The 139578-nt window shown below is 45.2% G+C and overlaps 10 protein-coding genes and 2 pseudogenes across 22 annotated transcripts in view; 6 read left to right on the top strand and 6 right to left on the bottom strand.

The window, feature by feature from the left end:
• Positions 1–11272: 11272 nt before the first annotated feature.
• On the bottom strand, positions 11273–14183 carry LOC136517440 (uncharacterized). Of its 4 annotated transcripts, none has more exons than XM_066510998.1 (6): positions 13863–14112; positions 13522–13685; positions 12821–13426; positions 12393–12620; positions 12138–12278; positions 11273–12052 (listed from the first exon to the last, which is right to left on the bottom strand). In XM_066510998.1, exons 1-6 carry the CDS (start codon positions 13975–13977, stop codon positions 11552–11554), a joined length of 1755 nt encoding a protein of 584 aa, XP_066367095.1. In that variant the 5' UTR covers positions 13978–14112; the 3' UTR covers positions 11273–11551. The 4 variants fall into 4 exon arrangements, with proteins under 4 accessions (XP_066367095.1, XP_066367096.1, XP_066367094.1 ...); XM_066510999.1 differs by having other exon boundaries at positions 11274–12052; positions 13522–13646; positions 13976–14183; XM_066510997.1 differs by having other exon boundaries at positions 11275–12052; positions 13976–14182.
• A 6914-nt stretch (positions 14184–21097) lies between these two features.
• On the bottom strand, positions 21098–24323 carry LOC136517033 (uncharacterized). Its single transcript, XM_066510544.1, has 9 exons — positions 23990–24323; positions 23179–23293; positions 22993–23102; positions 22622–22747; positions 22403–22523; positions 22229–22313; positions 22028–22141; positions 21895–21934; positions 21098–21550 (listed from the first exon to the last, which is right to left on the bottom strand). The coding sequence occupies exons 1-9, from the start codon at positions 24167–24169 to the stop codon at positions 21398–21400; spliced, it is 1044 nt and encodes a 347-aa protein (XP_066366641.1). The 5' UTR covers positions 24170–24323; the 3' UTR covers positions 21098–21397.
• Positions 24324–29316: 4993 nt separating this feature from the next.
• LOC136517212 (AAA-ATPase At3g50940-like) lies at positions 29317–31357 on the top strand. The gene is made up of 2 exons (XM_066510742.1): positions 29317–30457; positions 30550–31357. The coding sequence occupies exons 1-2, from the start codon at positions 29480–29482 to the stop codon at positions 30982–30984; spliced, it is 1413 nt and encodes a 470-aa protein (XP_066366839.1). The 5' UTR covers positions 29317–29479; the 3' UTR covers positions 30985–31357.
• A 2140-nt stretch (positions 31358–33497) lies between these two features.
• Positions 33498–35828, top strand: LOC136518939 (protein HYPER-SENSITIVITY-RELATED 4-like). The gene is made up of 2 exons (XM_066512622.1): positions 33498–34508; positions 35439–35828. The coding sequence occupies exons 1-2, from the start codon at positions 33498–33500 to the stop codon at positions 35826–35828; spliced, it is 1401 nt and encodes a 466-aa protein (XP_066368719.1).
• Positions 35829–53214: 17386 nt separating this feature from the next.
• On the top strand, positions 53215–58503 carry LOC136517608 (paired amphipathic helix protein Sin3-like 6). 6 transcript variants are annotated; one of them, XM_066511229.1, is made up of 17 exons: positions 53216–53425; positions 53719–53911; positions 53992–54163; positions 54259–54357; positions 54427–54540; positions 54765–54831; positions 55150–55304; positions 55394–55545; positions 55691–55791; positions 55889–56149; positions 56284–56648; positions 56789–57154; positions 57361–57446; positions 57553–57691; positions 57834–57941; positions 58144–58259; positions 58366–58503. In XM_066511229.1, exons 2-17 carry the CDS (start codon positions 53760–53762, stop codon positions 58397–58399), a joined length of 2487 nt encoding a protein of 828 aa, XP_066367326.1. In that variant the 5' UTR covers positions 53216–53425; positions 53719–53759; the 3' UTR covers positions 58400–58503. The 6 variants fall into 6 exon arrangements, with proteins under 6 accessions (XP_066367327.1, XP_066367326.1, XP_066367323.1 ...); XM_066511226.1 differs by having other exon boundaries at positions 54762–54831; XM_066511228.1 differs by having other exon boundaries at positions 54762–54873; positions 57876–57941.
• A 2422-nt stretch (positions 58504–60925) lies between these two features.
• Positions 60926–61532, bottom strand: LOC136515015 (ricin B-like lectin R40G3; annotated as a pseudogene).
• Positions 61533–64231: 2699 nt separating this feature from the next.
• On the top strand, positions 64232–65771 carry LOC136518800 (bidirectional sugar transporter SWEET5-like). Of its 2 annotated transcripts, none has more exons than XM_066512486.1 (4): positions 64232–64355; positions 64467–64676; positions 64805–65340; positions 65441–65771. In XM_066512486.1, the coding sequence occupies exons 2-4, from the start codon at positions 64634–64636 to the stop codon at positions 65582–65584; spliced, it is 723 nt and encodes a 240-aa protein (XP_066368583.1). In that variant the 5' UTR covers positions 64232–64355; positions 64467–64633; the 3' UTR covers positions 65585–65771. The 2 variants fall into 2 exon arrangements, with proteins under 2 accessions (XP_066368583.1, XP_066368582.1); XM_066512485.1 differs by having other exon boundaries at positions 64232–64370.
• Positions 65772–68528: 2757 nt separating this feature from the next.
• On the bottom strand, positions 68529–69255 carry LOC136519054 (uncharacterized). The gene has a single exon (XM_066512728.1). The coding sequence runs from the start codon at positions 69155–69157 to the stop codon at positions 68681–68683; it is 477 nt and encodes a 158-aa protein (XP_066368825.1). The 5' UTR covers positions 69158–69255; the 3' UTR covers positions 68529–68680.
• An 8154-nt stretch (positions 69256–77409) lies between these two features.
• Positions 77410–82995, bottom strand: LOC136514847 (probable inactive receptor kinase At2g26730; annotated as a pseudogene).
• A 358-nt stretch (positions 82996–83353) lies between these two features.
• LOC136514849 (protein PARTING DANCERS homolog) lies at positions 83354–85864 on the top strand. 4 transcript variants are annotated; one of them, XM_066508554.1, is made up of 9 exons: positions 83359–83451; positions 83559–83618; positions 83718–83806; positions 83910–84005; positions 84100–84194; positions 84288–84328; positions 84407–84490; positions 84997–85118; positions 85581–85849. In XM_066508554.1, the coding sequence occupies exons 5-9, from the start codon at positions 84107–84109 to the stop codon at positions 85615–85617; spliced, it is 372 nt and encodes a 123-aa protein (XP_066364651.1). In that variant the 5' UTR covers positions 83359–83451; positions 83559–83618; positions 83718–83806; positions 83910–84005; positions 84100–84106; the 3' UTR covers positions 85618–85849. The 4 variants fall into 4 exon arrangements, with proteins under 4 accessions (XP_066364652.1, XP_066364651.1, XP_066364649.1 ...); XM_066508555.1 differs by having other exon boundaries at positions 83354–83451; positions 83559–83806; positions 84997–85155; positions 85581–85864; XM_066508552.1 differs by having other exon boundaries at positions 83559–83806.
• A 41-nt stretch (positions 85865–85905) lies between these two features.
• Positions 85906–88027, bottom strand: LOC136514848 (putative cytochrome c oxidase subunit 5b-like). Its single transcript, XM_066508551.1, has 6 exons — positions 87632–88027; positions 87436–87521; positions 87307–87357; positions 86510–86576; positions 86332–86411; positions 85906–86226 (listed from the first exon to the last, which is right to left on the bottom strand). The coding sequence occupies exons 1-6, from the start codon at positions 87762–87764 to the stop codon at positions 86161–86163; spliced, it is 483 nt and encodes a 160-aa protein (XP_066364648.1). The 5' UTR covers positions 87765–88027; the 3' UTR covers positions 85906–86160.
• Positions 88028–127827: 39800 nt separating this feature from the next.
• Positions 127828–139578, top strand: part of LOC136514981 (structural maintenance of chromosomes protein 3-like) — an 11928-nt gene continuing 177 nt past the window's right edge. Inside the window, exons 1-30 of the mRNA XM_066508684.1 lie at positions 127828–127986; positions 128204–128255; positions 128336–128411; positions 128940–128978; positions 129069–129136; positions 129221–129292; positions 129595–129674; positions 129762–129840; positions 129918–130035; positions 130129–130304; positions 131103–131348; positions 131447–131568; positions 131643–131787; positions 132074–132246; positions 132342–132441; positions 133130–133266; positions 133495–133696; positions 135073–135160; positions 135251–135404; positions 136042–136189; positions 136290–136481; positions 136569–136752; positions 136834–136904; positions 136983–137134; positions 137732–137900; positions 138012–138158; positions 138480–138575; positions 138746–138920; positions 139135–139343; positions 139434–139578. The exon at positions 139434–139578 is cut by the window's right edge and continues 177 nt beyond it. Coding sequence (XP_066364781.1) covers positions 128241–128255; positions 128336–128411; positions 128940–128978; positions 129069–129136; positions 129221–129292; positions 129595–129674; positions 129762–129840; positions 129918–130035; positions 130129–130304; positions 131103–131348; positions 131447–131568; positions 131643–131787; positions 132074–132246; positions 132342–132441; positions 133130–133266; positions 133495–133696; positions 135073–135160; positions 135251–135404; positions 136042–136189; positions 136290–136481; positions 136569–136752; positions 136834–136904; positions 136983–137134; positions 137732–137900; positions 138012–138158; positions 138480–138575; positions 138746–138920; positions 139135–139325 — 3615 coding nt within the window. The 5' untranslated portion in view covers positions 127828–127986; positions 128204–128240 and the 3' untranslated portion in view covers positions 139326–139343; positions 139434–139578. The remainder of the gene's footprint in view (positions 127987–128203; positions 128256–128335; positions 128412–128939; positions 128979–129068; positions 129137–129220; positions 129293–129594; positions 129675–129761; positions 129841–129917; positions 130036–130128; positions 130305–131102; positions 131349–131446; positions 131569–131642; positions 131788–132073; positions 132247–132341; positions 132442–133129; positions 133267–133494; positions 133697–135072; positions 135161–135250; positions 135405–136041; positions 136190–136289; positions 136482–136568; positions 136753–136833; positions 136905–136982; positions 137135–137731; positions 137901–138011; positions 138159–138479; positions 138576–138745; positions 138921–139134; positions 139344–139433) is intronic.

Below are 139578 nucleotides of genomic sequence, written 5' to 3'. Positions count from 1 at the left end.
GGATCGGCGCCAGAGTGAGTGGCGCCGAGCTCGGCGCCACGGTGACTGGCGCCGAGCTCCTGGCCACGGGCAAACGGCCTGCAAGGGGCTCGGCGCCAGAGTGGATGGCGCCGAGCTCGGCGCCACTCACTATGGCGCCGAGCTACCTGCATTTAACCCTAGCCCAGCCTTCTTCCCTGAGCGTTCTTCCTCTTCTTTCTCCTCGGGTTTTTTTCTCGCCACTTCATCCTACCTCACGAATCGACATATTGGACCTTGAAAACCTTGATTTGATCCGTAGATCTTCGAGAGCAAGGTATACTCGCTCACCTCCTTGTTTTTCTCGTATAGATTCGGTACATATTAGTCAGATTTTTGAACCTAAGAATCATCATCACTTAGGGTTTCATTGTATCCCTCAATATATGTATTATACAACCGTAGGTTCATTTCAAGGCGTGAAAAATGCTAGCAAACCAAGCCGCATGTAGTTATGTTATGGGTTTATTGTTGTGGATGAAATGAGAAACCCTAGGTTTAGGGTATAATGTTAACTGCTTTTGGTTCTTATAACGAAATTGATTGTATTGTAGTTATGGTTCTCATTGATATTTTGTTGTGATGTTTTTATTTATGTTTGCTAAATTACATCCTATTTGTTAGATGCAAGAAATGTTTCGGGAGGAGTTTTGGCGAAAACGGGGTCGTCCTCGCGAATTATACCCCGACGCGTCTAGCAAAGATGCCCCTGTTCCCCCTGACCTTCCTGTCCCTAACTGTGATTGTGGTTTTCCGGCCCATGTTTTTCAATCGAAACATCCGGACACAGCCGCGCGTTGCTTCTACACATGTAGTCGGTTTAATGTAAGAAATTATTTGTACTATCCTTTTTCTTTATTTGTTTAAGTATGGTACTAATATATTATTGGAATCTCGTTGTGTAGGACCATGAGAGGTGCTTTTTCTTTCAGTGGATCGATGGTGCAGAAAAGTTTGATCCTAGGTACCTCTTTTTCGACGATTGGTTTAGAGGGAGACATCCACGTGAGCACTTCAAGCGGTGGGTTCCACCCCCCCTAACCCTCTGGCAATAACGGCTAAGGAGAAGCACCTAGCCACCGTTAGACGACTCGAGGAACCTCCTTTGTGCGATTGTGGAGATCGAGCTGTGATAAACCCTGAGAATACGTTGGAGTTTGTGTGTCCAAACAAGCATGAAGTAAGTGCAAAGTGTATGTGTTAAAATCTTGAGCTATATGTGTTTATGTACTAATGTCTCATTATTTAGGTGTATTCAATGGCGAAGTGTCGTTTCAAGGAGTGGTTGTATGGTCCTAAGAACCAATGGCCGGAAGAACCGCGGAGAGTTAAGGAAAAGAAGAAAGAACGTGTAATCTACAAAGCACCTCCTGTCATGTGCGAATGTGGTGTAAAATCCAACTATGGCCTAGTCCCTTCGGAGCTTGGAATAGGTCATTATTGCGGCCATATGATTGAGTATGATGAGGTTTGTTATAATTCTGGTAAACATGAAATCGTATTTTGTTTGTTTTCCTAATACATATATGACATAATATTTGTTTTGAACAGAGTACTAGGAAATGCAGTTGGGAATGTTATGATGATCAAGCTAAGTTCTTGGATGAACTGAAGAAGAGGCAAGTAATTGCACGGAAGAGGGGATATGGACCTGACTACGTCAACCTATTCGTTAAACATCACAAAGAAAAGATGTGTGAGTTTGCTAGACAGCGCGGTATTTGTAACCCGATCGATGTTGGGCTTAACAAATGGGGATTGGAGAGGCGAACGACGTTAGAGGAGGAGAGGGCAAGGAATGAGGCAAGGGAGGAGACAAGAGTACAGATACAGGTCTTGGATGAGCATGTTGCTACATTATTTGCCAGTGAGTGCTTGAAAACCTTTTTTCGTTGCCTGGTTTTAAATGTAATATTATTGAGTTGCTAACTGATTGCATTTTATACATCAAGGGATTGGTTGCAGCGGAGAACATGCTGCAGAGGTGGCTCGTGCAAGATATGAGGAGAAGAAGTTAGATGCCCATAGATCACGAGCTGGTCGCACCGTTCAATCATCGATTGTGCTGTGTGATGATGGAGACGAGGATGAGGACGACACTAGCAGACTGAGTGAGCTCATTGCTTTAGCAGAGGCGGGCATACAGGCGCAGGAGGCTGACGACGACACAGGCAGACTGAGCGAGCTCATCTCTCTAGCAGAGGCGGGCATTCAGGTGCAGGAGGCTGATGACAACATTGGCAGACTGAGCGAGCTCATCGCCCTAGCAAAGGCAGGCTTACAGGCAGAGGAGGATGACGACGCGTTCTTCACTCAGGCCGCAGCGGCCGCAGACGAAGCGGAGGCCGCTTACTACAAGCGACAGGCAGGTGAGAGCAACGCAGTTGAGCCTAGCCGCAGCAACAGGGTTATAGTAGAGGACTGGTACTCGGATGATGAGTTGCTTACTCAGTACGTTTCAGATTGAGGATTTGGAAGTGCATTTGCCCCTTTGTCTACTATCGGCACTTAGTTATACTATTAATATGTTGTGTAATATGACATAGTATCTAACTTTTCATTATGTGGTTGTTTTCATTATCAATGGTCTTAATATTCCGCTTAATGATACAGACTTATTTCTATTTGAACACGTGCTGCAAAAAACAGTTAACGACATACGATATTATAGAAATCAACACACGAAACACATTAAATGGCATATGACTACAGGTACCGAACCTGGGTACATAGTTTTCTTTGACTAAACCTAACATGCCTTAGGTAATTAAACCATGCCTTTGGTAATTAAACCTAACATGCCTTAGATAATTAAACCTGGGATTCTCCACAAGAAAAACATAAACTCATCCTAGTAGTGTGGCCACATAGCAAATTGTGTTGCACCTTCTCCATAGTAGCCTCCCGTTGTTGTTGGTGGTGGTGGCGGGGGTGATGGGGGAGACCCCTTTTTCTTGTGGTTAGGGCAGGTGCAATATGGATCATTGCAGAGTGCCTCCTGTGAATCGACACCATTGTTGTTGTCGTCCTGTTCGTCATCCTTGTAACCGCTGCTAACTTCTCTTTCTAGATCGAAGATACGGTCTTGTAGGTAGTAGATGTACTCCGCATGCAGATAAATAGGTCGAGGATCGACCCACCTACTGAACCCACAGTTTTCTTCTATCAAGGAAGACTACAAAAAGTATGTCGTGTAAGTGATATACAAGACAAACATATTGAAGAAACAAATAGTAAAAGAAATTACCCATGCTCGCGGGCATTTGAAGAAATGACGACCTCCATCTATTCCCTCGGTGAACATCTGCACTAGGCAGTCCTCACCATGCATGCATTTTGGCCACTCTTCTTTCCTTTCATCGTATCCTGTCAGTGGTGCCTCTTTGGTGAAATCACTTTTGCTCTCAACTGGGAACCTCTCATAAAGAGCTTCCTCAAAGAAATCAGGACCAAGAGGACCCTCCCACCCCCAGGTAGTTTTCTTCCCCTTTCCTCTCCCTCTGGACGACCCTCCAGACATTGGTACTACAACGAAAGCAAATGCTGAGGAGTGTTCTTCTTCCTTATTGTTTGTGTGAATGAGAGGGAGTGAGTGGTTATTTATAGGTCAAGAGGAGGAATGGAGGCCTATCAATGTGCCATGTCAGCGATCCGTGTGCCGCTTTACCTCAGCCCTTGGATCAAACAGTCATAAGATGGATGGTGGAGATAGAGTTTAGTTGTGCTTCCTTGCATGTTGTCCTTGCAGCTGAGAGGTCTATATCAGTGATGTGATAATTCGATGATGTCCGTGTATCTGAAAAGTCTATATTTATTCTCTGAAAAGTATAGATTCTCTGAAATGCATAGATTCTTGTACACAGCGTATGTACAAATATTCCTGGATTATAAACATAATAAATTTATAGTTAATCTGTGTACTACATTTGTGTCTTTGTACAAGTATAGTATGATTAAAGATTCACGCAAAAAATTCGTAAGATACGGTCTTGTATTAGAAGCATCCACAGTTACAAACAGAGACATCAATATATATTCTAAACATTTACTCATCCAACAAGCATAATGCAACCACAACGAATATCACAACTAACATAATATGTCATGCAAAGTACAAATAGTCCACAATATTCATACAGTCCCGAATAATTAAAGATAAGTAAATACAATAGTTCATAGTAACATCTACCACGTCCCTCACTGTCTCCTACTCTTGCCCCTACCCTTGTGACCCAGAGCGCTGGTGCCTGGAGTGTAAGGGTCACGGGGACGGTGTCGCCTAGTGCCTAGAGGCGGTGTAGGATAAGTCGATGGAGCGTCATGGAGCTGAGAGGGCCCAAGCTCATCATGCCTCTTGTCCATGTCATCGTCGTCGTCGGCCTCCTCGTCCTCCTCCTCGTCCCCTGTAGCTGCTTGACTAGAGGAACCCAAGGCTCCTCTTCCTGCGGAAGGATTGTACACGTCATGCGTCGTGTTTGTCCTGCAACCACAACGACCAGCCGCACGGCGTAGACGATGTGACAGCCTCTGTTGTACAAAACAATGTTAAGTGAAAGAATATAATGTATTAATGATTTGTTTGAAAGAATATTTGTAATCTTACATCTAGGAAGCCAAGTATGTAGTCATCATTGACTCTAGGCCGAACGCGCTCGATCTCTTCAACTGAGCTTCTCAGTGTATTGCCCTGCAACAATGTTTTCAATATTAAGACTTCTGAACACCTAATGTATTACAAGGGTTATATATTTAGTTTTGTTTTCTTTTGTACAAGAATGTAACTTATTACAAGGGTTATACAGCGCGAAGGTTGCAATAACTACAATAGATAACTCCTAACGTCGGTCCAAGAACACCTAATGTATTGTTATGTAACTAAACGTAACAAAATAAGTCGATTGGCTTACCACTCTGTCCAAGATCGGTCCTGCCTCCACCTACCTTCCTGCACGAGTGGACCGGTCGTACGTCGTGTCCTCATCGTCGGAGGACTCGATGTCGGCGTAGTCAACTTCGGTCCACTGTAGTCTGAGCCTGCACCTTGTCGAACGCTGGTACCATGCTTGGTACCGCCTGAACTCACGGTTCGTGTGTGGCTCGTTGTTGTCGTCCAGGTTGTCGTGCATCTCCTCCCATTCCTCAATGTAGGACTGGTGGTGCCTCTCCCAGTCAAAAATCTTCTTGTTCCTCTGACGATCCAACCTACACGTATGTCATCGTTACATTAATCCACGTACGTGGCACCGTATTATAATAAATGGACCATCATCATGACTCATTTGAAATATCAAAACACTTACTTGTGTAAGTCAACGCCAGTCGAGAACATAGGCATAGGCCAAAGCTGTCTCACTCCAAATTGGCGTGCAACCCTATCTGGCAGGTGGTACTCGATAGCATAGAAGCAGATTAGAGGACACCTCATCCTATAGAAGTAGTCGTCGGCCCCACATATGGTGCTCAGCTAAAAAAGTAGTGCATCCTCTCCACCATATGGCTCCCACTCTATCTGCATCATGTTCAAATAAGATGTTAGATGGTATACTAATCCTTTTAATAGGTGCATGGAAAATAAAATTTACTTACACTAGACGTCGTCAGCGAATCTAGCTCGTTCGTGTACTGAATGTACGCCCGGTCTATCCTCGTGTGCGAAACCCTGACCTGGTCCCAAAGGTACACCCACGTCGGCTGGCGACTTGGAGGCTGACCTTGGAACCACTCACGACGAGCCAGTACCTCTGGACGACCAACTAGAAAACGAGCCCACATCCACAGCTGTAACAGGTACACGCATCCACCAAGTGACGGGTTCGCCGTAGACCGACGACACCCCTCGCACAGCTGCCGGTATAGAAAACACAAGACTGTAGAGCCCCAGCTGTACTGACCCGCCTGGTCCCAGTTACTGAGGCAGTGGATCCACATCCAGGATGCATTGTCACCCGTCGCGTCGGGAAAGAGAACGCAAGCAAAAAGGTGTAGGATCCACGCCCGACAGTAGTACACAACCGTCTCCTCATTTGCCTCCTTGGGGCACTGTGCGAACTCTGTACGTAGCCATGAGATGGGAACTCCAGAAGTGCGAGCCCCTCGCTCGCCAAGCTCACGCCCAAGGAAGGCCTCCACTCGTGCTCTCCATCCCTCTGACCTACACTGCCCGGTGACTGGGTTCCCATGAATCCTTAGGCCTAGCATCTTCTGACAGTCCTGAAGCGAGACTGTCATCTCCCCGAAAGGTAGGTGGAAGCTGTGAGTCTCCGACCGCCACCTATATTTAAGACCAAGGAAGATTACTTGTCAAACAGTCAATCGCATTAACAAATGGCCATGAATGGAGGCAATGATTCATTTTAATACCTGTCTACCAACGCAGTTATCGCCGTTGAGTTGAACTTGGGCAACCCACGACGAACCTAAAAGGAGATGACATCCAGGCCAGCTCTTTGTAGGAAAGGAGTGTACCTATCGTCGTACCGAATGTCCAAGAACCCACTGTGGGTCCTAGAACGAAGGTGCGGAAGGTCCTGCATCGAAGATAACATAGTCACATGTTACTTCACGAACACATGTACGAATAAAACTTATATATTATTACCTGCCCTAGCGCAACGAGACGTCCTCTGTGGGTCTCCTCGTACGTCGGGTCGAGCAGGTGGAATTGCTCCATCCTACAAAAAAAGTGAATGAATTAGAATTGCAATGTACAATGAAACATGAACTTATAAATGTATACATAATTGACACAAATACAAGCATAAATTGAGACATGCATAATTAAATATATGATACGACAAAATATAAAATAATACTATAAACCAATAGTCCTACCTCACTAATCTGCCAATGGCAACTTCGTGAGTTGTGGCTAAGTCTACCGCACTTGCCGCACTCGTACTGCTCGGGATCAGTAACAAATGGAGTTCCTCTCCCACGCCTAGTTCTTCCGGGTATCTGATCCATAACCATCCTATGCCTCGTCCTCTGCCTTGATCCACGCTTGTTCCAACGGTAAGCTGGATCCACAATGTACTTCGGCCCATCATAAGGAGGCCACTCTCCAGGGTCCCGGAAAGGCACGAAGCGAGGGCTCCATGTGTTCACAAGCGTGTTGACACTAAACTCGTGAGGTATCCTCCTCTCGATATTATAGTTGCGATGCCTAGCTGCTGCCACCAAATGCGAACATACAAAGTGGTATTGCCTTGGTTTACCACAAGTGCACTTGAAATCTTGGAGGACAACCACATGTATCCTCGACTCTCGGACCTCGCCATCGGACGTTGTACCGCCCCTATGCTCGACCTGATAAGTCCCTATGGCGTGGTCAAAGCATGCAACCTCATGTGTGCCAGCCCTTTCTCTTGCCTTCTCTAGGTGTGCCTTTGGTTTCGGAGCCCACATCTCTCCATCACTACTCAACTGCAATGCATGGGCGTGTCTATCGTTGAACCAGGCAACAAGCTTATAGAAGGTGAATTGAACAATTGCATTCACGGGTATACCACGTATCCCCAATAGCAACTTATTGAATGACTCTGTCATGTTGCTGCATTGAAACTCGTACCTCCAGCCACCGTCATCATGAGCTCTCATCCATTTCTCCAAATCCCTCATCAAACCTGTGAGCCATTGTCTACCTTCTACATTTGATGCGGTTCTGACCTGCTCCAACTTTTCCCTAAAGTACTTGTCCTCAAGCTGTCGAGCAGCCTCCTGCAATAGATCAAAGTTTTTCTTGACACTGTCCTTCCGTAGGAGATTCTCGGCAAGGTGTCGAGTACACCAACGATGGTGCAAAGGTGCATACCCCTCTAACTGCTCTCGCATGGCATTAAGTATGCCCTAATGCCTATTAGATATGACGCCAACCTCCCTGCCAGGGCCAACCACATGTATCCGGACTAGCCTCAAGAACCATCCCCAACTGTCATTGTTCTCCTTCTCAACCAAAGCAAATGCCAAAGGAACCAACTTGTTATTCACATCACAGGATATGGCTATAAGAAGTGTGCCCTGGTATTTGCCAATCAAGAACGTACCATCAATGGAGAAGACGGGACGACAATGCCTAAAGGCCTCGACACACTGAGGAAAGCACCAGAAGGCACGGAAAAATATATGCCTCCCATCCTTCCATGCATTAGGTTTTGGGATGTACTCATAATGCATGCCTGTGTTCACCGCTTTGATTGCATTGAAAAGAACTGGCAGCTGCTCATACCCATCCTCCCAGTCCCCATATATCATGTTCCACGCTCGCTGCTTAGCCCTCCATGCTTTACCATAAGTTATCACATATCCTCCATACAACGCCTCAACGGTCCTGATAATTGTTCTCACCTTCATGTTGGGTTCTCCCTGCAAAATTCCTATCAACCGCTTGGCAATGAGGGTAGATATCAACTGCCGATGCCTCAGTGTCAGCTCATGGTCAGCACAATTGTGTGGCCCAACTACTTTTGTGATCTTCCATTTTCCGGTCACCTGTTGCTTCCTTGCACAAACCCTCCATGGGCAGCGTTCCTTGTCACACACAACTGTGTAACGGCACTCCACATATGAATGCAATACCCTGCAAGGCCTCTTTCGTATCACTGCAAAAGCCTGCAACCACCTCTTCAAAGCAGGGAGGTCATTGAACACCCTTCCCTCCTCAATTACCATGTTAGGACCAGCCTCAGGAGCTTCTAGGAGCTCATCATCACGTCCTTCTGCAAACGCCAGATCAGAATGAGCAAGATCACTAAACTCATGAACTCTAGGATCACGGCGGTCAGGAAAGATACGTCTCATCATCTCAACATCACTCTCCGTCAGCTCTCCAACAGGACGATCATCATCAGAATCAAGAGCCCTAGCCATCTCATATGGCTCCGAATCATTCATAATTTCAACATTATTGGAGCCACAAAATCCATCTGAAAAGTGCACTTGCGCAGCAACATGGGGCACATCGATATTCTCAGGAATGTCTCCTGCAACGTCATTACAGAAATGAGGAAAGAATAAAATAAATAGATGTAAGGAATGGGATAAGCTCCCAAAAACCATGCGGTTAAGACACTTACTCGGATGATTCTGTGTCAAAGGGATCTCATAAGGAGGATCTGCCATGAAAACATGAGTATGATAACCATCTCCAAATAACGCATTGGGGGCAGATTGAGCATCAGGAACCGTAGGCGCAATCTGCACATGCAGGTAAGGTTCTGGAACGGGAGGGTCGATGTGTGCCGGATGATCCATTGCTGGGATAAACCCATGAGGGATTGGATCAACTAACACCCGATGAACAACCACGTCCAAACATTGCAGCTGGCTCTTCATAGCCGATCTCACATAGTTGTCCCACTGATCCGCACAACCAATTGAGATCATTCGCCTGAAGATGTTCGGAGGACAACCTAGGTGCAGTACACCATCAACTGCAATGTCATCATCTCCAAAGCAATGCAGCTCCTCCCGAGCCCTTGCAACCATATCACTAAATGAAGGCCTATCATTGAATAGCACAGGCACGCTTTGCATGTCAAGAAACTCAACATATCCATAATGATCGCTTTCAACCGTGCCTCCATGATATATGGTCACTAGGTTGTCCATCTATTTAAAAAACGTAACGAAACACATGTCCTTTAGTCCAAATTATACGATAGATAGTACCTAACAAGTACTTTCTAACTACAAACTAAGTAATCATGATAATAACTACGTATATATTTATAGTGTACTCACTAAATAGCAAGATCATATGTAGGTAACTACAAATATAACTACATATCTAAGTAGCTATCTAACTATATCTATTTATCAATGTATCTATGTTTCTATCTATCTACATATATATATAACCATATCACTAACAAAGTCATCACAATATAACTAGTCAATAACATATACCAACTAAATAGGTACATTGCATATTCATATTTTATACCTTTCCGGGTCGACGGACGATGGGCGTAGGTCAAGGCGAATATCCGGGACTGCGGTGGCGCGGCCAACGACAGAGGTGGCGCGTGGCGGTCGCGGGGTGGCCGGCGCTCCGCGCTGCGAGACCGGCTCGACGGCCGCGGGAGGCGGGGCGAGGCGAGGACAGCGGTGGACGTCGGCAAGGCGGGGCGAGGCCGAGGCCGGCGGTGGAGACAAAGGCTACGACGACGGTGGAGGGCGTGGCGGCTCGGTGCTGCAGCCAACCAACGGCCAACAGCGCGAGGGCACGGCGGCGCGGTGCGGGCTCGGGCAGGGAGCGGAGGCAGCGGCGCGGCGCGGGCTCGGCCGCCGGAGCAGCAGCGGCTCGGACGGGCCCGGCGCGGCGCGGCGGGCGCGGCACGCGGCGCGGGCGACGTCCGGCGCGGGCGGGCGGCCGGACGCGGGCGGACGCGGGCGTGGGCGCGGCGGCGGCGGCGGGGGCTGGCTAGGGCAACGAGATGGGGAAGAAGGCCGGGTCGATATTTAGGCCGAGCTCGGCGCCAGAGTGAGTGGCGCTGAGCTCGGCGCCAAGATCTACGGCGCCGAGTTCGGCGCCATCCACTCTGGCGCCGAGCCCCTTGCAGGCCGTTTGCCCGTGGCCAGGAGCTCGGCGCCAGTCACCGTGGCGCCGAGCTCGGCGCCACTCACTCTGGCGCCGAGCCCAGGGTCAAAAAGTAAAAAATTCGGCTTGAGCTGGCCAAAGGCAGCGAAGGCAAGGTCCAAACGGCCAACAGTGCAGAAGCAACGGATGAGGATGCCAAAGGTGCAAGCGTTGGCGGCCATTTTATTGACGCCGGCCCGGGTCATGCTATTGAAAAGGGACACAGCGTGTGGTGCAGCTACAGCGACGACGGTGAGGACACGGTTGAAGGCGTGCACCGAGGCTGGCCTGGCCTGAGGAAGCAATTCATCGAACAGGTTGAGCGCGTGCGGATGCTTCCGGAGCGGTGGCGCTTTGTGATGATCCGCTCCAGCTCCAAGCACGTGCGGCGGCCTGGCTTGACCCCTCGCGACATGGTGGGAGGAAAGGCGGAGTGGATGGGCCGGATGGCGTTGGAGCCCCGCCCAGCGAGAGGAACCGCGTAGGCAGGTGTCAACTCGCTCCCTTTTGCCCCGCCCTTGAATAGTCTCTATTCTACTTTTCTGTTTTGTTTTTTATTTTTTTGCAGTTTTGTTGCCTTGGCATCTAGTTTTTTTTTTTTTTTTTGCACAGAAAAACGAAAAGGATGCAAAATGGCGTCGCCCGGACTGGAACCGGAGACCTTCGATGATTATTGATCGAACATTATTGATAGATCCGGTTACAACGTCAGCACTCAGCTCAATCAATTAATTAGCTTATTGTCCTGTCCTTTTTCAGCGAACAAACAGTATTTTTCTCTCACAATAAATCAGTCTTTCATCCATGGCTTATGAGCCAAGCGGACGGGGCTGCTGTTGGCTGATTTCTATCATGCATGTATGTATGTATACCTGTATAATACGTGTGTATAGTATTGTACTACGTGCACAGCTTCAGTTTCAGTCTGATACTGTCGCTAAAATTTCAGTGCATTAATCAGAAGCGGCAGACGAAGTCGTGGAGGTCGCGACGCACGTCGTCGTCGTCCCTGAGCCTGGCCATGGCGGACTTCTCGATCTTCCTGATCCACTCCTTGGACACGCGGTACATGCCGCCGATCTCCTCCAGCGACCTGCACCGGCCGTCCTCCAGCCCGTGGCGCAGCCTCAGCACGTGTCCCTCCCGTGCGGGCAGCCTGCCCAGCACCAGCAGCAGCCGCTCCCTCAGCTGGCCCCGGAACAGCGCCGCCTCGTCGGGCGCCTCCGCGGACGCCGTCGCCTCGTCCGGGATCACCTCCGCGAACTTGGCGTGCTGCCCGATCCCGATCTCCGAGTAGAGCGAGACGGGCCTGCGGGAGCACTTGCGCGCCAGCCTCACGTTGGCGACCGACACGCCGACGGCCGCGGCGATCTCGGAGTCCGACGGGTTCCTGCCCTGGCTGTACCGGATCCCGCGCCGCGCCTCCTTCACCTTGCGCATGATGCTCTCCATTCTTGCCTGCACTTGCATTGTGAATCTGTGATCAGTTCAGTGGCAAAATTAAACTGCTGACAGGAAGCAAACTGAAAACATGTCGGCGTACAGGCAGCAGGGTGACTCCTGAGTTTTCAGCGAGGAGAGCGAGCATCCCTTTCCTGATCCAGTACTTGACGTACGTGGAGAACCTGCACCCCTTTCGGGTGTCGAACTTCTCCGCGCCGTCAAGAACGCCCATCTTCCCAGCCTGCAGAGACCGATGCCATTTCAAGCCAACAATAACCAAGATCTTCAGTCACACACACATAATCAGAATGGTGATTGATGAAGATGCAGTAGTGTTGTGTTTCGATATATGAACCTGAAGCAGATCGTCCAAGGCCGTCCCCATGCCGGTGTATGATCTTGCGATGCACCTGACCAGCCACTCGGTGGTCACCAGCAGCCTCTCCCGGCAGCAGTAACCTGCCTGCAGTCTGCTCATCAGCTCTGCCTCGTCCACACCAGCAGCCTCTGCCCACCTGTGGTAGCTCACCTCCTGCCCTTCCTTCACCATCTTCTCCCTTATCTTCTCAAGGCTTGCACATTCCTGCATGCATGCATGTCAACAAACATATTGTATGTATATATAAAAACAGTACTCAAATAAACCAAACCAAAAGCCTGAACAATTTAATTTGACATTCAATTCTCTGCTGCGATGTAATTCCAATTCACCAGTAATTGATTCTGATATATAAGAACTGCTGCTTGACATGACATACTACATAGTAGTAGTAGTAGTAGTACCTTGATGGTCGCTAGCAGTGCTGATTGCTCACGCACAATGGTCCTTCTTCGGCCTGGATGACTTTTCCACTCGGATATAAACTGGCTGCTACTCGCCTTCCGTGATTTCTTGGGTCTTCGTGGATTCACTTTCACTGAGATCCTGGTTCCTTTCTCTGACGCTCTCACTCTCTTCAGCTTCCTCTCTTGACTTTTGCCACTCCGGACGATGACTACTTCGCTACCTTCTTGCTCCTCATCCAGAGGAGTCTCTGGATCAAACCTGATGATTTGGTGGTCAAGCAGAGAGCTGTCTGATTGATCATGTGGCAATGAGACATGTGTTAAGGTGTCTAGCAGGGTAGCGCCCATGGACATAGACGCATTCAACGATCTCAGAGCTCCAAGCTGCTCGATGTGTGCAAGGATGTCGTTTTCCAGCATCTTCAAGTCTTTACCAGCCAAACTTGTCTCCAATTCCTGAAGGTTCTGCATTAGCAGGCCGTACTGCAAATTGCTGTTCGTGTTATCCCTGTCCATCCAGAACGATGTCTCTTCACCCATCCAGCTCTCATACTGTTCAGTTCTGTCAAGAGCGTCGTCAAGGAGCTTCCTTTCTGCACTCACCTGCAATTCGTACTGTAAATAAATACCAAGAACAAATAGAAAGAAGAAAAAAAAACTTGCTGATGAGCTGATCACAGAGGGATATGAAAGCGGACCTTGTGTTTTGTTAAGTTGGCCGCAGCTGATTTGTTCTCTGTGATTTGGAGCACGCCGGCTGAAGACGCAATGTCCCTGCTGCTACGGTCTCTGCGACGTTTTAGCAGGAGATGCATGGCCAGTGCTGCAAGGGATTCAGAGAAAATTGGCTTCCCTCCATTCACTGTAAACAACGCAGAAATGGCAAGAACGCGCTATATATTCAGTCAATCATGACCATGACCTTCGTTTTGTTTGGAATGAAAAAAAAGAGAGTCAATCACGAGTTCATGCATGCATGTCCTTGGTTAGTTCGTTTTGGAACAAAAGCAAAGGAAGGTGTTACTGTTACATTACCTACCTGCCGTCAGTCTGTGACAACAGTAATCTTGTATGCCATCAATCAGTAGAGAATTACATACAGCACAGGATGACAGCAGGAAATGCAGAGTTGAGGAGCAGATGAGCACTGACATGGATGGTGAGACTGCTTTGGGGGCAGGGCCTGCATCATCCACGAGGAGGAGGACGACGACGAGGACGACGGGCAGCAAGAGGCGCAGGGCCTGCCATGGATCATCTGGAACCCCATACAGGTAGTACAGCCTCTTTATTTTTCCTCCTGTACTGTGCTGTACGTGTTGCAGCAGCAATGGCAGCTGGGACTGGGAGTGAAGGAACGGACAGGGAGAGGGAAGGATAGAAAAGCCGGGGGAGCCCTATCCAAGCCTCGTCGTGTTTGGTTGGACCTTGGCAGCAGGGGAAAAGACGATCTTGGCTGAAAGCGAGTTGGGATCTTTTGTACGAGTAGGAGTATTTCTCTTCTCGTCGTCAGATATTTATTTTCGTCGTCTTTCAGCACTCACTCAGATTCCTCCTCGTCTCTCTCCGCCAAAAAAAAAAAGTGCAAGAGAATCCGAGAACGAGCAGTACGAGAGCGCAATTCGCAATTTCTTATCGGCATTTTAGTTGTACCTACGATATATGAAGAATATAATTACGTATTTTTTAAAGAACGGGCATCAAAGCTGCTGTGTAGTTGTTATCACGTCAGTCTTACGCACTGAAGGCCTCCAGCTCGATCCTGGGCAGCAACATATTTTGTTGTTTTTTATTCCCTTTTTTTTTTGCGCCATGGTTCCTGTAGTACGTTGTAACTTCCTGCAAACACACGACTACACGAGAAAGCAAGATACTAAACAAACGTCGTTAGATATTGAAGAAACAGTGAGCAGAAGAACAGCGGCTGGCACTGCCAAGTGCCAACCACGCAACACATGTACTTCTGCAGGCAGGGTCGTTCGTGAGCACAACCTGCTGCATCTAGGCATAGTACATTAACCTTGTTGCCATGATAAGCACCCGCACACCACTCTTAGGTTCAGTCATTCATCGTGCAAATTACTACTTGCATCATTGCATTGCATCAGTTATAAGTAACACGCAGCTGCATCTTTCGATGAAAAGCAGCGTCTTGACTACGTACTTCATCTTGGGCGGCAATGACCAAGACAAAAATGACTAGTGCGCAGGCAGGGGCTGCAAGAGCTGCCTGACTTGATCTTGAGCATTAGTCTCATTGCCTCATTGGTTAGGGATGGAAATGCCCCAAGCGACACGACAGGACCCGCCACTCACAGATCAAGCCTGTGCTGTGCTGCTCCAAATCAAAGCCCTACGACGCTTGTCAATTGCTTCAACAGTCCAGGATGAGAGGCATACCGCCATGGACAAGTGCACCGGGATTGCAGACAGGGTTGTCCTACCCGCGAGGTTCAGCAGGTTCCCTTTCCAACTCGGTATCCGGCTCGCCACGACATCAATCAGGAACTGCTCATCCGCTGCGGTGCAATTTGAATACTGAGTGCGGAACGCCCAGGTAGAGACAGGGAAAATCTCCAATCCTGCAGTACAGGACTTGCTGAACCAGAGTAAGCAAGCTCCTGCCCCCGAGCAGTTGAGAGGCGGCGTAGCCACACATTTATCCAAACTATTAGTGAACAGACCTTTTTGCTTCTTCTTTTCTTTTTTTGAGGGAATGCCCATCGGCAACTTTATTGATTCATCAGAATAGTTACATCATTCATCAAAAACTCAATAAGAAAACTAGGGGGTACATTGACCCAAATACATGATTGTTTACTAATGAAACATCTCCTAGCTATTTCATGAGCAACCCGATTGGCATCCCTATGGCAATGTTCGATTGAAACATGCACAAAATCTCTCCACATATCGTAGCAATCGACGTAAATTGGTGCTGCCGAAGTTGCCGAAAAACTCCCCCCTCCTTCATTGTTTCGACCACCATCATACAATCTTCCTGAACAATGAAACGATTACTCCCAATTTGTTGAGCTAGTTGCAGGCTGTCTCTTAGCGCATACGCTTCCGCCATCGCTGCATCAGTAACATGGGGCAAATGGCAGCATTGACGCCACAACACATTCGCCAGTGGCATCTCTACTTACAACCCCTGTGCTTCCACTTCCCGTATCACTATCAAAACTTGCATCAACGTTGATCATCAATTTCCCCTCTGGCGGCTTGGACCATCCCTTGCGTATCTTTGAACATGTCCTCTGCGGTTTGTTGCAAGAGCAGCTACCGTCAGGGCCGTTCGGTGCGTTGGCCAAAGGGCTTCGCCATGCGCCTTCTGTCTTCTCTCCCACCATATATACGGCTCCCGCACCTGTCGGCCGCCCACGGACCGATAGGTGCCAGGGGGAGCCGGAGCCGCGGAGCCAAAAAAAAAATGAGCTTCTCCGACACCGGTGGTGTCTGTGTGAGAGGAAAGGAGGAGAGAGAAAAACGGTTCCTGTGAACAGTAGCCCCTGTCGGCGCGTGGGCGGCCGATAGGTGAACAGGGGCAGGAGCCAGAGCCACCGGAGCCTTGCCAAAGAGGCCCTAGCTCCGAGTAAGGATTGCTTCCGCAAAACCGACTCCACCAAAGTTTGGAGCTGGATCGCCTCTTCTTAATATTTGCTGCAACAATATTGAGCCCGACTTGTCTTCAAACAGGATTTCTTCCAGCCGTTGCCATAAGCCCACCTGACACCACACATCCTTCGCTCTTGGGCACGTGAACAACATAGGCGAATTTCTCGTGTGCCATTAAAAAAGATCGTAATATGTGTCATTAAAAAAGATCATAATACCCTGTGTGTCTCTGAAAAAATTCAGCGGTCTTCAGCGTCACTGCTCGAACTTTTTTGTGCCCTCCATGCCACTGCCGTCAGTTTGGGTTCTAACGCCGTCAAACTGCAGGTGTGAAAAGTCAAAAATACCCTTAAGTCTAAATATGTCATTAATTTTTTTGAGCATCTTAACGACTTCAAATGAAAAAACTCAAAACTAGAAAGTTGTAGATCTCGTCAAGATCTATAATTTTCATATAAAAATTATCTTCATTTAATTCCACAAAAAAAAGATATACCGATTCGTGAGGTAGGGCAAAGTGGGAGAGAGGAAAAATCCGAGAGGGAGGAGAAAGAAGAGAAAGAAGGCTCGGGCAGGAAGATTAGACGCCGGGTTAAAACACCACCTCGACGCCAATAACTATGGCGCCAAGGTTGGCGTCAATAACCACGGCGCCAAGATATACGGCGCCAAGGTGGCTGCCAAGTCATCGCCACGTCTGCTTTGAGCCAAGACCTAGACGCCAAAATCTATGACGCCGAGACGTGTAAGCTCGACGCCATCAACGATGGCGTCGAACTAAGAGTCCAGATTTTGAAAGCATACCTTCATAGACATATTTATAAAAAAAAAATCAAAAAAAGAGCTAAAAAAAAAAAAAAAAATCGGAGGGTAAGAGCTGGTGGGCGGCGGCGGCGTGCGGGCGCACTGGTGGTTGGGCAGTCGGGGCGACGGGCGCAAGTGCTGCTCGGCGCTGCCATTGAATTGACCCGACCCTCTACTGCTGGGCTGGGCCTGGGCGCTACTGAGGCCCCAATTGCCCCGCCTCTCTCTTGACTGTTTTTTCTTTTCTTTTCCCCTCCAATCCAATCACATACTGATGTTATGTATGGATGCACCGCAGAGTCTGAAGAAAAAATCTGAATTTTCGATCATGTTTTGTACGTATTAATAAGCATTAGAATAGTAGGCAAAGAAAATAGCCACATTATTTCACTCATTGTCACCCCAAACATTTCTCTAGAGAATTTCATCATTCAAAGATTTCACACAGCAAGGCCAAACACATTAGAGTGCAGTACAGAAAAATCACTCCAACAAATTGGCATGTCACATCAATGATCAGCACGTACCGAATTCACTTTTTGAGTGATCGCTTTTGTCATCTCGACGCTAGTTGATCACGAATTCACTAGCAAATCATAATAATGATCAAAGTCATATATAGCAAATCTATGATCAAAGGCATATATAGCAAATCTTGTTGCTCGCATCTTAATCTAGAGGTGGTGATTGGTTGACACATCTCATTTTACCCACCACATTGAGTTAACTGAACACGGCAAAAGAGTACACTTCTTCAGCAGCGAACACAACACCCTTATTCAAGCTTGACGCACAAATAGAATGCCACAGCACAACAGACCGCATCTGCAACTTGCAGTATTGTCATTCTAACAACAGCGGCTTGCTACCGAGACACACCAGAGAAAACGAAAATTACTAGAGTACAGTTTCCAGCATTATCTAATACCCAGCATGGCAATGCAACAAAAATACTCAAAGTGCTAGGCACTGAGGGTCTAACTTCTGAGTGCTAACAGCACATCTGCAAGCATCAATATGGACGTTGTCACACCCCTTTGGCTGTTGTTGCTATTATCACTATCAACTCCCCTATGCCGCTTTCCACCGGAGCTGGATCCACCACTGCAACTGCCGCTACCACTACGATGACCAACCTCCTTCGAAAAAAAGAAGGAAAAAAAAAGAGTAACACTGCCACCTTGCTGTGGCGGAAGCAAAGTCACAGGCACAAAATGCTGCCCTGCAGGCCGTGGCCTGGCAAAAGACGAAGGGAAAATATGAATAAAAGATGGAAATATCACTGCAACAGCTCAAAATTCTTCTACTGCGTTTATGAAATCATCATGTGTCAAATCATGGAGTGCATTACCAACAATGGTCTGTTCTTAGCTTGTGAGTAAGAGACTCCCTATTCCTGTAACAAGAACATCTAGCTAGTATCAAAGCACAAGATATATATATGAGTTAATCAAGTGTAACACGTAACCAACATGTACTAGCATGTATTCACATTCTTTGGGTTGCAAAACTAAGGTTGGATAATATGGAATCAACAAAGGCATTTAGCCACATGCAAGTTGGGTAGGCTTGGATAGTTTGGGCTCAAAAATATTTTAGAAGGTTCCTCGATAAATTAGGAAAACGTAATCCACCACCAGTCCACCACCCATACTTCTGGTTTCTGGAAGTATAAATAAACACAACAATTCTGGTTTCTGGAAGTATAAATAAATAAACACAAGGTTCTGCATTTTCAACTCAGCAGTGGAACCACTGCAAACTTTTTAAAATAGCAAGAGGATGTAAGTGAAATCAGATAACCTTGTACCTTGTTATGTCTCAAACCAATCACAAGGTTGTATTTTAAATTCAACTAAGTTCAACAGTGCAACTGCTGCAAAACTTTTTATAATAGCAGGCGGATGTGAGCCTATCATACATCCATGCATTTTACTTGTCTAACAGTGCTTCACAAAACTAAACAAAAAAGTATACAGGAACACAATTTTCAGCTTAGTTTCCTACTCCTGTCTTGGGAAGATCTCTGCTAGCAGATGCTTGTTTTTATCATATTTATCCATCTTTTTTTTTTAAAACGATATAAATATAAATCACTGGCATGGTTTAACACGAAGATCAAGGCAACTTCTTAATTTCTGGAATTACCAAATGCATACAGCAAAAAAAAATATGATTTGATATGATTAATATATCTTAGAAAAATCATATTTTTTTATGGAATTAAATGAAGATAATTTTTATATGAAAATTATAGATCTCGACGAGATCTACAACTTTCTAGTTTTGAGTTTTTTCATTTGAAGTCGTTAAGATGCTTAAAAAAATTAATGACATATTTAGACTGAAGGGTATTTTCGACTTTTTACACCTACTGTTTGACGGCGTTAGAGCCTAAACTGACGGCAGTGGCATAGAGGGCACAAAAAAGTTGGAGCAGTGGCGCTGAAGACCGCTGAACTTTTTCAAGGACACACATGGCATTGCGATCTTTTTTTAATGGCACACAAGGAATTTCCCTTTTTATTTAGGGTTTCCAATTCGGAAGAGACAGATTGACTGGGCCGTAAGTGTTGAAATATTGGGGCTGGACCCAACTTAAACTGACGCCTTGGCATCAAGGCAAGGGCTAAGAAGGCAACACACAAAACCGTAATGCTCTCAACCCAACAACCCACACTCCTTCGTTTCTATAAAAAAAAATAGTTCATCCATCTATTTCTGTCCACTCGTTCCTCTTCTCGCCTGCTGCATCCGAGCGCATGGCCGCTGGCCTTGCTAGGCGCTGCGCACATCCGCCTCCAAGGCGCAACGTTCAGCCACTGGCCTTGCCAGGCACGGCGTGCGGCCGCCTCCGAGTCGCGGCGCTCGGCTACTGACTCTGCGAGGCGCGACACGCGACTGCCCTCTCCAAGTCACGCGACCGCGGTCTCCTTGCTTGTGCGACTGATGCCTCCCTTTTTCCGCGATGTGCAGCCACTGTCACCGCCCGCCACCGATAAACGCCGCCAGGCCACTGCCTCTAGTGAATACCACACACCGACGAGCCTCAATTTTACCGAGCAACAAGGAGATGTTGTGTTGAAAGCGAATGTTGCAAGAGTATGTTTTAATTGTTTCAGATATTTTAGAGATATGCCGCATGTGTTTTATAGGGATGTTGCAAAAATAGATCAGAATGTTGCACATGTTGCAATGGTTGTACATGTATGTTGCGAGCGTCCGTTTTAAATGTTTCATCTGTTTTTTCAGACATATCTTGCAAGTGTGGTTATTTGGATATTGCATATATTTCGCACATATGTTACAAGTTTTATCTGGATGGTTTATATGTTTTGCAATGGCTTTTTCAAGTGTTTTCATGTTTTTGCAAGGGTTTCAGACACATGTTTCAAGTGTTTTATCTGTCTTTAGAAGCATGTTGTAAATGTTTCATCTAAATGTTTCAAAAATAGATCGCTGTTGGAGACCCACCAGCCACAGCTACCAGGATGCCACCAAGCAGGCACAGACGTTCGGGCAGGGGAAGCTGAGGGGGCACAAGTGGGGGTCAAGTGGTGTGGGCGACGTTCGGACGGTGCCTGCCCCGCGTGGGCGTGCAAAACAGAGTGCAAACGCTAGCACTGCCGCACCAAAAAAAAGCTCTGCCATCTCATCTCAACAAGGCAAATCCTGCAGACTGCGGGTTGATCCAAATGCATGGAAAGTCACGACATAACACATAACAGATTGCGGGTTGAACCAAGAAGATTCCCCCATAACCTCTGCACAAACATAATACCCCGTCGAAGCAAATCTGTGGGCTCTACGAAGGCATTGGTGCCCAACTAATGTACATATACTGACAGTGGATTGTGTGACTAAAAAGCATGGAACATAGTTACGTTTGCCCACGGATTGCAATTCAGCATTGTTGGTGATCCCTGCAACCTCAGAGTTTACAGGCATACAGCAACCTTCTTGTTACGATAGGGCCCTCCAGAATTCAGGGATATCAGTCATCCCGCAAAAGGTTATATTATACAGTGCACTGCTGCAGCATTACATAAGAACGCGGCGGCTGTGCTATGTTCTGCATAGGCATCTTAAACCACCCAGGCGGTTCAGTGATTCAGCAGCAGATACATGATTTTTTTTTACCCGCCTGTCTCTCTACCTGAACCACCATCTTTGGATCGCAGAAATGGGCGTCTGGAGGAAGGGGGCGTAGCGGTGGATGTATGGATTCACAATCCTGCCAATTTTCGCCCAGGTGCTCTGGTGATAGCTGGATGTCACAGGAGCATGGTACATCAGCTTCAATACCTGCACGATAAACAAGCATGTGAAGGGCACTGGTAAGCAATGCAGCGTGTGTGCTGACGGTTAATACAAGTTACTTGGGAAAGAGCAGTAATACACCTAACAGGCAATAACTATAATTAATAACCTAGTTGCTATTGTCGACCAAATTCTAGCTGGTTGTTGGTGGACAAAAAGCAAGGCAGAAGATAAATTGGATTTCTTGGAATTGAAACAATAACACAAACAAGGTAAATCAGTACATTTGGCCAAAGATACAGAGGTTAGGAATTACATGCAGCAAAACAGCATGCAAGTAAGAGATGAAATACAAAAAGGGAAGCCTGAACTTTTGAGGGATAACTCACCTGCCAGTACATGAATGTCTGAATTATGCTACGGCGCCACCTGCAACACAAAAGGGTAAAGGTCAAAGATGTACTGTAGTTCCTAAGATAAAATTAAAACTTCAGAATAGTATGGAAATCTGAATATACATACGAGAGCAGTGATATGATCAGAAGAAAACCCAAGGCAATTTCAGCATTTGAACTAAGGAGGCTCAGTGTAGTATTATTTGTCTCTACCCAAAGACAAGGCTCTTCCAGGTATTGCCTGAAAAAGACATCGACACATTATTGAGAAATGGGAACTGGATACCGATTGTGCCAAGGATACAGAAACGAATCCACATACAGTTACCTATAGAAAGAGGATCGAGCAAAGTTACGCCTTAGGAATCTGGCGACATGATCAAGTGCCCAGCAAAGCACAGGTAGTGCAGCAACTGTGAGAAATATAAAATTATGATGAGGCAAGCATATCCAAAAGCAGACATCAGAGACATGATTTTGCACGAAACAAGGTGCATCTTACTCTTCAAGTGCAATTGAGATGTGAAGAGCATAAAAGAGAACATTAAATGGATAAAATCCTTGGTTGCAAGTACAGACTGCAACCAAGCTTGAATTGCTGGCATGTTCCATGCTCTTGGTTTCTGTACACAAAAGAAAATTTAATCAAAGTCACATCATGCAAAAAGAATCTGGTAAACTTTATATGAATTACTCATTCTTCATATAGGCAGGTAATTACCCCATAAGTACTGTATAGAGAATATCCTGATGAAAATATTGTTCCCAGTAGAGAAAGTTTGCAAGCTCTGTCAGCAAGGTGTTTTGGCAAAATAGGAAGCATTCCCAGACCAGCAACCACAAGTATCTGAAACATAATATTTCGGTCATGCCCACAAGTAATGAATCAAAAAACCACAAGCAAGGTTCAGAACAGTAACGTGACAGGCTGATGAGTCAGCGGTCAAGAACAAAGAGAGTTTCCCAATGGCATGCCCACAAGGATTGCCATAGAAACAAGCAGAACAATGGAAATTGAAGAACCAGCTAGCATTTTAGACACATGCAATTAACAATTCAATAAACCAAAGAAAAGAGTGGCTTATCCCTTACCCATGCGTTGAGGGAGAAATGTATACTCCGTGCATCGAACCGTAAAGGGTTGGCAGCACTGTCTGTTTGTGTTGGTGGCGGCGGCGTCGGCGCTGACCTCGAAGTAGATCCTACACAAGAAATCGATTCAGCTAACGAAACATGTGATACAGAAACTGATGGATGTCCAAAACATATATGTTTTACCTGAATTACGTGCCCTGACATTCTCGCTGGATGACGATGACGAAGACCTTACATCTGGCCTGCTGGGCTGAGTGGAACCAGTGAATGACCTCGGCTCAACAACCAGATCATGGTCCTGTGGAACAAGAGGGGGGGGGGGGGGGGGGGGGGGGGGGGAATCAAAATGCATGAACTACTGTATTGCTTCACTCTTCAGTGTTCAGAGGCACACAAGCGATGATATTAACTCAAAATGTGTGCAAAAGCAAATGGCAAGAATTTGTTTTCCATTTTCTTAAAAGTCTGCGTACAAACAAACTTGTTCTGTGGCCCTGCCTGCTCAACTGCATAACAGTATCCTGACCCAACTTATAGATGGGTTTATGGATAGTAAACTTACTAACCAAGAACGAGCATCTTGCATTTCCCTAATGAAATCACAAGCAACACATGGAATCGATAGAGCATGCAGTGTTCAAGTACATTCTACAGTAAGCAAGCAGACCATCAGCAGCGAAGCAAAGCAGCGCGCCGCGACCAGATCTCTGCTCAGCCACTCGCAGCAACCAGCAGTCCAGCATATAACCCGACGCTACAAGGCACGCTCCTGCAATCTGGACCTGAACACGACAAGCTTAAGCAAACCCCAGCAGACGAATTTGGCAGGGCTACGCTTCCGTACACAAAGCGCGTCAGATCCTAAATTAGTACCGCTACCCAGCGCGCGCGGACGGGTCGGGGAACAGCGGCGGCGGCGGCAGGGGGGAAGGGAATCGCGGAACCCAAGGCAAGGCAGGTGGAGGGCGGTGGCAGTTGTGGAAGTGGAACTCACGATGTAGCGCTGGTAGAACTTGCGCTTGAAGTGGTCGACGACGTCGGGGCGGGAGGCGAGGTTCGGCGGGACGAGGACGTTGGACCAGTAGTCGGCCCAGCGCGCGTCGCCCTCGTAGTCGTACGCCGCCGCCGCCGCCCGCTTCTGCTCCTGCTCCGCGTCGGCCGCGGATCCCGCCATCGCTCGCCGGGCTGAGGGTTGGGTGTGGGGGTTTTGGGCCGGGCGACGAGGATGGGACGGGGTACTGGCACCGTGGCACGCACACTGGCGACGCGACGCGAGTTGGGGAATTTTAGCTTGGCACTGGCGCACGCCCGATGCCGATGCCGATGCGAGGCAGTGGGCGTGGGTGGGGGATAAAGATGGCAACGGCCCGATACCCGATATCCGACTGGTATTCGATCCATTAGGGGATAGAATTGGATTATATTTTTATCCGTGGACATCTAAATGAACAAGAATCCATCTCCGATGGGTATAGCGGGTACGGAAACATTCTCTGTTTACCCGTCCCCGTTATCCGTTGAGGAACCCGACTATTTGAGCTGTCATGCGAGTGTTAGGTCAAAAAAACTCAACATAGGTATTTCAGCCCAAATCTAAACAATCATATATATAATTTGTGTGTTCTAGGAATCCTAGTTCAATTTTTTCTCACCATCTCCGCCAGCAGCACAAGCACGCTTGACTCATGAGCGCTCGTGTCCCTCGCTTCCTCATTTCGGTCTCTCTGCCACTTTTGTTCGTCCTCATCGCAACCTCGCTCCTTCTCCTCGGCATCTCCGAGATTCCGACACTTATACCCGGGTGAAGAAGAAACGTCTCCGATTGCAAATCTGCGACACCAAGTGTCCTTGTTTATTGGGTATGCAGTACTCGTCGGATATCTGTTACCCGACCAATGCCCGACGGGTACGGAGATGGGCAAGAATCTATACCCGAGACAGTTAACGGGGACGGGACAGAGATGAATTCTCCGCAGCGGAAAAGAGAACGTTCCAGCGATACCCGACGGGTACATCCTCGTTGTCATCCTTAGTGGGGGAGGCGACAGGCGGGTACACGAGAAACGAGCGACGACTCGGTTGGCTGTCCTGTCACTGGGTCGCGCTTCTCCTTCCCTTTCGCGGGCCGTGGGCTGTGGACCACGGCCCAACGGGCCCTTAGGGCCAGCTTGGTAGCGAAGCGGATCGTGTCTGGGCAGGCCCAGACCATAAGCAAGTGGATCGACCCTCGTGGTTGCTGCCTTGTTGGGTCACGGGCTGGGCATTCCCTTTTGTTTTTATTATTACTTTGTGGGGGTTTATTTACCTCAAAAAATTACCTCAAATTTTGATGATGATAAGGTTCGTGGGAATTCTAGAGCACCAGGTTACAAGAAAAAGAGAGAGTATCATAGCATCCAAGGATTCATAAAAGCCGTCTCCTCTTTGGAAACACAATTCAAATGAAGAATTTTTTTTTCTTTCAAGTACAATGACGAAAAATCTTATGAGATCAATGGGAAAAAAACAAAACCATTGTGAAGCACGGTGGAACCCTATAGACTTGCATTTCTAGCCAAGCTTTATGAAGTTCAGAAACTATTTCTTAGAGCTATCTAATTTCATCATTTACAATGATAATAATATTAGGTTCTAGAAAGATAAGCGGTTAGGAAGCTTCACTCAATATTGTCTCTCTATAATATCGTTAGTAAAAAAACATGTTTCGGGTATTCAGGACTTCATTTCTAGACCGCTTAATCTTACATTCCACATAGCACTCATCAATGATAAAACTAGCAAAATAGAATGAGTTGGCCATAAAAATTGCTTTTGTGCAATTAAATGTCCAATGAGATTTGATTAAATAGAATGTTAATTAAAAAATGTTCTTTTATAGTACAGTCAACCAGTCAATGTATAAACATTTTGTGATGTAAATTGTGTTGCTTGTTCATAAGGCTATTTGGAAGTTGAAATTGCCCCTTAAATTTAAGTTTCCATCTGGTTCTATATAAAGGAGGTAATTTTAACTCAACATAATGAGTGTATGAACCAGAATTGAAAAGATGTTGAAACATGTTGTTTTTGTATCAATAAATTAAGAAAATATTGTTTGATTGTCATGTGGCGTATTTTGTTTGGAGAGTGGTTCATATTGCTTTTGGTTTACAACCACCAAGAAACACAATAGACTTTTTTGGGCATTGGCAAAAACAAGTACACTCTAAATTGTGATCCCAAATTTGTGTGGAAGCGTAATCAATTTAGTCTAGTATTTGGTTGAGCTGAAATGATGAGTTTTTTTACATAAAGAGGAGTTATTCTTACCTACACGTTAGTTTTAGGGACCACAGACCAACTCTAACAGGGCATATTGCACGTTAGAGACCGCATCAATGGAGATCTTCGCCAAATGCCAACCATGATTGGTTGTCTTCTATAATAGACTTAGCACTTAATTTGGTGCATGCATGTTTTTTTCTGGTTTCTTTGTTTTCTCTTTGAGAGCTTGCTATTATCAGTCGGATGTTGGACTTGTAATAGACAATGGTTAAGTACATGACTCATGCAGAGGTCAATAAAAAATTCATTCTTCTAAAACAAATGAGATCATTGATCTATCTCTATCTCAAACCATATTCGGCTTACCCCATATTTGACTTGTTCGGCTTCTTTTTTCAGCCGGAACAGTGTTTTTCTCTCACAACAATTCAGCCGGAGCAGTATTTTTCAGCCAGTTTCAGCCAAGTTTCAGACAGCGAACGGGGCCTCAATGTCTAGCTCTGGCTCCGTCTCTATCTCTACCTCTGCTCCTCTGTCTCTATCTTTATCTCTATCTCTAAGTGATATTAATCTATATATGAGCTACTTTTCAGCTATGAAACTGTGTTTTTCTCTCACAACATTTCAGCGTAAACATCAGCATAAGCGAACAGGGTATTATATCTATCTATATGTAATATTAATCTATATCTACTTGTATACCTAAAAATCTTGAAGGATTTAAATCGAATCAATACATATGCCTTTCCTCTGTAGCAAAGCAAGGGCATATTCCTAGAAATTGTTAAAACAGCGACATAGTGTAGAGAGATTTCCAGATTGAGGCCTTGTTTAGATTGCAAGTTTTTTTATTCTCTTCATCACATCAAATTTTTGGACACATGCATGGAGTATTAAATGTAGATAAAAAAATAACTAATTATACAGTTTGATTGTAAATTACGAGACGAATCTTTTGAGCCTAGTTAGGCCATGATTGGACAATAATTGTCAAATACAAACGAAAGTGCTACCGTACCAAATACTGATTCCTAACCTCAATCTAAACAAGGCCTGAGTAGCACCCAGATGGTCATTCCATTCATAGTCCTTTTGATATCACCAAAAGACACAAATGCAGCGAGCCACTCGCCTTATCACAACGCGACACGTTGTCAATTTGCCACGCGACACATCCATCCTTCTGACTTGCGTTCTAACTCCATCACACACATGGCACAGCCACCAAAGGCTCTGTTCGGTCTATAAGCCGTTTGTGCTGATTTGAAGCCGGCTTATAATGACAGCTGAACAGAGCCTTTTGTTAGGAGACGAAACTGGGCCAGACAGACCGACATGGGGAAATATGTGGTGCAAACCCCATAGTAGGTGGGGACTGGGAACATGCAAACCATTTTAAAAATAGTATTTTGACCATTCAACATTTTTTAAAACTAGTAAATCCATAGTGTATATCTATATATATGTACTCACTTATAAAAGTAGAGATGCATACTAAAACTAAAAAAAATCCTATGAAAATAATAAATTTCAAGTGCATGTGTACTTCAAAGACAATTTCTAGTACTGTACTAGATTTTTGTCTGGCCGCTCGCTTTCCAGCCTGTAGCATCCCACACTGTGATCTCATCTGATGGCGCCATCGCGTTGACGTCGAGCCGTCGACCGAGCGCGTCAGGATCAGGCTCCTTCGCCGGCACGGAACGCGTGCGATTAGCCGATTACCATCCCAGTACTTGGAATCAACAAGCGGGGACCTGGACCTGACCTGATCTGATCGCCGGGAGAAGCTTCCTGGCACTCCCACTCTCCATTCCAGTTGAGCGAGGAAACTTGCGGCCCACAGCACTCTGCGGAAAAAGCAGCAGCCTACCGTTCAGAAGGAAGCTTGGATGCCAAGGAAATGCAACACAACACAAGAATCTAGTACAGCTGCTCTGGCACTCCCACTTTTTTTTTTTTTTTTTGCCTCTCCTCTGGGTACAGCTGTAGCATCTGTTCGTACACACGCACGCCCACTCAACACACGCACGCTACTCACACTACCCGTGTACAAACAAATCTACAACTACACTCAGATCTAGAAGGTCGCGTCCTTTTCGAGATCACCGAAATCCAACGATTCCGTAAACGACGGGTACGTCACGATCCCATTGTAGCACCACGCGGAGGCAACGGAATTTATTTGGGGACGCACCCCGGTGAGACACCAGAGTTGCGATCCTCAGGGATCGAACTCTGGCGGGCAGCTCTCACACCGGAGAAGCTAGCCACTGAGCTACGCGCTCGTTCTCCGGCACTCCCATTTTTCTTCTTCTCTATATAATGCCCTTGTTTAGTTCGCGAAAAGTTTTCCCAAAAAGTGCTACAGTACCCATCACATCGAATCTTGCGATACGTGTATGGAGCATTAAATGTAGACGAAAAAAAACTAATTGCACAGTTTGGTTGGAAATTGCGAGACGAACGTTTTGAGCATAATTAATCCATGATTGAACACTAATTGCCAAATAAAAACGAAAGTGCTACGGTAGCTAAATTTCCAACTTTCCACCCACTGAACACGGGCTAATACTACAATTAACAACACAAGAAATGCAACCACCACTTGTCTTGTCATTTCATTCCTACTGAACCCTGATGACGTTAAGTGCAGTGCAGTCTTCAGTGTGTGAACTCCGAATAAGATCCAATTGGATATTATTCAAAGTTTTGGGGGCCTTACAATCAACGGCTGGAAGGAACCAGAGCAGCTGACAAAAAGGAAGGTACTTATTCACGCTTCATCAACAAAAAGGCATGTCAAAGGCCTCCATTATTTACCCTAACTAATCAAAAGAGAGATTTATTATTCACAGTTGGACAGAGGTCCGGCTATGTGGTAATGCATGTGACGCCCATTTTCCCTTCTCTGACCAAGACCGCACTCAAGGGAGTTGGAAGAGCATACTAATATAATCTATTCTTTGGAGGAGCATAGTGATATAATTTATTCCTTTTAGACTTGTCATCCATCACTTCACCCCTCCCAACTCACTCACGAGGCACGCCTTTAAAAGCCAGCCATCCCCAGCCCGCACCCAAATTCTCCTCCTACTCTCCTTCCTTAGCAAGAAAGCAATTCAGCCTCACCCTCTCACACCACTCACTGTTCCACACCAAGATCCAAGAGCAAGAATAGGCAAAAAGAGTAGGGGGCAAGAACTCACAGCTCACCACCATGGCGTCCTACGACAAGGCCTTCGAGTCCTACAAGAAGGCCCTCACCACCGCGGCGTCCGTCGCCGCGTCCATGATGCTGGTGCGCAGCGTGGTGAACGAGGTGGTGCCGCCCGAGCTGCTCTTCTCCGGCTTCGGCTACCTACGCTCGCGCACGACGTCGGACCACACCATCGTCGTCGAGAAGAAGAACGACGGGTTCGGCAACAACCACGTCTTCTGCGCCGTCAAGACTTACCTCGCCACACGCATGAACACCGACATCCAGCAGCGCTTGCGCGTCAGCAGCATGGACGAGAACGACAAGATGATGGTCAGCATGGATGACGGCGACGAGATGCTGGATGTTTATGAAGGCACGGAGTTCAAGTGGTGCCTTGTCTGCAAAGACAACAACTCAAATGACTCCCTCAACGGCAGTCAGAACGAGTCCCAGTTCTTCGAGTTGACCTTCAACAAGAAGCACAAGGACAGAGCCCTCAGATCGTACCTCCCATTCATTTTGGCCACAGCCAAGGCCATTAAAGCCCAGGAGAGAACTCTAATGATACACATGACTGAGTACGGGAATTGGTCCCCGATTGACCTCCACCACCCATCTACATTCGACACGCTTGCCATGGACCACAAGCTGAAGCAGTCCATCATCGATGACCTTAACAGGTTCATGAAGAGGAAAGATTACTATAAGAAGATTGGCAAGGCATGGAAGAGGGGGTACCTGCTGTATGGTCCACCTGGGACTGGGAAGTCAAGCCTAATCGCAGCCATGGCCAACCATCTCAGGTTTGACATATATGATCTCGAGCTAACTGCGGTCATGTCCAACTCAGACCTCAGGAGGCTTCTTGTTGGCATGGACAACCGATCCATTCTAGTGATTGAAGATATTGACTGCACCATCGAACTGAAACAACGGGAGGAGGGTGAGGGACATGAGGAGTCAAATTCTACAGAACAAAACAAGGGGGAAGGCAAGGTGAGTACTAACTTTCAATGTAGAAACCCTGTCTCTTCTCGATTCCACCACTTCCTCACTATTCCTGACAAGAATTTGGACTTTCTGAACAGGTAACGCTGTCTGGACTGCTCAACTTTGTTGATGGGCTGTGGTCAACAAGTGGTGAGGAAAGGATCATCGTCTTCACAACCAATTACAAGGAGCGGCTCGACCCGGCACTGCTGCGGCCTGGAAGGATGGACATGCACATCCACATGGGGTATTGCACCCCAGAGTCTTTCCAAATCCTTGCCAACAACTACCACTCCATCGAGTACCATCACACGTATCCAGAGATTGAGAAACTGATCAAGGAGGTGACGGTAACACCCGCAGAGGTTGCTGAGGTTCTGATGAGGAATGATGACACTGATGTTGTGCTCCATGATCTTGTCGAATTCCTGAAGTCAAAAATGAAGGATGCCAATGAGATCAAGACTGAACACAAGGAAGCAAATAGCCAGCTGGATGAGAAGAAAGATGACAAGGATAATGACAAAAATTAAAACCCAGTGTAATTCCTTCCAGAAATAAGATGAAAGAAAATAGCGGTTTGAGATCAAGACTGAACACTAGGAAGCAAATAACCAGCTGGATGAGGAGAAAGGCAACAAGACAGTGAAAAAAAATAAAACCCAATGCAATTCCTTCACGAAGAGGAAAGAAGATGAAAGCAATGCATATCGTGTTTCATATTGATAGATCCTACAGGGGATCCATTGGCGTATGTGAGTGTTTGCATATTGTCAACATTGTGTTTTTGGATCAATGAGGTGTACTGGTACTTGCAGTGCATCTGCAGAGTTCTGTTAGTACATGTTTAGTAGCATGTATGCAGAGTTACAGATATGCAAAATCCATATGAAAATTTACATGAAACTGCAAACATGCCATTGCCTTGCAAATGCACACCTTGGAAAGTGTAAAGCAGTACTAATTGTTATTCTAGAAGTGCTGTGCTCCATGATTTTGTAGATCTCCAGAAGTGAAAACAAAATATGCTAATTTAACCACAAATGGCCACAAGGATGATAAGATAATAGAGACAATAAAATCCCAGGCAAATTCCCTTCAAAAGGAGAAAGAAAGGAAAGGAAGGCAATAAGTGGAAAGCTATTAGCAGTTTAACGCTGGCCAAACAGTGTGCATACAGAATTACACGTGTAGATAGGCTGGTGATACTGGCGTTCCACCGGCAAATGTGTGATTGTTTGATGACTAAAGCATTGTCCCGATACTTAACATTGTGTATCCACGGAAATTGATTTGTATGTGCTGTCTCAACATTGAGTATAGGAATCTGCAACATCAATATGGAATTATATATACCTTTTCCCCGTAACCGAAACGAGGGGTCTTCCATTTCCCATTGCATAACAGAAGACATACAAATATACAATTCTTACAAAAGCAGATGGAATAGTAACGATTAAGAACAAGACGGCCGGAGCTCAACCACCTGGTGGGTTGGTTCAGATACCTAAGCCTAGGTAAGGAAAAAAAATGTTGGAAAATAAGCAAGATTAGGCACAGCTCGTCTCATTATTGTCAGGACACAAGGACAGGAACATAAACAGAAGCAAGCACGCCATTGCGCCGTCAAAGGCAACTTTGACTAGCGGGCCACAGCCGGCCACTTATATACAATTGCAATTAGAAAGCTGGATTGCTCGGAACCAAAACCAAACAGTCATCCACTTATAGCAGCCGTGGTGCGTTCTTGATTCCCCAAATTTGACCCCCTCATCTAACGATCGGAATGCATCTATCTAATAAGAGAAGGTGTTTTTACCTAGAAATCGTGGCACAGCTCTCGGGCATGGCGTACACGTCGCGGCGGGACGAGGACGACGGAGCTGTACCCCGCCCGCAGCCCGCTTCTGCTCCTGCTCCGACACCACCTGCGCGCATCCTTGGTTGGTCAGCTGGTCCTGGTGTCGCTGACGTGGCGCCTCGCGGGGGTTCGCCGAGGGGAAAAGAGGAGTTTGGCACCGCTGCCGGTTAGCGGTGACGCCGACGCCGATGCGACCGCCTCCTGCTTACCCCGTTGCGGGCTGTGGGCCTGAGCCTGGTAGCAAAGCCGTAGGCCCGGCTACGGGAACACAGACGAAGGCCCAGACTGCTTAACCTTCAATTTTTACGAAAATCTGTTTTTCCTCCCAACTCTAAAATCGAGTAAACCACCTCTCCGAACTTTTAAAACTATTCGTTTTACCTTCATGACCAGTTATAAATGGTTTTCAAATGTAGTTTTGTCTTTTTCTTTTTTATTTATTTCGACTGAATTTTAAAAAAAACATAGTAAATCACAGAAAAATCATGAAATGGAAAATCCAATTTCATTGGACTCCACATGAGTAGATCTACATATTGAACATGCTGTATTTTTGTAAAGTACCTATTTAACGTTATAAGCAATAATACTTTATCTACATATTTAGTTTACGTCAACGAGAATACATCTAGAATTAATTCTTTCGGGACGAAGGCAGTGCTTCAAAATTTAACACCGCAGCTTTGAATCTACACGTTGTATATCCACGTCTAGAACAAATCAGCCATGTTTATTGGTGATGGTATCTCTGGTCAGCGAGCGGAGATGGACATGCATGCATGCACATCTACACATGGATGGGAGGATGCACGGCCGTTCCTGAACCCTCTGAGTGCCGTTCGTTTGTCCTTAACCCGACACGTGTATCCCGTTCAGTTCCAAAACTGGTTCGCAATTGTTAACCCCTCCCAAAACCCACCCGTGACGTGACTAGGCAGCTTGTCCACATGCATCTCCCTTTCTTTCTTTCTTTCCACACACAAACACACGTACAATACGATGTCCATAACCCATACTACTACGATTCGTCTTGTTGTACCTGAAGAAAGATCTGAACAGTCAAAACCCATCGCTGCCCTAGCTAGGCAAGCTTCACCGCCGGCCACCTCGTGTCGTGTCGTGTCGTGTGTATCAATCTAACCAACAAACCACACACGGCCGCCTCCACCCAGCAAACAGCCAGCAATGTCGTCGGACGGGAGCGGGAGCGGGAGCTACGAGAGGTACATCACGATGGCCGCGTCGGCGACGGCGGCGGTCATGCTGCTGCGGACCGTGGTGAGCGAGCTGCTGCCCTACGAGGTCGGGGACCTGCTGCGCGCGGCGGCGCGGGGCGTCCGCGCCCGCGTCTCGTCGCGGCACACCGTGGTCATCGACGAGGCCGAGGGCCTGTCGGCCAACCAGCTCTACGACGCCGCGCGCACGTACCTGGCCGCCCGGGTCACCCCCGACGTGCCGCGCCTCCGCGCCAGCCGCGTCGACGACGCGCAGGGCATCACCGTGGGGATGGAGCAGGGGGAGGAGATGGTCGACGCCCACGACGGCGTCGACTACACCTGGACTCTGGTCGTCTCCCGCGACGCCGCAGCATCCAGGGCAGCAGGCGCCGCCGCCGCCGGCCGCGACAAGGCCGGCCGCCCGGAGGCCAAGTCGTTCGAGGTCAGCTTCCACAGGAGGCACAAGGACAAGGCCCTGGGGTCCTACCTCCCGCACGTCGTCGCCACGGCCAAGGCCATCAAGGACCGGCAGCGGAGCCTCAAGATGCACATGGTGGAGTACGACGCCTGGACCGCTGTCGACCTCCGCCACCCTTCCACCTTTGACACGCTCGCCATGGACGACAAGCTCAAGTCCTCCGTCATAGAGGACCTCCAGAGGTTCGTCAGGAGGAAGGACTACTACAGGAGGATCGGCAGGGCCTGGAAGCGGGGCTACCTGCTCTACGGCCCGCCAGGGACCGGCAAGTCCAGCCTCGTCGCCGCCATGGCCAACTTCCTTAAGTTTGACATCTACGACCTTGAGCTCACTGAGGTCAAGTCCAACTCCGACCTCCGGAGGCTGCTCGTCGGGACCAGCAACCGCTCCATTCTCGTGGTTGAAGACATTGACTGCAGCATTGAGCTGCAGCAGCGGGATGAAGGCGAGAGGCGTGCCACCAGGCCCACTGCGTCTGCAGGAGAAGACGACGACGACAAGGTTAGCATGATGTTGCTATTCCATTTCCATCCACCAGTTAGAATCATATATATAGCCACAAAACTATTTACAGCACTTCATCTAGAATCATATATTGCCACAAACTATTTACAGTACTAGCTCTGGTCACAAAAACTTGTCGTTTAGGATAAGATTTGGCCAAACCTTATAAACTACAAACATTAATAACTACTATATATACTATTGCATTGTTTAGTTTTGAAGCGCGTGGTATTTTAAGGATTTTAAGATCATACTACCTCCATCTCAAAAAAAAAATACAATTCTAAAATAATATTCAAGTCAAACCTCTTAAGTTTGACTAAATTTATATTAAAAGATGTTACCGCCTCTATCGCAAAATAAATCAATCCCTAGAATCATCTAAAATCAAACTACCTTAAGTTTGACAAATTTTATAGGAAATAGTAATAACATCGTCTATGGCACCAAATAAATACATCATGAAAATACATGTCATAAAGTATCTAGTGATACTAATTTAGTGTCATAAATATTGGTGTTTGTTTTAAATGTTCAAGCTCAAAATAGTTTGACTTAGGACAACTCTAGAAGTTAATTTATTTTAGGATGGAAGTAGTACTATTTATCATACTAAATATATATCATCGGATTTGTCATGAATATATCTTTCATAATATACGTATTTGAAATCATAGATGTAGATACAGTTTTCTATAAACTTATTAGTCAAAATTAAGATAGTTTGACTCAGACCAAAACTAGAATTGTCCTTCCTGGACAGAGGGATTATTCTAGAAGAAATTGGTGGTCAAAGATAATCATCAAAATCCGTGCAGTGTCAAATATGTTAAATATTTGTGAACAGAGCTAGTAAATACCATGCATTTGTCGATTGGGCAGCTTTAGTTTCTTACCAACGCTGCTGGCAATTTTGGTGAACTGCAGGTGACGCTATCTGGGCTGCTCAACTTCGTTGATGGTCTCTGGTCGACAAGCGGGGAGGAGAGGATCATCGTCTTCACCACCAACTACAGGGAGCGGCTTGACCCAGCGCTACTGCGGCCTGGAAGGATGGACATGCACATCCACATGGGGTACTGCACCCCAGAGTCGTTCCGGATACTGGCAAGGAACTACCACTCAGTTCAAAATCATGCCATGTACCCAGAAATTGAGCAGCTTATACAGGAGGTAATGGTCTCACCTGCGGAGGTTGCTGAGGTTCTGATGAGGAACGACAACAGTGATGTTGTACTTGAGGATCTCCTTGAGTTCCTCAAGGAGAAGAGGAAACAATCTGGTCAGAGCAAGGATGCAAATGAGAATGGAGATTAATTTATGAAGAAATGTGACAGAGACCAACACCAATACTCAGAGAAAACACAGGGGTAATAGAAAGTCACAAACCAACGATGGTCTCAACCAAATTTTGCGTATGTAAATGAGGTAGTATCAGAAAAAAAAAGAAAAATATGGTCAAGAGTATTATTGTTGACTGTCACTCTTGAGTTTTGACTTATGGAGAACCTTTTTTCGAGTGATATTTCTGTTTAGATTCTTATAGTTTATTAAGATTCTTGACATTGCAACAAAGATTTAATACACAGTTCAGTCAGGGGCGGACCCATAGGTACATGCATGTTTTAAAGGTATGTTCTGGGCTCCACAAAAATGTATAGCTCTTTGTGCTTTATCAGCCCGGCTTATCAACCATGGTACATTGTTTTTCCTCTCACAACAAAACAACATCAATCGGCTTATTAGCCGCAAAAACCATCAGCCGAACCGCTCGAACTAACATAAAAATGTGCAGTACAGTGCCAGGCACATGATGCTCGAGTGCATGTGAAAACTAAAAAACGGCCTTATATTTCGTGTCATACTTAGCAGTTCGCCAATCATAAACTCCAGAGGAATAAGACAGAGTAGTGAAAAAAAAAATATAGTGCTACAGATGTGCCTTCCTGAAGTACTCTTTTGGTGGCTGAAATGGTAATTCAAGTAAAAAGACGAAGGAACAATTTCTTCTAATACCTGAAGAAAGAAAAATACAGAATGGACTGTAATCACCAGCTGAACATTTTTAAGCCCAATTTTGCCATACCTCATTTTTAACAGCAGCATTGCACAAGATCCCAAAGGATTGGCTCTTAAAACTTGTGTCAGAAGCTAACTACACAAAACAGACCCAAGAGCAGTTGCGGGTAGAACATGGAATATCCCTCATGTTACTTGCCTGAACAAGTGAAATAATGCATCAATTGTGTAACATTATTACAGCAGTACAGGCAGTAAATAAAGTAGTAATGAAGCCTTCGCATGGAATATATTAAACTTTGGTATCTGCTTACACCAGACGAATTGTGGTTCAAGGAAAGAGTATACTGATTCCTTTCACTACAAAATCATGTTGCACCTTAACTATATTTTTATTTATTTATTTAATAAATATCGGGTATAACCTGGACACCTGGTACCTTTCTCTTCATCGGGTGAGAAGTTCATGTGCTTCAGAGTAAACAGACCACATAAGATGTAACTATACTTAATTGTACAAAATAGGTGCTCATACCTTCTAAGTGAAAGCCTCAGTTATGACTTATGAGCTCATACCTTCAATCTGTAAGATTAGAGCCAGAAAACAGCTGCTACAATGGATCCTAAGCAGCTAAGAAAAAAATTGAACATAGTGTAGATCATCTGCCAGTTGCCCAGATATCTTACAAGTCACAAGTTAAAGTGCAGGGCATTATTTTAAGAGACCAACCAGAACCAGCTAGATAATAAATATTTCAACTCGCCAGAATACCAATTTCACTTTCTCAAACTATATGCACTTTCTGAATTATTTTTGAATGGCTCCTCATGCACCGATTACCAGCAATGGCAATGTATCAGTGCCATTCTGTTCATCATAATGTAAGCTCTGAATGGGAAATGACACGATTCAAAGGCTGTAGGAGACTAATTCTGAGACACATCTTACCTGGGTTCATAAGTTAACTGGAAAGAAAAGGTAAAGCTATGTGGATCTTACATGGTGAGTATTTTTAATCCACATTGCACTAATGTAACATGGTTGAAACTTCGTTATGAATTGAAGAGACCATTTTTTCTCTTTTCTTCTTTAATGAAAACAATACGCAGTTCTCGTGTGTTCAAGAAAAAAAAAGTGGAACAAACTATGTTTAATGAAGCTTTCTGATTTATGCAAACACAAGAGAATCAGGTTCGACCATTGTAATCTCCAGTGATTTCAATATTCATAAGGCATGACGAAGGCAGCACTTTCACAACTAAGAGGTTCAAAACTAGATACATCATATTAAGGGCGCATTTGGTAGCGCTCTACGACCAGGTACGCATGAGTGGCAACCAAACCGCCCCCTCGCCCCCCATTGTTTAAGAAGTTTCGAGAATCACTTTGAGAGAAGTGAGGAGAAGCTAAGAATAGTAGCTTTGCTCGACTCCCTCTCAATCCTATGGGCCCACCATACGGCCGACATCCGGTTTGCCCCGACGCGGGTGGGCTGACGTGGTGCAGGGCGATGGCGGCACATGCCAATGAGGGACGGGAAGGGGTGGGCCGACAATGGTGGTATGCGAGGAGATGGCGTGGGGAGGGGCGAGACTGACGAAGGCATGGGTTGGAGGAACGGCGGCACAACATAGGTCGGGGAGATGACGATGTAGCACGAGGAGACGGTGGCACATGCGGTGGAGGCGCATGATGAGGAAGAATAAAGAGAAGAGGAGGCGTGTGGTGATGGTGTGGGAGAGGATAAGGTAAAGAAGAAGAAGAAGAAATAAGAAGATTATGGACATTCACTTTTTTTACTAACAAGGCGAAGCCATTTTTCTAAATATTTTTTTTTCTAAACAATAAGTCTGGAGCCAGAAGAAAAACTATTTCATCAAAGAAGCTATAGTCGAATTTTGTTTGTCTGGAGTTAGAGTTTTATAGCAAACAAACACTAAAAGCACATAGTGCAAAAAATATGAACATTACGTCCTTATTAAGACCATCTTCAATAGCTCAAAAATAATAATTAGTAAACCAATGAGTTTTCTAAGTGCCTAAAAAAAGTTAGGAGCATATTTATTGGGTACAAAACTCGCTTATAAAAATACCCCCTCTATCCAAATTAAGATGTTTTGACTTTTTTATTCATAATATTTGCTATGCATTTAAATATACACTATGTCTAAATGTGTATTAAAAATAATATGTCTAGAAAAGCCCTTATAATTTAAAAATAGAAGGTAATTTCTTACTCGCTTAAACTATTTTTATATTATCTTTCTCTCTTATATATTTTATATATTTGGGGATCACATCCTTATTTCTTCTTCGTACGTGCTTCCATCGTCAGATTCATGGTTGATATGTGGAGTATGTATGTATATTTCCACACAATTAGATTGTTTTTTTTTGACAGGGAGTCGAGAGAAGAATTTTTTTTTCGTCAGATTCAAGGTTGATATGTGGAGTATGTGTGTATATTTCCACACAATTAGATTGTTTTTTTGACTGGGAGTTGAGAGAAGATTTTTTTAAATAATATTATTTTAATAATTAATTGTAGATCTTTAAGCTTTAATAATAAAATTCCATATTGGTGTCCATCGGCGAACTAAAAGCCGATAAGAGTCTATCGGCGTTCCAGGAGCCGATACGATCCTGTTGGTGTTTGGATTGCCGATAGGAGGCCTCACATAGTACGGGCATCCGTCGACGTGGGTGTTATCAATGCCGACATAGTAATCGGCATTCCAGGGCCGATAGCTCCCAACCACAAACGGACACGCGACATTAGTGGACGGATGTGTTTTTTATTTCTTTTTCTGTATGGTTAGTTATTTATTGATAGTTAGATAAAAAAATAGTATATATTTTAGGCACATATTTAATACGTATAAGTATTTATGTATTCAGAAGATGTAGAGTCATAGTTGCTTAGTTAGGAAAAATTACTTTATTTGTTCGATAATTGGCTATAGGACACTCTTTAATGGCGGTATTTGCTGATGGACATCGCTCAATGTTGTCTTTGCTAAAATTTTAAACCATAAATTTAAATGATTTTAATTTTTAGGTTATTTTAGGTCTAAACAGCTTACTTGTAAACTTAAATGTAGAAATATAGAAGAAAATACTCCATAAGTCCTAAAATAAGTGATTCTCATTTCTCAAGAGGTCAAACTTTTTTAATTATAGATCTGAGTATTGTAATAGATATACAAATTATAATTTTACAAAAGGGTATGTCACATAAAAAAAATTAGGTGTATTTCTTATAAAGGTTATATGTGTAATATTGAAATCTTTTAGACGCGCACGCTCATAAGATATAATATAATAATAATTATTTTTAATTATAAACGAGGGATAAATTGGACGACGGCCAGGGCATCCGCGTGTAAACTTCCAATGCCTGCATCACACCTGTCATATATACCCTTCAACCCCTCAACCGTGAATAATAATTGGAGCGATCTGAGGGCCTCAGGTTCCTGTTCTACGCGTAATAAAACGGCATCAGACACTGCATGGGAGGCCGGCGATAGCCTCCGCGCCCGTTCTCCAACCTGCACGGCCCACGTGTCAGTGCTACAACGTTGCGTGGAAACCGGTAAACAACCACGCACCGCATCTCTCTGTTCCGAGCTCCTCTGCTCCTCGCCCTCTCCATCCGCTCATGTTCCACGCCACGCCGCCCGCCGTTTGTCAGATCGTCTCCGGCGATGCTACGGCCGTTCATACCAGGGGTGCTTGGGCAGAGAGGGCTCCGTCCACCGTGCACGCATCCGCATCGACTCCGCCGCCGCTTCACCAGGTGGCCGTTTCGCGTGGGCTGCATCGCTGCCGCTTCGCTCGTGCCTCGGCCTGTTGCCCTTCCCAGTATCCGCTCGTGCCGCTGCTTCTCCATGGTTCCCAATGATTCTGCTGCTAGGCCTCAAGGTACAGATGCATTTCTTTCTCCTTGTTTTTCTCTCCTAACAAAGTTCTTTTTGCAATGTCCTTCACTTTTTGCTTCGGACACAGAGCCATTTGCTTATTCGACATCTATATGATGCTACGTTCTTATATCCTTCTCGGTTTTTGTTTAATGTATTCAGCTCAGCATTCACATCGATTCAATCTGAACTCTACAAACTGCTGGTACAACAAAGTAAAATTCATTTCCTTTCCTTAACCTTCAAAGGTGCTACTGCAACTCTGCAAGAGGGTAGTAGCATTATGTTCTTTTCCTGATACAGCTGCATAGGTTCTGCTTGTGCTAATCCGGACATAGATTTCAATGTTGCTTCGCCTATACACCTGTGTGCTAGGTCCTGTTAATCCAAGCTTACTTGCCTATTTACTGCCTCAGGTAACAGGTGATTTATCTTCCATTAGTGATAGATGGAGGTTTCTAACCGGTGACAGCAGATTATTGTGTTTTGATCAGTGCGCTGCAGTCAGTTCAAATGGTACTGAACAGATCTGTCAATCAATATCAATGGGTAATTTTGCCATCAGCTATAGATTTTCATATTCGCAAGATAATTAATGCTATTTCATACTGCTACTTAATTTCAACAGGTAACTGCCCATCTTCAGGCCTGCCTTCCCAGGATCTATATTCATTCGCTTCAAGCATGTGAGTTCACGTTTTCTGAATTCCCCTGCATTTATATGCCTCAAATAGCCTATGCGTTCTTTTTTCTTTTAGTGCGTGCTTAATGCTTCTTGAGATTAGTACAGGATCAATTTCTGTAGGTTTTGTACGGAGTTATGATTGGCACCACAATTCCTTTCTGCGATCGCAAAACCTGCTCCATTGGTCATGGTACTTGCACTAGATGATCATTTTTTCCCTTTCATATACCTATGCTCAAAATTGGCAACTATCAGCTTCGTTACTATTTTTTCCCTTTTGGTTATATAAGCTAAACCTTCGTGCACACAGAAATTAATCCCCCACCCTGAGAGCCTCCACCACTATTTACGTCCCTATTCTACACGTAATAAAACGGGGCATCCGGTTCTCAACATGCCAAGGGGTCTTAGTTGCAGTGCTGCTCCTCCTCCGCTGAAGAGGAAGCCACCCACCACCCTTGATCCCCTCCCCTCCCCCTCTCGAGGAGCATACCTTTCCATTGCTATCGGCCATGGCTATGCCTCTGCTGGATTGTGTTCATGCTTTCCTCGCCCTCCTTGCTTCACCTTTGGCCATGTGCCTCTTTTTTGTAACTATTTTCCTGGTCCATCTATTCAGTTAAGATGCCAGAGTTTTTATTTTTCTCCTGTCATACCTCTATTGATTCTTGGAGAAGCCTACTATCTTTCAGAAGACTTACATTCGCTTTCATTCCTGTATGATCTTTGGTTAGTCAGTTTGTTACTCAGTTTGTTAGAGCATCTCCAAGAGTACCCAATATTTTTTTCCTAAAAACATAAAGTTTTACAACTTCTAAAAAAATATTGGAAGGAATAAAGAAGGCCATCTCCAAGAGTTTCTAATAATCAACTCCTAAAATATAGAAGACAATTTTAATCAGGAATCATATACTATTTCTAAATTATCCTAACCACTTTTAAATATTCTTTCTCTCTTATACATTTGCATCAGGAACCCTTTCCTACTCTTTATTCTTTCCACGCCCTTCCATCTTTAGATTAGTCGACAAACACACGCGGGAGAGAGAAGATATGCTCAACTCGGAAGCACGTAACTTTACGCGGAACAGGGTGACTTTTCCCAAGTTCTAAAAGATTAGCAGGATGGATTATGAGTTGTTGGAGAGGGGGTTTTTCTCATCTTGCTAAAAACCAGGTTTAGGAAAATATTTAGGGAACTCTCGGAGATGCTCTTAGCTCAGTTCGTTAGACGTAGACTCTGGTTGTTAGGCTTCAGGCTATAAAGCCTAAACGTTGGTTAATGAGAAAGCTAGCTGGAGATTGATTACAATCTCTCCCGCTCCCCTGTTCGTGGGCGACGCCGAGCTCGGCGTCGCTGCCTCGCCGCCGCACTACCTCCGGATCACCAGCCTCTCTCTCTCTCTCTAATCTGCTACTCGATACGCCTAGCCCTAGCTCGCCACAACATCTGGTATCGGATATGCCAGGACCCGAGCCTGCTTCCGTTTCCGCCGCTGCCGCATCCGCAATCATCGCCCCCAACACCGTCGTTCCCGCCTTCGCCCTCGACGCCCTTACAAACGCCGTCTACGACCTCCAGCGTCTGATGGACGACTTGGCTACTCGGCTGACCGCGGTGGAGACCTGGCCATCACTGCCGGCGGCACCCCAACCATGCCTTTCGGACGCCCTTTCTGGCTCCGGTGGCATTCCTCGGGTACCACCGACTGCCCCAGTGTTTGTCACCACAGCGGGCAGCAGTCCGGCACCGCTTGTGCCCTCTCCGTCGCCGATTCCGTCGTTCGCCTCAACCAGTCTGGTGCCACAACTGCAGTACCACGCCAACCCGATGCCCTTCGCTGCCGGTGTTCCAGGGGTCCTCAAGCTCACCTTCCCGACGTTTGACGGCGCCGATGACCCCTTGGGCTGGCTGCACCAGTGCGACCAATTTTTCCGCACGCAGCGGACCAGGGACTGCGACAAGATCTGGTTGGCCTCCTTCCATCTGACGTGGGTCGCCCAGCATTGGTACTACGAGTTGCAACGCGATGCGGGAGATGTGGGCGCGTTTACCTGGGAACTCTTCAAGACGTTGTGCCATCAGCGCTTTGGGCCATTACCCAGTGAATCACCTGGATGAATTGGTGCGTCGGCCATGTCGTGCCACCCTCGACGCGTTCCAGGAGGCCTTTCCGGATCGGCTGGTGCCTTTTGGCCGGCCCTCGCCACCACAGCACGTGCTCCTCACCGGCCAGCTCCCGGATGCCATCCAGGTCGACGTCGAGCTGCTCGACCCACATGATCTTCAGCACGCAAGGAGCTTGGCGCGCGGCCCTGAGCGCGACGGTTCGGCTATGCTGTCGCCACCGGCACAGGATCTTCACACCACTCGGGCCGTCATCTGTCCTCCTCCAACAACCGTCACGCCTACCGGCTCGGCACAGCCGCCCATGGCGATCGCGTCGGCATCACGACCACCACCTCGCCCGTCCCGATGTCTGTCCCCGGCGGAGCTCGCGGAACGCCGCCGCCAGGGCCTCTGCTATAGCTGCGACGAGCAGTATGCCCCTGACCACAAGTGCCAACACCTCTTCTACCTCGAGGTCACTGCTCCCGATGACGCCAAGACGCCTGACACAGGGGAGATCAAGCCGGCCGTGTCCACCCCGGTGCTCTCCCTCCACGCCATGGCCGGGATCCGCACGGACGAGACTATGCATCTGCAATTCTCCATCGCCAACTAGCAGTTTGTCGCGCTGCTGGACTCCGGCTCGTCGCACAACTTCATCCATCCCATTGTCGCTTGGCAGGTCGGCCTCGCGTTCCACTCCAGTGTAGGCGGCCATGTCACCGTGGCCAATGGCGCCCGAGTGGCCTGCCAGGGCATCGCGCGCGACGTCGCCATCCGCCTCGGGGCGGAACCGTTCTCCATCGACTGTTACTCCGTCCCGCTCGACAGCTACGACATGGTCCTCGGCGCCACTTTCCTCCTCACGCTGGGGCCGATTCTATGGGACTTCAACGACTCATGCCTAGCCTTCTGGCGGGAGCGCCGCCGCGTCCTATGGCGGGGCTTGGCCTCGCCGCACCTCGGCGTTCCATCGTCTGCCCGTCTCAACGCAGTGCGCGACGCCGCACCAGCACGACTTGATCGCCCCACCACGGTCGCGGGTGCGCGGTCTCGCAGCACCGCAGATGGCTCACGCAGTAGCGCACCTTTGACGCCCTCCTTCAACCTCTTCGGGGACCTCCATCGTGGAAGTCAGGACACCGCCAACCTCCAGACCCTCCGCGACCTGCTCGTCACTGCGAGTGGTGCGCCGCTGCACATCGTGGATGGCCTCATCCTCCGCGATGCCCTTGTGTTGGTCCACGCCTCTTCAGCGACATTGTCCACGATCCGGCAGCTCGCCCACACGACCGGTCGCGACGGACCACTGTAGAGCCTCCGCTCGGATTTCTTCGCCGACGACGACAAGCGGCTCGTCTGTGCGTTCATCCGCTCCAGTGCTCTGAGCGAGTGGAACCAGACAAAGGCCTTCCACAGCAGCGGCCTCCTTCAGTTGATCCAGCTTTCGCCTTGGCAAGCGCATTTCATCGCGCTCGGTCAACCGTCCACGACGAGCACGGACGCCGAGACCTTCAGTTTCCCAAACTCCATTGTCAGCGCTCGTGACCTCAACACCATCATCAGGGTCCCCGACGCCGACTCCGGTGCAGCGGTCAAGCTCTGGAGGCTAGCCTTCGGAGGACGGCGCTTCATCGCCTACGCCCTCGAATTTAAGTCGCGTTTTGTTTTCAGGGTGAAATTCAGGGCCGGCCGCCTCAACACGGTGGCGGCTGGTTTGTTCCGCCACGACAGCCATGAGGTGTTAGCGGTCGCTCTCTCAAGGCCCCCCTTTCCGCGGTCCGTCGAGCTGCGCCAAGAGCTGGTGGGCACCGCCTACATCTGCGCCATCCGCAACGCTCTCAACACCGACCGTCGGGGTGCCCCGTGGCTCGTTAGCTACGGCTTCATCCTCTATGGCGGCCGTGTCTTCGTGCCGCGCTCATCGACCCCGTTTTCCTAGGTCTGCAAGCTGGCGCACACGGCAGAACACAGGGTCATCCACCAGCAGCAGGTCCGCACCGACTGCAACACCGACCATGGCCGGGACGAACCCCTCGTCGTGATGTGCGCTCATCTTCTCCATGCCCAGGCCTACGTCTCGCACCACTACGACGCGCGTCTCCGTGAGCTCCAGTTCTCTCGGGGTGCCTGGGTATGGCCTCTCCTGTTCCATCGCTCCGTCCAGTACTAGGTGGCAGGCTCCCGTGGCCAGCTGGGGCCTGGGTTTGCAAGGCAAGACCACACCTTGGCATGCATGGACGCAGTGGCCTCCTACCTCCGGCTCCTTGCAGGTGCCCGCATCAACGATCCCGTCCAAGTAGGCCCTCTGCGGCCATTCCAAGCACCTTCGCCGTTCCAAGTGCCGGCCCCTCGGGCGGGTCTGTCCGAGGCCGACGCACCATGGGAGCCCGTTGAGACGTTCCGCGCGGTGCACCCTTGCTCCCAGCTCGAGGACGAGCTGTTTGTCGGGGGGGGGGGGGGGGGGAAGTGTTATGGATGGCAACGATTACCTATGGACGAAGCAGAGCAGTGGCTAAGGAGTAGCATGCGCGACGCGCGAGACGCGCGGGATGTGCGTGGTCACCGCGCCCACGGCGGCGCCGTTCCTAGTCGTTAGGATCTTTGGTTAGTCCGTTTGTTACTCAGTTTGTTAGACGTAGTCTCTGGTTGTTAGGCTTCAGTCTATAAAGCCTAAACGTTGGTTAATGAGAAAGCTAGCTGGAGATTGACTACAATCTCTCCCGCTCCCCCTGTTCGTGGGCGACGCCGAGCTCGGCGTCGCGGCCGCACTACCTCCGGATCACCAGCCTCTCTCTCTCTCTAATCTGCTACTCGATACGCCTAGCCCCAGCTCGCCACAACAACTACAGATTTAGGTGCTCTGTGCATATGAAACATAATGTTTTTTTTGGATGGGTCGTATATAGTCAGGTCACACTGTCAAGTGACAAGGTGATGAAAACATTTGCTGTTGCAAAACTTGTGATGAAGATGACTTCTCATATTACTTGGTAATATGGGTTGATGATCTTGAAAGGTTCACAACATGTTCATGGATTTATATGTACAATTGATTTGTTTATTTAATCATGGGTCTACATATACTGCTGATCTATTTATTTACCATATAGCATTCCCTTCCTGGGTTATGTCAATGTAATTTCCTGCGAGACTTGGCACTACACCCCTCTCCTATCTATGTTATTCTTTTTTGTATGTGCCCACACCTTGTATTTTTGCAATGGATGCCATTTCTTAATTGCATGTTGTGCTTACCCAACTACAAGAGATCGAATGATGCTATTTTGTTTATTTCTAAGGCTAGCTCTTGCTTCCCTTCTTTTCCAGATTTTTTTTATTGTCATAGCTCCTAATTGATAACGAAACATAAAGAACGACCTCTCATGCTTCTTCAAGTTTCCCACATATTTATATGATTTGTTCATGGTTCACAACTTGACATGACAACCTTCAGGTTGCTGATTGTTTTGGTTTAATGGTTTAGGCAGTGAGTTCTATCTAATGCAGTTTCCTTCAAGGCTTCCGCCACAACCCTCTCCTCCTACCTATATTCTTTTCTGTATGTGCCTTTGATGGCGGGGAAACGGGCAGTTATGACCCCGCCTCCGTGTCAGCAGAGACAAATTTGGTTTTGGTTAAATTTAATTGGGACAAAAGAAAAAGAATAGGTATTGCAAGTCCATACTTCCATAATTTTTATATTTGCATAAAAATTATGTTAATTACATCTCCGAAGAGAACACTCCTGATTAAGAGTTCCAACATGAGTACATAAAAAATAAGATTATATCATATGGCTTCCTATTGCAACCTACAAAAGAGAACAAAGTCTTCAGTCTTGTAGTCGCGGATGGATGCATGTGTATATTTTACACTTGGTCATGATCATTTCTTGAATGATGTATAGTGCATTGTATCATATATGGGCGTGGCTTATCTTGAAGACTAAATTTGACATAGTCTTGTTGAATCATGGAGGTCCTGGTTTGACATTTATAAATGTACTCAACATATGGCGCAATATTTTGTATGGGCAAAGACAAGATAATTATCTCGTCAAAATTAAAGAAGATATGTTGTTGCACCAAACCTAGCGCGTGACGCATGGAGTTGATTTGTTTTATCAAAGTTGGCGTACATGCTCATGACATGGTATTTGACCAAGGGTTCACATGCACTATGCTATTTAATTTGATTTGATTTGGTTTGTTATTGTCAGACATAACCTTATATGAGTGCAGTCTAACTAAGGAGCTAGATCTAAGTTAACCTTGATGCATAGCATTTGGAGGGCCTACATGGGGCATAATTGATATTTTATCCAAATTAATTAGAAATTATGATGATGGATGAATATGACCGAGCTTATTTGAACTAGCTAAGTCTACGTATTTGTGACATTTTGGTTATTCTATTTGACCGAAGCGCTGCAGCAGGTTGATTAGCATAGGCAATCATAACATGGGACTTGATATGATATGAAGAAATCATTTAATTTAGTTTATTTAATATGGTCTGGCCGTAATTTAAAACGACGTAATTTTATCTAATGCATGATGGGGAATACTTGATTCCACGGCAGCATGAATGCACTAGCAGTCACTGTGTGGTGAACCGACGTGTTTTTATGCATGTATAGTATAAGTTCTTTTGTTTTAATTATATACTTCTATTTACATGTCGATGGCCGGAACATGGTGCTGTGGATGAGTACACCTAAGACCTAATATCACAGTTTATTTATTTGATTGAAATGCACTAATAACCATAACATATTCATTACGTGGAGAAGTGCAATATGGCAAAGTTTTGTTTATTTATTCACGCTACAAAGAGGCCTATATGCAGGACCATTAGCATGTAGCATTAATCTAGCAACTCTATTTATTTTCATGCATGTTGCCTGATTTAGTCACCAAATTTCAGCAAGGGAGTTGTAAAATGCAAGGGTGCCTACCAGGACGTAACCTGCGCAACCCTTTGTTTTATTTGGTAATTTGGTTAAGATATAAACCATGGACACTACTTTGGCACAGGATACATGATGGCCGTGCTGTATGCAAGCATTTGTGTACTTGTACATGACCATTTTTCATGGAGGGTTGCTGATGCATGAACGTAAAATGAGCTGTAGGACTGAAATATGCAGTACGTAGCTAATGTCTTGTCTTTGATATAATTTCATTTGCACATATGATTGTTTCTTTGATTTGATATAAACCCATGCATGATCTTTCTTCGTGGCAGTAGCATGCGAGTTCTTTATTTTCTTTGATGCATGATAAGAATGGGCCGGCGTTGCCGTGGCCAAAACACATGTAGATTTGTTTAGATATGGAGCCGATTCGCGTCCATATCAAATTTACCATGAATCGGGTGGAGCGCGTCCATCAATTTTGTACCATGAACCTTTAACCAGGTTGGAGCCAAGATCGCGTCCAACCGAATTTTCACCATGAACATAACCGAGGTGGAGCCAAAGCGCGTCCGACCCAATTTTCAGCCATGGGATGGAGTCAAAACGCATCCGAACCCGCATTTCACCGAGGCATATTTGCTGTCTTTTTACACCTTCACCAGGGCATATCGCCCATGCGCAAAGTGCGGTCGTGGCACTGCTGGCCAACCTTTTATCGGGGCTTGCAGCCCATGCACATAGCGCAACCATCACCATTTCTTTTACCTTTTACCGGGGTAAGATTCATGTACACTGCTCTTCCGCAGCCACATGAGTCAGCCGTTTAACAGGAGACATCACAGGAGTTGCTGATGAAGTCCCGTGAAGATCAGAGACCAAGAGAGAAATCATAGAAGCGCCATATAACCGCTCACCTTCTTTCGGATCCTGCTGGACGATGCGCAACAACTTGTTGCAGGAGCACCTTTTGGATCTCAAGCGGTGGCTTCGCTTGTCACGGCCTAGCGGCGTATATGAGCAGCGCTGCAGCCTAACGGCACTTCTAATCGGGGAGCCGGGTGTGTGTATGTCTTGAACGCCCGCTATGGCTCTCTATTTATAGAACCAAGCGGACAACAGTTGTTCAGAGATTTGCCGCTTTCCAATTTGATTTCGAATTTGCTGCTACCGACGCTGGCGCGCCAGAACTCCAGCTCCACGCACGCGACGTGGAGGACGTGCAGTGTCAAAGCTTGGACCTGGTCAGTGCAGGAGTTCACTCGTCGGCGCTCGGCCTGATTTATAAAAAGACACACTAGAATTCATCCTGCACGGTTGTATGATATGCGGGCCATCCACTATCTTTTTTTTTAATTTCCGTAATTAGAGAGAACGATAATCGTTTTTCTGGCTTCTCTGGTTGGAATATAATCTGACACGTATCATATCGACGCCTGTTCATTCATGGCTGGAACAGACGAATGGCTTTGTTGCTGGCATCAGTGATCTTATACACGTGTGCACATGTTACGACACGTAGCTATGAAGTACTTTATTCCATTTTGTTTCATCGACTAATTAAGAAGCAAATGTGCGTCCGCACTTGCTTCTCTTTTCTTAACAATATTCCTTTCATTTTTGTCAACACATGACCAACACGTAGGTTGACAATTCATATTAATTAACCATTTAATTAATCAACCCACAATATTATCTTTGACATTTCACTATCCGAATTTATGCATCATTTGTATGTGCACAAATGCACTATATTGGCATGTACGCCTTCACTCATCGTGTATATTTGTATGCACTATCTTTTATAGCCAACCTCATATACATACATTCGTTTCGTTTCCTTTCTAGGCATGCTATTACTTGTATTTAACATCTAGACAGAATGTGAGTATGTGACAATCTATATTGTTTTATTTAGAGCCAAAATTGGTGCCAACAGCCTTCCATTTTTTGCAAAGGATGGTGTTTGTCCATTGCATGCTGTGGTTACCTGACTGTTCTGAGGCTGGCTCCCTCTCGCATATCTTCTTTACATATTTTTGTTGTCCCAACTCCTAAATGATAATGGAATGGAAAGCACATCTTCTCATGCTTCTTTCTACTTCCCACATATATATTTATGTGATTTAGTAATGATTCAGATCACACCATACATGTTGCTAGCTGTTCATAGTTCAATGCTTTATGTAACCCAACTAAAATTTTTGCCAGCTACAATGCGCTCTCAGCATTAGAATGAAACGAGAGGCCATGACCTTCGGTAAGTAAGTGCTAATCATTTTTCTTTGCTCTGTTGTGCTCTTTTGAGGTTTTTGGGTTAAGGGGACATCCTTCCATGTGTCCATGCTTGATGGACTTCACATCTATGCCGTCCAGTTAAAAACTGCACATCTATGCGTCGTCTCTAAGAAGAAAACAAAGATAAAAACAGTGAACTTCACTTAGAAAATTACCTCTGTTGGTGATTGGTTCTTTGATATTGGATCCGTAGAATTACTCCTGTGGTATAGCTTGCCTCCTTATCCTATAGTGCAGTTTTCCCATACCTTTATTTTATTCACTAAAAACAATGGCCTCAGCATTGGCAAAATTGTGTGTAGTTAGTGAAAAGATATGTGACGCTCTTTCACCTATCTGAGGTTGCTGCCACTCCTTTGTACATGTACTAACTGTAAGGCCTTTTTCCCTTTTGCATCAGGATCTTCAGGACATTGAAGAGATTCTACACTCTGTCGTTGTGCAAATCGTAATACTTCGGAAACCTCTCCTAAGAAAAGGTGAAGAAGAATTTGAGCACTATCTGAACATTCCATGAGACCAGTTGACATTTTAACATTTGTTTAGGCCCAGCCATTGGAGAAGGCAATGAAATCAACCTTCGAAAGCAGTAACCCGAACGAAACTTCGGAGTGAGTGTATGTATCTTGGTGAACTTCCACCAATACCTTATATAGAAGATCCATGTCAGAACATAGTGAATAATTTTGCCTTTTCCCAGAAAGAACGAGAGGACTATTTTTAGTTTATTGCTATATCATGTCTCAGGTACTCTGTAGTTTGAGACCATATTTTAGTTTAATGTAATCCAATTGAGACTTTCTCACCATGGACTTAATGCTGCTTAATTGCTTATTGGTATATGTTTTTCTTCGCTAATTGATATACTTACCGCTCAAATGATATACTTAGTCTTCAATGATGTCAAATAAGCATGGTAAATTTTTTTGAATATTCTCTTGCAGACAGTTCCATGCTCTCTTGCATACCGTTCCATACAACAGCACCTCGAAGAAATTTTTATTACCTTATATAATGGGGCCATGCAGCCACCTATTAATCATTAACGTGCAAAGCCGAAGCAGGCGCTGCGGTGCGCGCCCACCATGCTCTTATAAATAGCATGCTCGCACACCTTAGCCTTACGAGCACTTGCAAGAGTGACGAGTTGGATCAATAAAGGAGTGTTTGTTTGCCGGTCCAGATGGACCATTGAGCCTAGGGGTGTAACACAGGCTATTTGTTTGCTTGGACCAACCCACGAGCCAGGCCGGCACGCCCCTCAAAGCACCACTGGGCCCGGCTCTGGAGAAACAAAAAATTCTTTCGTTCCTGTCGGGCTCAGCTGTAGCAGGCGCATCGTATACGAGCAGCGTCACCTCCCTTTTCTTTATCGTGAAAGCCTCCCCGCCGTCGCCAACCCCGTCGTTGAGTGCACGTAGGCTCCAGCTCGGAGCGGTGACTTCCCCTCCCTCTCCGACGACTCTTCGGCGATCTTCGACCACAGGCTGGCTCATTCTCATCTAGGAAAACAAACATGGCTGGTTGCATCACCACAGACTGGATCACAAGATGCAGCCTTACTAAACACTGGATCATAAGATGCAGCCTCACTAAACACAATAGAATCGATAACTTTGATTAATATCAAATCTAGCAAGAGACCAAATGATGTAGCCTACTGAAGAACTCGTCGAGAATTACGTTACTCCTACTCCTAGTGCGATGGCGTGAAGCTGGAAAATAGATTGTGTATTGATCGAGAGATGAAAAATGTTACAGTAGCCGAGGTCTATATTTATACCCTGGGCCGATACAGAGTCCTAGACAATACGACTAGACAATTCTTGAGTAAAAAGAAAATAATCTAATTTGAACTCCACGATTTCCTTTATGGCATAGTCCAATTCTGTTACGCCTGTGCCGATGCCGCTGGTGTCGTGATTTTCACGATCCATTCCAAAATTTTGTTGTAAACAAAAAGAAAAACAAAACATCCTGAGTACGCCGAAACTTGTGTTACACCACCATTACGAATTTACCATGCTTCAAGTTTCAACGTATCGTCCTTGAATTAAAAATAATATATAGAATCATATACTCTTATAAAGCTAAATGCTACTAGAGATTTCTCTCAACATGTAAGCTATTCACATCAATAATCCACTGGAACTTACAATTATAGCCAACTAGCACATGTAATTATGATAGTTATCTCTTCATCCACTAACATGTATTTAGCTGTCCACATCGATGTGTCAAACCATTCATCAAAATTAATTTAAAATAGTTTCATTCATATAACTATAAATATAAATAGTCTAATTTCTTTCTAAATTATCTGGAATATTCTCCTAGTCATATTAGAATAGCATATCCATAGAATAAGCCTCTTAGGATTTGGATTACTGCTAATAGGATAAATAAGTCGGTGTGCAAATTGATTTAGACGAGCTAAAAAAAAAGGTCCATTCGAGTGGTAAGGACCTGTCGGCGCACCACGAGCCGATAGTCCCAATCGGGGCCGATAAGACTGATAAGAGTCCAGTAGGCAATCTTCCAATCCTCCAGCCGCTTAGTACCTGCTACCGTTTAGTCGGCTGCCACGTCAACTTGTCGGCTGGCGAGTGGACGATAGATATCATCTAAATTTACAATTATTTATTTAAATAATATTATATAAAAAAAATTCGTTGAGACAAATCAGTCTACTAGCAGTTGTCCAGTGGGCCTTTTTTTTTCAGGCAGGCCCGTGAGGTTTGCATCCTATCTGAATTCTATTACGAATCGGTGAATCAATCAGATCCGGCCCACAGAACTCATGCGCTTAAATGCGCAATTAGCTCATCCGCTTTCTAGTTCCTCCCTCTCTTCCTCTGCCGTCGCGCCATCGCCGGTGTCGGTGGCGGTGGTTTTGGACTTTGGGTTCCTACCCTAGGAAGGGCACCGCCGCTCTCCTGCGTCTCGTCTCCCCGCAGTACAAGGTACGTTCGTCTTCTCCCACCTCTATCCATCTCGCCCAGCGCGCGTGAACGGCCGGCTCGCGGCGTCACGAGTAGAATCGGAAGCTCCGCGTGGCGATTTGGCGCTCGTGGCGTCACGGGTAGAATCGGAAGCGCGCTGCAGGTTCACCGCGTTGAATCCGTGCAGCTGTCCCCGCTCCTAGAACTGGAATTATACTGGATCGCCGCGGGTTGCAAATAGGGGACGGAAGGTATAGAGGGTGTAGTGCTCCTCGACCTTACCGCGCTAATCAAGTTTTTTTTGTGCCGCGCAGGTGTTTGCGTATTTGCTGCAGCGGTAGGTTGCCTGAGGACGATGGAGGAAGCCGGTGGTGAAGAACGGCTCAATAGGCTGCTTGAGAGGCATGGTCAGGAGGTTGTGGGGTTCCTCATGTTTGCTAAGGCCAAACTGAGCGAGAGTGCTTACAAGGAACTCGTCAAGGCAGCACGGGAGATTGTTGAACAAAGGTATGGGCGTATAGTATACCTGCACTCTCTGAACCATCCCTTTTGTTCCTGGTTACATATGTTCTTCTCTTCTGTTGCAGTTCAAATCCTGAAGGTGGAATCACAGTGCAAAAATGCGAAGAAATCCTATCTCAAGTGTTTGTTGGCCAAACTCGTGTCCTAGAAGGCTTCCGGCACCTCGTCGAAGCAGGTGATCCCTCCAAGGATGACCACCCTTTACGGCTTGCACTCTCTTTCATGAACAAAGTGAAGGTGATGTACACGTCTGCTCCTTGTTTGAGTTATTATGGCTTGGTGTCCATGGCTGTTTTTACTTGATGCACAATTTGCTTACTTTGTGTTTGCAGGATTCATCATCTATATCTAATGAAGATTACAGACATTTTTTGGTCACCTTGTCTGAGTTGATGACAAAAAAGATCACTAATCAAGAGACTTACCTAAAGGTGTTTGTTTTTCTTGGTGGTTTGTCGAGAACAATTGGACAGTCATTTTACAACCATTTGTCTTTGTAGGTAAAGAAATATATGCGCCATTGTCCAGAATTATTTCAAACCTTTGAAACTTATCTGCCTCCACGTCTATCGAATGAGCAACCTTGCAGAAGTCCAAATATTAGTATTAGCAAGGTAATGCATTGCATCTCTCACTATTTGCTATGTGTTCCAGACCACATGGGGCTCATATCGCAAGCCCCCAGGGCTCATAGATTCTTTGTTTTTCATGTATTGGTGTGTTGTTCACCAACCAAAAGAAACATAGAACTCTTTTTTTTTCTTAACAAATCGTATCAGTTTTCTTTTCTTCTGAGCTTGGATGATATCATCAATTTCTAAATTTTCCTGCGCAGCAGGTTTTATGCATTACTCCAGATGAAAATCATAGCGCAAATCATAGCTTGGATGGTAACGAAGCAACAGGTACTCCGTGCATCTCCGACTTCTTGCAAACATCTACAAGAGGTGTGTCAGTTTTCTCATGTGTTAAAAGTTCAATTTGTATCCCTAATTTCTAATAAAAACAATAATTAGGACATGCTAATCTCACACCGAGAAGTTTGTTTATGTGTTTTCTGAAGGTGGGGGCAGTTCTGTTATACATACATTCTGTTATACATACATATATGTTCTAGTGTGTCAATAGAAGCATATGTTATACTAGAAACTTAAATGCTTTGTGTAGTTTCCACTTATAAGCATACCCATTGCATTGAAATTCTGTTTTCTTATCTCTGATAGGTAATGGAGAATCACTTCATGCAGAAGAGAATGATGGAGACAAGATTGATCCCTTACCATGCTGGAGTCCGTCAAGAGAAAATGAACTACCCCCAAAAGTGAACCCGGATATGTTCACACGCTACTCTACTAGCTACTCCCTATTACCGAAGAATGTAAATAAATTGCTATAAATTCATATTGTTCCCATCTCCCCATTTCAACCCATTGACAACCAATTCTTACTTGATCATTCTCAATGCAGTGCTTGACTCTAAAAACAAGCTACCACACTGAGCTGGGACAGTTCGTATTTAACGACACATTGGTTTCTTCTACCTCAGGGAGTGAGGACTGCTTTAAGTTCAGAACTAAAAATCATTATGAAGAAAATATTTTCAAATGTGAAGACGACATGTAAGTAACCAATTGTTCATCTGCTTCAGTGTGTCTTTTATCAGCTATTTGAATATAGGTGACATTTTGCTTGCTCACCGGAATAGTGACTGGTCAATGATCTTATGATGTCCCCTCTTTACATAATGGTGTTATTTTTCATTAGGTTTGAGAGTGACATGCTTTTGCAACGCTACACAGCAACTGCTGACTTTATCAGAAATCTGCAAGTTGACAAAGATATGAAAATTCAAGAGCATCTAACTTGTAAGAGTGTTATATCATGGAGAATATTTGGAGTCAAGTTTTTTCTTTAAATTGACTAACTGTTGTTTCTTTTCCTTTGTTTTTGTTCTTTGCAAAGCCTTACATAGGAGATGCATTGAACAATTATATGATGAACATGGCCTCGACATGCTTGATGCTCTGTCGGAGAAAATTGATACCAGTATAGCTCTTGTTATTCTACAGTCTCGTTTAAACCAGAAGATAGAAGATTTGAAAGAGGCACAGTCATCTTTTAATAAAGCATGCTCAAATATTATTGCCAATAATTACTACAGATCACTTGATCATCGCAGCTCCTCCTTCAAACAATTGGACAAAAGGAGGATGAGCCCAAAAGGTATTGTCGATGTCCAACAACTCAACAAGATACATATGATTAGTATTACATTATGCTAAATCTGAGTTGCATTGAGTCATCAAAGTTTTACATATTTTTAATATTCAATGTTCTCATCTGCATTTCAATTGCAGCGTTGCTTGCTGAAGCTAGAGAAATCAACATGGCAAGGCTGAACAATGGGTATAAACATCTTTCTGCTTACAACAATCAATCAACTTTGATCTCGGAAAATGTATTTAAAGATATTAATCTTCATATCCATAAGGACATAGACAGGATGGTTCGTTATGCATGCAAAAGTTGTCCTTCTGAACAGAAGCTGATGATGGTTTGGACAACATTAGTTCAGCCATTTGTTTCTATTAGTTGTCAATTACAAGAATCGAATGGCACTGTAGCTCCAAAAGAAGCTTGTGAACATTGTGGTCTCAGCAAAACTTTTCTCAGGAGTATCCCTGACTCTTCGCTTGCTAATAATTTTTCTTTATCTTCAAAGGTATGTGCATGTATATATAATACTATGTTGTTTCAGATTCATTTGAATTCAAACACGCAGAACAAATTTTTACCCCACAGGGACACTTCACTGCGCTTGTGGAGTAAAGATAACCTGGTTTCTGTTACTTTTCATTTCAGAGAGGTGGATATCTTCTAAATACGTCCAATAAGTCTGCTTCTATACTTGACGCTTGTCAGACTGAGATTGAGGATGGCGAGTTCATACCTGATGTAGGAAACATCCAGTTTGGATCCTTGCTTGGACATGGGAACGGAGCAGCAAGTTGTGATGTTGCTGCTCCCAGTGGGGCTGGGTTGAGTTCTCAGTGCCCAGGCCATAGTAATTGTGACCACAGTAATAAATCTGAAGTGCACTATGAATCAAGAGAAGGCTACAACATTGAAATGGGCAGTTCAGCATATTCCAAAAGAACAGCTGAACTGTATGATGTGAAAGGCAGCGTACCTTGTTGTTCTCTGGTTGTGCTCTTAAGGCTTCACCAGGTATTTCAGCATTTACCTTGTTAAATGGACCGTGATTTTATTTGTGTTGGCAAGCTCAATGCCAATACTAGTGTCTATGTTATGAAGGAATAAAGATTGTGCTAGAAGAAATCTGAATTCTGCAGTACCATATTTTGTGTTGGACAAAACTGATCAACCTTTATAATTGTTGGCACTACGATTTATTTATTATTCCTGTATGACAGATTTTGTATGAGAGGCTAGTAGTAGCAAAGAATCTTTCGGCAGAAGCTTCCAAGAGAGGTTCACACACCAGTGATTTATATGCAGGGTAATGTCCAGGATTATTACCTTATGCATCTGTGCATAATTATTCATGACTTGTAAAGTAACAGTTGGTTCTAACTTCACTTTTCTTTTTCCGTTGATTGATGTAGGTTTAAGGAGGAGCTCTTTAACCTAATAACGGGCTCTACTAACAGTTCCAACTTTGAGAAGTACTGCCTGACAATCCTTGGGCCGAGATCCTATGTACTTTTTACTCTGAATGAGGTGATAGACCGAATTATCAAGCAGGTAATCCAAATTTAGCGTGTGATGCACATTAGAGATGCTGACTACCTTGCCTAGTGCTTAAATGTTAGTAAACCCATTGCTTTCACATGCCTGGTCACATTAAAGCTTCTGCTTACCTGATCCAGTTAATCTGTTCTTCCAGCTCTGTAAAATTTGTCCAGTTGCTGAGAACTCGATTCTTCAGACCCATGAGGAAGTGAGAGGACCGGCCGCAGGCAAAGATTTATCTTGCCATCAAAACACGAGAACTGTAAGTTTCAGATCCTTTCTGTTAGTTACCATCAATATGCTTCTGATGTTTGTCAAATTCAGCCTGAAACATGTCTAACCCTCACTTACCATCCACTCCATCTGGATAAAAATAGTGGGACACGTAAAAAAGCATAATTGGTGTTACATGAGTTATATCGAACTGACATCTTGCTATCTGTTGTGTCCTCCCCCGTGCTCAGTCTCCAGGTTGTCCAACAAATGGTTCACTTGAGCATGATCATCAAGAGGAGGGAGAGAAAGGTAGCAAGCACAGTGGTGATATTGTTAAGCCGATGCAAAACCATTTTCAGAGAAGGTGGGTGTCCTGACTCGGCTAGAAATCCTTGCTCGTCCTTCCAGCTAGTTGCGTATTTCTTTCTACTATGTTCTAACATGTAACGTATATTATGTTTGTCTCGCAGGAAAAAGCGCAAGTTGGAGAAACAGTCCAGCTAGCATATAACTCAGACCTGCGTAGATAATTCTAGCCCCCAAAGAAAGCCATAGTAGAGTAGCTGTTGCATTTTTTACATTGATCCATCATGTGTACTGTATGCTTTGGTGTAGTGTTGTCACTAACCATTACTAGTGAAAAATGTGTTTTTTTGAGGTCAAGCCTGGGGGGGGGGGGGGGGGGGGGGGGGGGGGGGTCAAGAATAATCCCCACCTGATTTCATTCCACAGATACCGGTTGCCCGGGGGGTGGAGAGGGCATAGCCCTATGCCCTTCAAGTTTACAACAGGTAATGCTGTGTCTCGGCCATCCCCTGTTGCGACTCGTGATGCTCTGGTACGCCGGAAGGAGGTCCCGTAGCGCTGCCCAGTGTCCCGGCCATTTCTCGATCGAGGTCTGAGAGCCTTATGCGCTGCTTAGCCCACGCAGAGCCCTCCGGATGGTGGAGGCGATGGATGAGCTTAAGCAGAAGGCAGGATTTTTGGGTGTCGATACGTTTGATCCCAAGCCCGCCATCCTCCTTCGCTTGGCAGACGTCTTCCCAGGCCACTAGACATTTTGCTCTTGATGTTGCCTTGTACGTGCCCGTCCATAGGAACGCTCGCCGCCGAGCATCGATCACCGCCCGCACCCCCGCCGGAAGCATCGTTGCTCCCATGGCGTAGGTTGGGATTCCAGCCAGCACCGAGTTGGCACCGAGCCAGCACCGAGAGCTTGGAGCACATCCGCGACCAGCAAGAACAGATATGGGGACAGCGCATCTCCCTCTTGCAGGTGATCCAGGGCCATGGGACGCCATTGACCAGTACCGCTGACTTCGACGTCTTGAGTAGCGCCTCTATCCACTGGCACCATGTTGCCGGGAAGCCTCGGACCTCAAGGATCCTTAGCAGGCTCGTCCAATTCACTGAGTCAAAAGCTTTGGCGAAGTCGAGCTTGATGAGCAAGGTTGGCGCACGACGTTACTGCACCAGCTCTGTCGCCATCACGAAGTTCTCCGATATGGAGCGTCCCGTGATGAATCCGGTCTGGTCAACGTCCACAAGCGCAGGGATTTGTTGATGCAGGCGCGACGTGAGGAGTTTTGTTAGGATCTTCACCGTGCAGTTTTGCAGGGACACTGGGCGCGCGGAACGCTCCCGGTGTCACCTCGGCCTCCGTCTTCGGGATGAGCACGATGAGTGCCCGGTCGACGCGCTGAAGGTCGACCTCCTCTCTGTGGAACGCGTTGAGGAAGGACATCACCGCGTCCTTGGTTGCTCGCCACGCCGCTGCATAGAAGCCGGGTAAGAAACATGTGGTCAAATAGAGCAATTGGAGTGTGTTCTCGAGTGAGAAGAGAAGGATGTCTGCCAATGCAAAGTGATTGAATCAAAGCAAATGTCACCTAATTCATGAGTGAAATCGCTTGTTGCCACATGCCTCTACGATAAGCAAGTAATTAAGGACTGAAAGTGTGTTTTTTCCTCGAGAAATCTCGAGAACATGCTGAGCACATTTTTCATTTAGAAAAAGAAAACTGGAAAAAAAAAACCCTCACACACAACGACTAAAACGGGAAGAGAACAATACAAACCGGAGACAAAAGAAAAAGGGCAAATAATCGGCCTATTTGTTGGTTGGTTTCTGGGCTGATAAGCTCGGCTGGTGCTGGTTTGTTATGAGAGGAAAACACTGTTTGACTGGTTGTCTGGCTAAAATCAACATGCGAACGTGTTGAATGTCTGCTAAGGGGCAAATCTATCATATACACTAAGGCCATGTTCGGCTTACCCCATATTCAGCTTGTTCGGCTTCTTTTTTCAGCCAGAACAGTGTTTTACTCTCACAACAATTCAGCCGGAACAGTATTTTTCAGTCAGTTTCAGCCAAATTTCAGACCAGCGAACGGGGCCTAAAAAATATATACTATCCAAAAATTGGCATGGATCTACGTGCTAGGGAGATGGGGTGGATGTTGGTAGCTCTATTTAGCACCTTGGGTTTAACAGCCAATTTCTTTCTCCCTTCACACAAGCAAATAGCTAGGGTGTCACCAATGAAATTATCCTTACAAATGTACCATGATTTGCATCGAGATTTACACACTATATATGAAGTGGTCATGTAATCCCTCCATCCTGAACATATAAGGTATTCAAACATTCAAATTGTCCCGAACAAACCCTTTAAAAGGCAATCACATGCATACCTACCATTATTATCTATCACTAATCTAAATATAGTAATCAATCAGGAAGGGTTATACGCATCATTTGTTGTACCTATAATCTATCTACTACCACATAAAAAACGAGTGGAGGTTTCGTGTGCGCGCCCGGCCAGGCTACGGTCGTGTGCGCGCTCTCCCCGCCCCGCCCCGCAGGCAGAGTCCGATACGGCGCCCCCTCGAAACCGCGCGTTCCTGCTTCCTAGGTCCTCATCCCCACGCTGTTCTGTTGCCGTCCTACATTCTTTTGCCGTCCGACTCGTTGTGCCTTCCGATCTGAATTATCTCGAAGCCTCGATGGATCGGATGGATGTCTTGTTCAGTAGTAGGGCTGGATCTTCCAAGTTCCAACGCTGGTTGTCGCCCTCGCACCACTTCCAGAGCACGATGTCGGTGTCGTCGTAAACGCCGTGGAGGGCGTCGAAGTTGAGGTACATGCTGTTGACCATGCGGACGCAGCGGAAGCCGTTGCTGACGTTACGGCTCTCCACCCAGATCATCGACTCGTCCAGGAAGTCCGGGTTGTAGGGCACCAGCTGCACCGGGTGCAACTGTCGGCCCGAGCGAGTGCTTGATGGCCTCCCCGTCGCCTTGTTCACCAGCGCGAACGCCGGATACCACGCTTGGTCCTTGACGCTCGTGCTCCACCGCATGTCCTTGATCCAGTGCTGGTACTCGTCCTTGGGGTTCGTCGGTGCCAGCACCGCCTTCCCGTCGCGGACGGTCATGGCGTAGTTGGGGTTGGTGCGGCACTACATCGTCACCGTCGTCGGCGGCGGCGGACGCCCGCACCCGTTGCCCTCCACGTTCCTGATCGTTCACCTGCGATATCGCGTACCGCACCGCAGGCGCCTACCCTGGCGTCGCGTTGCCGCCGCCGTACCCGTTCTAGAGCGCTGATCACGGCCGTAGTATGCGTCGTCCATCACGTCGCCTCGCAAGTTGCAACCTCACCTCTCTTTGTTGTCCGATGGTCATCGTTCTTCTTCCCTGACGAGACAACGACACAGACCATGCATGGCGCGCGACGGCTGGGCCTGTAGAGTAGAGCCTCAAGCTATTTAAGTTGAAGGCAAACATTCCAAATAAAGTTACCACGACCCATAGGATTCTCAATGCACAATCGTTAATTGTCTTTCCATTATTTTCTAAAAATGATCAAATCTGATCCGGTGCAACGCACGGGCATATATCTAGTATATCCTAAAATTGTTTGGATGCCTTATATTTTAGGACGGAAGGAGTACTATTTCTCTCTTGATGTGGATGACTTTCCTTTTCTTAATTTGTCAAGAAATCATAGAAGTCTTTACATTTGAGCGGAGGGATAAGTAGAAGCCACCATGAAAATTGTGAGCATCCATGTTTTTTTGCAAATTGTTGGTTGGATAACCGACACAGATAAGAGTTAGATGACATGCAACATGGACAAGAGTTGGATGACACGCAACATGGATGGGGGATTCTATAGTAGTAACATTTTTGCGAGGCACATTGGGCTTTAAAAATCTGGTGAGCAAAAGATACAACCACTTTCACTGACTGTTCAAGTTATTGTTTAGCTCATGGGGGCGACGGTGCAACACAAGTGCGGCGGCGAGCCCCAGGGCAGCGCTCACGTGGGGTGGAGGTGCACGGTGGCGCTCGGGAGCTCGCCCCCTCCACCTCCTGCGGCGGCGCATCTAGAAGACCATCGGTGCTCCGAAGACGGGCGAATCCGACGACGATGACGTCTCTCCGATGGTGCGACCCCTCCAGCTAAGAATCCGGTGGAGGCGATCCAGCGAGAGGCCGCGGCGCACACAGATGGGCTTGGCGGGCCTCATCGATGAGCTTAGCGGGCCCCAATCGATGGGCTCATTGTTTTTTTGTAATTTATGAACAAAGGCAGACATTCCTGATTAGCAGTCAAGGCGAAGTGGAGGCGAACGGCCTGCCCGCCTCCATTAATAATTTTTACCAACTCAAAAAATGAATACGGTAACAATGATGTGTGCTTGCGCCATTGTGCCAGCGCCTATGCCGTCTTTAGAGAGATTAGGGGATGGGAGAGGAGGAATGGAAGGTGGTCAGCTCGACTGCATGTTGTGGCTGCTTCGGAGCAATAGGTGATGCGGGAGGACATGAGGAATTGTTGCGGTTGCTACAGATGAGGGGAGTGGAGAGATGGAAAGGATGGTAGTGGCCGGGAAAGAAGCCCGCGGAGGCGGCAATGTGGTAGGAGGGGCGTGAAGAGGCGACGCGGGATCAAGGAAGGCGATGCGGAAACAGAAGTGGTCAGGTCACTGGGTAAAGAAAGTTGATCCGGGAGAAGGGCCGGGGAGGACAGGAGATGATGTGGGAGCTATGGTTCATATTATATTGAAATATAGCGAGTCGCATCTGACCGAGCCGGGAGTAGCGTGCCATTCCGAGGTAGCGGCCCACCCATCGAGTCGGTCCAGCACGAGCACAACTACTGTTGGACCATGGCATGCCTAAGCTGGGCAGCTAGGCCAAAACGTCGGGCCATGGGTCATGCCCATGGGCCTCAGGCATCATGGCCATCTATACCGGCTCCACCCCTGCCTTGTTGTGGTTATCCACATCCACCTTTAGCACAATGTCCTATGCTGAAACCCCTCATCATTATATAGTTCACCGGGTCTGCTGCTTATTACCTGCGCATACAATAGATATATAGAGGACATTGTGGATGCATCGTGTTAAGTTTTAATATATTTTTTCTTTCCTTCCAAAAAAGAGGGTCCCATAACATATATTTTTTTGTTAGCACAAGACTTGATATAGCTCCCACTCTAGCTCCTCTGTGCACTATATATAGCAAGGGGTTAATTTTCTCTCTCTTTTGAAATGAGCTAAAAGCCGGTGAAATCATTATTTTTTTCCCTTTACCGGCTCCGGCTCCTCTTTACATTGTAGCAAGAAGCCAGAATCATATATAATGCGAGTTGTGACCTTATAATTGGATGGCTGAAAGATCAAATGTGGTCTAGACACTTGGAAGGCCCTAAAATAGTCACGTGTGGTGGTTTAGACACTATTCCCCCGTCCCTAAAAAAGTGATGTTCTAGGATTTTTCAGACAGATTTGTGGAGAAAAGAAATGTTCCCTTGATTTGTTGGACTTGATTGCCTTAAAAAAGATGTCCCGTGCTTTACTTCTAATTAACATGTGCGGCATGGAAGCAATTAGACTTCCTATGAGCCAAAAGCGTGTCTAAAGCTTAGAACATTATTTTTTCTTGGAAAATTTTCAAATCACACACTTTTTTGGGGGGGGGGATGGAGGGAGTAATAAACAACGTGCATGCATGCATATGACCTCCTATGGGGGTTATGTGTATGGCCCACATGTTAGTCACGGAACCTACTAGTAACTGCATGCATAAATATGGCTCCGATTGAGCGGCTGTGCGCCATTGAAGCATCCATCATCGTCCACGCTGCCAATAGCTCATCTTATCCGGCCGGGACGCCGGAAATAACTAGTTTATTTGGCATGTCCATAGACGCGCGCGCGCGTGTGTGTCTATATATATATATATATATATATATATATATATATATATATATATATATATATAACAGCCATGGAAGCTAAGGGAAGAAAGCAGCAGGCCAAGGCAACCGTACCACCGTGCCTCCATCTGCCTCTCCATTCCGACTCTTTGTTCGTTCTGTGCAAGAGGAGGGAGGAGAAAGGCAGAGAGGCCCCTCCATCCAGATTATTAACACATATACAACTGCGTACTAGTCTAACTAGTAATTCCCTTGTCTGCATTATTATCATATAATATACAACTAGTGTATATAGTAGCAACAGTGCACAACAATTAACCCCATTTTTCGTGCGTGCAGTTCCAGTTCTCCATTGCGGTTACACACATACGCTACATATATATCAGTCACTCTCGCTGTGTCGCGGCGGCCCTTTCACAAGAAACACACCAACTTCCTCGCAAAAACTCCCGAAGGAAGAAGAAGAAGAAGAAGGCGATCCGATCCACGAAGCGGCGTCAAGCAAGATGGTTAACCCTGACGACGTCCGAAATGTCGTCGGCATAATCGGTGATACGATCGATCCAGATTTCTCTTCTCTTCTCTTCTCAATCGATCGATCTATCTATATAACGATACATATAATGCATTGAATTGATAGACGATTCATGAATAATGATGTATGAATTCTACCGCAGGCAACTTCATCTCGTTCGGTCTGTTCCTGTCGCCACTGCCGACGTTCCTGACGATCATCCGGAAGCGCGACGTGGAGGAGTTCGTGCCGGACCCATACCTAGCGACGTTCCTCAACTGCGCGCTGTGGGTGTTCTACGGCCTCCCCGTGGTGCACCCGAACAGCATCCTGGTGGCCACCATCAACGGCACGGGCCTCGCCATCGAGGCCGCCTACCTCTCCATCTTCTTCGCGTTCGCTCCCAGGCCGAAGCGCGCCAAGATGCTGTGCGTGCTCGCCGTGGAGCTCGCCTTCATCGCCGCCGTCGTCGCGGGCGTCGTCCACGGCGTGCACACCCACGAGAAGCGGTCCCTCGTCGTCGGCTGCCTCTGCGTCTTCTTCGGCACGCTCATGTACGCGTCCCCGCTGACCGTCATGAAGAAGGTCATCGTCACCCAGAGCGTCGAGTACATGCCGTTCACGCTCTCGTTTGTTAGCTTCCTCAACGGCATCTGCTGGACCACATACGCGCTCATCAGATTCGACATCTTCATCACGGTCCGTCGGTCTAAATTCTGATGCCTCTGTTCGATCATTTCTGCCTTTCTGATTGATGAACTGAGCATGCATAATCATATACTCTATATATGCAATGCAGATCCCGAACGGCATGGGAACGCTGCTGGGGTTGGTGCAACTGATCCTCTACTTCTGCTACTACGGGTCGACGCCCAAGAGCAGCGGAACGATGACGACGGGCATGGAGCTGCCGGTGAAGGCCGGTGACGGCGACAACATCTAGGCTGTGTTGCTAGAGAGCCGCCGGCGGACCGTACCGGCAGGCTTGACCCTTGACAATGTCCGGCGGTCTGTGTGTACGTACTACGTAGGTGTGTGGCTAGCTGTACACAGTAGTATATGAACGAAACTGCATGTCAACGCATGCTTGTAACTTTGCAAGCCTGAATTGCTGTCGTTGCACGCGTGGTAATATAACTCGTTAATTTGTTACTTGTTGGTCGTTTGGAACGTACGTTCTATCTCGGATCCTGGACATGCACTCCTCCATTTCTCAAAGGCTGAAGGTCTAAACAGGTGTCTCTGTTGATATCTCTTTCTTTTTTGGGAGGACCATGTGTTCTTGAATCTTGATCCTGGTTTTAGCAATTTTATTTACATACCATTCGTCCATTATAAATTATATTAAGCACACGTACATGGCGCTTATTGCGTGAATTGATATTGGTCATACTTTACACCGTAACCCGCCGGCCGTTATACGTGCGGGTATTTTTTTTAGAAAAATATTTTTTTCCTTTAAAATGCTATCCGGCACTACCGAAATCCTCAAATTTGTCGAGTGTTTTTATGTTTGCCGAGTGTATTTCCCCGGACACTCGGCAAACAAGTTCTTTGCCGAATGTTGCGCTAAAAACACTCGGCAAAAAAAAAAACAATCGGCAAAGAGGGTTTGCCGAGTGTAAAAAAAACACTCGGCAAAGAGGGAGTTTGCCGAGTGTTTTCTTTTTTGCACTCGGCAAAGAAGTAAAATCTTTTTTCTGCGAAAGAAAGAGAAGAAAAAAATGAAAAAAAAACTTTGCCGAGTGCCCAGATTTAGGACACTCGGCAAAGAAGTAAAATCTTTTTTTTCTGGAAAAGAAGAAGAAAAAAATAAAAAAATTATCGAGTGCCCAGATCTAGAACACTCGGCAAAAAAGTAAAATCTTTTTTCTGGAAAAGAAGGAGAAAAAAAATGAAAAAAAAACTTTGCCGAGTGCCAAGATCTAAGACAATCGACAAAGCAAAAAATGTAGAAAAAAAACACCCGCACCCCTAAAATCCCACCCTCCCCTCCCCAGCCCCACTCCTCCCGCACCCGGCCCCTCCCTCCCTCCCTCCCTCCCCTTCTTCTTCCCTATCCTCATTGAGCCGCCCCTCTCCCTCCCTCAGCGTCTCCCTCCCATCTCCCCCAGCCGAGCCACCCCTCTCCCTCCTGAGCCGCCCATTTCCCTCCCGATCCGCACCTCTCCCTCCTGTCTCTCCCTCACTACGGCGGCCCCTCTCCCTCCCTCAGCGTCTCTCCCTCCCTCCGGCAAGGCTAGCGCGAGCGGCCGGCCCCCACGGTGTGGATGCAGCCAGCTCCGGCTCGGTTGCGGACATCCCTGACATGGACGGAGGCAGTCTCGGCAGCGCGGGCGCGCATCTCGTAGTGGACGGCCCGTCGCTCCCCCCACCTGAGCAACGGCTAGATCTGGCAACCTCGAATAAGAAAGCGTGGAGTTCGACGCAGGGCGGCGGATCTCAGCGGTGGGCCGCTCTCCCTTCCCGTCCACCTCCAGATCCGGCGGCGGGGGTCTCGATCCGGCAGCAGGAGGCTTGATCCTGGCGCCGGGTGTCTCGATCAGGCAGTGGGAGGCCAGATCCTGGCGGCGGGCGTCTCGATCTGACAGCGAGAGGCCAGATCCGGCCCCTCCCCTCCCCTCCTCCCTTCTTCCCCACCAGATATGGCCCCTCCCTTCTTCCCCATCGTGGTGCGGGCGGTGGCAGTAGGCGTGGATGGGGGCGGCGGGCGTGGATGGTGGCGGCGGCGTGGATGGTGGTGGTGGCGGCGGTGCTGGTGGTGCGGGCGTAGTGTCGGCGTGCCTTTTTGCAACATGCAGATAAAACATTCTACAACATACGTCCGAAACAGTTGAAACACTTGCAACATATGTCTGAAACACCAAAAAAACACGTGTAGCCATTGCAAAACGTATGCAACATCGAGATGAAACATGTGCAACATACGTATAAAACACCTGAAACACTTGAAACATACGCTTGCAACATGCATGTATATGCAACATCTAGATCTACTTTTGTAATATCCAGATAAAACACTTGCAACATACGTCTGAACCAAATAAAACATTTTTTGGGACATACAATTGAAAACACCATTGCAACATGTGCAATATCCCGATCTACTTTTACAACATCAATATAAAACACTTGCAACATACCTCTGAAACATTTAAAACACTTAAAACAGGCCCTTGTAACATGGGGTTTCAACGCAACATCTCCTTGCTGCTTAGAAGAATGAAGCCTTGTCAAGGTGTGGAGTTCCATCTCGGACGACGCGAGCTGCACGTGGGCGAGTTCCGCCCTGGCCACGGCGAACTGGGTTGCAGGCGCGAGATGTGCGCGGGCGGGCTCTGCCCGGGCTACCGTGAGCTGCACACAGGCGAGCTCCACACCCGGCCACGGCGAGCTAGGCAGGCGGAGGCATAGGTCTTCCTGGCCATCGACCAGGCATCCGGCCCCATGATGGAGGCGGCAGCGGCGGTTGGGCGGCTACGGTCTCCCTCTCCACAGGCAATCGGAGTCGGGAAGCAACGCCAGTCGGTGGGTGGGTTTGCTGCCCGCGAGGAGCGGCCCCAGCGGCTGAGGTGACGAGCAAAGGGCAGAGTGGAGCCGATGCAAGATGGGAAAAATGTCACTCTCTTTTTTTTTTTTTGAGAAACCGTGTATGCCATGGTGAGGGGAGGAGGCCTAAAGGCCGGTCTGGAGGCCCAGCTAGTAGCGTTGTTACGGACGTGGTAGGGACGCCCGGAGTGGAGCATTAGTGATTCAGGAGGGAAAATAAAGTCAAATCAAACAATCGGCAAGGGTACACAGTCGCAATCAGCAATCACGGACGACGACGGGCGAGGGATGCATCAGGTGTGCTGGCCCCCGGCGGCCATTACCATGCTAGAAAATCAAATCATTATCACTTGTAGTAATAAACACTTGTGCATGCACTGATGTTCATGGCAAATTACGACAAACCGAATGGATCGAGTACGCGCGCGTACACTTTATTCTAGATTTTGCCATCGACCATGACGACGAGAAGCAAATAAGGCCATCATCATCAGCTTGACGGCGAGTCGACGTCGTCGTTCTCGGCCGGGTAGCTCGCGTCGGAGACGTCGGCGTCGGCAGTGCTGTGGCCAGACCCGGAGGTGGAGCGGCAGGAGAGGGAGGATGCGGAGCGCGGCATGGGCGGGCGCGCCAGCCGCCGCCCGAAGCTGTCGTAGTGGATGGCGCCCGCGAAGTCCAGCGGCTGGCAGCGCTCCCCCATCAAGATCCGCCGGCTCCACAGCGCTTCGCCCGACGACGCTGACGCCCGCCCCTTGTCGATGGCCGCCCCGCGCGCGCACAGCGCCGCCGCCACCACGGAACCCGCCGCGGCCGTCGACGTCGTCGTCTGGTGCTTCCTCCTCTTCTGCCCACCGGCGCCGTGGTGGCGTCGGAGGAGTCGCCGCGTCGCGCGCGACACGCGCCGGGTGCACTCCGCCACCATGCCCGACACCCTGCCCAGGAGTTCCTCGCCGTAGCCCGCCGCCATGCTTGGCGATCGTGTGATGATAGATAGGATTGGAACGTACACCAGCGGCCCGATGGATGTGGAGCTGTGGAGGGTTTAAGATGGGGAAGAAATGGTCACGGTGAATGACGGGGTGGAAGCGAGGTGATCTGATCTAATCTATCGGGAAGGGCGCGGATATTCGGCATTTGACTGTTTCCTTTCCTTTTACGTAGCCGTAGTAGTAATTCTGAAATAAAATTTTCAATTTTGTATTATCGTTCAGTGGTCATCAAATTTTAAATGCTGGTAGAAGGAAGTTAAAGCGTTCCAAGAATTAGAATTTGACCTTGAAAATTTTGATCTAATCTATCGCGCCGGATGTTTAGGATTTGACTATGCAACATGCAGCTTTTGATGTTTTTGCTGTATTTTTCTTTTCCTTTTCTTTTCCGTTTGTGCGGTTGTAATAGTATTTCTGAAATGGAATTTTGAATTATAGTTCAATGGTCACATTTTTAAATGCTGGAATTAAGATATAGTAAATCTTTTTATTTTGTAAAACTTTGACATAATTTTATTACCATAAGTGCTGATCTTTTCTTATGCGTGTGACTTTTTGTTTCCAAATGCAATTGATATAATTTTATTACCATAAAGTGCTGATCTTTTTTTCATGCGTGTGACTTTTTGTTTCCACATGCAAATGATTTTCCCAAATGCATGAACCGAAAGAAACGTTCGACATGGAAGGGCTGCTGTGCGTCTGATTTTGTTTCTCCCGTGAAGAGTGGATCTGGAAATATTTCTTTTTCTTTTCCTAAACTAATTAATTATTTAACTAATTCAAATAAAAAAAATCATGACTCAGATTTATTTGAGTTATTACCTCTTACTAATTAAAAGGGAGTACGGTAGCATTGCCCTTAAGTATTTGCTTGGGATCGAATGTGTTCATGCTAATCTGATCCGTTCTATTTTCAGGGGTATTGATGCAACTCATATCCTGCAGATACCGATTACTCGGGAGAGAAGACTGTTTGCTTGGCATTGTAATAGAAACGGGTTGTTTCGGTGAGATCAGCTTACCACGGCCAATGGAAGAAGAAATACGGAGCTAGGCTAAATGTGGCACCGGGCTTTGGAGTCAGTAATCTGCAGGTCTGGAAAAATCTGTGAAAACTCCAAAGTGCCGGCGCGATAGATAGTGAAAAGAGCAGGGTGAATAGTCTATTAAAAATATCTACAACACTTAGCACACCGGTTAAACAAATATGACGCGAAGTGTGGGGGGTACGACCCCGGATATCCACGGCAGACCACATGGGCTGCGCCCCCAGGGACGGCCCAGCCCACAAGACGAAGCATTGCAGGGCACGACTCTGCTCGGCGCCTCCCGCAAGACACCGGGAAGATATTCTGAAGATACCACGAGATCTGTTAGGATATATGTATGATCCCAAGATTCCTGTAATCAGTTATTACTTTTCGGTTATCTCTCAGATCTAATCGACGTGTAACCCTGCTCCCCGGACTATATAAGACGAGCAGGGCCCCCCTTCAAACTCACGCGATATCATACGATAGCTAATACAAACCAACAGACCACAGGAGTAGGGTATTACGTCATAGTGATGGCCTGAACCTGTCTAGCTCGTGTGTCTCTGTTGCCTTCTTATTCTTGATCTCACGCTTCTCTGCCGATCAATCTACCTTCATGGGATACCCCTCGGAGGACTGCCGACGATATTCTGTCGACGGTTGGCGCGTCAGGTAGGGGACTGCGTGCTGTTTCTTTGTCGAACAAGATGACTTTTTTCGTAGGCTCGTCGTCCCTCCCGTAGCCCGGCCAGATCTTCACGCGGTCGGATCGATCTCATGGATCATCAACGCTGATGGAGTTGGAGAGCTCCTCGAGCTGGTGTAGATCGATTCTACGCCGATCACCCCACACCTGCGACTGCAGATCCGATTTTGCGCATGGTTGTGGCGACGAACACCTATATTCCTCACCTGGTAGATGCCCCAATGGCGGAAGCGTATGCTCTGAAGGAAGGGTTGATGTTAGCCCAACATATTGGAGGCAACTGTCTGATTGTTCAATCTGATTGTATGGAAGTGGTTGAAATTATGAGGGATGGAGGGTTCATGGCTAATTCAGTTGCGGCAATATCTGATGAGTGCAACATTGTTTGGGGCGGATTCCAGGAGATTTCTATTGCGCATTCAAGCAAGGAAGCAAACCAGGTGGCACATGAATTAGCAAGGCAAGCTATGTTTACAAAAGAGAATTGTATTTGGGACGATGATCCTCCTAGTTTTATAGTTCCTTTCTTATCAAATGATGTAACTATTCTCAATCAATAAAGCTTGCCTACGGGTTTATCAAAAAAAAGAAAAAGCTACTCGCTCCATCATAAATTATAAGTCATTCCAACTTTCTTGAGAGCCAAAGTATCTCAAGTTTGACCAAACTTATATAATAAAATAATAACATTTATAAAGCCATAAGTATCATTAGATTGTTCATTTATTATAATTTTATAGTATACCTATTTGATGTCATAAAATGTTTATAATTCTCTCTATAATTTTGGTCAAACTTGAGATGTTTGACTCTCCAAAAAAATTAGAATGACTTGTAACTTGCAACGGGGGGAGTATGTTTTTCAAGATCAGGCACTAAGGGCTCAAATGGAGTATAAATCAATGGCCAATGCAACTAAAAAATAATGCTTTCTTGAGGTAGGTTTAAGAAGAGTCCAAAGGATGCAAGATTGTGGTGTGATATCACTGCAGCAAATTATCTTTTAGTTATCTTGTGTTTAATGCAAGGACTAAGCACGTAGATGTTCAATTCATAGCTATTAGTGTTTACAAAAGATTTAATTTGTGATATCAATAACTTGAAAGTGTTTAAATTAAATGTGATCTCAATTTATATAAGTTGTAGTTGAGGAGTGTTATTAGACATAGAGACATTGATGTAGATATTGTAACAACTTCTGTTGATTCATGTATAGGATAGTTGTATTCTATTTTGACCCATTGAAATCTCTAGTGCGCACGTGCATGGCATCTATGTAGCATCCTTTGTAAATCCTCATGTTGTTTTGGCAGTTATTTAAAAAGTATACGTTTTTCCAACCAATTCTAGGGAGCGGCGCTGCACTTACTTTATTGAGCGAAGGAACCATGAGAACAAGCAAAAGTATATGTTGTGGCCCCTGAATAGGGTGGGAGAGCTTGTATGGTGTACAATGTACATTAGCTTAGAAGGAGAACCCTATCCAAACCTCCTTTCTCCCACACCCCGCCCCTCCCAACCCACACACTCACCCTTACCCAAGTTTTGCTACTGAGTCTAGTTGACAGCTCCAATGCTGAGTATGACAATGGTAGCACAAAAGGTTGTCGATGGTGGTGGCTTGAGATTGGACTCTATGCTCTTGCTCGTCTCATGGGCCACTTGGAAGGAGAGGAACCCTAGGGTGTTCGAGAGTTTTGCACGACTACCGACGCAAATCTGCACAAACATTGTGACCGAAGGAAACGTGTGGATCATGGCAGGTTTCTCCAACCTGAAGGTGCTCCTTAGTTTGTCGAGGGCTTAAGATCATTGCTCATGTCGCACAAGTGTGTACCAATGTAGCGTGTTTCCGATATAGTTGTGTTCCTAGTGGTTGAGCCATCTTCTACGCGACACCCTGTTCCACTGCTCCTCCCGTCTAGATGATTGGTGTCTAGCACCTTGTATTGTTTCTTCTCTTAATGAAATACGTGTCAACGGACACGTTCTCGGGAAAAATGGCGGTGGCTCAGAAACGATGCAATGTGTGTTTTGTGCTCTAGGCAGCCGGGGTTGCTATAGGTTGGGGAGTTGTTTTTTGTTATCATTATTTTAACTTTGTTTTTATTCTACATTGTTACTTCATGAACCTACGAAATTGCTATGGCTTCTCTAGAAAAGAAAGAAAAGAAACATGAGGCAGTGCTTTACATGGCAATTTGGGGAAATCATTCTTTATTATTATGGAAATAGGGCGAAGCTAATTCTTCGACAAATAAACGCCAAGAGGCAAATTCATCGAATCCTCGCCTCCTCGAAGTCTATTTTTTGGCAGAACCGCTCGAATTAACACACTTTCGGAGGCGCTCGTCTTCCACTAGACACTAAGCACCCCAAAAGTTAGCTACATTGGACAGTTTCGTCGATCACACCCCAAGGGAGAACTCAAAACAATCCACGTTTATATCCAGAATCCGATAATGAGTATGAGTTTACAATACTTAGTCCATTTCATACAACAAGAGTTCTTGTAAATTATTTATTATAATACCAGAGTTTAGAGTGTGATAATTAAATAGCGGAATAAAAATAAACATCTAGCGGAAATGATACAAGGATCCGTCTGTGCCCACCAGAAGAATCCTCCACACAAGAGCTACTCCTCAAGCTGCTCCTACAACAGAGGTAAAATAAACCCTGAGTACACAATGTACTCGCAAGACTTACCCGACTAATGTGAATATTTTCCTGACTCTTAAGGATATGATAGGCAATATGAGTTTGTTGTTTTCTTTTGTTTGCGAAAAGCATTACTAATAGTTCATCCTACAGTTAAGTTTTATTAGCAGTCATGATTACTTCATTAGCTAACCATTCTAGGTAAGCATTTGTTCTACTGTCAAGCAAGGGTTGAGCAATCAGAACCATTTCACCATCTTTCATATTCTAGTTCTTATTGTGGTGCTAGACCATAGCCAAGTAATATCGTCTCACGAAAACGGCGATTCATGAACCAATGTATCCCAGCCGGGTACCCTAAAATACACGCCCCGTTTGTATCCTAGGCACAAATAAGACTAATCCATTTCACTCCTATCATGGGGTCTAGGTTCCTGTTCAAACTTGGACTCCAAGCCCCCACACTTAAGACCCGGTCTTAGTTGGGTGCTTAGACCTCCACCTTTTCCCGCCTGAAATCAGTCGGTCTAGAAAGAGCCGGAACCCACAACAAGAGCGTGAGCCTTTCCGCTCCCACAAGCAAGTATGTGCTCAGGATAATAAGTCTGTGACTTGACTACCATCCACAGCAACGGACGGTCCTTAATCGACACGAACAGGAAAAACAGTGTAACCAAGCTAAGCCTCGTTGGTCGCGGGACACAACATATTACACGCACCAATATCCATACCATATCCATGCCCTATCTCCATTTTTTCTTTCATCATTTTATCATGAGAGTAATTATAATAATCACCTATTGTGAGTAATGACAGGTTACTCACGCTACCGAAAACATAAGCATAGCAGCTACTCGAACTGTACTAGTAGGACTCATAGGACAGTTATATCTATGCATATGGTTTTCATAAAATTCCTATAACATAAATGCACATCACATATATATATTCAGTGATTATTAAAAATAGGGGTTATACATCGGGGCTTGCCTTAGGCAGGAGCGGTGTCAGTTGAGCCAGTTAGTGGTGGCTCCGGGACCTCCTCCTGCACGAGAATATCCTCCTCGTACTCCTCGGTGATCTCCTCAAACTCGTGATAGCCGGTGGTCACGATCTCCGTCAACTCGTTCTCTACATGCATGTGATGATATGCAACACTTAGCATTTAAGCAACAACAACTCCTAAACTAAAAATACACATACTAAGCTACTAAGCTAGCTCTAATGACTAAGGTACTAAGCTAACTATTATTTTTACCAAGCAAAGTGTTAGGATCAACTAACAAACACCCAGCTTTACAAATAAAGGATATATCATTATTTCTACTAATGATTTAATGTATATTAACAACAAATAACATTTAACTACCCTAACATTTAGTCTATTCTAAAGCTACCAAAATTACAATCAACACATGATAATATCATGAAGCTACTATAAAAATTTTAGGACTAAAGCTATCACCAATTTACCTCGAAAAATTCCTACAATAATTAACTTAATAATATTAAGCACCCTCAAATGATTTAATACCTCCTGGTATCAATATGTATATATATGAACTAAATACACTAATAGATAGAGCATAATTTTAGGAACCTAACAAAAATTATTTCATAATTTTAGGACACCTACATGATTTTATATGATTTACCAAAGATCAGCTCAAAAATTAAATTAGAAAACTATTTCTAATCTCTTATGAAAAAGAAAAAAGAATTCTCCCGCACGGCCCACACGCGTGGCCCACCCGACGCGGCGCACTCACGCGCGACCGCGCGGTGGCCCGCGGTGTGGCCCATGCGAGGCCGCCCTGCAGCGCGAGATGACCCGCGGCTGGGGAATCTCGCGCGCGCTCGCGATTTTGCAAAAGTGACCTCGAAGTTCTACCAAATTATAACTAAGTGCTAACACTATTTTCTCCTCTCTCAGAACTTCTTACTTAACCCCTGGCCTTTCCCTAATTCACCCGTGTGCACCCCTGGCAACTCAGTGCACGGCGGCGCGGCGAGCGACAGCACTGAGCGCCTACGCCGGGCACCTAAGACCTACGTGGGCCCACCTAACGGGTCGATCACCATCTCCGCTCTTGGTGGCTACGCTAAGCGGTGATGTGGGGTAACGGAACTTGCTAGGGAAGGCTGCAGCGACGCGTGGCCATCCGCAACGGCGACGCCACTGTTCCGGTGAGCTGGGGTTGCTACAGGCCTAATTGGTGAACACGTGAGCAACATGAGACTACCCTAGACCAGGTCGAGGTGACGGTTGGGGCGGAGGATGATGGAGGAAGGCTGGCCATGTGCGGTCAAGCCGTGCGGCGGTGCACCATGGCGGCACGGTCGCGTCAGCGACGACGGGGAGGCGGTAGCAGTTCCGCTGACGTGTGCAAGGTGGAGAGGGAGGCGAGGCGAAGCTGATAGTGCAAGTGAATTGGCTTGGGAGGAATGGTAGGAGGGCTGACCACAACCACGACTGGACGCGGCCTTATTGGCACGGCGGCGGGAGAAACTCCAAATTAGAGCTTGGCCTTGCACAGTTCAAGACTGGGTAGGGTCGGACAGCGAGAGGATGTGATGTTGAAACCGTGGATGCACTGAATTGAATGGAGGTGATCGTTCGTTGGGTAAATTGGATGGCGCGGCTTGATGGTGGCAACAGAGGGAGAAAGAGAGAAAGAGAGAGACGAGTGCGGCAGGTGGGCTCGGCTCATCCTCGCCTTGGCGGAATGCGGTCGGCGTGAACGTGGAGGCCCACGCACAGGCGCTAGCAGAAAGGCGCGCGCGTTTGCGACCGACGTGGGCCGCGCGCCGCAGTACCATCAATGACAAGGCGACAGCGAGCCCAGCCACGTGCGCGCGGCAGAGGCGGCCTCGAACTGGGCCAGCAGCGGCGCAGAGGTTACAGCGGATAGGCGCGGACGCGACGACGATGCGACGGCAGCGGCAACGTCGCGGTACGTGGCGGGTCGGCAGTGCGGCGAGGCAGCAGTGCGCAGACGCGACGACGAGGTGATAGCGTCGGCGGTGGCTTCGTCGTGGCGCGGGGCGGGAGGCAGCAGCTCTGCTCGACGGGGCCAGCGGTAGCCGGGCCACGGCCAGCCAAAGGCAGCCACAGCCGGCCACGCGCGGCAGCACGCGCACGCGAGATCAGCGCGGCGACGCCGAGCACCCGAGCACGATGATCACGCCCACGCGGCCAACCAGCTCGAGACCGAGTCGCGCACGAATTTTAAAGCGCATATAAAAACTAAACGGTTGCTTCAGGACCTTAACCATCTTCACCATACTCAAGATGGCATATGAGACTAGCAAATCGAGCTATAACACTACATCACCCTTTAACCCAATCTCTCAAAATAATTTGCTAAACATAGCAATGCCTAACTGTTGACAAACTTGAAAATTTTCTAAGTTTTCGAGCTGAACTTGATTTCAATTTACAATTTTTAGGCGAGTAGAAATATTAGTTAGCAATATAATTTTTCAAAAGCAAGTATTTCACTGTCATCTACAAAGTTCAAATCCCAAACTTTATTTAAGCGCAACATATATGTTCTATAACATTTTTGCTCAATAAAAATTAGTTTTAGACCCTACTTATATACATGAACTATTGAATCTACTTTCGTTTAATATTTTTATTAGTCATTTTAGGTTATAAGGAATTGATCTACACATTTTATCATATGTACTCACACATAAACATAATGCTCATAATATATTTTAGTAAATAATTTATGATGTAAGTGTTACAGTTGTCCTAGTGAACGGTTGCCCGGAGCCCTGGATCACTCGTGAGCGCAGGTTACGGCAGGGTGATGCAATGTCACCCTATCTATTCGCGCCCACCGCGGACACTCTTTCGAAGAGCATCCAGATGACAGTCATGCACTGGGTTGAAGACAACACCCCATGCCGTGCCCAGTGTTGCCATGACAGATTGGAAGGGAAGGCGACCTTTTCTTTCAAATGGGGTTGAAAATCTGCGTTTTGATGGAGGAACAATGCAATTGGAGTGAGAAATACATATTATTTGATTGACATAACAAATTAAAAAAAAACTCGGCCTGCGGTGGACAGACAGCCCCCGCAGTTTTTTGCGCGCTAGGAAGAAGACCAATCATGTAGACCGAGAAAACCCCTAAACCCTATGCCCCGCCCTCACACAGAGACCCATAACCCTGTGAGTGAGCCGGAACCTCCTTACCTGTGCTTTGGGACGCAAGTCAGGAGAGGGGTTTTTTTTTTCTACACAAACTGCGCATTACCGCAGTTGTGCCCACGGCAGCCAGGAGTTAAACTCCGGACCGGGGCCTTCCCACGACGGGGACGGAACCACTCGAGCTAACGCTGGCTCGCACATAACAAATTAACAATGGATGCCTGAGACTGAGGCGCTGCCAGGCCGAGTTAGATACTGTACTAGACAATGGAGGTGATGCTAAAATTCGAGCAAATTAAAGGAAACAATTTTGCCATGTACGTGTGTGCGTCGCCGTTGCACCGTCGGTGTCATGCCAGCGTCACGGCGTCGGGCCTCTGGACCGCTCCTCCTCCGAGGCGCCCCTGGTCCCCTCGCTCTCCTCCGTGGTCGTGCGGCCGCCGCCGATTACCTCCTCGACCATCCTGACGACGTCGTGGGCGCCGGGCCGCGCGTCGGGCGCGGTGGACACGCACGCCATGGCCACCTGCAGCAGCGCCACCATCTCCTCCTCCGCGGCGCCGCTGCCCGCCCGCACCAGCTCCGCGTCGAACACCTCGGCTGTCCACTCCTCGCGCACCACCGACTGCACCCACCGCGGGAGGTCCAGTGCTCCGCTGCCGGAGCCGTCCAGGAACCCGGACGCCGTGTGGTGCGCGGGGGACCTGCCCGTCAGGAGCTCCAGGAGCAGCACGCCGAGCGCGTACACGTCGGACGCCAACGTCGGGCGGCGCGCGTCCGCCAGCTCCGGCGCGCGGTACCCGCCCCCGCCGGCCCCGGCCCCGCTGCCGGGGCGCGCGGGCGCCGGCGGGAACAGCTGGTGCATGCAGTAGTCGGACAGCGCGGCCGCGTCGGGGTCCGGACGCAGCAGCAGGTTGGACGACTTGATGTCGCCGTGCGCCAGGCCGTGCGCCGTGTGCAGGTGCGCCACGCCCCGCGCGGCGCACAGCGCGGCACGCGTCCGCGCCTCCCAGTCCATGGGCGTCCGCCCGGTGCCGCGGCTCCCTGCGGTCCAAAATCGCGGCGTGTTATTAATTAGCATCTCCGACGCGCCGATAAATAAATAGTATACTAATATCATGCAACAAAAATTCAGAGAAATTCAGACTCCAATCCATAAGCGGTGTACTAGTCATGCAGCAAAAATTCAGACTTTGTTCCTGTCACTAATTGAGGTGAGGCCTTGTTTAGATTGCGGTTAGGAATCAGTATTCGGTACCGTAGCATTTTCGTTTGTATTTGATAATTATTGTCTAATCATGATCTAACTAGGCTCAAAAAATTTGTCTCGTAATTTACAATCAAACTGTATAATTAGTTATTTTTTTATCTATATTTAATACTTAATGTATGTGTCCAAAGATTTAACGTGATGAAGAGAGAGTGAAAAAACTTACAATCTAAACGAGGCCTGAATCATGAATGGTTGAATAAAACAAAATCCTTTGACTGGTGGTGTTTGGTTCCATGGACTAAATTTTAGTCCATGTCATATCGGACATTCGGATGCTATTTAGGAGAACTAAATATGAGTTAATTATAAAACTAATTACATAGATGGAGACTAATTTACGAGACGAATTTATTAAGCCTAATTAATCCGCAATTAGCACATATTTACTGTAGCACCACATTGTCAAATCATGGCCTAATTAGGCTTAAAAATTTCGTCTCGCAAATTAGCCACAATCTGTGCAATTAGTTATTTTTTCGTCTATATTTAATACTTCATACATGTATCTAAATATTCGATGGGACAGGGACTAAAATTTTCATGTATGAACCAAACACCCCCTAGTCTACTAGTATTTTACATGAGCTAGTAGTCACTGTCCATGCAGTCATCACCAGTGATGCACGCACGGTACCCTACCCTACTCCTTTTAAATCCTTGTTTAGTTGGACCCTAAATTCCAAAAAAAAATGCTACAGTACCTGTCATATCGAATATTTGCGGTCCATGTATAGAGCATTAAATGTAGATGAAAAAAAAACTAATTACACAATTTGGTGGCAAATTACGAGACAAATATTTTGAGTCTAATTAGTCCATGTTTGAATAATAATTACCAAATAAAAATAAATATACTACAGTACTCCTAAATTCTAACTTTCTCGAACTAAATAAGGGCTAAAATGCATTCGGGGAGCCAAATGGTCAAGCAAGAGAACAAAGCAGCTGCGGTAGTTGGCAGAGCAGAAAAATATAACAAAGATAAACGACAAATGCACCAGGAAGCAGCGATGCAGGATAGCACACTGCTGCTGTGATCGCTGGTGCTACCAACTCCATGAATCACCTCGAATAATGCAGAATGATAGACCAGCAAACAGAGGGGGAAAAACATACCGGCCGGATGATTGGAAGGCATTAGCACTTATTAACTAGCATAGCACACGTACGACATGACAGCGCATCCGACGTATAAGCCGGCTTATAATGGCTATTGTCTCGTTGCTGATTTGTTTACACGAGAGAGAAGTATTGCTGGCCGGTTCAGATGAACAGTGAGGGGGCTGGCCAGCCCTAGCCGAACGAGCCGTATGTTCGGCTGCCATTATAAGCCGGCTTATCAGTTATGGTATAGTATTTATCTCTCTCAACAAATTAGCCGTATAAATCAGCATAAACAGCTTATAGACCAGCCGAACAGAGCCCGACCGTTCTCTAAATACAAGCATTTAAACCCTTGATGCAACGTGCTATAGCCTGTTCGGCTGGGGCTGAAACGATCGTATATGATCGTGGATTATTACTGTTGGCTGGTTTGGTTTGAGAGAAAAATACTGTTTTGATTTGCTATAGCCTGTTCGGCTGGGGCTGAAACGATCGTATATGATCGTGGATTATTACTGTTGGCTGGTTTGGTTTGAGAGAAAAATACTGTTTTGATTGGAAATTTACGATCGTTTACGACCAAGCTAACAGACCACAGGTAGACGTGGATAGATGGTGAAGTGAAGGCCAGTATTCTTGTTCCAACCTGAACCTTGTGTGGTAATCCTCAGAGTTGTTCATCTCGTTCGCTGGTCTAGACGGGTTCAGCCAGCCAGCTGATCCCGTCACGCGTTACTGTTTATCAAACCAGTCAAACAGTGTTTTTTCTCTCACAACAAATCAGTCGAAACAATGTTTTTCAGTTAAGTTTCAGACCAGCGGACGATGCCATTGAGGCCAGTATTATTATTGCTTGGAAGTTGGAGGTTGGAAGTGGATGGCCATATATATCCTTGATGTACAATAGGAGCTGAGAGCTAGTCACCTTGTTCAGCCAACCCAAACCAATCAGCCAACAGTATTTTTCTCTCACAATAAACCAGCACCATCCAGCCCAAATCAGCCTAAAAACCAACCAGCGAACGGGCCGAGTAGCTGCTAGTATACTGTACAGTAGTAGACGCAGTACATACAGGCTGGTGCATGCCGGAAGTACGTAATAACGTGCCTGGATCGGAAAAACAGTACTACAGCCGTACCTGTGCACTGCGCGTTGCGTGCAGGTGGAGCAAACTCAGGGCGCGTTAGTACTGTATCACTTTCCTTTGTGTTCGGTAATTAGTGTCTAATTATGGACTAATTAGATTTAAAAGTTTCGTCTCGCGTTTTTTCATCCAACTATGTAATTAGTTTTCTTTCTACATTTAATACTTCATATATATATATATATATATATATATATATATATATATATATATATATATATATATATATATATATATATATATATATACACACACACACACCCCACAAGATTCAATGTGACACTTAAAAAAAAAAAAAAAGGCCTCGACAAAAATTCCCCCGCTGGAGGCGGAGCTAGTTTGCTGAGATGGATGGCTCACCGTGGAGGCGGGCGGAGAGGCTGCCACCGGGGAGGTAATCGAGGACGACCAGCTTCTCGTCCTTGGAGTAGTAGTACCCACGCAGCGGCACCAGGTTCCGGTGCTCGCCCGCCGCGGCGGCCGCGGCCTCGACGCAGGCCGCGAACTCGCGCCGCGCCGCCGCCACGTCACGCAGGCGCTTGACCACCACGGTGGTCCCCTCCTCCAGCACCGCCTTGTACGACGTGCCCAGACCGCCCTTGCCCAGCACCTCCGCCGACGCGCGCAGCAGGTCCTCCAGGTCGAAGCTGTACCGGAGGTGGCCCGGCCCCTGCTTCCCCACGAACACCAGCCGCCCACGCTCCGCGCCGCCCGCCGCCGCCGCCGCAGCGCTGATGTCCTTGGAGGAGGACGTGAAGTCGCCGCCGGTCAGGTCCCCCGACGGCGTTGATGGGGTCAGCCCGCGCGTCGGCGGCGTCGCCTTCGCGTCCGCCGACGCCGCCTCCGAGTGTCGACGGTGCCGGTGCGCCGTGCACAGGGCCAGGAGGAGGAGCGCCAGCAGCGCTGCCGCCGCGCCGCACCCCACCGCGATGGCCACGACCGCCGCGCCGGAAAGCTTCCGTTTCCTTCGTCTTGCTACTGCTGTTATTATCCTCCCCAGGCGCGGGCGGCGGGGACGGCGAGGGGCACGGGCGGTCGACGAGCGGCGCGCCGCAGAGGCCGGGGTTGCCGGCGAACGACTCCGGCGGGAACCGTGCGAGGGAGGCGGGGATGGGTCCGTCGAGATCGTTGAACGAGACATTAAACACCTCCAGCCTGGCGCCGGCGCCCCAGCAGGCAGGCCACCGGAGAGTCGGTTCCCGTCGAGCATGAGCGATCGTAGCCGGGGCATCCCCACGAGCAGCTTGTCCGGAACGGGTCCCGAGAGTTGGTTCCGCGAGAGCGCGAGGTGCTCGAGCGCGGGCAGCATCCCCGCGCGAGCCCCGGCGGGACGGCGCCCGACAGCAGGTTGCCCTGGAGGTAAGAGCGCGCGGAGGCGCGGGAGCGCGAGCACGTCGGGCGGGACGGGGCCCGCGAGGCGGTTGTCGCGCAGCGACAGGACCTGTAGGTTCTGGAGCTGGGAGAGGGTGCCGTTGTGGGACGCGGCCGACGAGGCCCACGCCCGGGAGGGTGCAGCTCCGTGACCGTGGCGTTGTTGGCGGCGGAGTCGCAGCGGACTCCTGTCCAGGAGCACGTGGGGAGGGAGGTGTTCCACTGCGGTGGACGCTCGTGTGGTGTTCCGGATAGGAACGCCTGCAGCGCCGACCGCTCCCGCTCCGGCGGGTCCGCGGCGGCCAGGGAGAGGGTGAGGGACAGCGCCAGCAGCAGCGCGGGCGCGCGGCGGCCCATTTGGATGGGTGGGGGAGAGGAGAGTGGGAGTGGCACGCCGGATGCAAGCAGCGCTGCTGCGACTGCGATGCAAGGGAACAGCCGATCCAACGCCCCCTGCCAAACGCAAGCGGTGGTCGGTAACCAATGGGCCACAGTAGTACTCTGCTTGCCAGCGCAGCCGTGGGGCGGAAAGCCATGGATCGATGCCCCACGGGCCCAGCGTGTCGCAGGCCTTGGGAGAATAATGTGAGCTGTGGCAAGTGACAACAGCGACGCCGGGCAGGGCTCCCTGTGTGTCATCATGGCAAGGCGGCCACCTGGCAATCGGTCCGCATCTTGGGATAGTATCCAGGTGCTTGGGATGGGGGGAATGGGACACGTTCTTCCAGTTCCAGCCTGGATGGACGCTGCCGCCGACGCCGAGACACTGTGCTGATGATGGGGGTGCTGGACTGCTGGGACTGCTGCCTGCTGGTGTGTGCCGAATCTCTTGTGGGCTCGCTTGGCCGTGTATGCGTTGCGTGCAGACACCCAGAGCCAGAGGCACCGTGTGCTGACGTGTGTCAACTGCGTACTCCCAGGGTGTGTTTGGATCCATGAATATCTTTGATTGATGCACAAGATGAATCTGGGTATTTACAGTAAGAAATATTCTGAGTGGATGTTGGATATCTTAGCCCTCAAAAATCTGTCAGATGAGGATATATGGATGGCTTTGATTGGGTTGGGTTGGGTTCCAGGATTTCCTCTTCAACAATGGGGGCTTATCGGTTGCTTTCATCTTCGAGACGGACTGGCTTCCTGAAAGGCAAGCTGCGGTCTTCAGCAGGTGACACTCTTGTCTCTTCCCTGTGTTATGTTTGTTGTTATGCACTGATGACTGCATTCGTGGTCATGGTGATGGTGATGTCGTACTTGGAATGCTTTTGCAGGGTGAGTATACTGAAGAGGCAGTCCAAGTATCTCTACGTCGTTGTCGTCGTCCGCTCACCAGAGCATAATGAATCATTCAATCAGTCATATTTCAAGTATGGGCCGACATGCTGTGACGCTAAGTCGTAACTAACAAGTATTTGTTCTAGTTGGGTTGGTTTGTTCTTATTCCTGCTGTCCTCATTCAAGGTATGGCATGGAGCTTGGCTGTCCTACATTCGTGCCTGTTTGTGATCCAGAGATGGGATTCGAGAAGATTGTAAGGATAGCTCATGCTCGTGGAGGTAAAACCTGTATTGCTTCATTTACCAAGTTCCTGACTCATGCTCAACTTCTCAACCACGAGCTGGCACTGATCGCGTGTCTGTTTTCTTCAGTGTGCAAGCAGAAAGACATTGTCGCAGCTATGAGAACTGAGGTATGTTCCCAGATACATGTTCATATACTATCAGTGGGTCCTATTGTTGATAAATGACTCTCTTGCTTGTCTCTGTAGCGTGAGCAAGCTGTTCAGTGCATGGATGCGTTTTTACAAGCGGTCACCTCTATTCCTGGTATTGACAGTCATGATGCAAATGCGGTGAGTTGCTCAACTTGGTTTTTGCAGCATGTGTAATTTTGTGATCTCTTGGCTACTTGGATATCAATGCTAGATTGTTTGTTCTGACTGCTTTGCAAGTTGTCCTTACGGAGGACACACATGTTACTTGTAGGGCGTTGTTTGCAGATACGAGTATCATCATTTCCCTTGTCATTTGCATATATTTCTCTGGAAATGAGAAGAATTAACCACAGTACCTTTAATCTGTATAAGATTCAGGAAAGATCAGTGATTAACATATTTTGGAACTTTACATGCAAATTGTATGCAACTGTTCCAGAATAAGAATTGAGTGCATGCTATATCTTGCAAATTGAGTTCTGTTACTTTCCCTGCACTAATCTGTTTCTCACCTCTCTAGTAGCTAATAGTCAAATTTCACACTAAACACCAGTTGCCTGTTCTCGATTTATTTTTTTCCATGTTATGCTTACCATGGCATGGTGATTGGTAGAGTGATGCTAGTCTTTATTTATTTTCTTAAGCTTGCCCAAGCCATTGGCTCTATTGAAGCAATTGCGAAAGCATCCAAGGAATCCATTCTGGAAAACACCGATCTTTCCACTGAAAAGGCAGAGAGGATTGTCAGGTTCTTCAGGGATCCACGGTACTTCTTAAGCCCCAAAATTAATTAATTCTTGCAGGTATTCTTCTCCCCCGCTTGACATATGTAGCAATTGCTTTATTCAGAGTATGTCAAGCATTTAATATTTGCTGCACAGAACTGTCAGCTTGTTGGTTCTTTCTCTGTCGATGTTTATTGATGTTTTGCCTGAGGAATGCATGTGCATAAACATGATTGGTTTTCATTAATTTGATCTTTAAGTTGTATGCGGATAAGAACCTTTTGATTTGCATGCCTACTGATAGAAGGTAGGCCCACAAAAGATATCATGTCTCCTCTAGATGGTGAACTTTTTGTATTCCTTGTATGCTCGAGTTCTTGTGATCCCTAGTTTTCTAACCCATTTGAAGTGTTCCCTTGTGATCTTGAATGTTCTTCTCCCGTTGATAGAAATGCTTGCGATTCCATGATGCTGAATTGCTGATGCAGTCTCCTGGTCTGCAGGCAAAATCTGATTGTTCCGAGTCTGTCCCTGGGTTAACCACTGAACTGACTACCGAAGCCGTTGCAGTGTCTCTCCCCAACTCTAGCTGGCATAGGTTGGCGATACATGGACCCTGGGTCCCTGGGCAAGCTGTAAATTTTCGTGCAGCAGCAAACTTATGATATAGATAAAAGACCTGGATGAAAATGACGTTGTACTGCGTATCCCAGTTGATGACAGACACTTTAGAATCTGTGCATTATGTTCTGAACTTGTTGTGTATGACTATTGTTTCTGTGTAAGTATCCATCCAATCAAGAACAGAATATATAACACAGAAATAGATGGTCAATAGAGTGAAACCGATGCACTCATCCTTTATTTGATGACGCACTCCAGAGAAAAAAAATGTACATTCCAAACAGAAACAACTGTATGGTCGAAATGATCTGAACAAAATTTGTAGGTGTGAAACACCACATGGCCTGCTTCATGGTCAAACACTAATCAATTACAACACTATTAGGGCAGTCTGATGCTGCAAAGATAGGACAAAACCATGTTTCATAAAGTTCTTATTATTGTTATCGACACAAGCCCTCAGTGATGATCATCCTCATCGTCATCGTGGCCATCTGGATCACCCCCTTCACCAATGACCTTGAGCTGCACAAAATCAACAAAAGAATATTTCAGCCAGTGCTAATCAACAGGAAAACCAACAACTGTTAAGCAGCTTTTATAATCAGTCAAGGCATTGATTTCAGTTACCACAAAGTACTGTGAGCAGACTGGGCACTCATGCGGTTTATCCTTTTGCAACCAAAACCAGACAACATCGTGTTCATCCTCTGCGATAAGTCCGATGGAAAAATAAGCACAGTTATGGTGAGTTACATACTCAACAGTCAACACTAGGTACTGAGATATATGGTTAGTCTTCACGTACCTCCTTCGCCACCAGGACAGCCAACTATTCTCTTGTTATAGTAGGATTCAATCACAGCTGGTTCCTCCTGCAGACAACACATTCAAGATTAACAAATGAACAATCTTGCAACAGAGAAAATCAGGTATGCAAAACCAAAGTAAGAAGGGGAGAGAGTGATACAAATGAGTCGTACAACACTAAAACTGTCAAGTTTCCACATAACATACACGAAAGAGTTCTGTCAATAAGTCAAGCTGTCGGAACAGATACTATCAGTGACTCAGAATTTGTTAGGTATCTTGGGCCCATCATTTAAAAAGTTAAAAAGAAACCACGGACTTTAATGTAGATGATGACCAATGAGCAGACTGGTCAACATTGAACACTGGGGCCTCTAACATGATGACGATTTGTGCTCTTGTAGAACAGAAAGTAATAATCAACGACTACAACACGTTCAACCAATCAAAGGCCACCTTTTGGATCAGGTGAACACTAGCCATGGACATAACAAGTGTTTTTTTTTCTGTCATGATTATTGAAATGTGGTGTGGAGGTCTGTCCACACCAATGACACACTGACAGTTTCACAGCACTGCCTTCTATTAAGCTATTGCAGAACAGGGTTTGGAGTTGGTAGTTGGTACTCTGCGGGCAATTCTAAAAGCGCCTCTAATTATCGAATCACACGATCCTAACAGAACTCAGCCTGAGGAAGAAACTACCGTGCACATTTTTCTACACCACACCAAACAGCTGGCGTGATCTCACAGAGTCAGCTAAATCGCAGGGCAGAAGGCAGCCAGGCACCTCACCTTAGTACCGAAGGGACCGACGGGAGGATCCATGTCGAACCTCTTCTTCCCCTGGAGAAAACGCATCGAAACCCACGTCAAATGCCGCCGGAATCACGGGGAGATTCCGAACCCGAAGTGACCCCTCACCTGGAGCTCCGCCTCGAGCTCCTCGCGCTCCAGCCCCGTGGCGATCGGCATGACATCCTCGACCTTGGTGGGCGCCGGCTTGTCGCCTGCGCGCGGACACAGACCACCGATCCGTCAGAACAAGCCGATCGGCTCGGAGGAGCAAGGAACTAACTGTTGCCGGAGATCTGAGGGCCGGTACAGGACGGGAGCTTACCGGGAGAGGAGAGGAGGGGCGACGTGCGCCGGAACGCGGACGCCGGCGCCGTGGAGAGGGGGGCGGAGGCCGGGGACGACGATGCGGCGGCGCGGCGGAGCGAGGGGGCTAGGGTTTGGAGGCGGCGCCACATGGCGGGCGTGGTGGTGGTGTTCTCGGGTCGCCCCTCTTGGAGGTGGGGGCGGTGGAGTGGGAGTGGAGATGCCGGCCTCCCGGAGTCCCGGCCCCCGGGCTTGGGCCTGCACCTGAGACGAGACGGGTTCTAATGCGCCACCGCTATAGGGAAAGCGTACTGCGTGCCCGATGCAATTCAAAAATCAATACCTGCATATTCGAGAGAAAAAAAATTATGAGGAAGGGCCAGTGTCCTTGATCATGGCTTTACCCATGTTTACTGCACCTTGGTTGAGTAGGGCTTAATATTCCAGAGATCATTCCAAATTGCTCATCTGATGGGATATTTCGGTACTAAGTATGTGTAGTTATGGAATACAATAGACGGCATGATGAATGTAACATTCCGTGGTTTTTTAATATCAAAACTTAAGTCAAATTTTTTCCCCTTCTGTCCGCAATTCAAAAATCACACCTTCAAAACTTTTTCACAACGATCCATGTGTCATAGAGTTGATCAAGTCAACATCATGATAAAATGATATTTTTGGAGAAAAAAAACCTTGATTGAATCTGAGCTCACTAGAATTCAAGATGAAGCACCTAACCTATGGCCTGGCTAGAAAAAAACAGCTGATGCCGATGCTGATTTGTTGTGAGAGAAAAACAATGTTATTCCGCTAAAACGGTACGGCTGATAAGTTCAAGCGAACACAACGATAATTTCTCACCTCACCTCTGTCAAAAGAAATTATTAATTTAATTGGTGATACATGACCTGCATGTGTGAGGTGGAGTTTCTTTAGCTCGATCTGATTCCTTTGGTGTTTTGAAGGCAACCAAGAATAGGAGCAGTGGGCCCTAGTGGTATGACCATCCTGTCACCAAGGGATAGACGACCAGGCCTCTGGTCCCGTTGCGTCCAAGGCAGGGATGGGGCCGTGGCCTATCCCAGGTCGACAGCGCACTGCACACCTGCTCTTGACCCAGGAGGAGCGACGGATCCCACCTCCGTTTCTCTTCTACCGTCCCCTTCTCTTTTCCGTTCGCACCTCCGTCTCCTGCCCTGTTCGCCTGTCAAGAGCAAGGAGATCACGTTTCCTTCTATTCTATCTCTATTTGGATCCAACTCTGATCGAACTCAGTTTGATCCGAACACTTGTTTTGATGTCGATCTTGTGCAGGGTGGTCTCAGTTTACTGTCTTACTATACCTTGCAATCTCGCATTACCGATTTGGAAACTCCTTCACCCGTGTCGATCTCCAGCTCTCTAGCGACGCTTAGGAACCTAGAAGTGAAATCATCTGTGTCGGTCTCCAACTCTACAGCCTGTTCGGTTGGCTGGATCGTATCGTTGCTGGTTCGTAAAGAAGTACTGCTGGTTGGTTTGTGTGAGAGAAAAATATTGTTCCGGCTAGAAATTTACGATCGTTTACGACAAGCCACGGCCAAACGAACAGGCTGCTAATGCGTAGGAACATAGAAGGGAAAAAAAATTAAAATCCTGCGCGCATACGGGAGGCGGGGCGGCGTGTTTGGGTAAGTTGCGTCAATAAATAGTCCAGACAAAAAAAATTCCAGACTAAAAATAGGCTGAAATTTTGCCAATTATTAATAGGAATAGAGGTATAGATAATTGGTATTCATACGAGTGAGAACATCTTACATCTAGACCAACATAGAGTCCAATTCTAAATTTATTGGTCAACTAGCAAATATGCCCGTGCGTTGCTACGGGAGGGGTTGCGTGATTGGGAACCGCGTGATCCTTCTTTCTCCTTGCCGGCGCCGCCCCTGCCCTTGCTCTCGTTTGTGCACACTGCCTCACGCACCCCTCATCCGCCGCCCCCTCCATTTGGCTTCTAGCACCCGCAGTGGGCGGCTCACGCAGGATCACTGCTCCACCAACCTCCCACGTTGCCCCACCCTAACCACAGGGCTCCTGCCAACTACTCCGACATGACGCCCCCCGCCGCCAGCCCTGCGCAAACCGTCATCTCCCACCGCCCCGACGAGCGGTGCCCACGTCGTCTCGGGCACCATCACGGCCATGTTGCAACCACCAACCCAAACCCTCTTGTACACTCGTCGGTGAGTGAATTCTCTCCTGGAACCATGACCCCCGGCGCCAGGCAGCTCTTCTTCCTCTCCGGCGGGGTGCGAACGCACAACCCATCGCGTGTCTAAGTTTGCGCTGGGAAAAATAAAAATGCAAAACCCATAAAAAAAGCATACCAAACTAAACTCGGGAAAAGAAAATAGTAAAACCTAAAAATGTTTCGATAAAGTACTCGCCAGCTCTGGTATCGTGTAGACTTTGCGCATCTCACCGATCCAGCGTAGACTGCTGACAGGTTATGTTTATTTTGCAAGCAATGCGTTGCTAACTGTTGAGTTGTGTTACTTGTATGAGCACGGATCATGAGTCCGGACTCACATATGGGACATGGAGGGCATGAGCGCATTTTGGAAAGTAAAAAGAATAAGAGACTCATAATATATTTACTATTTATTATTTATATTTATAATAAAAAGTAGGAGATAAAAAAGAGAAGAAATGCGAGTTGTCGTTACTTGTATGAGCATGGATCGTGAGTCCAGACTCACGTACGGGACACAGAGGGCGTGAGCGTATTTTGTAAAGTAAAAAATAGGAGGCTCATAATATATTTATTATTTATTATGTTTGTTTATAAGAGTGGGAGATAAAAAAAAAGTGAAGAAAAAGTCACGTACCACGTACAGAACCGATGGTGGGAAGAGGAAACGGAAAATAAAAAGAAAACGGAAAGGGACACGTGGATGGGAGAATCGGAAACACAGAGGGTTCATGGAGAAAAACGGACACGGTTTTTCAGATACGACGGCGAGGCCAAGCCATTTTAGAATTAGGTTGGACGAAAAATTATTAGGTATAGAAATTTTACCTTATTAGTATTAGGTATAGATTTAATATTATATGTATATGTCTAGATATCGGACGTAACCATCTTGGTAGCCGATGCTAGCCCAGCAACAACAGTAGCCCACTGGACCGCTTCAACCACAACCACACGACGAACCGAGTACCACAGGGTACGAAATACAGGCTGCGTCAACCACAAGTCCACAGCCACAGCCACATCCGACTGGGAGCATTTAAACAGTCATCGAGAGTTTTTGTGTGCATACAAGAACGTACCTATGGCCTTTTTTAGTCGGATGAAATTTGAAAATTTTGACTACCGTAGTATTTTTGTTTTTATTTAGCAATTAGTATTCAATCATAGACTAATTAGGCTCAAAACGTTCGTCTCGTAATTTTCAACCAAACTGTGTAATTAATTTTTTTTCATCTATATTTAATGCTCTATGCACGTATCATAAGATTTAATGTGATAGCTACTGTAGCACTTTTTAGAAAAACTTTTTGAAACTAAACGTGGCCTACGTCCATCTGTCGATTTGATGAGTCACATGGTGCGTACGCACCTTAGGCCCAAAGGCCAACGGAAAATTATTTCAAATTATTTTGTGCATGAAGAAAAGGGAATTCTTGTTCACGTTTCCTTTAGAACGTGCAATTTTACAGTGACAAGAGAACTAATAATGAGCAATAACTGAATTAGACTACAGCAACACATGATATGGCCTCGTTCGGCTGGTCTGAAATTTAGCTTGTTCGGCTTCTTTTTTCAGTCGAAATCGTGTTTTTCTCTCATAGCATTTCAGCCAGAACAGTGTTTTCAGTCAGTTTCAGCCAAGTTTCAAACCAGCAAACGGAGCCATAAATGGAAGCTCAAGCTCGTACTACGAGTTTACACTACTCTAAAAGAAAAATGGAAGCTCAAGCTCGTACTACGAGTTTACACTACTCTAAAAGAAACTCTCCTCCCTCCCTCTCGGCCGTCATTCTTTTCTCACTCGATTCCCCATCACCGTGAATCCAGAACTTCTCCAGCTGCTTTCAAAAAAAAAGAACTTATCCAGCTTGCCCTCATCGTGAACCAGCGGCCCAGGCGCGTGGCATGGCCAGGGGAGCGCACGGGCAGGAGCACGTCCTCCCGGCGGCCGAGGCGCGCGTTCGGGGCCACGTCCTCGTGGCGACGACGACACGTGTGTTGCAACGGGAGAAAGAATTCATCAAATGTTCGTGAAAACATGAGTGTGGAAATTTTACATATTTATTTACGTTTGTTTATCTTTTCTATAAATTTTTAGCTATAATTAATTATTTTATGACCATAACAATATAAGTTAATGTTTACATTAATACAATAGTGTCCTTGTATGGATCATGCATTGGCCGATTAATCGTCATGCATATTGGTCACATGCCCGCATGCATATGCATGACTGGAATCCTGGTTTGATAAAAGCAACACACAATATTTTAATATTAATTATATATCCAAATACAAAAAAATGTTAAGAGCTTTATCTTCTCCTCGACTCTGCGTGCATCCATCCATCCCCTGTGGCCCTACATCCTCTCTCTCATCTGTATCTCTCCATCCAAACTCTCCTCTCTCCACTTTCTTAAAAGTTGGTGTGTGCGGTGGCGACGCCGGCGATGCTGCGATGTGCAACTGCTTAGGGACGCGGAGGACGCCGAGGCGGGGAGCCTCGTGATGCCCAACCTCGAGCACGACACCAACAGCATCGAACGCCTCGCTATGGAAGACGCCGTCCAAGCACCGCACAATGACAAGCAAACTCACTCGCTCCGCATCTCCATCAATTTCGTCATCGTCGATGCGTCGATCCAATCGTCGCGGCCCGACACCATCGCTAGAAGGGCGGACGCGCACATGCGGGATGCCCAACTCCCGCTGCCTCTACAACATCAACTCTGCCATGCAGCTCTTCACCTGCCGCCGAGGCAAGTTGTAGCTGTGAGCCGCTACCGTCGATCTCTCCATCGTCTCCAGCTTCTCCTTCGCCTTCCTTCTCGGGGCTCCCAGATAGGAATGTACGTGGGAGCGTGCGCGTTGACATATATGCGCGACAAAGGTGGCATTCGACCTCCTCCCCATGTCGCTGAATACTCGTCGCCGGACCCTAATTCGCCGCAATTCTCGTCACTGCTCCGCCTGCCCTTTGCCACCGTCAACGTGGCCCTCCACGCGCTGCTGCTCGTTCTCGAGTCTGCTTCGTCCAAGGTCGCCGACCTATGTCACCAAGCTCCTTTACCACCGCCTACTTCTTGGTGACCTCGGCTGCGCTGGCGCTGGCGACGATGCCTGTTCCCTGGCCTCGAGGCTCCTATTTGGGACTGGACGGGGCTATAAAGTTGAGAATTTATCATATGATTTTTGTTCCATTGTTCGATCCGATTCGAGTTGTAACATTGTTGTATTTGATTTCGATCTAATTTATAGAGTTTGATTTTTGTTTAAGTTGAAGATTTGTACGGCCACACAAGGAATTTGCGGTGGAGTTTCCAACGTGGGGACAGAACCAGCAACTAACATGAGATTGGGAGTACACGTATAGAAACCAGAATCCGAGTAGAGATCTGAGTTGGACGAAAATTTAAAGTGGTCAAAAATTTTGCCTCTTTATTATTAGATATAGATATAGATACACGGACACATTATACCTATATAATATAACATATTGTATGAAAAAGGCAAAATTCCTGTCTTAATTTTCTTTCTGCTTATCAATTTTTTTCGGGCTCTGGGTGCCGTGTCTGTGTCATGTTCCGTTTTGTTTTTCGGTTGGCCGTCGTCGGCTCCGTATGCATGTTGTTGGTTTTGCTGTCTGTTTTTTTATTCCTCGTGTTTTTTCGGTTCCGTGTAGTTTCTTTTTGTTTTTCTGTTTTCGATTTCTTTCTCCTTATTTTTCTCCTAATTTTTTCTGTTTCTAATTTTTCTGGGTCTTAAATTTTCTCGACAAGTTCCTCCATGCCGGTATTTTTTTCTCATATAAATATAAAAAACAAATAATAAATAAAACATTATGAGCTTGTGAACTATTTATCTTTCTCTAGAAAAGAAATATTTTTTGTTTCAAAACAAAAAAGAAAAGAAATATCACACCACTAAATTGTTTTTTTATTATAAACAAAATTTATTTTAATTAAAATCAAAATCAGTGAAAAATCTTGAGTTATTAAATCTTTAGCCTATTGTTGTGTAATTAAATTATGACTAAATTGTATGACTAATTATATCATGAACTAAAAATCTTAAGCAGTTTGTTGTCTAATTCGGTCTAAATAAATGTAGATCTGCTATCTCCGACGAGAGCTATCGTGTGAAAAATTGAGAGATGTCTCATATGCAATCCGACTTGTCCTTCACACTTGCAACCGGTCCATCAAGTCAAGTCTTGTCTTGATTTTTTTCATCCAGTGACATGACTCCATGTCATGTCTCATATGCAATAAGCTCCTTCATTGCATTTGTACTGGTGGACTAATCTCCTATGTATTCGCACATAAACACATATTAGTCCACTTAGATTATCACTCAATTATCAAAATCAAACAACGACCTTTCACACACACCCTAACACTTTTCTACTATGATAATATTTCTTTTCTCTTAATAAATATTGTTATTTCTACTCTATAAGTTGTTTCTAACCCGAAAATATATTTTACTACAAAGGGGTAAGTAAAAAATGTTCTACATGTAGAAAAAACATTTGTTCCATAAAATGACAACTAGCGTCATGTAAGAGTGGCAGCATTCCTAATTTATTAATTATTATGCAGTATTGTTATTTATAAAATACTTTTTCGAATGAATAATTATTTTTATGGTCAAACTATTTCTATTCCTATCATATCATGTTAAGTCTTCTTTTGCTCTTGCCTCATAACTATCATCTTTTCAACTTGTATACCTTTGTTTTCGGTTGGAGTTTTTCTATGGACTTAGCACCAATATGTGCCTCTACTGTCTTTGTGCCTTGCGGATAATAAACACTCGCTTAGCCAGATTTGTTTAAGGTTGATAAAGTGTGACTATTCTAACACACAAAAGTATTTTGCAACCTAATCTTTAACCTTGTTAGAGGCACAACATAAAAATCCTTAGTAAATTATAGAATGAAAAGAGAGTGCTAGAAAGACTCAATTTTCATGAGATATTGAAATGTTAGTACTCTTTATTAATTCTTGTTGGAGCATGGATTTTTTTAATGAGTTCATACCATTTTTTTTATTGATGATAGCAATGTTCCTAGTCCGTGGGTACTATTGTTCTATGTTTAGCATAAAAATATTTATATATTCACTTGGGAAATTGTCACAAAGAGAAAATTGCTTTTATTTAAGAAAAATGTTGTTATAGCTTCTTGGTTTGTCAAATTGGTATATGTTCTTATGAAAATGGCTTCTAGCTTTGTAGGATCTCTGGTTGGCCTAGAGGGGAGTTAATAGGCCTGTCAAAACAAACACTTAAATTTTTACCAAATTCATCCTGCGGCACTACCGCTCTAGAGGGCGACACTGTCGGATCGGAACAGCGGCACTGCCGCACCTGTAGACAACTTTGAGTCACAATTCAAAATCAGTGAATGAAAACTTAGATCAGAGAAATTTCTTAGCTTACTGTAGGTATTATAGTCACAGATCAAGAGCTAGAATGAGTAGGAACACCACACATAAGTAGATCGACTAGAAACCCTAGAAATCACCTCAACCAACAATATGAAATACAAATAAGTAAATCAAGCACATGTGATATAATGATTTATCCCGTGGTTTGGCTCGCCACCGAGACTTATCTACCTCCATGTTGTTGAGGTTAGACAATGGCTTAGAACTTTCCAACCCTTCCTCGTTCTCAAGTCAAAAGACTTAACTCTTGAGATGGGGGGTGAGTATACTAGCTTCAAGATATGGTTACAAACCTCCCGGGGCTGTCACGCAAGTTGACAAGCTCCACAGGCGACGCTCTAGCTGGCTAGGAGCCAAGCTCTAAGAGTAACAAACACAGCCGCCGGCTAAAATGTGAACCAAGTGCTCTTTTGAGTTGGGGAATCAATGGAGCTGCTCTCTAGTCAAGTTTTGGACCATTTTCTATCAAGGATTGATGAGGAAATCAATAGATTTCCTTGAGAGCTCAAGGTCAATAATTGAGGGAGAGAGAGAGAGCTCATTTTCTGTTTGGGCATGCTGGAATGAGCAGGAGGAAGAAGAGAGGCGTTGGGGAGGAAGAGGATGGGTATAAATACTCCCTCAGCCCTAACAGTCACTTAAGTCATGGCAGTGCCATAGCTTAAGTGCGGCAGTGCCGCACTGTGGAAGTGCCGCACCACGTAAGACAACAAGGGTAAGAGTGAAGTGTAGACTGTCTTGGCTGTGAATCTGAGGTTGAATATGTACGTTTGAGTACTTGGTAGCATATATTAGCTTAAGCATTGTGTCCCCCTTTATAGTACAACTTTTCCTATACTCAAATTCAAAATATAAAAGAATTTAAATCTCCTTTGAGTTTGAAGCCATCTACATTTGTGATTGGGGGCTCCTCCATTTCGTGTAGCATCCTTGAACATGAATTCTCTGCTTGTCATCTCGATAAATCTCATTTGTTCTCTAATTGTGTTGTCATTATCACCAAAACTCATAATTAGGGCTTGATTGCACTCTCAATCTCCCCCTTTTTAATGATTGATGACAACCCAATTAGAGCTTACAAAAGATATAAAATAAACACTGTAATTTTTAAGCCATGGGTGTAGTGCCCCCCTAAGTATGTGGATAGAGAATTGAATTCTCAAATTAGCATAAAAAGCCAAGATTCATATTTTAGTGAAAGTGATGGGGCTCACCCTACATCCATGCTCCTATGGGATGCTACATATTATGTCAGGTATGTAAAACGTGATGCAAATGATAGTTTATGCACAACATGGTTTGTTGTTGCAGCTGGGTGCGGCACTGCCACACTTGCTATAACAGCACAGATCAGAACAGACACTACACATCATGTGATACATATAAAGATATACATTATAGCACAATTGTATCACAAGCGACAACATAGATTAATATATGTCCATATCCCACACATATAAAAAGTACTTAAGTAGCATTATTACATAAATAGAGTTTCTAATGGACTCTCAAACTCTCACCTAACGAAGACTACTCTAAATGGATACAAACATAACTTCTAGCTGCAACAACCTCCATGGCGTCGAAAAAGTTGCTGACCCCTCTAATTTTCTCCCGCTTTAGCATAAAGCACCAAAAAGAGAAGAAAAGAAGAAAAACCAACATTCACTCCTCATCCTCTTGGATGGTATCCCAATCTACATCATCCCCACCAACAGCTCCACTAGCACCTGCAACATCCTCCTCTCCACCATCATCATCATTGTCGGAGGAGGAGGAGGAAAAAGAAGACATTATCGCCCTCCCTTTGGTGATGAGTGGTCAAAGTGTGGTGCTCACGCCTAGTGCTTCTCCTCATGGACTGCAAGGTGGGCCTCAAACTCATGTGAGGATCAAGCTCTAGCTGCTCTTGCTCCTCCTCCTCCTCATTCTCTAAATCTATCTCAGAAAGACTAGGGAGGTCATCAAACCTCGACGGTGACTGAACTGGAGAAAGAGGTGGCAACCCTGCATGCTCTCTAGCCTCCCAGTTGGCTTCACGGTTCTCCAACCAGTCCTAATATGCGGTCCTCGCTGCATAAGTGCAAGTGGTGAAAATGGCCTTAATCCATCTCCATCTTCTTTTCCCTGTGAGGCCTAGATTGGGACGACTTAGGCACATCCTCAACTGATGGAGAGCGTCTCACTGCCCTGCTAGCACCTGCTCCTTGGGTCTTCTCAATTTTATAGATGGTGTGAAGACCATCTTTCTCAAATCTATAGCCAGTGACCCTCTCAATCATAAACATGAGACAGGGGGCATAGGGTATCCCCTTTCTCCCATCCTCCATGGCATTCCTCAGCTCACGCCACATGAAGCGAGGGACATTAAACCTGTCATCTCCATGAGCAAATCTAGCAAGTACATTCCTCACATATCCATTAAGATCATAAGCTACTCCATCCTTAGGATTGATAGTGTGCCTGATCAAATTGTTCAGAATATAATAATAGCTCTTCAGGCCACTGACCTTCTCATCTGCACTTCTCCTATCAATCCACATATAGGCAATGTCACGGATCTCAGCTCTAGCCTCATGTTGAATGTAAGTGAAGCCCCACTCCTCTCCAAAACCAAGGATCTGGCTAAAAGTCACAAAATCAACTCTATAATGTCGCCCCTCAGTCATCCAGTGAATCTCATCAGTGTAGATACTAAAGAAGAAAGTGGCATGGAATTGGGCTAGCACTTCCTCATTCCAATTATATCTGAAGCTCATAATATTAGTGAGGCTAAACAACTCACAAGCCTTGATCACCTTATTGAATTCTGGCTCATTCTTTGCCTTCATCTCCTCCCAATCAATATACTACATCTTCACAACCTTGGATTTCTTGGAGTTGAAGTTCACAAATGCATAGAAGTTAGAGTGAAACCCATTCCAAAACATGTAGTCAATCTCTAAATCCTTTGGCTGTTCATAGGGATTATTTTCATGTGCTTCCTCCACCATCTTTAGCTTTCCTGCATAGTTAAGTATGGGATGAGCACGTGTGTCAACAAGACACCTCTTGACTACATCTTCAGAATACTCTCTGATGTAGCTCCTGTCAAACTCCTTAAGATGAGGTCTAGTATCTGGACAAGCACCTAGAGGAATGGTGCGGCCAACCCTCTCTAGGTTCTCCTCCTCCTAGATCATCTGATCTCTCCTCCCCCTATCTCTAGCAATATCTCTATCTACTGCACTATTGCTGCCCCCGTGGTTCTACCATGACCACGACGAGGCATCTACTTATCCCGAGGCTCTGTCATCTTTCTCTTCCCCCTTCGGTCATCATCACCTCTAGAGGACATCTATGCAAACAAATATAGGTCCAAATAAGAAATTGTACATAAGAGGTATAGAAGAACACTTGTAAAACACTCTGGATAGATGAGATGATTCAAATCTTGAGTTAGGAAAGCACTCTGAACTAATCAGGTCAGAGGGTGCAACACTGCCGCACCCTAGGAGCGGCACTACCGCACCTAGTGCTTCACCTCTCCTATAATTCAATTCTTCTCAACTATTCAGACTATTTCTCAAACATTCTTCTAAACCGCTAGACAATCTCAGAATGAGTAGACCTAAACAAATACATGGAGTTATCTACAATGTAGGTAAAGTGGCTACAAGTTTAAGATAGAAACAAATCTGGTGCACAAATCCAACCAAAACAGAAAGTCATCGATGGAACAACATCTATATTTACAAGTTTAATCTATTGTGTGGCACTACCATGGGTACAGATGAGGCTCAACCAACGAATCATTGTTTTGATTCAATTCATCCATCAAACTAGTTTCTACCCTAACATGCAGTCACTAGAAACCATCTTCCAATAAATATAGAACTCCATGGCATAGATCGGGATTAGGTTAAGGTTTCACCTTGATTCACGTGGATTGAAGAGGAAAGGAAAAGAATATTGCCATCCACGAGCTAGAGCTGCTACTACTGTTGGCGAGGAAGAGTAGCAGCAGGCCATGGCATAGCCTGAGCGGTGGCGCGGCAACAAGGAGACAGCGGCAGATGGCTGTGCGCGCGTGTAGAGAGAGGAGGGTGGTAGCAGCAATGGTGCATGAGAGAGAGTTACCCTAGGGGCTAGTAGAAATAAGAGATAAGATGGCCCCCTTGGTAATAGCTAATATAGGCTGAATTTCCAGTTGAAATTCAAAGTGCAGCACTTCCGCAGTGCAGGCGTGGCACAGCCGCACTTCCCAGTATAACAAATTTAGCTACTAACTAAATACCTCTATATATATAGGATATGGACACATATCTTAAGCACACTATGATCAGCAACAAATAATCAATACAAACAGTTATTATAATGCACTTGTTTCTTATGATAAAACATTTTAAGCATAATATTTATACTTTTACAATTCATTTCTTCTATCCATGCTAGTTTATCAATCAAGGTGTGTTATAGTTCAAGCCACATTATGAGAATTAAGTATATTTATCTCACTACGCAAAGCACAAAATCTTGACTCATCAAGAGGCTTAGTGAAGATATCGGCTAGTTGCTTTTCAGTGCTCACATGGTGAATTTTGATATCTCCCTTGGCTTCGTGGTCTCTCAAGAAATGATGTTGAATGTCTATGTGCTTAGTTCTTGAGTGGCTTATGGGATTGTAGGCTAACTTTATGGCACTTTCGTTGCCACACAAGAGTGGGATTTTAGTGAAGTGACATCCGAAATCTTGAAGGGTTTGCCTCATCCAAACTAGTTGAGCACAATATGCACTGGCTACAACATACTCGGCCTCGGCGGTGGAAAGGGCTACACAATTTTGCTTTTTAGAACTCTAAAACACTATGGACCGTCCAAGGAATTGACATGTCCCTAAAGTGCTTTTTCGATCTACTTTACAACCAACGTAATCGGAATCGAATACCCAAGTAGATCAAACCTAGAGCCCTTAGGATACCACAAGCCAAGGTTAGGAGTGTGTACTAAATATCTCAAGATTCTCTTAACGGCCACTAAGTGACACTCTTTCGGGTTAGCTTGAAATCTAGCACACATGCACATGCACTAAGCATAATATCGGGCCTAGATGTGCATAAATAAAGTAGAGAGCCGATCATGGAGCGATATACCTTAGTATCCATAGCTTTCCCTTTATCATTGAGATCTAGATCTCCATTAGATGGCATGGGAGTTTTGATAGGCTTGGCATTCACCATGTCAAACTTCTTGAGCATATCATGGGTGTACTTCATTTGTCTAATAAAACTTCCATCCTTCACTTGCTTGATTTGAAATCTAAGGAAAAACTTCAATTCACCCATCATGGACATCTCAAATCTCTTGGTTATGATCCTACTAAATTCCTCTCAAAATGAATGATAGGTACTACCAAATATTATGTCATCGACATATATTTGGCACACAAATATATTTTTGCCAACTTTGTGAGTGAAAAGGGTAGGATCTGCTTTGCCTATTTCAAGGCCTTGTTTAAGAAAGAATTCCATAAGGCATTCATACCATGCTCTTGGTGCTTGCTTAAGCCCATAGAGCGCCTTTTGGAGTTTGTAGACATGGTTAAAAAACTTGTGATCTTCAAAGCCCGGTGGTTGCTCAACATAGACAAGTTCTTGAATAGGACCATTAAGAAATGCAGTCTTCACATCCATTTGATATAGCTTGAAGTTGTGATGAGCGGCATAGGCTAGAAGCATTAAAATTGCTTCGTCTTGCCATCGGTGCATATGTTTCTTCAAAGTCTAAGCCCTCTACTTGAGTGAAACCTTGAGCAACCAACCTTGCCTTGTTCCTTGTCACAACTCTATTCTCATCTTGCTTGTTGCGGAAGACACACTTGGTGCCAATGACATTGGTATTGGGGCATTCCACCAAAGTGCACACTTGGTTTCTTTCAAAGTTGTTTAGCTCTTCTTGCATGGCCATCACCCAATCCAGGTCTCCAAGTGCTTGTTCTACCTTAAGAGGCTCCAAAGAGGAAATAAACAAATAAAATTAGCAAAAGTTTGCTAAATGTGAACGAGTTGTTACCCCCTTTTGAAGACTCCTAAGGATGTTGTTAATGGGATGATCATGTTGAATTGTTTGCCTTAGCCTTAGATGCTCTATGGCCTCTTGTTCATCTTCTAGATCTTCATCATCATCTTCTTGTGGTCTAATATCACCAATTGCCAATTGCTTGATTGTTTCACATGGTGGATCCTCCTTTCCTACAACACGTGAATCAACTTGCTCTACTTGAGAGCCATTAGATTCATCAAATATCATGTCTATCGCAATTTCAACTCTCCCAGAGGTTTTGTTGAAGACACGGTAGGCATGCTCATTTGATTCATAACCAAGAAGAAAATCTTCATCAACTTTAGGTGCAAACTTAGAGATTTTGGGTTTCTTGTTAATTATAAAACACTTGCACCCAAACACTCTAAAGTAAGACACCTTAGGCGTGTTACCGGTTAGAAGCTCATATGAAGTTTTCTTCAACTTCTTGTGTAGGTAGAGACAGTTGATGGCATAGCAAGCGGTGTTGACGGCGTCACACCAAAAGATGTTTGACGTCTTGTACTCATCTAGCATTGTCCTTGCCATGTCAATGAGTGTACGATTCTTCCTCTCTACTACACCATTTTGTTGAGGGTGTATGGAGTTAAAAACTCATGCTTGATGCCCTCTTTGTCAAGAAACTCTTCAACTAGAGTATTTTTGAATTCGGTCCCATTGTCACTTCTCACTTTCTTGATGGGAAGACCGAACTTCTTTTGAGCTCTTCTAACAAATATCTTCACCTTCTCTTGAAATTGGCACTTGTCATGCAAGAAAAATACCCAAGTGAAACGAAAATAGTCATCAACAATAATAAGACCATATTTGTTACCCCCAATACTTAGGTAGGCGACTGGTCCAAAGAGATCCATATGTATTAGCTCCAATGGTTGCTTGGTGGTCATGATGCTCTTTGGTGGGTGAGGTACGCCAACTTGCTTTCCGGCTTGACAAGCGCTACGAATCCTATATTTCTCAAAGTGAATATTTGTTAGTCCAATGATGTGTTCATCTTTTAGAAGTTTGGCCAGGTTCCTCATCGCAACATGGGCTAGTCGGTGATGCCAAAGTCAACCCATGCTAGATTTTGTCACTAAACAAGTCTCAAGCTTAGCTTTACTTTTGTTGAAATCAACTAAGTAAAACTTATTCTTTAATCAACCCATAAAGATAATAGAGGATTCATCCCTTCTAAAGACTTCCACACCCTTATCCGTAAAGAGACAATTGTAGCCCATCTCACACAATTGAGAAACGGACAACAAGTTGTAACTTAACGAATCAACATATAATACATTTGTAATTGAATGCTCAAGGGTTATAGCAACTTTACCGAGATCAATTACATCCCCCTTTGAATTGTCTCCAAAGACAATATTTTCATTTGAGTGTGTCATCAGGGAATATGATAAGAACATACTCCTTTCTTAGGTCATATGATTTGTACATCCACTATCAAGCATCCAACTTGATCCATCGAAGGAGTATGCCTACAAAATAAGTTTAGTTGCTAGATTTAGGTCCCCAATTTGACTTGGGGCCTTGCATGTTAGTCACAAGAATCTTAAGAACCCAAATAGAAGTATTCCTATATATGTTGGTTTCGTTTCCAACATATTTTGCAACCACTTTCCCCTGCTGTTGTTCCTCAAAACAAAGCATGATGTCAAGCTTTGTTGAGGTGCATAGGTCTTCGGTTGATAGGTATACTTATTTTTGGTGACCCACACTAATTTCTTAGGCTTCTAGAAAACCTATTTCTCCTGGTACACATTTTTCTTGGGCTTAGTTTGATCAGGAGCAGTGTTAACAGAATATCGTTGGTAGTCCTCCGAGGGGTATCCCATGAAGGTAGATTAATCGGCAAAGGAGCATGAGATCAAGAACAAGAAGGCAACAGAGACACACGAGTTAGATAGGTTTAGGTCGTCAGTATGATATAATACCCTACTCCTATTGTCTGTTGGTTTATATTAGCTATCGTCTGATATTGTGTGTCTTTGAAGGGGGTCCCTGCCCGCCTTATATAGTCTGAGGAGCAGGGTTACAAGTCGGTTAGATCTGAGAGATCACTGGAAAGTAATAACTGATTACAAGAATCTTGGGATCATACATATCCTAACAGATCTTGTAGTATCTTTGGGATCTCTTCCAGATGTATTGCGGAAGGCACCGGCCAGAGTTGTGCCCTACCAGGCTTCATCTTGTGGGTTGGACCGCCCCTGAGGGCACAGCCGATGTGGTCTATCGTGGGTATCTGAGGTCATACCCCCACAAGAAGAATTGGTAGCCTTTCCATTTTTGCAGGGCGCGGCACTGCCGCCCTTCATCGTGGCATCACCACTTGAGGATGCTGCACTACAACGGTCTGTGCATGCTAATCTATACCAATTTTACCCTTCCTTTCAAACTGCACACACTCATAGCCATTCAGTATCCTTCTTCCATTTGTCTTGGCTCCTTTTGTGTGTCTAAGCCCATGCTTGATTGAAGGATGCCTTCTTTGCTAAAATTGTGGCCCTTTTGATTCATCATTCTTCTTGTCGTTGGATTGGGTTTTACCTATCCACCCTTTTCCAATGACTTCTTTGAGCCTAGCAATTTCCTTTCTCATAGCCTCCATGTGAGTTGCTATCCAAAGAATGATATATTGCATCTCAAGTTATTTGTGCTTTTCATCCAAGTCACAATACTTTTTTCTTGAGATCTTTATTTGCTTTCTTTGTAATAGCATGGTCCTCTTGCTCTTTGGCCAAAGCCTTGCGCAAGGATACCACCTCACTTCTCTCTAATGCAAGAGCTTCTTTGCTAGCAATGTAGAGATCCTCTTGTTGGATAAGAGTCTCTTCTTTAGATTCTAGCTTGGCTTGGACACTCTCTAAATACTCTATTAGCTTAGTGATGAATAATTTAGTCTTTCCATCCAAATTTTTAGTTATTTTATTTATTTCTTCATCACTAGATTAATCATCACTAGAGCTATCACTAATATCACTACTAGAGATAACTCTAGGAGGTGGAGGAGATTGGGCCTCCGATTTGGATTTTACCTTCTCACCCTTTGTCATGAGATAGATGTGAGGGGAGTAGTAGTCATCATCAGACATGTCGTTGAAGAGCCTTGATGTAGGGGATGACTTGTGAATAGCAATAGTTGCAACTTTCTCATCCTCTTCACCTATGCTCTCTTTAGTTGAGTCACATTCATGCCCAATGTGAGCCTCTCCCATGTACTTCTTGCTCTTTTTACAGTTGGCCTTCTCCTCTTTCTTGTCCTTCTTGTATTTGTTGTCCTTGATCTCATATGGACACTTGGCAATGAAGTGATCGGTGCTTCTACAATTGTAGCATGTCCTCTTTTTCTTGTTTGGAAAGCTTCTCTTCACTACCTTGTAGCCTTACTTCTTTAGCCCCTTGTGATACCTCTTCATAAAGAGAGCAACATCAACTTTCTCATATTGATCATCATTTTCACTTTCACTTGAAGATGATGTGGTCTCTACTTTTTTTTGAACTTGCTTGCTTGCTTTGGGCTTGCTAATTGAAGCTTATGGGTTGATCTTGGACTTGCTTGTAGAGCCTTGCTTGCTTGATTTGTTGGCCTTGAGAGCTACATCTTTGATCTTGATGCCCTCTAACTTTGCTTGTAATTCTTCAAGTTTCTTCCTCTCATTTGCTTCTTCTCTTTGCATATCAAAGGTCAAGATCCTCCCAAGTACATTATTTGGTGTGAGATACTCAAACTTCTTCTTATCTCTAATTAGAGTGACTACGGTCTCATTTCTAGGTGAATAAGCTTCCAATATAATCGTAACAAATTTGTGATCATCTAGCTCATCATAGCCATAGCCTCTAATCTTACCCACCATCATCATCAACCTATCAAACATATCTTGTGGCCCCTCTCCATTCAAGATTACAAACCGGTTGAGCTTTGACATCAACAAGTCAATTCTTGCCTTTCTCACTTTGTCAACCTCTTCATGTGCTAGGTGCAAAGTGTCCCATATTTGCTTGGCAACATCAACTCCAATCACTCCATTATACTCATCTCCATCCAAGGCACTAAGCAACACACTTGTGGCTTGACCATTGAGGTGAATGATTCTCATCTCTTCTAGTGTTGGGTTTTTAGGATCAACCGGTGGCTCAAATCCATTGCAAACAATCTCCTAAATGTCGGGGTGAAGACCTGTAAGATAGGCTCTTATTAAGTGCTTCCACTTAGTAAAGTTAGTCCCATTAAAATGAGGTAACTTGCCCATGAGCATATTGATGAAAGACCTTCGATCATGGTTAGTTATAAGAATAGAAGAGTAGTTAAAGGATACGGTGGTATATTTATTGTTGTTGGCCTTGCCCTTTTCTTTCTTCTCCTTCTTGTTCCCCTCTGACACTTGGTATGACTTATCATCATCTCCATCTTTGGAACTACTTGATATGCTTGATGATGCACTTGTTGCCTTCTCTTCTTCTTCTTCCTAGCTTCTCTTCTTTTTCTTCTTTCTTCTTGTCGATGTTTCACCACCGATAGCCTGCCATGGGGGTCCTTGGGGCAGTATGTTTGGGCTTTAGCGTATGCGGAACTCGACAGTTAATGCAAGAGACAGTCGATTTATACTGGTTCGGGCCTTCGACCGTGATCGAGTAATAGCCCTACGTCCAGTCGGCGTTAGCCTTTACGTTGGATTGATTGTGAAGTGTTCTATTATGTCAAAGTCTCTTCTACTGGATCCCCCTATCTAAGGAGCCCTATCCTCCTTTATATAGTCAGGAGGCTAGAGTCCTAGTTGGTTTACAATGTAGAGTCCTAGTAGGATTATAGGGTAGTATTACCACTAGGATTACATGGGAGGAATCCTAATCAAACTAGATCTCCTCTTTTCCTTATGGTGTATCCCATGGGCCCCGCATCGACAAGCCCCCGAGCACTTCATGGTTGAACTCTGGAAGCCTTGTTTTGTTCCTCTAGGTCTTGCCGAGTAAGAACAAGCGTTGCCCGAGTGCTTTCTTGAGTGAAACCATGTAGCGCTTCTTAGGATCTTCGAGTGGTGTGTGCTTTTTTGAAGAAAAAGTACTCCCATCATGTAGCCCCGAGCCTCTTGCTATTTGGAACAAGGAGCTAGAGGGTCTTATCTTGAAATTGCTCTGATTCTTCGTCGAAGGGCTCCCGAGCATATACTCGGGTTCTTTATCAAAAAGAACTCAGATATAGATCGGTCCAGGTTCTTTTTGTCGTGAGGCCTTAAAGTGGTCTATCTTGAAGAAGTCTTCTTGGTGACGTGCGCTTTTTCAAAGAAAAAAGTGCACTCACTAAGTGTAGCCCCTGAGCCTCTTGCTATTTGGAACAAAAAGTTGGAGGGTCTTGAATCTTATGTTGTTTGAAAACTCCTGTCTTGAAGAAGTCTTCTGAGTGATGTGCGCTTTTTGGAAGAAAAAGTGCACTCACTGAGTGTAGCCCCCGAGCCTCTTGCTATTTGAAACAAAAAGTTGGAGGGTCTTGAATCTGAGTTGTTCAAAGAACTGAAAACCTTTTCTGAGGATATGTATGATCTTGTAGACATTCTCAAGGGTGTATCCAAGTAACCCACAAACTGCAGTAGGCTATCCATATACCGTTGCAAGTCAACACAGTTGCGCCACTGAGTACTTTCCATAATTAGCTTGCGTGCTTCATGTCTTCTTGCATGCTGTTGTATGTCATGCCTCTTCCTTGGTTTCGCTTGAGTAATAAAAGTACATATAAATATGCACGTGCATCCTCATATTCGTGCTCATCTTGCTAAGGCAAAATCTTCTCGTTCGACCATGATCCGATCCAAGCAAGGCAACCTAGATAATCCGTCAAAAGGCTTTGGGTGGGCAGTCCCCTCACCGGAGACCACGTATCACCCCCACCTTAGAATTTCCAAATCACCGCAATAATGTCAACCTTAGCTATCGACTAGTTGATCACCCCAACTGAGTAGTCGATCATTGTGGTCGAGTAGTCGGACGTCCTAGCGACTTGTAGAGCAGCAACCGAGTAAGACAGCGTGGGGCGTGTGTCTCACCCAACAAAGTAGTGGCCAAGTAAGGTAGCCAGCGGTGGGCGAGCTCCTTATTTGATGACGTGGTCCAGAAAATGGTTCCTTTTCCGGTGAGTAGGCTTCACGGATTAAGGCCTCAGCAACCCAGGTAAATCAATTGATTGATGGCCACGTGGTAGAATCAGCGCGCGATCCTGACATTTTGTGCTCAGGAGACCCCAGTGGTTGTAGCCCCCGAGCATCAGCTTGCGAGTACTTGGACATGAGCTGTTGAGTAGTTGGTCACCATAGCCAAAGTAGTTGGAAAACTGTGACGAGTAGTCAGACAACTGGCTTGTTTCAGCCATTATGCTTTTTGGTTTGGGTGTTAGCTTATTAGCTACCCTCATCGGCGGGCTTAAGTATCTTTTCAGCTCTTTTGCTCTCGGCCGGTATGCTCAGGCATAATTTCAGCCATTTTACTTTTTGGTTCGGGTGTTAGCTTATTAGCTACCCTCATCGGTGGGCTCAAGCATCTTTTCAGCTCTTTTGCTCTTGGCCGGTATGCTCAGGCATAATTTCAGCTATTTTGCTTTTTGGTTTGGGTGTTATCTTATTAGCTACCCTCATTGGCGGGCTCAAGCATCTTTTGCACTCGGCCGATATGCTCAGGCATAATTTTCAGCCATTTTGCTTTTTTGGATCGGGTGTTAGCTTATTAGCTACCCTCGTCGGTGGGCTCAAGCATCTTTTCAGCTCTTTTGCTCTCGGCCGGTATGCTCAGGCATAATTTCAGCCATTTTGCTTTTTGGTTTGGGTGTTAGCTTATTAGCTACCCTCATCGGTGGGCTTAAGCATCTTTTCAGCTCTTTTGCTCTCGACCGGTATGCTCAGGCATAATTTCAGCCATTTTGCTTTTTTGGTTCGGGTGTTAGCTTATTAGCTACCCTCATCGGCAGGCTCAAGCATCTTTTTAGCTTTTTTGCTCTCAGCCGGTATGCTCAAGCATAATTTCAGCCATTTTGCTTTTTGGTTTGGGTGTTAGCTTATTAGCTACCCTCATCGGTGGGCTCAAGCATCTTTTCAGCTCTTTTGCTCTCAGTCGGTATGCTCAGGCATGATTTCAACCATTTTGCTTTTTAGATCGGGTGTCAGCTTATTAGCTACCCTCATCGGTGGGCTCAAGCATCTTTTCTGCTCATGTTTCGATGATTTTGCTTGTCCGGGTTATTTTGGTTGTTTCTATCCAGGAACCTTTCTCGTTTCTTCTCTACAGTAATCATATTTTCTAATGTGCGTCTGAATTCTTCATTGTTTCTCGAGTTTTCTTTGCAGAAGTCCTAAAATTGCCACCTAGCCATGATTCCATGAGAGAAAGCTTCGATTACTTCTCGTTCAGTGATGTCATGTACTTTAGCACGTAGTTCGCCAAATCATCGATAGTAATTTCTGAGACTTTTGCCTCCTTTCTGGTTGAGTCTTTTTAATTCTGCGTGGGTGATAGGGTGCGTAATGATACCCACAAAATTTTCATAGAAAACTCTTTGCAAGTCCTCCTAATTTCTGATTGACCCTGGATCTAATTTGTTGAACCATTAGAGGGATATGGTTTCTAGGGCCATGGGAAAGAATAAGGTCTTGATATCGTCGTCTCCTCTGGCTAGTTCAATCGACTGCGAGTAAATCCAGAGCCACTGCCTTGGTTTGGTCTTGCCATCATATTTAGAGTGGTTGGACGGCTTGAACTTGTGAGGTAGTCATATTGAAGCAAGTTGTTTGCAAAATAGGGGAATCTATCATGTGTTCCGGCTTCTGTGTATTCTGATTCAGCACCTCTTTCTAGCCAACTATTGTCTTGCTGAGAGTAGTTCTGTGGGGCTATTTGAATGGGTACTTTGCTTCTGATCTTTCTTGTTGTTTGACTCGTTAGTTTTGACTATGGTTCCTTCTACTTTATCTATTATGACTTCCACTTGGTCCAAGTCTCTCGAAAGCAGACTTCCTTTGATTTTGATTTTCCTTCCTATGAGATGTTGACCTGGTAGGTAGTCTTGAGCGGGTCCTTCCATCGTGCGTCCTTAGGGCTACTGACCAGAGGAGGTCCTAGAGTTGTTTCTGTTTTTCACTGGGAAGTGATATCGCTCCGAGTTCTTCTAGTGCTTCTCGGATCCTATTGTAGGGTGTATTCGCTGTGCGTCTTTCTTCGACTTCTTGTTCTGATTTTCTTCTATCGTACTCAGCCAGATCTGACTCATATTTGATCCAAGCTTCCTTGCGCTGCCTAGCACAGCGTTGGCGTCCTTGTTTCAATTTGTTTCTTCTTTCTCTGGCTTGTTTCTGATTCTTGATCTCACCATTGTGCTCTTGGATAAAGGGTGATATGTTGGACTCAGATTCATCCGATGACCTAATGTTGGGTGCTTCTAGGGGGACCAATGGTGATCGAGGATGGCGAACTATGAATACTTCTTGTGCGTGAATTGTTCTGTTATCGGTGTTGGCTTCCATACTGTCGGAGTTGTTGATGACTTTAGTAGAGGCTTCAAGGTCATAGATTGAGTCTCCTTCTTGGTAGGGTAGAATTACCATCGTCATCGTGCCGACTAGTTGGGTACCGCTGTCCTCAGGAATAGAACCTGGCCAGTGGATGGTGCAGTCTTGAGATGTTATAGTCAGTACGAGACCTTCCTATGCTTTGGTAAGCCATAGCCTTCGCACTGGACCGGCGACTTCTTAGAGCGGGTCTTGGTAAGATCTTGCTATGTTATTGAGTCCAATTGGGAGAGGACCCGACTTCTTGAAAGGACTCTGAGTATATTCCGAGTTATTTTCTTGATAGGCTGAGGCCGCGCTCTGGAGCCCTGCTAGAAAAGAACTTGGTTTCTCGAAAGAACTCGGTAAAGACTCCATCTTAGATGCAGAGCCTGAGTTTGAGTCAGATGTGCAAAGCCACAAAATCTGAGTTAGATCGGACATCACGAGCTGCGCGAATCTTCTGGTAAGTTGATCTGTCATAGTCGCCGAAATAGAAAGGTCTTCAAGGTGATCCAAATCTTCGAGGAGATGGCTTTGGAGCTTGCCATCATCGCCTGCCTCGTAGATCCATGAACCAAAGATGAAGGTTGATCCCATCGAGAAGATCATGTTGTCGAGGTCCATCGAGCTCTCAGATGCAAATTCACCAAAAGCCCCTACCTGGCGCACCAGCTGTCGATGTTTCACCACCGATAGCCTATCACGAGGTCTTCGGGGCAGTATGTTCGGGCTTCAGTGTATGCGGAACTTGATGGTTAACGCAAGAGACAGTCGATTTATCCTGGTTCGAGCCCTCGACCGTGATCGAGTAATAGCCCTACGTCCAATCAGCGTTAGCCTTTGTGTTGGATTGATTGTGAAGTGTTCTGTTGTGTCAAAGTCTCTTCTGTTGGATCCCCCTATCTAAGAAGCCCTGCCCTCCTTTATATAGTCAGGAGGCTAGAGTCCTAGTTGGTTTACAATGTAGAGTCCTAGTAGGATTATAGGGTAGTATTACTACTAGGATTATATGGGAAGAATCCTAATCAAACTAGATCTCCTGTCTTCCTTGCGGTGTATCCTGTAGGTCCCGCATCGACACTTCTCTCTTGAGCCTTCTTTCTTCTATCCTTTGCTTCTTCTCCTCTAACCGTTGCTCCTCCTTCTTCTTCTCTCTTACTTCTCCTTTTAGCTTTCTTGCATCCTTCTTTCTTCTTCTCTCATTATCATTGAGAGCTCTTTCGGCATCGATAGCTTCAAGATGTGGTAGTGTGGTGTTGCTTGCTGTTGACACGCTCAGCTTGCTGCTGTCCATGTCAACATCCACCTACTTTACGCTACTGGTTCCTTCTTCGGCCTCTATACCTCACGAGATGAAGCGTATATGAGGTAACCTGGCTCTGATACCACTTGTAGGATCTATGATTGGCCTAGAGGGGGGTGAATAGGCCTGTTAAAATAAACACTCAAACTTTATCAAATTTATCCTGTGACACTGCCGCTCTAGAGGGCGGCACCATCGGACTACGACACTATCGGACCAGAACAGTGGCACTATGGCACCGCTAGACAACTTTGAGTCACAGTTCAAAATCAGTGAACGAAAATCTAGATTGGAGAAATTTCTCAGCTTACTATAGATATTATAGTCACAGATCAAGAGCTAGAATGAGTAGGAACACCACACACAAGTAGATCAACTAGAAACCCTAAAAATCACCTCAACCAACAAAATAAAATGCAAGTAAGTAAATCAAGCACAAATGACACAATGATTTATCTCGTGGTTTGGCTCGCCACCAAGGCTTGCCTACCTCCATATTGTTAAGGTTAGCCACTAAGGCTTAGGGCTTTCCAACCCTTCCTTGTTCTCAAGTCAAGAGACTTAACTCTTGAGATGAGGGGTGAGTATACTAGCTTCAAGAGATGGTTACAAACCTCCTAGGACTGCCACACAAGCTGGCAAGCTCTACGGGCTACGCTCTAGCCGGCTAGGAGCCAAGCTCCAAGAGTAGCAAACACAACCGCCGGCTAAAATATGAATCAAGTGCTCTTTTGAGTTGGGGAATCAATGGAGTTGTTCTCTAATAGAGTTTTGGACCCTTTTCTCTCAAGAATTGATGGGGAAATCAATGGATTTGCTTAAGGGATCAAGGTCAGCAATGGAGGGAGAGAGATAGAGCTCCTTTTCTATTTGGGCATACTGGAATGAGCAGGAGGAAGAAGAGAGACATTGGGGAGGAAGAGGATGGGTATAAATAACCCCTCAGCCCCAATGGTCACTTAAGTCGTGGTAGTGCCACATTGTAGCAGTGCCTCTCTTCAAGTGCGTGTGTATGTTTGAGCACTTATGTCGGTGTTTCGAGTTACCACCGACGCAAGACATCAAGGGTAAGCGTGAAGTATAGATTGTCTTGGCTGTGAATCTGAGGATGCATGTGTATGTTTGAGCACTTGTGTCGGTGTTTTGATTTACCACCGACTAGTAAATTTCTAGTATTGGGCATCTAGCTCGGATGGTGTGCTTAGAGGACATGAGGTTTATACTAGTTCGGACAGAAAGTCCCTACTTCTAGTTCATCACTACTGCTCATGTTACTAGTATTGAAAGTTTGCAGTAGTGGTTACAAATGGGCAAGAGACAGACATGTCCTAAGTCTCTAGTGAAAGGAGTGAATGGGTGCTGAGAGTATGGTTGCTGCTCAGCCATGTGTTCATGTCATGTCTTTGTGTGGATCTAGATCTAATTGATTCAGGGTTGGATCGGATCCTTGATGGTTTGATCCGTTCAGTCTGGCTTGAATCGATCCCCTTCATGAGGTGCCCTGTTTTCCCTTTTATAGGCCAAGGGAAAGCACAGGTTATAGCGGAGGAAGAAGGAGAAGAAATAGAGAGCGGAAGGCTTCTAGGATCAATGGGTCCTTCTTCTCCATCATGCGGGTCCTGCCGAGCCTGTTGATGTCAATAGGGACAACTCCATGTTGTGGCCCTGTCCATCACTAGCGCCATACACAGACATCATTTGCCGATCATGGCACTCCATTCCATCATGGCGGGCGTCATGGTGAACTGACGCGCCTATCAGCATTCATACAAGGGTTAGTTAGAACAACACCGGTACGCCCGATGTTATTCCTAATGTGAATCCTTAGGTATAGCCCGTCATGACCATGAGTTACATTAGGGCATGCTAGTATCTTCCTTGGTGTCAGAGTTTTGACCCAGGCCCATACGCTTAGACCTATAGTGGTTGGTGGCAGTATTGGTCTCCATCGGGCGAGGTGGAGCATAAACCCAAGGGTCGAGCGAGGTGGAGTCCATAGCCTCGAGGTCAGGCGAGGCGAAGCCCACCCCTAGAGGTCGAGCGAGGTAAAGCCCGTGGCCTCAGGGTCGGGCGAGGTGGAACCCGCCCCTAGAGGTCGGGCAAGGCGGAGCCTATAGCCTCGAGGTTAGATGAGGCAGAGCCCATGCCTCGAGGTCGGGCGAGACAGAGCCTGTGGCCTCATGGTCAGATGAGGTGAAGCCCACGGTCTCAAGGTCAGATGAGGTGGAGCCCATGGCCTCAGGGTCAGGCGAGGTGGAGCCCACCCCTAGAGGTCGAGTGAGTCAGAGCCTATGCGCCTAGGGTTGGTTGGAGCTGTAGTTGCACTCTTAACTACTTAGATGAATCAATGTGGATGGTCATTAGCTCCTCCTCTTCAGATACCCTAGTATTGGTCCTCGACTATAGCCCCCAAGCTTGCGGAGGAGTAGAATACTCCTTCAGAGGCTTTTCTAAATGGGAGGACTCTAAGGGCCTTGGTCTTGTTTTGTCACCCACGGTGTGACCTGGGGACGGTGATTCCCTTTCGTCGACTTTGGACCCCTTGGGGGTATAGCCGTTGACTTTGGACCCCTTGGGGGTATAGCCGTAAGATTTGGTGGGTTAAAAAAGGTCTTTCCTAATTTCGACCCCTATAGGGGTCCATCGTTTTGTGACCGTGCATTCAGTCTTTCTGTAAGTCCAACTTTCCTCGAGCCTCCGCCTATAGCAGAGGTTCGGTCAAGGATCAGCTCGTCTTTGCGATTGTCATCCCTCAAGTATTTTTTCCCGATAAAAATGGAGGGGCTAAGCCATGCCGTGATTTTACTCTATGGACGAATCATGGTGCTCAATGCGCGATTAATGGGCTAGTCCGAGTAGGGCCCTGACATCTCATTCATGGGGATCTAGCTTGGGTTAGCTTGGTGACTGACTCTAGATTCTCAGTGGTCAATCCATATAGTTCCCGGGTCCGTTCGACCAGTCTCGAGGGCTCTCTGCCTTTTTGTTCAAGAAAAAACCATGGATCGTATCTAGCCGAGACTCAAACGTGGGCCAGGATGCCCGTAGCGCTCGTGCACCTAGGTTCTAGCTGCTAGCGGGCCCATCCCTTTCCACCCCTCACTCTAAAGGTGCCCAGAGCGGCTGTCGAACCTGTCGGTGGGCCAACCTTCGAATTCCTGGGCCTAGATGGGCCATAGGAGCATTTTCAGCTCCATATCCCTTTTACCTATGATGGGTCATGGCCTATTTGGGGAGGCAAAATGTCCGGTGTGTTTTCCGAGGGGACGGCCATAGGTTGCGTGTGCATGTCCCATGATGAGTGCCATCGGTGGCCCAAACAACGGCACCGAGCATGGGTCGAACGGAGGGGGACGTGGCCGAGGGGTCCTCAAAAGTCAATGGTGTGGGACCGCAGACCCCTTCTGTCGCCGGAGGGGGCATCCTAGTGGGGACGTTATGATAAGGGGGGTTGGCAGTGCTTGGGGCCAGCGGGGAGTCATCCCTGACCCTAACGTCAGTGGGTAGTGGCTCACCTATGTGGGGCCCTGCTCTAGTGGATGAGTCCACATGATCCGATGACAACGCTTTTCACCCTTGATGACGCCATAGAGAGCATGGAGCGGGAGAGCCTCAATGTAGGGATCACATCCTTCCATGACCTCATCGATAGGGCTCGCTTGTTGCAGCGATGTAGCCGCAAGAGGCTGCTCTGGTGTAGGGCTTGGGTGACATGGGCATGGCGGTGCAGGCGCAGGGCAAAGCTGTGGCGCGCGGTGGTGCAGCATGGTGGCGCGATTGCGGCGCTAGCGTAGGAAGGTGGCGCTGGCGTGGGAGCAGGGCACGATGGCTTGGGAGAGCGGGGAGGCATGGCTGGGCGGCGGTGAAAGCTCTAGTTTGGTTTTGGTGAATTGATAAAACCCTAAGTGATAACCTAGTTTATCAAGTGATCATGACATAGGTAGCATATTCCAAGTGATGAAGCAAATAAAGACCATGACATGATGATGGTGATGCCATGGTGATGATCAAGCGCTTGGACTTGAAAAGAAGAAAAAGAAAAACAAAAGGCTCAAGGCAAAGGTATAAATAGTAGGAGCTATTTCGTTTTGATGATCAAGACACTTAGAGAGTGTGATCACATTTAGGTTCGATAGCCATACTATTAAGAGGGGTGAAACTTGTATCAAAATGCGGTTATCAAAGTGCCACTAGATGCTTTAACTCATTGCATATGCATTTAGGATCTAGTGGAGTGCTAACACCATTGAAAATGTTTGTGAAAATATGTTAACACATGTGCACAAGGTGATACACTTGGTGGTTGACATATTTGAGCAAGGGTTAGGAACTTCATTGACGTCCTAGATAGAAAAGACAGAGGTCACTATAAGTGATCGGACGCTGGTCTCATTAGGACCGGTGCGTCTGGTTAGGTGGAGCATGAAGACGTTGGCATCGGTCTTCGACCGAACGCTAGGTCACTTAGTGACCGGATGCTGATGGGGTATGTCCAGTCCTACTGACGTGGCAGCGCACATTGGAGACGCCGAGTGATCGGACGCTGGGTGAGTCTAGGCTAGCATGACCAGACGCGTCTGGTCGTGAAAAATTGTTTCTAGATGCTTACTGGAAATGACCGGATGCTGAGGTCCAGCGTCCGGTCACTTCATAGTAGCGCATCCAGTCATCACTTAACTGTTGAGATCAGGCAATCAATATTTGAAGAGAGGGGACACGTGGCACGCATCGTGTGACCAAACGCTGACGTCCAGCGTCCGATCAACCCATGTTGTGCCTAGTGAAGGGGTACAATGACTCTATTTCATGGGGGCTTCTATTTAAGCCCCATGGTCAGCTCAAGCTCACCCTCTTGGCCATTTGCATTAATATAGCAACCTTGTGAGCTTAGCTAAAGCCCTCCCACTCATCTTCATCATTGATTCATCATCTTTGTGAGATTGGGAGAGAATCCAAGTGCATTGCTTGAGTGTTTACATTTAGAGGCACTTGATATTCGTGTTTCGCTATGGGATTCACTTGTTACTCTTGGTGGTTGCCACCACCTAGATGGATTGGAGCAGCGAGAGTTGTTGAGCGGAGGGTGGTGATTGTCTCCAGCTCCGATCGTGGTAATTGTGAAAGGTTCTTGACCTTTCCTCGGCAGAGAGCCAAAAGATACTCTAGTGGATTGCTCGTGGCTTGTGTGATCCTCATCTTGTGTTGGTTGTGTGGCACCCTATTGAGGGTTTGACGTGTGATGCCAATTAGCACATGAACCTCCAAGTGAGTAAATCGCCACAATGAGGACTAGCTTACCGGCAAGCAAGTGAACCTCGATAAAAAAATCATTGTGTCATCATTTGATTTCGAGGTGATTAGTCTTCATTGTTATTCATTCTTGTGATTGATTGGCTCCTTCCTCAACACGACGGTATAACCTTCTTGCTCACTCTCTTTACTTTACTGCAAACTAGTTGTCAAGCTCTTTAGCGTAGCTAGTTGTGAGAGCTTGTTAGTTTGGTTAGTGTGGCTCTTTAGTTAGCTTTTGAGAGCACACTAACTTAGTGTAGTGTCATAGCTATTATATGGATAGAAACTATATAAACTAGAATTGTGGTAGGTGGCTTGCTTTTTAGTAGGCTAGCGCAACACTTGCTTCACCTCATAATTGTTTAACCGGTTTGTTAAATGTTGTTGTAGAAATTTTTAATAGGCTATTCACCCCTTCTCTAGCCATTAGGACCTTTCAGGCGGCGCTGATGCGGTGCAGGCGAGGTGCCATGGGCATGGGCTAGCGGTGGAGTCACGATGGAGCAGAGGCGCAGGCAGGAAGCACGGCGACACGACGAAGTTGGTAGGTTAGGTTAGAAACATGCGCAGCGAATTAGGTTATATGGTGCCCCCCGACGTGACGGATAAGGAAAGAACAGAGAGTTGGATCTCGCATGTTATCTACTGACCGAACACTCCGGTGGCAATGACCGAACGCTACCACCCAGAGTCTGGTTGATTCCAGAGAGGTCCAAAACCCCTAGAATCATGACCGGACACGTTCGGTGAGCCCCGATCGAATGCAGCCAGAGTCCAGTCCTCACTGCCTTGATTGCCTTCGCTTGATCGAATGCTGAACCACCATCTGATCGGATGCTGAACATCAGAGTCTGGTCACTCCATCACAGCAGGTTCACCTCTTGTGAACTGATCGGACACTGGACTTCAGAGTTTGATATGGCGTTCGGTCACTCATTTTCTAGCAAATCTTCAACATCCTTCGTGCTGCATGTTCCCAATCAAGTCCTAACTTCAATAAGATCCAAATAAACACTAATTAGGACTGATGTGAGTGACCTCTCTCAAACCCTCATTTTTTAAAAAATATTTTGCCTTAGGTTATAATTCTTTTTAAGAAAATAGGCAATAAGAGGGCAATTGAAGATAAACGACAAAGCAACATTCATGCATATGCAATGCAATACTTGAAAGTAAATCTAGTTACTTGTGAAGTTTGATCCAAGGTTAAGTTTCTTCACACATTTTATGGCGGTTATCTTAACCATGTTAGACAAGCCATAAGTGCATTACCATAAAGTAAGCATGTTGTATATTACAATGCAATGCAAGGGACAACACAAGCTCATTTTCTAGAGAAGTTGCTAAAATCAAGAACATTGAGATCATTTCGCAATCGGTAAAAAGTTGCCTCATCTAGCTATTTAGTAAAGATATCCATCAATCGATCCTTGATCCTTACACCTTCTAATGAAATATTATTCTTTGCAACATGATCTCTAAGAAAGTGATGGTGGATCTCTATGTGCTTGGTATGAGAGTGTTGAACCAGATTATTTGCAAGTTTTACCGCACTTTCATTATCGCACAAAAGAGATACTTTTTCTAGAACTACACCATAGTCTAGCAAAGTTTGTTTTATATAAAATATTTGTGCACAATAAGCACCCGTGGTAATATATTACACTTCGGTGGTAGACAAAGCCACACTATTTTATTTCTTGGAGGACCAAGACATAAGTAATCTACCAAGAAAATGACACCCTCCGGATGTGCTTTTTTCTATGAACATTGCAATCGGCATAATCCGAATCGGAATAGCCAACTAATTTAAATCTAGCTCCTTTGAAATATCAAAGGCCAATGCTTGGTGTGTGCTTAAGATACCTAAGGATTCTTTTAATGACACTTAAATGAGTTTCCTTAGGATTAGCTTGAAATCTAGCACACATACACACACTAAACATGATGTCGGGCCTAGATACAGTTAAATATAACAAGCTACCAATCATAGAGCGGTAAAGAGTTTAATCAACCATGTTATCTCCCTCATCTAGGTCAAGATGTCCATTAGTTGGCATTGGTGTCTTGATTGGCTTATATTCATCCATCTTTAATCTCTTGAGAAGATCATTTGTATATTTCTCTTGAGAGATGAAAATCCCTTCTCTCATTTGCTTGACTTAAAAACCAAGAAAGAATATAAGCTCTCCAATCATTGACACATCGAACTCCTACATCAATTCACCAAACTCTTTACAAGAATCTTTATTTAATGATCCAAAGATGATATCATCAACATACACTTAGCAAATGAAGATATATCCATCAAGTTTCTTGGTAAATAGTGTGGTGTCGACCTTTCCAATGATGAAGCCCTTCTCAATGAGGAAGTCCCGAAGGCGCTCATGCCAAGCTCTTGAGGCTTGCTTAAGCTCATATAACACCTTGGACAATCTATAAACATGATTAGGATATCTAGGGTCTTCAAACCCGGGAGGTTGATCAACATAGACTAGTTCATTAATAAAGCCATTTAAAAATACACTTTTCACATTCATTTGATATAGTTTCATTTTATGATGTGATGCATATGCAAGGAGGGTGCGAATGGCTTCTAGTCTTGCAACCAGTGTAAAGGTCTCTCCAAAATTCAAACCATAAACTTGAGAGAACCCCTTTGCAACTAGTCTTGCCTTATTCCTCACAACAATGCCTTAATCATCATGCTTGTTGCGGAACACCCACTTTGTTCCAATGACTCTTGCGCCTTGTGGTCGCTCTTCAAGAGTCCAAACTTCGTTATGGGTGAAGTTGTTCAACTCTTCATGCATGATATTTATTCAATCCGGATCTTAAAGAGCTTCTTCTACCTTAGTAGGCTCAAAGCAAGAGACAAAAAAGTGATGTTCAATAAATGAAGTAAGCTTTTGAGATTGAGTTATTACTCCCTTTGATGGACTCCCTATGATGAGATCTTGTGGATGAGCTTGTATTAGAGATAAATTTCTTCTATCAACTACTTGAGGGGGAGGTTGTGAAGCATCAACATCATGTGCTTGTGTCACCATTTGCTCATGGGAGACATGAGTGTCTTCATTTTTAACTCTTCCATCTTTTTCACCATCTTGTGGCACACTTGATGAAGAAGGTGGATTGATCACTTGTACATCATCTTCATCATCATTAGGCTTGATATCTCCAACCAAAATATTCTTCATGGCCTCCCTCAATGGTTCATCACCTACATCATCAAGATTCTCATATGCTCCTTGGGAGCCGTTAGATTCATCAAATTCCACATCATATGTTTCTTCAACTAAGCCAGTGGCATGATTAAATACTATATATGCTTTGGACTTTGATGAGTAACCAATAAGAAAACCAATATCACAATGTCTTTGAAACTTTCCTAGGTGTTGTCGCTTCTTGTAGATGTAGCATTTGCAACCAAACACCCTAAAGAATGAGACGTCTAGCTTCTTCCTATTGAGCAATTTATAAGGTGTCTTATCAAGAAACTTTTGAATGAATAGGCGGTTGGATGCATAGCATGCGGTATTGATAGCTTCCGCCCATAGAGCTTCGGGAGTATTGTACTCATCAAGCATTGTTCTTGCTAGTATGATCAATGTTTGGTTCTTTCTCTTAACTATACTATTTTGTTGAGGAGTATATGCTGCGGAGACCTCATGCTTGATCCCAACTTCATCACAATAGGCTTCTATATTTGTGTTGTCAAATTCTTTCCTATTGTCGATTCTTATATTCTTGAGCTTCACTTCAAACTCATTTTGTGCTCTCTTGGCAAACTTTTTAAAGCATGATGTAACTTCGGATTTGTCATGAAAGAAGAATACCCATGTATATCTTAAATAGTCATCAACAATCATAAGACAATAAAGATTTCCTTCCAAACTCTTGTATGTTGTTGGTCCAAATAAGTCCATATAAAGGAGTTCTAGCACTCTTGTGGCTGACATGAAAGCTTTTGTTGGATGAGTATTTATAACTTGCTTGCCGGCTTGACATGCACTACAAAGCTTGTCCTTCTCAAACTTCACATCCTTTAACTCTCTCACCAAATCATTCTTCATTAGCTTCTTGAGTGAGCTCATCTCAATATGAGCAAGTCTTCTATGCCATAGTCACCCAAGTGTTATTTTGGTGAATAGGCAAGTCTTCAAATTAGCATCTTTGGAGATGAAGTCCACTAGATATATGTTGTTGTATCTAAATCCTTTGAATATCACTTGATCATCATCCTTCTTAGATACAACAACTTCCTTCTCGGTAAACAAGCATTGGAAGTCAAAATCACATAATTATCTAATGGATAGCAAGTTGAAGCTCAATAAAGCAACATATAGCACATTTAAGATAGAATGATCATTTGATATTGCTACTTTGCCTAATCATTTAATCTTGCCCTTTGAATTATCTCCAAATGTGATTCTTTCTTGTCTATCTACTTCTTCATCTAGTGAGGTGAACATACGAGGATCACCGGTCATATATTGTGTGCAACCACTATCAATAACCTAATGACTTCCACCGGTCTTATAGTTCACCTACACACAAGAGATCAAGCTTTAGGAACCCAAACTTATTGAGGGCACTTCACCTTCTCAACAAGTGACTTTGCTACCTAAATTTTCTTAGGCCTATTCTTATTGGGAGGTCCTAAGAACATAACTTTTATGTTTTCACTAGAATCCTTTCTAAGCATGTAATGAGCATTGAAAGCAAAAGGTCTAGCATGCTTGGGCAAGGGTTGTGGTGGTGGAGTTTGACACTCATGGGCAAAGTGGCCTTCTTGTCCACACTCAAAACATCTCTTTGGCTTTGGCTTTGACTTGTGTTGTTGTTGAGCTTGAGCCTTATTCTCTTGGTTTGCCAAGTACCCAATACCACTTCTATCCATCTTCATGACGATGTTCATTAGTAGCTCACTTTAAAGATGCTTGCCTCTTGTGAATTTGCTCAATCCAATCTTAATATGCTCTTTCTCCAACTTGAGCTTCTTATTCTCTTCCTTGAGTGCATCATTATTTTCTCTTTCTTGAGTTTCTTGTTCTCTTCTTTGAGCTTTTTATTCTCAAGAATCAAGTCATCATCATGATCAAGAGTTTCTAGCACTGTAGTGTTTGTAGTTTTAAGCTCTTCAAGATCTTTCTTTAGCTTTTCATTGTCATTCTTGAGCTTGACATACTCATCATAATTATCGGTCTCAACCACTTGCTTGCCCTTGCTACTAGAACTTTGCTTAATGCTCTCAATGATCAAATCATCATATGATGTAGCTATATCAATCCTAACAATATTGTTAGTAGCATCATGTGGCTCATTAGATAAATATTCTTGATTAATGACAAGATTATCATGATTAATCTTAAGAGTAGTATATTCTTTTTTTAGTATGTTATGGCTAGTGATGAGCTCATTATGTATCCTCTCAAGTTTATCATGTTTTTCTTTAAGTTCTTTCTTAGAAGATTTGAGCTCCTTGAGTTTGGATGTTATAGCATCATTTGCTTCTCTAAGCTCAACACTAGCCTTTTTGGCTATATTACATTTAGCTAAAAGAGAATCATTCTTAGCTTCTAGCTTGACATTCTTAGCTCTAGTCTTTCTAATGATCCTAGTATATTTGTTTAACAATTTGACAAGTTCATCATATGAAGGTGATTCAAATTCATCAACATCACTATCACTATCACAATTATCATTGTTAGCATGATCATCACTACTACTATCATCATTTGATACCTTTCGTTCACCCTTGGCCATAAGGCATAGGTGTGTAGAGGATGATAGCGGTGGTGTTGGTGAAGATGATGAAGAGTCAATCACAATGGCAGCCACCTTCTCATTATCACTATCATCATCAGATGAGCAACTTGATGAATCAATGTCCGTGAGCCAATCACCGATGATGTAGGCCTTCCTATTCTTCTTCTTCTTCTTGTGGAAGTCCTTCTTCTTGCCATCTTTCTTCTTGTATGGCTTGTTTTTCTTCTTCTCATCTTCTTCTTCATTACTTGAGTCATCTTTCTTGCCCTTATACTTGTTCTTGTACTTGTCTTTCTAGGGCTTTGTGCATTGGTGTGCTAGATGACCAAGTTCTTCACAATTATAGCAATCCATCTATGAGATTGGCTTTCTTCTAGAGCTAGTGAAGAACTTTTTCTTCCCATCAAACTTGATGCCACTCTTATTGAGCTTCTTTAGCATCTTGGCGGTTTTTCTCACCATGAGAGCAAGACTAGCATCATCAACTTCATCATCACTTGAGCTCTCATACTCAAGCCTTGCTTTGCCCTTCTCTTGGCTAGCTTTAAATGCTAAGTTTTTTCTTTCTTCTTTGTAGAGGATGAGCCATCTTGAGGTGTGATGTGCATGTATATCTCATGGGCATTGATCTTTCCCAAGATTTGTATCGGTGTAGCGGTGGAAAGATCACCTCGATGAAGCACAGTCACAATATGCCCATATTTGTTAATGGGGAGGACACTTAAAATCTTTCTTACAATATCGGATGGTTGCATTTGAGTAAGCCCAAGCCCATTAACTTCCTCTACAAGAACATTTAAACGTGAGTACATTTCATTAGCACTCTCTTTGAGAAGCATCTCAAATGAATTTAACTTTTTCATGACAAGATGATAGCGTTCCTCACGCTCGCTCTTTGTTCCCTCATGGAGCACACAAATTTCTGACCATAGTGCATGGGCATCTTTATGGTTCCTCATCTGGTTAAACACATCTTTGTAAAGGCCTCTAAAGATGGTGTTTCGAGCCTTTGCTTTCTATTTCTCGTAATTCACCTCATCGCCTTGTAGGTGTGTAGCATTCCAAGGTTTTAGGAAGCCTTGTGAGGTGGCTCTAAGTATATTCCAACATCTAGAGCTTCTAAATATGCCTTCATGCGGATTTTCCAATAAGGAAAATCATCCCCCTCAAAGAGAGGAGGAGGACCATCCCCGTGAGATATTTTCTCTAGACGGTTAAGTCTAAAAACATGAGCATGAGGCTCTAATACCAATTGAAAGGATCAAGATGCCTAAGAGGGGGGGGGTTGAATTAAGCTAATTCTAAATTTTTTTGCAATAATTAAGTCCTATGGTTAGCCCAATTAACCCCTTGTGCCACACCTGTGTTTAAAATGAACCGTTATGTGCCTTTACAGGGTGACTAGATGCTTTGATCATGTTGGCCGGATGCTCTGGTCAGTTCTCCCTAAACTCTAGTGTTTAAGTTGTGACCAGATGTTGGACAACGTTCGGTCAGCACTGATCGGACGCGTCCGGTCATGATTTTCTCTCTCTAGAACCTTACTAGAATCGACCAGACACTGGGACTCAGCGCTCAGTCACTCACCTCTCAGCATCCGATCGCACCAAACGATTTTACCTTGATCAAATGAACTGACCGAACTCTGTGTCAGTGTCTGGTCACACCGAAACCAGTGTCCGATCAGTATTTGACCCTCCATTCACTTCCAACTCTCAATCATACGTGAATAAAGTTTGCTTCAATAGATCTAAGGGCTTTTTAGGAGCTATCTAGTGCTAGATTTAGCAAGTGTGCACCACACCTAACCCACTAGACTCACCTAGGTCAAGCTACCCGTCCATACCCCCTTAATAGTATGGCCAAAGGAAAAACAAAGTCCTAAACAACTCTAAACGACACTTAGAACTAGTTCATCCTTAACCTTGTCGTCCATCCTTTGAAAATAGAAATGATTTCCATAGTAGGGGCATAACCACCATGATAGCCCAATCGATCTTCATTACCGTGACCTAACTTAACTGTCTCTGCAAAATATACATTAGTCACAGTAATCACGTATTGTCATTAATCACCAAAACCCAACTAGGGGCCTAGATGCTTTCATGCGATGTTGGGCAGCGCGTTGCACCGCTAAGAGAAGCATCGGATGTACCCACAAATAGTTTACCTAGCCTTCTGTCAATAGTTTTTGAGATCCCACGGGTTCCTAGGACACACATATGTGTCCTAGAAGTTTCCCACGAAGATCTCTTTTAGGTCCGCCCAACTTTAGATTCGGTTGGACAGAAGGTGTTCCAATCACGTTCGTGCCGAATCGGCCAGGAACAATGGAAGGTTGTGGATAATGAAATTGTCATTATCCACTCCATCGGCTTGGCAAGCAAGCCGATAATCCTTGAGCCACAGTTCGGGGTTCGTTTTCCCAGAGTATTTTGGGATGTTGGTCGGCGATCGGTACCACGGTGGGAAGGCGACATTGAGGATGTGTCAGCCAAAGGCATAAGGTCCTAGTAAGTCAGGGCTCGGGCTTCAGTCCTCACCGATATCATAGTGTTCGCCATGACAAGGGTGGTAGCCACAGCTAACCCCCTCCCTCGCATCGCTGTGGGCACATCTACGGGGCATCGAGGGTGTCGCGCGTGTCGCGGTTGCGGGCGAGACGCTCATGCTCCAGGACCATGGCGCATGGCTTGCCGCCTTGTTGCACCTGGTGGACTGATACGTCCATGCTAGGTTGCTTTGAGGGCGCGTGCTGGCTGGCGTTGAGCTCGCGTCATTGGGACGGCGAGCTCTCTACCTATTGCACCGTCGGACGCTCGAGTAGCATGTGATCCTCAGGCGTCATGGGCCCCAGAAGCCCTCGTAGCAAGGCCACCACAGTAGGGATGTTCTGGCTCACCCGGGTGAAGTGTGGGAGGGCTTCATCGTCCTCAATGATCCTTCGGTTCACATCGCGAGCCATGGCGCACGCCCACCCACCATCTGTGTGGCTCTCGATCTCTCGCTCGAGCTTCGCACGTTCCTACTAGAGCTAGAGTCGTGCTTCCTCAAGCTCCTAGTGCGGGGCCTTCAGCTGCTCCACCCATAGGTGAGGTGGGGCCCCTATATCCCCCTCGACCTCGTCATTGAGGTCGTTCGTTGGGGTAGCCTCTCTCTCATAGATGTTTTCGACGTGTCCCTGGGGGTACCTACCATAAAACATTCACGTGAGGGGTGATGGCTCCCCCTTCTAGAGTTAGAGTTAGAGGGTGACTCCGACTCTCCTACGAGGAGGTCGTGGAAAGATTCCATGACATATTCAGTCATCCTCATGAACTCGTCATTCATAGGGGATGGGGGAGTGCGTTGTGCCACAAGGTGGCCAACAGTCTCTACGGCGTTGCGTAGACCGAGCGGGAGCGCTGTTGGGGTGCTCTAGATGAGGTATTCTGGGGAGAGTGGCTCTCCTTCGACAAGCTGTGTCATGACGTTGGCGAATGAGAAGGTGAGGCAACCTAGGTCCTCCTAAGACAGTCGGGGTCTAGGAAGGCATCGAGCTGGCGCTCTAACCTCCCATAGTCGAAGCCGAGGAGCTCGTCGCTTTCGGGGGCACGGGCCTCTGATGCGTGCAAATGTAGCTCCTCAAGCGCCTTAGCGATCGCATCGAGGCTGGCGAAGTGGAGAGGTTGGACGATGACAAGAGCTCGCATCAACTCTTCCTCTATCGTGATGATGAAGTCTAGGTTCTCAAAGCACATGTGCACGTCCAGGACCCAGCTGACGTTGTGACTAGCCATCCGAGGCCTAGTGTGGGTGTCGAGACGTGCAACAGGCCCCTACCTAGCGCGCCAACTGTCGGTGTTTCAAGTTACCACCGATGAGTAAATTTCTAGTATTACGCTTCTGGCTCGGATGGTGTGTTTAGATGACACGAGGTTTATACTGGCTCGAGCAGAAAGTAGCTACGTCCAGTTCATCGTGTTGCTCGTGTTACTAGCACTAAAAGTTTATAGTAGGGGTTATAGACGGGTGAAAGAGGAACATGTCCCAAGTCTTTGGTGAAAGGAGTGAATGGGTGCTAAGCGCCCAGTAGCTGCTCAGCTATGTGTTCGTATCGTGTCTTTGTTTGGATCTAGATCTGATCGGTTTGGGGTTGGATTGGATCCTTGATGGTTCGATCCGTTCGGTCTAGCTTGAATCGATTCTCTTCATGGGGCGCCCTGCTTTCCCTTTTATAGGCTAAGGAAAAGAACGGGTTACAGCGGAGAAAGAAGGAGAAGAAACAGAGAGCGGAAGGCTTCCAGGATCACCGGGTCATTCTTCTCCATCATGTGTCCTATCGCCCCTGTTGATGTCAATAGAGATGACTCCACATCGTGGCCCTATCCGTTACTAGCACTATACGCAGGCGCCATTTGCTGGTCATGGCACTCCATTCCATCGCGGCGGGCATCGTGATGAACTGACGTGTCTGTCAGCGTTCGTACGAGGGTTAGGTAGAACAACACCGGTACGCCCGACGCTGTTCTTGATGTGAATCCTTAGGTATGGCTCGTCATGGCCACATGTTATATCAGGGCATGCTGGTCTCTTCCTTGGTGTTAGAGTTTTGATCTAGGCTCATACACTTGGATCTAGAGTGGTTGACGGTGGTATGGGTCTCCGTTGAACGAGGCGGAGCGCAAACCCAAGGGTCGAGCGAGGTGGAGCCCGCCCCCAGAGGTTGGGCGAGGCGGAGCCCGCGACCTTGGGGTTGGATGAGGCGGAGCCCGCCCCTAGAGGTCGGGCGAGGCGGAGCTAGTGACCTCGGGGTCTGGCAAGGTGGAGCTCGTCCCCCAGGGGTCGGGCGAGTCGGAGCCTGTGCGCCTGAGGTCGGTTGGAGCTGTAGTCGCACTCCTGACTGCTTGGATGAATCAATGTTGATGGTCATTAGCTTCTCCTCTTCGGGTACCCTAGTATTGGTCCCCGACAACTTGGTAGCACGTATTAGCTTAAGCATTGTGTCCTCTTTTATAGTACGACTTTTTCTATAGTCAAATTCAAAATATAAAAGAATTTAAACCTCCTTTGAGTTTGAAGCCATCTACATTTGTGATTGGGGGCTCCTCCGTTTCGTGTAGCATCATTGAACATGAATTCTCCGCTTGTTATCTCGATAAATCTCATTAATTCTCTAATTACATGGTCATTATCACAAAAAACCCACAATTAGGGTTTGATTGCACTTTCAAGCTTCAATAGAAAAATATTCAACCTTAATAAAATATAAAAAAATCCATTTACTTATTTAGAATGTACTATATATTTACTAGCCACTAATAGTGTCCAATGAAGAGAATAGATATGAAATTTCTATTATTTAAAACAAATGTTGTACTAGATATTTTTTTACAACAGTACTAGCCATTGATAGTGTCAAAGAAGTGAATAGATATGAAATCAACAAGAATAAAAATTTAAAAGGGAGAGAAAGAAAAATAAAAAAAAACAGAAATTTTCAAAGAAACTGAGAAAAACGGCCCACAAGAAGCCCGTGCGTTTTTTTTTTCGCCCGTCGTTGCATCCGCTGCATCCCCCTTCCGTCCGCTGCATCCCTCTTCCCTCCTCGCGCTCTCTCTCTCTCTCTCTCTCTCTCTCTCCCCTCTCGCTCTCAGACGACTGTTCGGCCGCCGCCGCCCTAAGTCGGTGCTGAGGCTTTCGTTGGTCACTTCGCCGGCGACGAGCACCCACCAGGTACTCCCACCCCTTCTCTTCCCTTCCCTTATGCTGTGCGAAGCTGAGCACCGAAACCCTAAAGCTATTTAGCTATTTGACAAGCCTCCTAACTTCGAAGTTTTGCAAAAATTATTGGCTGTACTTGTGTACACCCATGTCCCTTTACTGGATCCGCCCCTGCTGCTTTTTTGTGTGGAGGGCTTACTTGTTACTGAGTTACCATGCTCTTTTGCAGGGTTTTCATGGTGGTGTGACCTGTCCCGGCCTAAAAAATGTATATAAAGAAGGCAAGATGTTCTGCCCTCGGCACAATTTGGTGGCATTTTTCATGAAAACTTGTTGACTTATTAGCCATCTGTCTGTACAGGTCATAATCGAAGGGTTTAAGAGCTACAGAGAGGAGATCTCAACAGAGCCCTTCAGTCCCAAAGTTAACGTAGTTGGTAAACCCCCTCTGCTGTTCCCTCACTCACAAACTAATATATTACTGTAGTCATAGGGTGATTAGTTTCACGTGTTTTGCTTCCTATCGGATGCACAGACAACTTAATTTGCTGTCATAAGTCACTCATGCAGCAACATAACCTCTATTTATATCTGGCCTTCAATAGATAAATCCTTGCATAGTAGGTTAATTGCAAAGCTTTAGTTAGTGATGATCAAGATTCGGTGCATCTTCAAGATTCAGTTTTCCTTTATTTGCTAAATTGGGTTTGTTGTTTTGTTTTGGAAATTAGCATAGCCATGGCACATGTATGCATGCATTGTATCAGAAAACCATGAGCTTGAAACAGTTATGGTTAAGTCCATGTAACTCTTCTGTGTGCCTGTTGTTCATTTGCTCTTTTGCTCTATAGTGATCTTCTAATCTTTCTGCTGAACTCATTGCAAGTACTATAGTGCAACTAGAACTTTAATGCGTATTTTTTCTGCTCTTAAAGGACTGACATTTATTTAATTGTTTGCCACAGTTGGTGCAAATGGATCTGGCAAATCAAATTTCTTTCATGGTAATTTTAAACATGTGGCACTGCTATACTATCATATTTCTGCTCTTATGCGAGAATATTCTCCTGATTTGTTTATTCTTAATGCTCCAGCTATACGATTTGTCCTGAGTGACATGTTTCAGAACCTGCGAAGTGAAGATAGGGGTGCCCTTCTCCATGTATGCTCCCTCTTTGTTTAAGCAATCTAGATAGTTGGAATAGATTGATGGTGTTTGATATACCTTACTAATAACCATTGCCAGGAAGGTGCTGGACACTCGGTTGTATCTGCTTTTGTTGAGATAGTGTTTGACAATTCAGACAATCGTATTCCAGTAAGTTCTCTAATCTATTCAGATTTTAATTTACATACTCGAATCTATCTTCTAGAGTCTCAGGTTGCATATTTTGTCGAAAAATAGCTACACCTAGATCTCTCATTGTAGGCACTCATATAATTATCAGCTCTGCGTACATTGCTGCTTGGTTCATGTATGGAAGCGGATAGCATTGCTCCAGTTCTTAACATGTTTCAGCAACACCTGTGTGATGGACTGATGGTTGCCTTTTGCATTGGCACAATAATTTACATGCTCCCTGTTCTCCTGGCTGCGAATGAAAATACACTTTGCTGCAGGTTGATAAAGAAGAGGTACGCTTGCGCAGGACAGTTGCTTCAAAGAAGGATGAATACTACTTGGACGGGAAGCATGTCAGGCATGTTATCGTATGCCCTAAACCAGCCCCAGCAATGTTATATCTTGTTGCTTGCTCAGGCCTACTTTTTATTCTTACTATGTCCAGTAAAACTGAAGTCATGAATCTGCTGGAGAGTGCTGGTTTCTCTCGTTCTAATCCATACTACGTTGTCCAGCAAGGAAAGGTAGCAAGTACTCACCACTCACCTGTTCATGTCTTCCATCTGTTCAGATATTACATCAACAAATTTGTCATCTGTAGATTGCATCCCTTACCCTGATGAAAGATTCTGAACGACTGGATCTTCTCAAAGAGATTGGTGGTACACGTGTTTACGAGGATAGACGGAAGGAGAGCTTGAAAATAATGACCGAAACAGGTAGTTTGAAACTTTGAATCACCACAATTCTTTATATATCTTATCAAATATCAAAGTGACATGTTGAGATGACTATTCTTCTCTTACGAGCAGCCAACAAAAGGAAGCAGATTGATCAAGTTGTCCACTACCTGGAGGAAAGACTCAGAGAACTCGATGAAGAGAAAGAAGAACTAAAGAAGTACCAGCAGCTGGACAAACAGAAAAGATCACTTGAGTATACTATATTGGACCATGAACTTAATGATGCAAGGAATGAATTAGCTTCGGTAAGGCTCTACCATTTCTGTTACGCATGTTTACATTTTTGGAAATTATTTTTGTTCTGCCTCACAAGTTGAAACAACTTGACTCAAAAGCAACGAAGGCCTAGGGATTGAGTTTGATGAACAAACCATTACGTGACCATCTATTGGGTTGTCTCATATCCTGATGGAAAGACCTTAATTTTCCAGAGAGCATAGAAGGACTAGGTTTTGAAATGCTTGTTTCATCACCTGTTGTTTTTACTCACTCTTTTTGTAGTCAAGAGCCTACAATTCATTATGTCATACTTGTGTTTAATATCAGTCTGGCTGATCTTAGTTGTTAGTGCATTTGCTGTGAATTTGTATACTTCTCACATCCTCCACAAAATGTAGCAGTTGATTATGCTGCATTCACAGTCTAATTGATTGCCCTTTTCATCTGCTGTGTTAGCTGGGTTGTACTCTGGTGCTATCTATACTAATCTAAAGAGTAAACTCTTTGTATTTTCTGTTCAAACAAGCCATTGTTGATGAGTGCTATGCTTTATCTCCATCTCTGATTTGTATCAGTATATCTTTAATCAATATCATCTGCTGATGGGCATAAACATGTATGTAGGATGCTTAACCATATTCCCTTGTGCTTTTTTTGGACAATCCCTTGACATGACATAATTTATGTCAGTCCTGCTTCTGTAATCAGTATCAACTTCCACAGTAAAAAAAACAATTTTCTAAATGTAACCATCATTTCTTCATCCTCATATATTCTGCAATGATTCTTATACTTCTTCCATTTGAATTCCTTGCTGCTATTAGATGGATGATAACCGAAGAAAAATTTCTGAAAGTATGTCCCTTGCGGACAATGAAGTGGTGGATGTCCGAGAGATGATCAAGAGTTTTGATAAAGAAATAAAAGTCTCAACTAAAGGGATAAATGATACCAAGGCGCAAAAGGAAGGTGTTGAGAAGAGGCGTACTGAAGCTCTGAAGGTAGTTGCTCAGATTGAACTTGACTTGAGAGATATAAAAGACAGGATTGTGAATGAGAAGCGAGCTAAGGTATGCCATGTTTGAGCATGTAAATGGAATTTATGAGCTTGTTAATGTATTCTAGTTAATTATGTTTTGTTGCTGTGCTTAAAATAATATATTGTTAGGATGAAGCAGCGAGGGATTTACAGAGTGTGAGGAGAGAGAGTGAAAAGTCAAAGTCTGAATTGGCTGAAATTAGTAAGGTGCATCAGACCAAACTAAAGGAAGAGGAAGGGATATCAAAGAGGTAAAATGTTTTTTTGGGTAATTATGTAGTTTATTTATGAACATTGCTTTGACACTTCCATTTTGTGGGGACAGCATTATGGATCGTGAGAAGCGGCTAAGTATATTGTACCAAAAGCAGGGGAGGGCGACCCAATTCGCAAACAAAGCTGCTAGAGATAAGTGGCTTCAAAAGGAAATTGAAGATCTCAAGCCTGTACTTTTATCAAATAGAAAGCAGGTAATGATCCAGTGACTGGTTTGCTGGTTGCTATCTCAATGTGGACCTTTTTTCGGTTGCACTTCTTTTATTAGCTTAAACTTGGTCCTGCATTTGTCATATGTATTAGTTTGATCCATTTCATCTTAAATTCTGCTAATAGAACCTTATGGCATGAACCAAGAATCTTTTCTGGTTGTATCTTGAATTCATTCTATAGACCAAGAATCTTTTTTTTTTCTCTTTCACCCTCCAATTGTTTGCTGACCTAGTTGAAATATCTATTACATTCTTGCAAATATGGCAGGAAGGTTTACTTCAAGAAGAAATTCAGAAGCTTAAAGGTGAAATCACTGATTTAACTAACTACATTGAGTCTCGGAAAAACGAATCAAGTAAGTTAGAGGAAGCACTTGCAAAAAGACATAATGACTACAACGATTTGAGGAAGCAGAGAGATGTGCTTCAAGAAGAAAGGAAGTATGTAATTTCTTATGAACGGTCATGACATTGCCATTGAATGGATGATGTGCTGCATTAAAGTTTATATACTTAGTAGAAGGAAAGTTTTGCAGGTCATATTGGAAGGAGGAATCTGAGGTGACAGCTGAACTTGATAGGCTACAAGAAGAGCTTGTAAAGGCAAAGAAAAGCTTGGACCATGCAACTCCTGGGGTATTAAATGCTACTTATTTTACATATTCTTTTATTCATATTACTGATTGCTACCGAAATTTTTGTTTCTTGGGGTTTGCACTTTTATTCTGATGTGCATGCTATATATTGGCATCTTATATATGCACCCATAAATTATTGCTGATCATGATATGAAACATAAATAAAAATCTCTATGTATTGTTTTTTTCCTTTTTCATATCAAGTTCTCTTAAAGCTTGGCCAATATTTTATTGTTGCTTGGAGTGACTACAATGGAGCTTTTATGACTTGTCTGTAATGTAATTACTTAGCAATTCTGGTTTGTGATAGCCACAACATGTTTGCTACACAATAAAATATTCCCTCCATAACGGTTCAGTGGCTCTTTCAAGTTTCAACCTCTTCTGGTGGTTGCAATGTTGTGGATAGAATTAATTTTGCACCAAAAGTTGGGTACATGACTTCTCCTTATCTGTTGTTGTGCAATCAATTGACATAGATGGAAGAATTTGTCTTGGATCTCTACCCTATAAAATCTCTGCATTACAGAACTTATATCTCTGCCATGCACATTCATCTGTGTCCCTCTCTTCAATCTCACACTTTATCCCTACTCAGTTTGAATGGAGTAGCATGCACTTATCTATTTTGCCAGGACAGTGCTTGAAGCAATCTTTGCTGGTGCTAACTTTGTTTCCTTCCTCAGGATATTAGGAGAGGCCTGAATTCTGTTAACACAATCATTAAGGACTATGGTATTACTGGAGTTTTTGGTCCTGTATTAGAACTGGTTGACTGCGAAGAGAAGTTCTTTACAGCTGTTGAGGTCACTGCTGGAAATAGGTATCACATTATACTTCTTTTTAGATAGATATATACAATGGCTAATCTTGGATGCGTTCGGCTGCAGCAAACAGCCAATGGTGCTGCAGGCCTCCGTACAGCTACTGTAGCAACTGCTGCTACAGTGAGGTGTTGCAGCCACAGCTGCAGCCGAACAGGGCTCTTATTTATTTCCTTTCTTCAATTTTTTTCTTAGTTCACTAATCTATTCTGTTCTTAAATGAATAGCTTGTTCCATGTGGTTGTTGAGAACGATGACATATCAACCAGGATCATTGAATTATTGACTCGAATAAAAGGTGGAAGGGTGACATTTATACCACTGAACAGAGTGAAAGTTCCAGACCTTAGCTGTCCACAAAGTCCTGATTTTGTTCCGTTGTTGAAAAAATTGAAATATCGAGCTGAGCATCGTCGTGCTTTCGAACAGGTATTACAAGGGTGCATATTCTTCTCCCCTCCAAATTGGCGCCTACATGTTTCATTTGGTTATTTTGATCGAGGCTCCGTTAGAAGCAGCTTCCTTCTGCCTTCTCGCTATCATATCATCTGATTACATACAATCAAATGGAATAATTGAACCTAATCATTCAATCTGTATTGTCTAAGATACATGCTGTAGGCATGGTATCACATTCTGTGGAGTAACAGGTACCTCAATGGGGAGGATATGCAGTAGTGTCTATCGAGTCTCCAGTAATATATACTCAGCCTCTGTTGCCACATCTGAGTTCTGGTCTGTTTACATGAAGGTTGGAAACTAGATGGTCGGTTCCCAGCTGACACGCATTTAGTTCCATTCTGGTGACCACTTGGTGCCGTGTCAGCCATAACTAGCATGTCCTATGCCAGTCATTGCTGGTTGCTGCTCAGCCTTAGTTCTCCACATGCCTCTGCTTGAACTACAAGCGGCATGGCAAACCATAGTTTATGATGTATCAGGCATGCAAAATGTTGAGAAGTTCATGTATGTAGTGTGTGTTCTTCCAGGTGAAGCTTTAGTAATAAGTGCATTCCTAATTTACGTGCCGTTGAGTGTAAAACTGGCGGTTTTAGAATACAATGCAGTAGTATTCTGTGTTTGTATTGGTTTGATATGGTGCCTCCGATCCTAGTCAAATTTATTTGGACCTCGATCATCAGCATATAAAGAATAGATTGTTGGACAATGTAAGGTTTTATCTTAGTAGATTCATCATGAGTAGTGATTTGGTAACATATACTCCCTCCGTCCCAAAAAGAAGGACGTTATGGGACGCGTGCATGTCAAACTTTCTCAACTTTGACTAGATTTGTAGAAAATGCGTGCAACATTTTTATCTCCAAATAAGTTTATTATGAAAGTACATTCAACTATCTATCTAATTGATACTGATTATGTATTATAAATATTAATATTCTTTTATATATAATTGGTCAAAGTTAAAAAAAAGTTGACTTCTCGGGAAGCGAGAATGATTTCTATTTTGGGACAGAGGGAGTAGTCTCTTTTATTTTAGATTACCATAATTTTATAGTAATTGTGATTTGTGAGTCAAAGTTCAATCTTGCAAACCTGCTTCAATGTCCTAAACAACTTATACTATTTGTGATCAAAGGGAGTACTTGCCTCTATCTTTTCCATGGTCTGTTTATTTTAGTACACTTTTTCATTGTGGCTACATTACATGCTTGTATGGGGCTTTTGCTCTTCCAAATAGTTAGCTTTCCTTGTCCAATCACCTAAGGTAGTTTCTCAAATCAATTCTTCTATATTAGAAGAAAATTCTTTATTATTTTTTATATCTAACTTTATATTTCGGTTAGGTTTTTGGCAGGACAGTCATATGCCGAGATCTGGAAACTGCGACAAAAGTTGCACGTAGCAATGGTCTAGATTGCATCACACTTGATGGTAGTCTTGGATTTTTACATTTTAGCTGTCATTGTTACTTCAATTCTAAAATTGTCAATTGGATCTGTAGTTAACTGGTTATTGTATCAGGTGATCAAGTAGGGAAAAAAGGTGCTATGACAGGAGGTTTCTATGATTCTAGACGCTCAAAACTAAAGCTTGTGAAAATAGTAAGGGATAACCATACAGCAATTGAGAAAAAGGCGACTCATCTAGAGGCTGTCGGAAATAAGCTAAAAGATATCCTGTTTTGGTTAATTATACTCTACTCTTTCTGTTCACATGAAGCTGGTTCAAGATTGTTACATCCTGTAATTATTTCCTGCAGCTAAATATTGGATAATTATTTTGAAGCAAAAGTTAGAGGGTTCTAAAGCTGTAGATTCATTGAAATAAAAATGCTAGAAACATTTTATAAAGAGGTGCAAAAAAAGATAGTAACAAAGTAAAAAAAAAAACAGAGACATTCATACAAACTTCTCTGTGCAGACTAAGAGAACATCTTGGCATAGATCTTAAATACGATATTCCTTGCTTGCGTTGTAGTTCATTTTGGTGGTAGAAAGCCTGCAAAATTGTGTGGTATTGGTTAGAACAAAAATTTATTGTTGTATTGGTATCTTTCTCACTACCTTTTTTTGAACTACACAGACCTGCATAACTTTAGCATATTGAAACTCGTATTTTCCCTCTATGTTTCTTCTATTTTTCTGGCTTTAAATCCTAAGTAATTTGAAAACATAAAGCAACACAATAAGCTGTCTCGTTTTAACTAATTATTTGCAAGAGCAATATTTCATGGTTAGTTATCTTGCTGTTCATTGTTTGTTTGCCAGAGGCATATTGAATGTACTGGATTTCACTTAACTTCCCATACATATAGATAAGAAAATTACAGATTTAGTTACCAAACAGCAACAAATGGATGCTGAACGTGATCATGCCAAGTCGGAGTTGGAACAATTTAAGGTTGACATTGCCAGGGCTATGAAGCAAAAGGTGTCACTTGAGAAAGCCCTTGGCAAGAAGGTAGTTGTTTTTGTTTTCTTCTTGAATTTTTCATGGAGGATTCTTGTTATTCCTGCAGCAATTTTTTGTGCACTGTAGTTGAATGTTTTCTAACTTGCAGGAAAAATCACTTGACAACATCCGCAACCAAATTGAGCAAGTCCAATCTAGCATTGCAATGAAGAATGATGAAATGGGCACAGAGCTTATTGATCAGCTAACTTCAGAAGAAAGAGATCTCCTTTCACGATTGAATCCTGAAATTACTGATTTGAAGGAGAGGTTTCTAATGTGTAAAAACAGTCGGATTGAGGTTATTCAAACAAATTCAGTAGCAGCTGTTGTTTTTTGCTCCCAAGAGATCTTTATATGCTCTAATGCAGTTCAAATTGTTATGTAGATTGAAACACGAAAGGAAGAATTAGAGACCAATTTATCAACGAATCTTATCAGGCGCCAGAAAGAGCTAGAAGCGATAATTTCATCTGCAGATTCTAGAACCTTGCCTCTGGAAGCTGAGGCAAAAGAACAAGAACTGAAAAGTTCCAAGAGAAATCTTGATGAATTAACTTCGTTATTAAAGGGTAAGTTACACTGATTGACTTCTCGTTCCCTGAACCATATTAGATGACTTTTAGCTTAACTTAAAACAATCCTTTGTACAGCTAATGTCGATGCCATAAATAACTTCACCAGAAAGATGGATGATCTGAAAAGAAAAAGGGATGATCTGAAGGTAACTACTATTTCTGCAGTTTTCTTTGTCGATCTCACTCTTGTTGACTTGCTTTATCCACTTTATCTTTAAATGCAGACTCGTGAAGCGATTTTGGAGCAGACTGTACAAGATGGTGCGAAAGACTTGGAACAGTTGATGAACAGCAGGAGCACTTATCTAGCCAAGCAAGAAGAGTGCACGAAGAAGATCCGAGATTTGGGCTCGTTGCCTGCTGATGCTTTTGAAGCGTACTGCATTCCTGTCCTTGCATCATGCTTTCCTTGTTTACAGGCATTAGATTTATCTTTCTAGATATTCCCTCAGTCCAAGTATATAGGGTATATTTTATTTTGGCACGGTCATCTAAACTAGACTTGAACATCAGTTTGTTATAATATATCATTCATATCTACAGAAACAAATTAGCGTGAAAGCACTTTTGAGATATGAGTGTAGTCGTATAATTTTCATAGATTAAGCACTTTTAGTTAAAAAATATCCATAGTTTACTTTTTCCAAAAACATGAAGGGCGGGCCTGGTGCAAGCGGTAGAGTCTTACCTTACCGCTTGTGACCAGAAGGTCCCGGGTTCGAGTCGCGGTCTCCTCGCATTGCACAGGCGAGGGTAAGGCTTGCCACTAACACCCTTCCCCAGACCCCGCACAGAGCGGGAGCTCTCTGCACTGGGTACGCCCTTTACTTTTTCCAAAAACATGCACACCCGATACAACTGGACCCTGAACTAAAATTTGTGTAGTCTGTCAACAACTTCATTACCCTGTAGGGCTTTTTGGTTGCTAGAGTTAGTGTTGTGTTAGCTTATTTTGTATTTGGCCAAAATATAGGTACAAAAGGAAAAACAAGAAACAGCTACATAAGATGCTCTATGACTGTAATGAGCAGTTGAAGCAGTTTAGTCATGTGAACCAAAAGGCTCTTGACCAATATGTGAACTTCACAGAACAACGCGAACAACTGCAGAGAAGGCGAGCTGAACTTGATGCCGGTGATGTGGTGAGTTGACATCAGTATAATTGTTTTTATTTCAGTTAGCTTGATGCTCCTGTCTTGAGTTCTGAACGTCCTAAAAGCTAGAATCTGAAAGACTACTGATCTGTGTTGCAGAAAATTATGGAACTCATATCGGTTTTAGACCAAAGGAAGGATGAATCAATTGAGCGCACATTTAAAGGGGTTGCAAGGCACTTCCGTGAAGTGTTCTCTGAGCTGGTGCAAGGTGGTCATGGATATTTGGTTATGATGAAGAAAAAGGTACCCTCACCTTTGCTCCTTGCTTTTACTCACTGACCTTATTAGCCTTGTTATCCCTGGTTTTTACACTTGATTATGTTTTCATTTTTGCCTGTCACCTATAGGCCATTGTTCTGATGTTCTTTTTTATTGCAGCTGTTCCTTTGATGCAATGACAATCACACATGTTTACTCAGTTTCTAATGATGTTTTAGAGCTATTAATGAATTGCCTGGAGTCCCCCTGAAATTTTCCCCTGCACCTGCATACATGCTGTTTTAAGAGTGAGTTTGTCAGTTTGCTCTGACTTTCTAATGTTTATGTACTCCTTTCTGTTATTAGGATGGGGATGCAGTTGATGATGATGAGGATGAGGATGGACCTCGTGACCCAGGCCCTGAAGGGAGAATAGAGAAGTATATTGGTGTGAAAGTCAAGGCAAGTCTTATTTGCATTGGGTGTATATATGTATGGGCTCACTTTGGTAGCAGTCTCATAATTCAAGATGGTGTTAAACAATTCTGAAGTTGTTATAGTCCTTTTGGATGATTCTGGTGACTTTTCAGTTTAATTTTTGCCTGATTTATTTAAGGGTGCTCATGATTCAGGTTTCCTTTACTGGCAAGGGAGAAACTCAGTCTATGAAACAATTGTCAGGCGGACAGAAGACGGTGGTCGCGTTAACACTGATTTTTGCTATCCAACGATGTGATCCAGCTCCATTTTATCTGTTCGATGAGATTGATGCTGCTCTGGATCCACAGTACCGAACAGCAGTTGGAAGTATCCTTTTTCTTTCTTTCTTTGTAACATTTATTTATCCTCTTTATAGAACCATGGTCTGCTGCTTATCGTAGTCCCAAGATATTTTTGTGTTTCTGGCTCATGTTCTAGTGTCTAGCTATGCGCATGCGTCTTCTTTGTGTGTCCTTGAAGCAATAGAAGCTTCTGCTGCTGCTGCTGCTGCTGCTATTGCTTTCCTTAAGTTTCATTCCAGATATGATCCGCCGTCTAGCTGACATGGCTGACACTCAGTTCATCGCGACCACATTCCGGCCAGAGATTGCCAAAGTGGCTGATAAGATATATGGTGTGACACACAAGAACAGGGTCAGCTACATCAACGTGGTGTCCAAGGAGCAGGCTCTGGACTTCATTGAGCATGACCAGACGCACAATGCCAGCTGAGGCTGCTGTGTATTGATCGTATGTGCCTCTTTCTACTTTAGCATCCTCAAGCACGTAGTTGCCATGTTGGTTGTTGCTTATACTGTTCCTCCTTTTCCTCTTGTGCAGTGCAAGCAGATGCTAACGCAGAAAGGATAGTTCTGGTTCTGTGATGGATATTCTGGCCCATGGTTGGAGTTGTGTATATGTATGGTGTAGTTAGCTAGCTATTGGATAGCTTGTTTAACTAGTTGTCGCTTAGATGCGCAATCTG

The sequence above is a fragment of the Miscanthus floridulus genome, chromosome 17, assembly GCF_019320115.1.
Source record: "Miscanthus floridulus cultivar M001 chromosome 17, ASM1932011v1, whole genome shotgun sequence".
Classification (NCBI taxonomy): Eukaryota; Viridiplantae; Streptophyta; class Magnoliopsida; order Poales; family Poaceae; genus Miscanthus; species Miscanthus floridulus.
Note: the sequence above shows the minus strand (reverse complement) of the source record. Positions and strands in the feature narration are given on the sequence as shown.

What these genes read in the sequence shown, in the direction of transcription:
- LOC136517440 (XM_066510997.1), bottom strand. Translation starts at nt 14,093, where the DNA reads ATGGGGTTCCAGATGATCCATGGCAGGCCCTGCGCCTCTTGCTGCCCG. An exon ending in CCTTGGACGATCTGCTTCAG is followed by an intron (nt 12,279 to 12,392) that starts GTTCATATATCG and finishes CGGTCTCTGCAG; the next exon opens with GCTGGGAAGATGGGCGTTCT. An exon ending in CAGGAGTCACCCTGCTGCCT is followed by an intron (nt 12,053 to 12,137) that starts GTACGCCGACAT and finishes ATGCAAGTGCAG; the next exon opens with GCAAGAATGGAGAGCATCAT.
- LOC136517033 (XM_066510544.1), bottom strand. Translation starts at nt 24,169, where the DNA reads ATGGCGGGATCCGCGGCCGACGCGGAGCAGGAGCAGAAGCGGGCGGCG. An exon ending in ATTTCTCCCTCAACGCATGG is followed by an intron (nt 22,748 to 22,992) that starts GTAAGGGATAAG and finishes ATTATGTTTCAG; the next exon opens with ATACTTGTGGTTGCTGGTCT. An exon ending in GCTCGATCCTCTTTCTATAG is followed by an intron (nt 22,142 to 22,228) that starts GTAACTGTATGT and finishes TGTCTTTTTCAG; the next exon opens with GCAATACCTGGAAGAGCCTT.
- LOC136517212 (XM_066510742.1), top strand. Translation starts at nt 29,480, where the DNA reads ATGGCGTCCTACGACAAGGCCTTCGAGTCCTACAAGAAGGCCCTCACC. An exon ending in AAAACAAGGGGGAAGGCAAG is followed by an intron (nt 30,458 to 30,549) that starts GTGAGTACTAAC and finishes CTTTCTGAACAG; the next exon opens with GTAACGCTGTCTGGACTGCT.
- LOC136518939 (XM_066512622.1), top strand. Translation starts at nt 33,498, where the DNA reads ATGTCGTCGGACGGGAGCGGGAGCGGGAGCTACGAGAGGTACATCACG. An exon ending in GAGAAGACGACGACGACAAG is followed by an intron (nt 34,509 to 35,438) that starts GTTAGCATGATG and finishes GGTGAACTGCAG; the next exon opens with GTGACGCTATCTGGGCTGCT.
- LOC136517608 (XM_066511224.1), top strand. Translation starts at nt 53,760, where the DNA reads ATGGAGGAAGCCGGTGGTGAAGAACGGCTCAATAGGCTGCTTGAGAGG. An exon ending in TAGACCGAATTATCAAGCAG is followed by an intron (nt 57,692 to 57,833) that starts GTAATCCAAATT and finishes CTGTTCTTCCAG; the next exon opens with CTCTGTAAAATTTGTCCAGT. An exon ending in CAAAACCATTTTCAGAGAAG is followed by an intron (nt 58,260 to 58,365) that starts GTGGGTGTCCTG and finishes TTTGTCTCGCAG; the next exon opens with GAAAAAGCGCAAGTTGGAGA.
- LOC136518800 (XM_066512486.1), top strand. Translation starts at nt 64,634, where the DNA reads ATGGTTAACCCTGACGACGTCCGAAATGTCGTCGGCATAATCG. An exon ending in AAATGTCGTCGGCATAATCG is followed by an intron (nt 64,677 to 64,804) that starts GTGATACGATCG and finishes ATTCTACCGCAG; the next exon opens with GCAACTTCATCTCGTTCGGT. An exon ending in GATTCGACATCTTCATCACG is followed by an intron (nt 65,341 to 65,440) that starts GTCCGTCGGTCT and finishes TATGCAATGCAG; the next exon opens with ATCCCGAACGGCATGGGAAC.
- LOC136519054 (XM_066512728.1), bottom strand. Translation starts at nt 69,157, where the DNA reads ATGGCGGCGGGCTACGGCGAGGAACTCCTGGGCAGGGTGTCGGGCATG.
- LOC136514849 (XM_066508554.1), top strand. Translation starts at nt 84,107, where the DNA reads ATGGAGCTTGGCTGTCCTACATTCGTGCCTGTTTGTGATCCAGAGATG. An exon ending in GATAGCTCATGCTCGTGGAG is followed by an intron (nt 84,195 to 84,287) that starts GTAAAACCTGTA and finishes TGTTTTCTTCAG; the next exon opens with TGTGCAAGCAGAAAGACATT. An exon ending in AGGTTCTTCAGGGATCCACG is followed by an intron (nt 85,119 to 85,580) that starts GTACTTCTTAAG and finishes CCTGGTCTGCAG; the next exon opens with GCAAAATCTGATTGTTCCGA.
- LOC136514848 (XM_066508551.1), bottom strand. Translation starts at nt 87,764, where the DNA reads ATGTGGCGCCGCCTCCAAACCCTAGCCCCCTCGCTCCGCCGCGCCGCC. An exon ending in TCGGTCCCTTCGGTACTAAG is followed by an intron (nt 86,577 to 87,306) that starts GTGAGGTGCCTG and finishes TGTTGTCTGCAG; the next exon opens with GAGGAACCAGCTGTGATTGA. An exon ending in CTGTCCTGGTGGCGAAGGAG is followed by an intron (nt 86,412 to 86,509) that starts GTACGTGAAGAC and finishes GACTTATCGCAG; the next exon opens with AGGATGAACACGATGTTGTC.